The following is a 144,179-nucleotide window of genomic DNA, read 5'->3' as shown; positions in this document are numbered from 1 at the left end:
CTTCCACTAATTCAATTCTGCTCCCATATCCTTCTATTAAATTGTCCGTTTCTGAGAATTTATTGTTAAGCTTTTGGATTTCAAGTCTCTGTTTTTTGTAGTTTCTAGTTGTCTGAGTTCTCATTCTGTTCTTGTACTGTTTTCCTGAATTCTTCTATTGCCTTGTCTGAATTTTCTTTTGGTTTATCTATGTTTTCCCAGATGTCTTTCTAGATCTCTTGGACAACACTGTATTACTCTTTTGAAGTTCCATTACCATTTCTTCCTCTGGAAGGTTATCTGATTATTTTGATCACTTACTGAAGCCATTTTGACCTGCTTCTTTATGGGATTTTATATTGTCTGTTTTCTTCCAGACATCAAGATGTTATTTATATGTATTGATTTAGTATATGCTTGTTTACTGCATCCTGATTTTTTGTTTGGTTTCTTTTGATATATCTAAGTAGGTGGATGTGTGCTCTACTCTGGTCACTAGTCTGGCCACACTGGAGCTTTCACCTCCTGTCTCTGTGTAGGTAGGACTGCAACTGGGTGAAAGAACTTGGTTCTCTGTTTCCTGCTCTTGCAGGGCAGCTGAGGATATAGCTGGCATGTCTGGTGAGGTGATGTGTCTGGCCAGTCAACTGGACGCAGCTGCAGGGAATGTTCTCACTAGTCACTGGGTTGGTTCTTATGTATGCACACTGTCGATTGCTGGATGATCTGGTCAAAGGTGTCCAGGTCATCAGTCACTGGTGAGTGGCACTGAAACTTCACCAATAGTCCCTGGCCAGCCAGGCAGGGCAAGACTGGTCAGAGAGGGCACAAACCTCCAGTTATTGGGGGGAGGGGGCAGTAGGGAGACAAGATAGGGGAGATGATGCCAGCCCATGGGTGCCCAGTTGGAAGGTATGCCCCTGTGTGTTAGAGTGTGCTGTGGGGTAGTGTGTGCTGCTGGTCCTCAGGCCCTCATCACAGGTGGCTGGAGCAAGTAGAGGGTGCAGATAGACTGTGGCTCCGACACTGGTAGCTAGGTATAGGAGCACATAGGTGTCTCCATTTATCAGGTCAGGGAATGGGGGGAGGTGGGTGACAGGTAGGTGAGTATGTGGACTCCTGATTGTTGGTGCTTGCATAGTGAGGGGGGACGTGATAGATGGGCCATCTATGTGCTCAATTGGGCAGGCAGAAAAGGTGGAGCAGGCAGCCAATGTTGCACCGGAGCTGTCTACTGCCACTCTATGGGATCAGCGAGGGAGAAGGGTGAGGCAGGCACCCAGGTCTGCACCAGAGCAGCCTGCTGGCTCTTCATGTTATCAGGCAATGAGAGAGGCAGAATGGGGTCAAACTGAGCTGACACAGCCTTCCTGTACTCAGCAGGGTTAGTGGGCAGGAAGGGTGCGTCAGGTAGCTAGGTTTGCACAAGCAGGAAAAGTGTGGTGGGGCCAAAGCTGCATAGGAGTTACCTGCTGGTGCTCAAGTCACTTGCACAAAAGGAGGGGGGGGAGAAAGGTGGAAAGGGGCTGAAGGGGAGGGAAAGGTAGGGCAGGGCTGAAGCCACATGGAGCTCCCTGTCAGCACTTAGATCACTGGGCAGGTGGCAGGGCGGGGTGAAAGCTGAGCCGGGGATTCCTTATAGTGCTCAGCTTCCTCGAGCAGGCAGGCAGACTGGGAGGGGAGAGTGGCCAAGTGGGAGAGAGAAAGAAAAAAGAAGTTGGGGGGCTCATACTATAGTCCCTGGCACTGGGCAGCAGGGATGGGGTGGGGCTTGTGCTGCTGTTCACTTTGTTTTAGTTTGTGTGTGTCTTCTCAGCTTCTCTGTGTTCTGATGGAAATTCCATGAAGTTGCTTCCTGTGTTCCTCACCTAGGATCATAGCTGTCTTTGTCTCAAGATGGCCCCATTATGCCGGACCAGTTAGCTAGACACCTCCGCTAGTCTTTTCTTGTTTGCTGTTTTTAGTCAGTTTCTTCTTCCATTTGGTATTCACTATTTTTTTATAATTCTTTATCCCTTCCTTTGATGCTCAGGGTTCCAGAATTAATATCTGTGCCTGTTTTACTTGATTTTTTCAGGTCTTTGCTGCAGTGGGACAGCGTGTTGGATCTGACTGGTCCACCGTTCTTGACCTAGCTTCCTGTCCTCATTTTATAGTTGAATTAAGTTGATGGTTATCAAACTTAAAAAATTTGGACAGCTAATAAACTGCATATAACTAGAAAGTGGCACAAAACTAGAAAATGGCACTCAATTAAAAAAACAGCATGGCTGGAATGTGAACTCAGTCTTGCTGATGGTACCAAGCACTATGTTATCCTTTAAGTTCTACAAGGGCAAGGGCCATGCCTGTTTATCCACAAGCATATATCTAGTATCAAGCAACATGTCTGACACAAACTAAGTAATCAATAATAGGTAATCAATAAAAATTATCAGAATTAGGAAATTAAAATCAATTACTCTGACCCTTAGTTTTCTCATAGGTAAAACAAGAGTAATAGAAATCTTACAAAAGTGTTATCAGGACTAGAAATAATACATAAGTAAATTCTGTCCCACATTAAGTATCCAATTAATGATCATTTTCATTATCGAACATATGATAAGGAAATTGACAGCTGATTCGCTCTGTTCTTCTGATCTTTAATGAGCAATTTTGCTTCTAGGGTTAATTATGGCAACGGTATGAAACCTAGAGAGACTCCACTTTATGTGAGTAGAGGTTACATCTAAATGTGAATGATTTTGTTAATCCCACATGTTGCTACATTAAAGAGATGTTTATACTTTGACACAGGAAGTAACCATAGAGTAGATTGGATTTTATTGTTGATGTTGTTTGTTTTATTTTGTATAGTGGCTGGGGAACTTTTAAGTACCACTCAGGTCAGAAATTGTCTTCTCTGCAACAAATGCCAAATTAGTTGGCCTTTACACAGTGGCGAAGCCTGGAGATGAATACATTCCCAAGCAGCTGCAGCACACATAATTAAAATGCATATGTTGGTAGACAGCCTGCATGTTCCTAACCTCCAGTGTTTTTCATGAGTGTATTTTTAAGACACAGATAGAAATTATGAGCTATTGCTAAATAAATACATCTAATGAACACCCTATATCCATTTTCTAAATATTGAGTGATTATATTTGGAGACACTGAGGATTCCATAGCTGAGGTATCAATTCTAGTGTAAAGAGAGGGCCACTCCAAGATAAATGTACATATGTCAACACTGGATATAGAAGAGGATAAGGACTAGATAGTGGTAGCACAGATAAAGGATCTAAATGAAAGCAGGTCAGAAATATTACCTTTGCTCCTTCTGGATAAGTGCTCAAATAGATGCCTAGTGAAAAGGAGTTGAGTTAATAACAAACAAAAATCCTCTAAATTTATTTGAATAGCTAAGATTTTATGTCCACTGTATTGTAGCTCATTCACTAATGTGGGCTCATTACTTATCAGTTGAAAAAATAGTAATAATTTTGTCCTTAAAAAGTTCTATGTAATGATCCTTTCAAGAGGCTCCCTAACAATAAGTACTGATGCTGGTTGACCCAATTGACAATTGTCATTATGATCCTAGCCAGTGAATGGGAATACTAGATGAAAAAGCATCCTTTACAGATGGTTCCTTCTAAATTGAGGGTGCCTTTTTTCTTAGTGGACATATGAGAGATTTCAATAGTTTCAAATAGAAGGAAATAAGAAAAGGTGTATCTAACTCATACACGCAAATAAATATTTTAGGTTATTATTTGGTGCTTCTTTTTAGAATTATTCCCTGCCTGGCTAGGCAAACCATAAACCTACAAGGCATATTTCCATAAATTAACACTTTAGAAATGAGGAAGAGATTTAACAGTTCATTAGTATAACATTGTAGATCCAATTTTTTCTTACATAACAGGTATCATATATTATTGCTGCCCTCATTTCTTGTACTGATTTTATAACTATTTTGGGATATGTTCCTATTTCACACGGATTTAGACTCATTACTAGATTCACTTGATAGAAGAGAAATTATCTGTCATCTTATATTTGATAGGATTTTCTCCTGGGCTGTATATTTTAGGTTCAGATACAGACTTTGCCTCCCTCTCTCTTTCTGAGTCTTCTTTAGGTGGACAGAGTGAGTAGGTAGAGAATATTGTATGTTTGTTGTTATGCCTACAACTATTGCTGACCTAAGATAGCTATTTATGCATTTTCTTTATTTCAACATTTTAAGTGTTCAATTTGCTCACTATTTGCTACACTATACTCAATTGGTGCCTAAATGTTAGATGCATACAATCAATGTTTAGGAAACAGAATTAACACATTTCATACACTATGAAAGCTGGGTGCAAGAGCTAAAACAGCTGTATGTGAGCACACACATTCCATGACTAGTTCTAGTATTTTTGTAGGAGCTACAATTTTTCAACCTTTTCTTTTTAATATTGTGGTAAATAGATATGTAACAAAACATTGGCCATTTCAACAATTTTTACATGTACAATTCAGTGACATTAATTACATTCTTCACGTTTTTCAACCATCACCGCTATTCATTTCCAAAATTTGCCATCACCATTAGCAGAAACTCAGTGTCCCCTCGCATTTGCCCTTGATAATCACTAATAAAATTTGGTCTCTATACTTTTGCCTATTCTAGATATTTCATAAAAGTGGAATCATACAATACACCTTCTCCTCATTTATCAACTATCTCATTATCTGACACTTCTTATTTACGACAATAGCTAAAAATCTACTGTCTGATGATTCTGCACATGAATGGCGTGTGTCTGGCAGTAACAAACGCCAAAGTACAAGGCAAGAGTAATGCTGGCTTTGATGGTTAATGTTATGTGTCAACTTGGGTAGGCCATGATTCTCAGTGGTTGGGCAGTTGTGTAATGATGTAATTTGGAAGTTACATAATAACATAGACATATCTATTTTGTGATCTGTTGTGGTATTCCTCCATTTTTGCATGATGCCAATTTCACGTAATAACTTGTTCTTTGGACTCTATGTCGATAAGTGAGAAGAGGTGTATTTGTCCTTTTGTGACTACCTTGTTTTACTCACCATAATGTTTTCGAGGTTCATCCATTCTGTAGCATATATCGGGACTTCATTTATTTTCAAGCCTGAGTAATATTCCATCATCTATACGACATTTTGTTTATCCAGTCATCTGGTAATGGGCATTTAGACAATTTCCACCTTTCAGCTATTGTGAGCAGTGCTGCAATGAACATTGATGTACCACCGTCTGTATCCCTGCGTTCAGCCCTTTTGGGGGAGCTACTATTTTTTAATGTATATGATCATCTCATAGCTAAATCATAAAGTCATTTCAAGGTGCAAAACCCATTGTAGTTGACTCCAAATCATAGTGATCTTATAGGACAAAGTAGAACTGCCCCATAGGATTTCCAAGGAGCAGCTGGTGGATTCAAACTACCAAGATTTTGGTTAGCAGCTGAACTCTTAACCACTATGCCACCAGGGCTTCTTCAAGGCTCAAGGTAGGCTGGAAAAGTAATCTTTCTCCTGCAGCAAATTATACAAGTGTTCAACATAATCATAGGCCATAAGATCAAATACATTGCCATTCTTTATTCTTAGTACTAGTTTTAATTTTGCAGCATTGTGAAGATTTTGTATCTCTTGCAGTGGTGTTTCTTCGATCATCTTTTTAAATAATATACCCCAGTTATTTTTTAAATATTTTAAAATAAATTATGATAAAGCTTGCATCCTTTATTAATGGAACTTCTGAACTGTTTGATTCTTCCGCCAAGATGTCTTATTATTGGGTTTAGGCATTTCTCATAAGGACAGGGCCTTTTTTTTTTTTTTTTTGTATTTTAGATGAAGATTTACAGGACAAACTAGCTTCTCGTTAAATAATTAGTACACATTTTGTTTTGCTACATTGGTTACCAACCCCATGATAGGTCAACATTCTCCCTTCTTGACCTAGGGTTCCCTATAACCAGCTTTCCTGTCTCTCCCCACCCCCCCACCCCCCACCTTCTAGTCATTGTTCCTGAGCTGGTGTGCCCCTTTAGTCTCATTTTGTTTTATGGGGCTGTCTAATTTCCTACTAAAGGGTGAACCTCAGGGGAAGGGCCTATTTTAATATTTTCTATTCTGGTAGTGCGGTGGCTAAGTGCTCAGCTGTTAACTAAAAGGTCAGTGACTCAAACATACCAACTGCTCCATGGGAGAAAGATGTGGCAGTCTGTTTCCATAAAGATTATTGCCTTGGAAACCCTAAGGTGCAGTTCTACTCTGTCCTATAGGGTCACTATGAGTCGGAATCAGCTCAACGGCAATGGCTTTTTCATGATGTCACAAAAAAAGAAATTGACCCTAGTGTGATAAATCTAAGTCATCTTAAAATCTTATTCAGACCATTCACTATTAGTATAACTACAAATTAATATTTCAAATCTATTATACAACAAGCAAACCAATTATGCCAGATAAGAAAAGACTCTGATTGTTAAAATTCTTGGATATACACCTACAGTGAAACATCAAAATTAAAAATGACAACATCAAACCCAGGTCATTAGTCCCCAAAGGAAAATATTTGCAAGATTATTTTAAGAATATTACAAGGATTCAGTAGTACCCACACCAAGACCAAATATTGCCCATAGTTGTGAGTGTATATAAAAATATGTTGTTGTGGTTAGTTGCATTTGAGTTGATTCTGACTCATAACGACTCCATGTGTGCAAAATTAAAACTGCTGTATAGGATTTCAAGGCTGTGATCTTTCAGAAAGAGATCACCAAACCTGTTTTCTGAGGTGTCCCTGGGTGGATTTGAACTGCCAACATTTCAGCTATGTCTTTGTCATCTAGTGCTCCTATAGTAATAATACTACAAGTGGATGGCTTTAACAAAGAGAAATTCATTCTCTCACAGTCTAGCAGATTACAAGTCCACATTCAGGGTGTCAGCTCCAGGGGATGGCTTTCTCTCTATGTTGGCTCTGGAAGAAGATTCCTTGTCATCAATGTTCCCCTGGTCAAGGAGCTTCTCAGGCACAGGGACCCCAGGTCCAAAGAACGCACTCTGCTCCCTTGTTGCTTTCTTGGTGGTATGAGATCCTCCATTCCCTGCTTGCTTCCCTTTCCTTTTATCTCTTGAGAGATAAAAGGTGGTGCAAGCCACACCCCAGGGACACTCCTTTTACATTGGATCAGGGATGTGACCTGGGTAAGGGTGGTGTTACAATCTCACCCTAATCCTCTTTAACATAAAATTCCAATCACGTAATGGAGGACAATCACAGAATACTGGGAATCCTAACCTAACCAAATTGACACGTATTTTTGGGGGGACACAGTTCAACCCACAACAAGCTAGTAGTCAAGTGCTTAACTGTTTGCACCACCCAGAAACTCCACATATAAAAATATGGACATATCTGTCAAAACTGTATTTGCAATGTCAATGTTGTTTCCTAGTGGGTAACAAGGAAGAAAAATCTGCCAATTGAGCAGACAGTGTTGTGGCGAAGTGAGAAAACGACCTTGGTTCTAAAGCTCTGGAGAGAAAAATATTGTAGATATTTTTAAAACTCAAGAGGTAAGGAGAAATGTAATAGCACTTTGCCAGTCCTTCCTTTTGGTTTTAATTAAGTGGATGTTAATGATCTGAAGATTTACTTTGACTAGAGCAACCAAATAAATACTATCCAAATTCATACACTTTTGAGAGCGATAAGGATACTGTTAACAATCACACCAGAACGGTAGGTGCAAACAGATTGTTCAACTCAAACTGAGCTGTATGGTCACCAAAGGTAGCTGAATGATTTGGGGGAAATAATGAAACCAAACTCATTGCCATAGAGTGGATTCCAACTCATAGTGACCCTATAGGACAGCACAGAACTACCCCATACGGTTTCCAAGGATGTGAACTGCCAACTTTGGCTAGCAGCCAAGCTCTTAACCACTGCACTGCCAGAGCTCCTGGTGAAATAATAGCGAAAAGAAAACAGTAGGAGAGGACAGCCTGGCACTGTGTGAGGCCAACTCTAGTGCATTCTGGAATTTATGGACTTCAACCTGAGTGGTTGGGGCTGGGGGCAGGGGGAAGGTGTGTTTAAGGGATAGTTTAATTCCATTCCATAGGTCAGTTAAAGATTGCACTCCATTATAATTTAGAATATATCTACTATTTTCAGTTAAATAAAAAAATCATTTGTAGATATTTCCCTTCCACTTCCATCTAACCCCTTCCTTCTTTCTTTATTAAGTGCCACAGGAAATGCTAAGAAGGAAAATAGGATTGACAGACATCCATATTGTTGACCTACAGACATGTCATCAAAATGAAAAAAGCAAGAGGATCATAGATGAGGCTACAAAGGTTGTGTAGGAATTTTATGAGTACTGCAAAGTGACAGTGGAGTCATTTATGACTGAAATACTACCAGATTTACTGATAATAACTACACAAAGAAGAAGGAGAAGGAGGAGAAAAAGAGGGGAGAGAATGAGGAAGAAGAGTGGAAGGAAAAGGAGAAAAAGGAGGAGGAGGAGAAGAATAGCTAACACACGAATAGTATTTACTATGTACCAGACTTTCTTCCATTCCAAAAAAATTATATTTTTTTAAAAATATTGATTCAACAGGAATTTTCAATGAAATGTTGAACAAAAGTGGTGATAGCTGAAAATCTGTTATTCCTGATATCAGAAAGATAGTTTTCAATCTTTATTAAACATAGAATAGGGTTTTTATTTTTTGTTGTTGTTTTTGTTTTTGGTAGGTACCCTTAATCAGATAAAAAAAAAAATCCTTTTATTACTGATTTCCTAGGATTTTTTTTTTTTAATGAATGCAAGTTGTATCTTATCAAATTCTTTTCCTGCACCTACTGAGGTGACTATATGATTTTTCTTCTTTGTAATCTCAATGTGGTATTCTCAGATTGATTTTCACATAAGTGTTGTATTCCTGAAACAAAACCAACTCATGATGCATCGCATATTTTTATATATTATTGATTCTGTTTATGTATATATTGCTTAGATTTTGTATCTATGTTCATGAAAAGATTGACTTGTAATTATTCTTTCTCCTAATATTTCTAGTCAAATTTTGGTGTCAAGGTTAAGTTGCTTCAAAAGAATAGTGGGAAAATATTTTCAAGATTGATATCATTTTTTTAAAAGTGTTTTACAAATTTATCAACGAGCTATCTGGGCCTGGGGTTTTCTTGTAAGAAGGTATATAATTATGGATATAATTTCTTTCATATATATATGACTTTAGTCATTTTCTATTTTTCTTGTTCCAGTTTTATTGTTTTTCCAGAAATTGTCAATTTCCCCTGAATAATGAAATGTATTGAAATAGATTTGTTGTTTATAAGGTCATTTTTCTCATTGGTTTAATAGCCATTGAATTTGTGGTGATATCTTTTTTATTCCTCTTATTAGTTATTTGTTTCATTTTTTTTTTTTTTTCTTGATTAGTCTTGCCAGGAGTATATCTATTTATTTTTGTATTTGCCTTTTCAAAAACCATCTTTTGCTTTGGCTAATTTCCTGTACTTTATTTTGCTTTCTATTTTTCTAATCCCTAACCTCAACCTTATTATTATCTTACTTTTACATTTTTTTGGTTTATTTGCTGTGCCATTTCTAACTTCTTGAGACGATTAAACCCACTGCCATCGAGTTGATTCTGACCTGTAGTGCCCCTGTAGGACAGAGTAGAACTGCCCTATAGGATTTCCAAGGCTATAATCTTCACGGAAGCAGACTGCCACATCTTCCTCCTGCAGAGCGGCTGGTGGGTTCAAACTGCCGACTTTTCTATTAGTCTCCAAGTGCTTAACTGCTGTGCCACCAGGTCTGCTTTTAAGATGGTTACTGAGAGGAAGTAAAACTTCCCTAGCACTGCTTTTTTTTTTTTTTTTTTTTTTGGATATCTCAGTTCTTCTGTAAAAAGCTCTAACCTCAGGGAAATGTATGCAATGTAAAGAGAAGAAATGTTTTACTTCATTTCCCCTAGAAGCGTTTTATTCTTCACATACTATGAAATTAGATCCATAGCCATTTTTCTATTTAATTGCTTCGATCTAGCCCAAACTAGATTTTTTTTTTTTTTTTTTAGCCCAAACTAGATCCTTAGGTTAAGACTCAAGGTGCCAGGAAGATAATCCCTTAGATATTTACGTTTTAAAGGTATGAAGTCCAAACCTTGGTAACATCCATCAGTCAAAAAAGCCAGAGGCATCTGCTGTTTACCTTGCCCTGGGAAAGATGTATTTATATTCCAAAAGTTTACGTGCGAATCCAGGATCTTGTTCCATTCCTTCTCAAGGGAGCAAAAGTTTTTTGTTTTTCTTTCTTTCAAGGGAGTACGTATAGTTGTCTCCTTCTTGTATATAAATGGAGAAAATCCATTCTTCTCTATCTTTCACCTGTTGTGTGTCCAGCCGTCCGTGCAGGAGATTTTACTGTCTGGCTTTCAACGCACCCCAAGGTCAAGGTCTGGGGCAAGCAGGACTGATGCTTATTACTTATTTTAAAGTAATTAATAATAAGAAACCTATCTCTGATCCATAACACCTCTTATGCAAATTCAAGATAAATTGAAATATATTAATATAAAAAAATCTGATGACTACTTAGATCACAGATTTTCTATTTTAACTTTCCTTTTCTAATAGGCAAGTAAGTGTTTAAAATTTCCTACTAGGCTCAGCTTTAGCTACTTCCAACTGGGTATTGATATATTTCATTATCAGTCAGCTCAAAATAGTTTTTAATAATTATTTTGCTTCTTTCTTGACCCACATTTATTTAGAAACACATTGCTTAATCTCGAGATATTTGGGGATTTTTCTGGTTATATTATTATTATTACTGTTATTATTATACTCTATATTTCAATGCTTTGGTATTTTGAAGATTTTCTATATGCTTTTACATATCATTAACTCTAGTATGTTACCTAGACACTTGAAGAGAATATGTATTTTGTAATTGTTGAAAACAGTGATCCATGTAATTCAGTCAGGTCAATTTCATAAATGTGTTGTTATAATTTTATGTATTTTTGCTTTTTTTGTGTGTGACTAAGCCTCTCACTATAATTGTGGATTTGTCTAATTGTAGCTTTTTCAATTTTTGTTTTATGTAGTTTAAGGCTATATTACTTGGTAGACCTTCCTAGTGAACAGATTTTTTTTTTATTGTTATTATGAAAGATTTCAATATCTAGTGATGTTTTTGCATTAATTATACTTCATCAGCTATTAGTTTACTACCTCACCTTTCTTATTGTTAGAAAGTTATGAAATTTCTAATCCGAAAAAGACAGCAAGGAGGTTTCTAGACATGGATATAAAGATGAAGATCATTAAGGCCTATGATAATGGAAAGAAAGTTGGTGAAATAGCACATGAGAAAGGACTGTCTCATTCGACTATTTCAATAATCATTAAGAATAGGATTTGGAAGCAGTTAAAGGAGAATTTGGCATGAAATCAATAATTTTAACAAAGAAGAGGCAAGGTCCAATCCAGAAGTCAAAAGGAAACCCTGTTATAAGTTGGAGACTACCTGTATGTATATAAAAATGTATATGCACACTCATATATAATTACACTCCAAAAATAGTTAATATTTATTTGTATTTACCAACATACATCCCCTTTCCATTGAGTTTCACTTTTTCCTGTATTACTGAGTTTCCACCTGGGATCATATTCATTCTGCCTGGAAATAGTTGTAAAAATTTAAAATTTTACCCTTAAAGAATGGGAAAATGAGCTAAATTCCCTGTTTTTGGTTATTTGATAATATTTTTATTTCACTTTCATCTTTGAAGAATTCCATTTTGCAATGTCCCCGACTTTTCATGCACAGGATTTTAAAGATGTAATTCCATTGTCTTCAAGTTCCTGTTGTTTCTGTTGAGACGATGGCTTCCTATCCTATTTTTTTATCTGAATTAATGAAAAATAAAATTTGGCAAAATTTAGTATGTATTTATTTTTTAAATCTCCTATTAAATTAACTATAAAATCTAATTACTTTCATGTGACTAATAATGAATATGAATCCTTACCCAAACCAGCTAACATAATATTTATAGCATAAAACAAGAGCATCCTCATTAAGAATGAGAATAAGCTGAGGACGCCAAGTGCTTATTTTTACTTTTCTGGAAGTTCTTATTTTCATCTTCTTGAGGAGCTAATTATTTTCATTTTTCTGGAAGTCCCAACCTATAAAGTATGCTTTTAAAATAATATAGATAAGAAAAGGGAAAGCATAAAAGAATTATCTAATTGATAACAGAAGCTAATAATTACTATCTAACTAAATCTCTAAGTGCTGCATTGGTGGTTCAGTGGTGGCATTCCTGCCTCCCATGAAGATGACCCGATTCTATTCTCAACCAACGCCCCTCATGCACAGCCGCCGCCCAGCTGCCAGTGGAGGCTTTTGTATTGCTCTGATGGTGAACAGGTTTCAGATGAGATTCCAGACTAAGTCAGACAAGGATGAAAGGCCTGGTGATCTGCTCCCAGAAATCAGCCAAGGAGAACTCTATAAGTTACAACTGTTTGATCCCCAGCAGATCATGGAGATGGCGCAGGACCTGGCAGCATTGTTTTGTTTGTACGTGGCCACCATGAGTTAGGGGCTGACTCGACTGCAGCTAACAACAGCAACAACAAATCCCTAAAAAACCACCTGAAAAACGACAAGGAACATGAGATTCCAGGTGGCCAGTAAGTTATCGATTAAATAAATAACTATAATAATAAATCCTCTAATTACTAGCAATAATCAATTCAAAATGTAATATTCAAAAGTAACAATTACATGAGCAGGAAAAATACAAAATGCACAACACTAACTTTACAGGACATATTTTTGATCTCAACAAAAAAATTAAAAAAAGCACTAAATCAAGAGAAGATAGTTTTGTATTTAAAAGACATTAAATGTTTATGCAAATATGCATATTCACTCAAAAATAATTTATAGTTTTGACATGATCCCAATAGAAACTGTCGAAGATTTGCAGGAACCTAGCAAAGTGATTCCCAAAGCCTGGAAAAAAATACATTTGGGATTTCACCCCTCCCCCCCAAAGAGTTAGACATGTAGATATCCTTGTCAATTTTCTGTTGCTGCTTAAAAAACTACTAGAAACTTGGTAGCTTACAACAACACACATTTATTATCTCACAGCTTCACGAAGTCAGGAGTCTGGGCACAATTTAGATAGGCCTCTACTCAGGGCCTCACAAGGCTTTGCAATCAAGGTGTCAGCCAGGCTGTGTTTTCATCTGGAGGTTTGACTGGAGAAGAAATCTGCTTCCAAACTCATTCGGGTTGTTGACAGAATGTGTTTCCTTCTGGCTGTATGACTGTTGACCACTTATGGGCTGTCAGCTAGAGAACACTTACAGGTACTGCTGTCTCTCAAGAGGAAACAACTATATAAGGTTGTGAGTTATTAGAGTTTTCCTGTGTTTATCATACAGATATGACACATTATCTATACTAATAGCTATTACTAAGTCATAATGAGGCCCTGGTGGTGCAGTGGTTAAGAGCTCCACTACTAACCAACAGATCAGCAGTTCAAATCCACCAGCTGCTCTTTGGAAACCCTATGGGGCAGTTCTAGGGTGACTATGAATCAAAATAGACTCAATTTTTTTTTAAGTCACAATATTAACACAGTGTAGGCAACAGATTAGCAACAGCGGAGCAAAAACTCAAGTTTAGTGATGACCCCTGTTTGTGCCTATGTCTGTGTGTACGTGTGTGTGCAAAGCAATTTAATATATGACAAAGGTAGTATTTCCTATACAGTGCAACTAAAAATATTTGTGGTTGCAGTGATCTTGGATAACTGAGCTACAGAACATGGAGTGGAAGAGATAGGAATTGACGTTTCAATTGTTCCTGTTCCGTTATACAGAGTCTAAAAATACATGGCAAGTATATCTTAGCCCAGCTCCATCTGCCTTGTAAGTGGAGAATCTGCCAATAGGTTGTCTTTCATCGTAGTTTTCAGGATATGTTAGGTGAATAAACGTGTGTGTATGTTTGTGAATGTGTATTTTAGTGCAAACTGCCAATAATTGCATTTGCGTACCAAGCCAATACAGTTTTTGACTCACAGAAGTCTACACTACTTGATCCCATTACAAAGGTGGCATATATAGACATCAAAAGACTTTAAGGACCAAAATTACTGTGGACATTGTCAACATGGGGTTGATGGCGAATGGAACACAGATTATAGCCTAAAACATATTTGTTTTCCTTTTCCGTTAAAAAAAAAAAAAAAAAAACTCCTATGGTAAACGACTTACTGGCTACAGGAAAATTTGAGAAGTTATTAATGAAATGAAGAGTTAAAGATAGTATTCATTAAATTCATACAAGGAATAATTTACACAGCAAACTAAAAACTTTATTTTAGTAATCTTATAACGGTTCTAAAATTTTCTTTTTCCTTAGCAGTTTTACTTGTGAACCACATAAATGGCAATTTTTTTTCTGCCAACGAGTCACATAGACATAGTCACAGTCAGTTTATCTCCTGATTTCCCAATTAACCAACCAGTTGTCATCGCGTCAGCTCTGACTCATGGTGATCCCTTTTATGTAAGACTAGAAATGTGCTCCATGAGGTTTTCTGTGGCTAATTTTTCAGAAGCAAATTGCCAGGCCTTTCTTCCAATGTGCTTCGGGTGGACTTGAACCTCCAGCTTTTCATTTAACAGCCAAGTACATTAAACATTTGCATCACCCAGGAGCTCTGGATCTTCCAACAGTATGATATAAATAACTGGAAAATTACTATTCTCACAACCATTGCTAATTCACAGTAGAAGATCACATCTCTAACAGATAGGACCAGAAGAGTAACACAAAAGATGTTAAGGCAATGAAAATTATCTGACAAAAAGAAATTAATAAGCATATAATAACATAAAAACAAATCTTATAAATTTAAAAAATATAAGTGATTAGAGAAGCAAGTTATAAGAATGGCCAGGATGGAAAGAAAATAATAATTCTTTCGCTTTTCTGGGTTATGAAGAATTATTTTCATAGCAGATTCATTAAATTATATTTTCCTCAGGAAAAATTAGAAAGAATATGTGTAATCTCATTTTTAAGGTTTTATTTCAGTCATAGTTCAAGAGTATTCTAAGTTCTGCAAACAGTTAAAAAGTGTTTTGGGAAAAATAAAAAATTTCTAAAAGTGAAAACTTGAATAACTGTTTAGAGAAGATTTTACTTTAATTTTATAAAGAATGTATGTACAGTCATAAAAAATAAAAACACCACCACCTCCTTTAAATCAAAACCAAACCAAACCCATTGCCATCCAGTCAATTCTGACCACCTCTCTTCTAAAAAAAAAGAATATCATAGCTATTTAGAGGGAAATACTAAAACCTTAAAATTAAAACCTGTCTGGAAATATCAAATTTTCACTCTTTCTGTGATCATGAAAAATATATATTTAGAAGCAAAAATAATCACTCGACACTTTCACAGCAGCCTAATTTATGCACAGAGGTGATAATAGTTTTCGAAGAGTTAACGCTTTCAACTTAAAAAGAAAAAAAAAAAAAGCAAGGCCTCCAAAGCCAAGCTTCCTGGTAACCACAGGCTTTTAGACACTGAGTTCAAGAGCAAGACTTCATTTCAAAGGGATGATTTTCTTCCTTCTCATAACTCCAGATTCCAAGAACATGATAACTTAAAAAGCCAATCTTGAAAGTCGCTTTAAAGAACACCTGGCAGGTGAAATAGAAAGCGTTCAGTGTACCTAGCCAAAAAGAGTATCACATACCTATATAAAACATTCATGCATGGGGACACAGCTAGTCCTAATCCATCTGTTGTTGAAAAAAATATAAATAGAGTAAAAGAAGAGAAGAAATAAACGATTTAAATCCCCCTCTGAGGAGACTTCCTCTGTTCAATGTTCTGTGGCAGCTGTGGAAACTGATTTCGACTGGTTTCCTTTTCATTTTTTTTACATTTTAATTTCATTTTGTTCGGTGCATTTTTCCCCTGTGAAACATGACATGTTTTTCTGATGATTTCTATGTTGTTACAAATACAATGTCAAAAAAACCCATTGCTTGTCAAGTTGATTCAGACTCAGAGCAAAACTACAGGACAGAGTACAACGGCCCCATAGGGTTTCCAAGGAGCGAGTGGCTGGTGGATTCAAACCGCCAACCTTTTGCTTAGCAGCCAAACTCAACCACTGCACCAGCTGTAAATGGGGGAAAGATCCTAGATTTAATATAGAACTGTCACCAATTGCCAATCTGACACAAAGGGTCTTTGTCTTTCCCTGAGCGAAAAACAAACTTTATTTTCAGCAAGCTTTATTTTGCTTGAGTCAAGCAAAAGGAGTCAGCAAGGATCTAAGCCCCTCCAAAAGACTGACTGGAAAAGGGAAGTAAGGCAAGGGCTTATATGGGTTCCGTGGAGACAATAGAGTAACGAATATTTAGTGAGCTTCTTTCAAAGGGATGGTACTTCTCAGAATGGCGGTGCATGTTAATTAGGTTGTGCGCGCATCTGGAATCAAAGATGGAATCCGCTAATATTCAAGTTGGAGTCCTCTCGGCAGCCCTTGGCATCACTTATTATGGGATATAGTGCAAGCTCATTGATCTTGGTACTACATCACCATCTTTGGAGGGCTAAGGAAGGTTAAACAGTGGTCACAGTTTGTTCTTCTATGCACGCGGAAGCCTGTAAAGGGGGAAGGGACTAGAAAAACACTAAAAAGGAGATAGTAATTCAGGGGTTGTTTAAGCATTATCTCATGTTGACAGAGTATGGTTCCTGTTTATCCAACTTCTAGATGGTACTTTTTTAACAGCTCTTTTGTTCCACCGCCACAGTTAACCCTATCTGTCTCAGAACCAGTTGTGTAAAGACCACAAAACGGTTTTCCTATCAACCATGCTACACTTAACAGGGAATTTTAAAATAAGTATGTTAAGCAAATGATCATGGGGCTTCAGAACCTACTGTTATTTCTAAATATTTCTTGCTGTTGCTGTTGAGATAATTTTAATACTAGTTCTTTTTGGGTGGATGTAAAGAAATCTGATCATGCAATAAAAATAAATACACAAACTTGTTTTTCATAAATATTCCTGGAAGAGAAAGAAAAACCTCATAATAGATACAGTATTTGTTTTAATAATACATAATCTATTGGTTTAAAGGAAACACTGGTGATGTGGTGGTTAAGTCCTATGACTGCTAACCAAAAGGTCTGCAGTTCAAATCTACCAGGCACTCCTTGGAAACTCTATGGGCAGCCCTACTCTGCCCTATAGGGTTGCTATGAGTCGGAAACGACTTGACAGCAGCAGGTTTGGTTTGGTTTTTTTTTTTTTTTTTTGGATTGGTTGAAGTGAGGGCATTGACAGCTCAGTGGTAGAATTCTCACCTTCCATGGAAGACACCTGGGTTCAATTTCTGGCCAATGCACCTCATGCACGACCACCATCTGTCTGTGAGTGGCGATGTGAACATTGTTATGATGCTAAATCTGGAGCCCTGGTGATGCAGTTGTTGAGAGCTATGGTTGCTAAGCAAGAGGTTAGCAGTTCAAATCCACCAGCCATTCCTTGGAAACACTATGGGGCAGTTCTACTCTGTTCTGTAGGGTTGCTATGAGTCAGAATTGACTTCACAGTAATGGATTTGGTGTAACGGGTATGATGCTGTCATGAATTGAATTATGTTCCCAAAAAATGTGAGTATCAACTTGGTTAGGCCATGATTCCCAATACTCTGTGGCTGTCCTCCATTTTGTGATTGTAATTTTACGTTAAAGAGGATTAGGGTGGGACGGTAACACCCTTACCAAGTCACATCCCAGACTCAATATAAAGAGAGTTTCCCTGGGGCATGGCCTGCACCACCTTTTATCTCCTGAGAGATAGAAGGAAAGGGAAGCAAGCAGAGAGACGGCAACCTCATACCACCAAGAAGGCAGCACTGGGTGCAGAGTGCATCCTTTGGACCTGAGGTTCCTGCGCTGAGATGCTTCCAGACCAAAGGAAGACTGATGACAAGTACCTTCCTCCAGAGTTGACAGAGAGAGAAAGCCTTCCCCTGGAGCCAGCACCTTGAATTCGGACTTCCAGCCTACTGAACAGTGAAAGAATAAACTTCTCTTTGTTAAAACCACCCACTCGTGCTAATTCTGTTATAGCGGTACTTGATGACTAAGACAGATGCTAAATAGGTTTCAAGGAAGGAAAAAAGGCCTAGTGATGTACTTCTGAAAATCAGCCTTTGAAAACCCTACAGATCAAAACAGTCTGATCCCCAGCCAATCACAAGGATGGCACAGGGCTTGGTAGCATTCCATTCCGTTGTGTATGGGGTGACCAGCACTTGATAACATTTCATTCCATTGCCCATGGGTGACTATGAGTTGGGGGCCAACTCAATAGCAGCTAATAACAACAGCAACGTTGGTTAAAATATTAAAAAATAAAAATTGAGAAGGCAATCTATGGTTTCACCAATAAAAATTCACAGGCAATTACTGGTAATTATCAAGAGAGTTTATAAACTTTGTCCTTTTAAAGAACTCTACATAATCCTTGTCCTATTTTTTTTTTTCATTTTTTTAAATAATTTATGGTCTTATAACCATTGTTGCCTGCAAAACACAAAATCCAAAACAGAGTTGATGATAGATACATAGATCAAGATTCAGGATTACAAATTGACGTAGGCCAGAAGTTTGAATTTATCACTTACCGATAAGGGTTAGGAAACCCTGGTGGCCTAGTGGTTAAGAGCTACAGCTGCTAACTAAAAGGGCAGCATTTCCAATCTATCAAGCGCTCCTTGGAAACTCTATGGGGCAGTTCTACTCTGTCCTATAGGGTCGCTATGAGTCGGTAATCGACTCAACGGCAGTGGGTTTTGTTGTTGTTGTTGTCTTGGCATAAGGGTTAAGCTTTGAGGAACTAATAGGTCAGACTTGTAGCAAGTATTACCCCATTTCAAGGGACAGATCCACTAAAGGGATCCCTGTAAAAATCAAACCTCTTGCCATCAAGTCAATTCTGACTCATAGCAACCTTATAGGGAAGACTACAATTGTCCAGCAGGGATTTCAAAGCTGTAATCTCTATGGAAGCAGACTGCCACACAGTGGCATCACTAGGGTTGGTGCGACCCAGTGCTGTAATTCATGGTGTCACACCCCCATGGGCCTACTCCTGTACCAGACCATGCAGATTCCTTAGTAATGTTTTTTTGTACTAAGGTTACTTGTAAATAGTAATTTCCATATATTACCCCTTCTTTTCCTTTAATTATTATTTCATTCTTTAAAAAGTTACTGATATACATTCACGAATACTAATTACCCCGATCTTGTAACTAAATTTGACTAAATCAACTATTGTAAGAACACCAGCAGCAAGGAAAACAATACCACGTGCTTGTAGCACGTGCAGATGAAGCCACAGGATTTGAAACATCATCTTAGTTGGGTATAATGACAGCTCTGATTGTAGCACATCAGAAGGTTCAAAAAGTAAATTAGCATAGAGTTTTAGCATTGGAGGTCTATTGATACATGTAAACTGGGCTAAGGAAAAATGTTTTTGTTGTTATAACTATGGGAATATTTTTATAAAAAATAATAAATTTCTGCTGAAACAGCACAAGAAATTTATAGACAGTCATTTTGGTGTCACTCCTTTTGACAGTGTCATGTGGTGTAGTCTGCACCCCTCGCCCGGCACCCTCTTAGTGACGCCACTGCTGCCATGTTTCTACTGCGGAGTAGCTTGTGGGTTTGAACCTTTTGATTAGTAGCCTAGTGCTTTAACTCTGCACCACCAGCGGCCCTTTCTAAAGGGATAAAAAAAAAAAAGGGGATAGAAGTCATTTATTAATTGTTTCAACACATTTTTATTCTGTGACTACAAGTATGCTCACACCGGGAAATATTATTAAGATACATTCCTGCCTCTAGGCAAGTTATAATTTAATGGGAGAGGATAAGAAATTTCAGTCCTATATGATTGCATATATAAAAGGCTTAAGGATTTTAGTAATTAGTAGGATCGATAGGAATAATATGTGTGATAAGCCATTAATACAGAACCAAAATTCACTGGGGAGTTAATAGCAGAGTGGTATCTAGAACAAGATAAGAGATAATATGACTTTTCCAGGAATTGATCAGACAGGACCTTAATTATTGTATCTCATTATATCTAAACTCCAAAGGATAGTGACCACAATACAGAATCGACATGGAAGTTATTTTGTAGGAGGCTATGGTGACAATGTACCAAATCTGCTTAATTTTTTCTTTGCTTCTAGGCATTTAGATGGTCTTCGATTTTTCTGATTCAATAAAACATTATTGTACATATGTGTCTGTACTTACCATCCTGTTTCCTTACAATAAAAAGCTAGGGGTGGAATTTATGTCACAGAGAATATACTTTAAAATTTTTGATACTTATAGATTTCTTGAAAATGGTAATGCTTTACTCTTTTACTGATGATGTGTGAAAATTTTTAAGGTAAAACTTTAAAACTCAACTCACTGCCCAGTGTAGTAGGCACTAGCTATATGGATTATTCTAATTAAAATGTTAATTGAATAAAATTGAAATTTAGTTCATCGGTTGCACTAGTCACATACCAAATTCACAATAACCACACGTGGCTAACAGCGATTGTATTTAATATGAAACACATAGGTATTTCATCATCTCAGAAACTTGTATTAGACAGCACTGCTCTATAACAGAATTCTGTCAATGTTTTTAGCCCTTGTTTGCTATAATGAAGCAATACTTTGTTTTACTTTTCATTCATTTTTTACTAATGACCTCAGACACATCTGAGGTTTTTTCTTTTTATTTATTTATTTATTTTACATTTTAAGAAGTCCTGGTATTTGAAAGATGTGAATATGTCTTTCAAATGTTGGTAGCTTATTTTCTTTCTTTTTTAACAAGATTGTTGTTGTTGCTTGGGAGTGGTGCTGATACGGATGGAGTGTGTTTGTCTAATTTTAAGTACAAACAGATAAAAATAACTTCCTGTTTTATTTCTGAGTTTTGTATTCATACTTAACAATTTTCTCCTAAACAAAAGTTATAAAAAATGTTCCTTTTTTAAAATTTATGTCTTTCATAGAACTGGAAATATTTCATGTGGCATATGAGATAGGGATACAACTTTTTAAATTTTTATATGACAAATCTCCTGAAATTTCAACTCTCATTTCTCTACTTTTTTGAAAAATTACCTTTGTAATTTCCTAAAATTTCAAATACGTCCATGTTTTTTTTTTTTTCCTGGATGTTTATTTTCATTTCTATTGGTGAGTCTACTTTTGTACCTTGCTGACTTGTGTTGAATAATATAATTCTAAAATATGTCTCAAAAGTTAGCAAGAAAACTTCTGTTCTATTATTCTTTATCTTAAACTCCCTAGTTATTTTCGTATTTCTTTTTGTAGGTGATCTCAGAAATAATTTTCTGAAGTTTAAAAAAAAATTAATGCTACTCTTCTATGAAAACAGCCCAAATAGACCATTTTATCAGTCATGTGCCTTTGTCTTCAAGCCTGATTCCTCTAGACTAGACTGCACTGTCCCACTGAAGTTGGAGTAAATTCTTGCCACTTATAAGAAACTGTCTTAGGGAAAATGGCAAGAAGCAAGCCTACACTTCACCTTACAAATTCCCTAGCTGTTTCTATGTGGTGGGGTAAAGACTTCAAAGTATGGCGTATCCCATTTTTTCTATGGTCTACCGAGCCATCTTTCACTAATCTTTCCAAACACGTAATATTGATGGGATATGCCAAACTTCATTTCCTTCCTAGAAAATTGTAATACTTTCCCAGAAAGGGAAGATGTGCATCAGTTCCTCGTGTCTTCATCAACTTATTTAGGGCATTTTATATTTGGAAAAATTTTACCAAGGCTTTCATTTTGCAATTTCACTACTGATTAATTCTTTATTTATTTATGTGTTTGTTTGTCTATCACCTTCCTCCACTTTTCTTTAAAGCCTTCTTGTATGTTTTTGGTCAAAGAGAATAGCTATCAAAGATCATCTTATGACAATATCATTCTCAGTCCATTTATACCATAATCACCAGTTGCCATCAAGTCAGTTCCAGTTTATGGCAACCACATGTTTGTCAAGCTAGAACAGTGCTCCATAGGGTTTTCAATGGCGGGTTTTTTTTAAAGTTAATTGCCAGGCCTTTCTTCCCAGGTGCCTCTGGGTGGACTTGAACCTCCATGGTGCTTAAGTATTTACCCATTCCTAAAACTTATTCTCTCCCCCAAGAAATGTTAGTAAGCTGTACATAAATTGTGGCTATCTTCGAGCACCACCTTAGAGTTTCCAAACACAAAGGTCCTTATTTTTTTTTTTAATTTTTATTGTGCTTTAAGTGAAAGTTAACAAATCAAGTCAGTCTTTCATGCAAAAATTTATATACACCTTGCTATATACTCCTAATTGCTCTCCTCCTAATGAGACAACACACTCCTTCCCTCCACTCTCTATTTTCATGTCCATTCAGCAAGTTCCTGACACACTCTGCTCTCTCATCTCCCCTCCAGACAGGAGATGCCAACATGGTCTCATGTGTCTACTTGATCCAAGAAGCTCATTCTTCACCAGTATCATTTTCTATCCCATAGTCCAGACCAATCCCTGTCTGAAAAGTTGGCTTTGGGAATGGCTCCTGTCTTGGGCTAACAGAAGATCTGGGGACCATGACCTCCAGGATTCTTCTAGTCTCAGTTAGACAGTTAAGTCTTGTCTTTTTACGAGAATTTGAGGTCTTCATCCCATTGCTCTCCCGCTCCCTCAGGGGCTGTCTGTTGTGCTCCCTGTCAGGGCAGTCATCGGTTGTGGCTGGGCACCATCTAGTTCTTCTGGTCTCGGGCCGATGCAGTCTCTGGTTTATGTGGTCCCTTTCTGTCTCTTGGGCTCATAATTACATTGTGTCTTTGGTTTTCATTCTTCTTTGCTCCAGGTGTGTTGAGACCCATTGATGCATCTTAGACTGCAGTCCTTTTTAATTTAAGGTTTTACAGTAAAGCACAGCTGTGAAACTGAAGAGAGAAACAAATGGGAAGTTATTAAGGTTTCAGAATACCATAAATATTTTATACAAATGATGATGTTTTTTAACTCTAATTACAGGTAGTCCTAGACTTACAACGTATTTGAGTTACAATGAATTGCACTTATGACCATTAGTGTATCTGGAACTTCACATGTTCCTCAGGGTAAGTTAGGGGAAAATGAGCACAGAGGATATGGAAAAATTTTCTGAGTTATGTGAACACTCACCAAGCATTGGATCAGGATAATACCATGGAATAGATCTGTGGAAAAATCACCCATATGGCAAGAACACTGAATTTAGAACTTGATATAGCAGATGTAGAAACCCTGGAGGCATAGTGGTTCAGTGCTACAGCTGCTAACAAAGAGGCTGGCAGTTCAAATCCGCCAGGCACTCCTTGGAAACTCTATGGGGCAGTTCTACTCTGTCCTGTAGGGTCACTATGAGTTGGAATCGACTCAATGGCAGTAGGTTTGGTTTTTGGGTTTTATAGCAGATGTGGACAGCTCATAGATCACAAAAAGGGAAATTAACAGATCAGGGCTTAAATGATTTTGAAGAGGGAAAAAATGGTGAAAGAAGAAAAAAATAAATAGAAACAGGAGGGAGGGAAGTTGTCAAAAAATTTACAGTGAAAAGATTAGCTGAAGTTTTTTCTAAACGAAATCAGGGGCTTCAGTTGCTTGAAAACATGGATCCAAATGCTGATAACTTTGTTAAAGGCAGATTGAGGAAGCAGTGAGATGTTACCATGAAATACATGAAGGGAAAAAGAAATGGACCATACAGAAAACTGACAAATTCTCTGACTAGAAACGCCATCCCCATTCCCAGGTATAATCCAGATGATCCAGAACCTTCCACAAATGGAGTTATTACTGCAACTGACAAAATGCCAGTGTTGTCCAACTCTTCATCTTCAGAGTAAATGTTTATGATTTGAGTATTTTTTATATATATTAAAATATATCTCTAAGTTTATATGTAATGTTTCCAGCCTCCAAAGACAAAGATCATATTTATGCAGATACTGATAATAAAAGGCAATAATAATCAAAACTAAAAAAAAGAGAGAAAGAGGTATTTGACTTACTTCAGAACCAACTTTCCATGCAGTGGTGGGAATGGAAGGATTGTTGGGATTCTTAAGCACTACCTGTATGTTGCTAACATGGTATCTTGACACTCCATGGAAACTTGACCCTTAAATTTCTCAAAAGCCAAACCAAACCCATAGTCATCAAGTCAATTCTGACTCATAGTGACCCTATGGAACAGAGTAGAACTGCCCCATAGGGTTTCCAGGTTTCCAGTTTGATAGATTCAAACTGCTGGCCTCTTGATTAGCAGCCATCTTTTAACCACTATGCTACCAAATTCCTCAGGCTTTCTTAGTATTTTTTCTTGCCTCACCCTCCAGTGCAATAAAGCTTTTTACCCTTCCCTCTTTCCTGAAAGGCTCTACCGTAGCTGAAATGCCTCCTGACATAGACGGGGCAGAAGAATAGTGATATCTAATTTTAAAAGTATTGCCTCCTGGCAAGAACTGGCCCTTTTAAAATTTCCACCACAACCACCTAAGGTTGCTACATAGAAAAGACTATTTCTCTTTCCCTGTAACTCCTGAAAAGACTACCTGTTCCCAATCTTGCACATGCCAAGAGATACACACATAGACCAGAAGGATCTTCTCACGTTAATGCTTCCCAAATAAAGACTCCAGAATTTCTGCTGTTAGTATCCTCACGGAAGCATAGGCTGATAACGCAATGTCATTGTGTGTTAGAAGCTGTGTAAAAATAAAGTGACACACAATAAGGTGGAAATAGATAACTAAATTAGATTTACCTAGTAGTATTAATGCCAATTATTTTCATTCCAAAAATACAGAGATGTGTTTGTATCCCTTTTCTTTCCAAAACACTGGACAGCTTATTTTTCATGCCTACGTGGAGGCCAAATCCACCAGAATTATGACCAGTACAGGCATTTCAGCTATTTTAGCAATCGGTGCCAATCACTGTAGATGAATTTATCTTTCTATGATGCTTATCAGTTGCTAAACTGCACAGCTAATATAACTGTTCAGGTTACAGTCAAAAGACCTCTGAGTTAGATAAATATGAGTGAGGTGATATTATCAGTAACAGTGTCAATCTTGGTTTTTGCTTATAATTTTCTTCTTGTTGGATTAACAGGGTAATATTTATGGGATCAACAGCTTGATTTTTTTAATTAAAAATATTTTTGGTAAAGTTTTAAGATTATTTGAAACAATATCTCAAAAAATGATCAATTTCCTTTCTACCCCACTTCCTTCAGAAAAGCAGAATGAAGGCATTAGCAACCACATCTACCACAATTATAACGCTGCTTACAGCTATGCCTTAGGCCCTGAGGAGGATGTGGGAAAAATAAAGCAGTTTATTTGTAAAGGTGGTGAAAAGTATTTTGTTGTTTGCTTTGCTTTCTAAATTTCCAGTGTTGTGATTACTTTTGCTTTTTCAATACTTGAATATAACCAGTATTTTTATTTTGTAATGAGTGACTCTTTATTCTCCTTCATAGCTGTAATATTTCACAATATTAATAATACACTACCTTATTTTTACACAAATAATTCATAACTTCTACATTTGCTGCCAACCATATCCTCCTCCCTGAGGTATTTTCATAATCACCACTATGCCAATAGTTTTTACATGTTGCTGCAAAAAATATGATCATAGTGTGCTTACAAAAATACTTGTGGTGGGAGGGCAAGGTTGGCAAACATAGAAAGTGCACATCATCTGCACAAAAAATACCATATATTGTTAACTACTCTAAGTTTATCTACATACATGTATTGTTACTTGTTCTTAATTTATCACATTTTATGTAATATAAATGATATTTTTACATCTTTCCAAATGTCTGCAGATTTTAAGGAACTATGAAGAATTGTTAAATACCCAGCAGCAAAGGTTTTGTGTTCTTCTAGTCTTCTCTCGGTGTCATCCTTTCTGCTGATCAGCAACCCCTAAATTTCTCTTTGAGTGGAAACCTGACAAGCATCAAAACTGAACGGCAGAATGAGAGCAAGGACACACATTTCTATCAACATTGACTCTCCGTGCAAACCTCTATTGTTCTAGAAGATAGTTGAAATTTGTGTACTGGAGGTATCTGTTCTATAGTGTCCACTGGTCAGTCTAAAAGCAAGACATTCACACACACACACACACAAACACAGATGCACATGACATATTTATACCCACACTTAACAATAAACCAATGCTAATACAAATTCAGAGTCCAAAAAGAAAATCTTGAAATTTAAAATTTCTGAGGTTACAGGAAAGATCATATACCTTCTTTTTTACCTAATAAATTCACAAATCTAGTTAACGGTTGGAATGGAATAAGAACTCAGGCCTGGAAATACACTTCCTATGTGTCCTTTCCACTACACTGTAATCTTAAATGTGCAAGCATGATCCATGAGAGAAACAACCTCTTCCAAAAGAAAGTACATTTTCCTCATAGCATACTCCACATTCTGGAAAAGAAGTGTTTAAAATATTGGTAAACACAGTGTGTAGATTTATGTGTTTGTGAAGATGAAAAGTTACTGATTTGGTTTTCCCTGACAAACTGCAAAAGACCAATGAGGCCGCGCCACATACAAAGTCAAGAAAAAGAATGCTTTGGTTTGTCTGTATCTACTTTTGCACGAATCCATCACCGAAGTGTGATGCTGTCTCTTTGTCCGCTCCTGAGCCTACTATGTTGCCTAAAGATGTGCTTCAGGTTATGTCCCTGCTTCTTTAGTACTTATTGTTAGAAATCAATAATGTCAAATATATTTATTCATTAACTAATACAATGAAAGGTCTTGTTTGTTATGGATCAAACTATGTCTCCCAAAAATATGTGTTGTAACTCCTAATCTCTATGCCTGTGGTTATAATCACATTTGTGAATGGGTTATCTTTGTTATGTTAATTAGACAGGATTAGTGTAGAGTGTGTCTTGAGCCAACCTCTTTTGAGGTGTAAAAAGAGATTAAACAAGAAAGCAGATATCTGAAAGAGTGATGCCAAGTCACATGAAGAACAGCAAGAGCAGAAGCTCAGGAGAGACAAGGACCTTCCTTCAGAGTTGACAGAGAAAGAAAGACTTCCCCTAAAGCCAGCATGTTAAATTTGAACTTCTATCCTTCTAAACTGTGAGAAAATAAATTTCTGTTTGCTAAACTGGTCCACTTGTGATATTTCTCTTTTAGCAGCACCAGATAACTAAGAAAGTCCAAAACCTTGCACAACAAATTACATTAACTCTAAAGGCCAAAGTTGAAGGGGCAGGGCTTCCAGGCCCAAGGGACAGAAGACAAGGGCCTGTCGGGGCCAAGGTTGTGGGGTTGCCACTCAGATGGACTAGGAGAACGGGACCGCCTAAAGCATTAGAAGCATAGTTGCCATCCCAGAGGGTGTGGAAGGTGGAGCTGAAGCCCAGAGCCTGAGAGGACTCCATCCAGAGTCCAGAAGCATGGCCAACCGCCCAGAGTTTAGAGGGTTGGACCACTGCATAGATGGTCCCAGAGACGAGAGGATTACTTTCAAGTACTTAGGGTTACTGTAATTTATTCTGCAAGGTTTTGGACTTGTTTGATGCCCTTTATCCCCTCTTTTCCTCCAATTTATCCCATTTATAATGGAAATGTCTATCTTGTGACTGTTCTGCCATTATGTTAGAAACCAAAACCCGTTGCCATCGAGTGGATTCCTACTCATAGTGACCCAATAGGACAGAGTAGAACTGCTCCATAAGGTTTCCAAGGAGCCCCTGCTGGATTAGAACTGCTGACCTTTTGGTTAGCAGCCATATTAGAAACAGATAACTTGTATTGTAGGTTTAATGGTGTCATGGATTGAATTACATCCCCCCCAAAAATGTGCATATCAACTTGGTTAGGCCATGATTCCCAGGATTGTGTGGTTGTCCTCCATTTTGTGATTGTAATTTTATGTTGAGAGGATTAGTGTGGGATTGTAACACCACCCTTTCTCAGGTCACCTCCCTGATCCAAGGTAAAGGGAGCTTCCTGGGGTGTGGCCTGCACCAGGTTTTATCTCTCAAGAGATAAAAGGAAAGGGAAACAAGCAGAGAGTGGGGGACCTCCTACCACCAAGAAAGCAGCCCCAGGAGCAGAACGCATCCTTTGGACCTGAGGTGCTTGTGCTGAGATGCTCCCAGACCAAGGGAAGATGGATGACAAGGACCTTCCTCCAGAGCCGACAGAGAAAAGAACAGCCTCCCCTGGAGCTGGCGCCCTGAATTTGGACTTTTAGCCTACTTTACTGTGAAGAAATGAACTTCTCTTTGTTAAAGCCATCCATGTGCAGTATTTCTGTTGTAGCAGCACTAGATAACCAAGGTACATGGGTTCACAAATGAAAAGGAATTTTCCCCCAGGATTGAACATGCCTAAAATCTCACCCATATTTGATTTTGATGCTTCAGAAGATGAAAATGTGGACTTCGGTTTCAACTAAGACTTTGGGGATGATGTGATGGAGTGAATGTGTTTTACATGTTTTGCAAGGACATATATTTTGGGGGGCCAGAGGACAGAAATTTTATAGATTGAATTATTCCCCCCCAAAAAAATATGTGTATTGTAAATCCTAACCCTTATGCCTATGATTGGAGCCCTGGTGGAGCAGTGGTTAAAACATTTACTGATGAAGACCAAAGGCTACAGCCTTCAGTATGGATTATACCTCAAAATAAGGAAAACAAAAATCCTCACAACTGGGTCAGTAAACAATATCTTGATAAATGGAGAAAAGATGAAGTTATTAAGTATTTCATTTTACTTGGATCTACAATCAATGCCCATGGAAGCAGCAGTCAAGAAATCAAATGTTGTATGCATTAGGTAAATCTGCTGCAAAAGACCTCTTTAAAATGTTAAAAAGCAAAGATGCCAATTTAAGGACTAAGGTGTGCCTGACCCAAGCCATGTTTTCAATTCCCAGAGATGCATGTGAAAGCTGGACAATGAATAAGGAAGACTGAAGAAGAATTGATGCTTTTGGATTATGGTGTTGGGAGAAAATATCAAATATACTATGGACTGCCAGAAGAATGAACAAATCTCTTTTGGAAGAAGTAGAACCAAAATGCTCCTTAGAAGCAACTCTGGCTAGACTTCATCTCACATACTTTGGACATTTTATCACAGGGGATCAGTCTCTGGAGAAGGACAGCATGCTTGGTAAAGTAGGTGGTCAGCAAAAAGAGGAAGATCCTTAACGAGCTGGATTGACACAGTGGCTGCAACAATGGGCTTAAGGATAACAATGACTATGAGGATGGCCCAGGATCAGGCAGTGTTTTGTTCTTTTGTAGATAGGGTCGCTAGAAGTTGGAACCAACTCGACAGCACCTAACAACGGCAAGGTATTATATAATTCCTTTTATATAAAGGTCAGAAGCAAGTAAATCTAGTATACTGGATTCAAAGACACAATGGTAGTTAACTTTGCAGAAGGGAAGGGGTTTGAATGTAATTTTGGGGTGCAGACAGTCTTCCATTTTTTGATCTGTGTTATAGTCACATAACTGTGTTCACTTTGTGAAGGTCCATCAAGCTTAACCCTAATATTATGTGTACATTATGCTTCAATCTAAAATTTTACTTTAAAATTAACTAGATATATGATATCATTTTTATATTGGCTATTGGCTTACAGAAGAATGTCTTAAGAGAGTGATGAAATAATCTTAAATAAAAACATTAATAAATTTAATTCTGCTAAATTTAGAATTTCCATATTACAAAGGACACCATAAACGATTAAAAGGTAACTGCAACATCGATAAGTGATAAAGGACTAGCATTAAGATTTTATAAACTCTAACACTGACAACCCACTTGAAAAAAAAAAAAAGATTTTCCCACCAGAGGTTATGAACAACGAATTTGCAGTAAAGAAAGTCCAAATGGCCAGTAACCATGTAACAAGATATTTAATCTCACTATTAATGATGGAGATTCAAAGCAAAAACAATGCCAAAAATGACAATATACCATTTCATACCCATATCAGAAAAGTAGAAAATATTTTAATACACCTTCTCCTTACTTATCAACTATCTTATTATCCAACCTTTCACATTTAAGACAATAGTAAAAAATCTACTGTCTGACTATCTTGTGCATTAATGAGGTATGTTTTGGGTTTGACAGTAATGGACGCCGAGTTGGGAGATGAGAGTAGGGTTGGCTTTGATGGTTAAGGTTGTGTGTCAACTTGGCTGGGCCATTATTCTCAGTGGTTTGGCAGTTATGTAATGGTGTGACTTGACAATTACATAATGATGTAATTTGGCAGTTATGTAATGATGGAATTTGTCAGTCACATAATGATGTAGTCATCCTCCATTTTGTGATATGATGTGGTCTTTCTCCATTTTCACATGACACCAATTTCACATAACGGCCTTGTGATGGTTAAGATTGTGCATAAATTTGGCTGGGCCACGATTCTCTGTGTTTTGGCAGTTGTATAACGCTATGATCATTTCTTTGTTGAGATCTGATACGTGATCACCCCCATGTTGGGATCTGCAGTGAGTAGTGCCAGTTGGGGTGCGGTCTATGGCAGCTCACAACCCCTCAGCCTTCATATCTCTGCCATCCGCCTCCTAGTCCTTCCTGCTCTGTTTGTTGGGGCTTTTGCTTGTTCCAGATCCTGCAGCTGGCCCCTGTTCATCTGACCTCCAGTTCTTGCACCTTGATCTAGCAGCTTACCTGTGGTCTTGCCGCTGATTTTGAGATTTGTCGATCTTCACAGCCTGCAACACACCTGCTCTCCAGCCTGCCAACTTGGGTTCACCAGCTACTGTAGCTGTGTGAATCTGGAGAAGCCTCTTTCCTATCTCACTGACTGGGGGACATTAGCACCTCTAAAAACTGTGTGAGCCTTTTCCTTGATATAAATCTCTCTCTCTCTCTATAACCCTAAAATATATATATATATTTATATGCTTTACTGGTTTTGCTTCTCTAGAGAACTCAGCCTAAGACAGACCTGGTCTTTGGAGCCTAACCATGTCAATAAGTGAGGAGAGAGTGCATGTTGATAAAACATTGGTAAAAACCATACTAGTTCTATAGCTGAAGCTTATATAATTTGAGGATTCTTTTTGTGAAAAGAAATACAAAAGAAAACTTACTTTGAAAAGTTTACAAAATCCTATGATGTGTGTTCCCAGGAGTGGAGGCCATTTTACATGAGGAGTCCAGAGGAGCTCTCACCTTTCATAAGCTTCACGGTAAATCTGCCACTATACCCAGAGCAAGGATGTTGCGAATGTGGAACTATTACAAACCATGGGTGGGAATATAAGTAGGTACAACCATGTTGGATTTTCAAGAGTAACAAATAACATCCTGTTTTTCCACCTAAGTGTTGAATCAAATAAGATACATGGAGGAGGCAGGCAATGAAGATCAAAATCACACCCTTATCATTAATAAATTCTACCTTGGAGGTCATGACTTAGATGTGTACACAGCACTGGGTGTCCTGAGTGAATCCCAGAATTAGGAAGACTTACCAAGTCAGTCATAGACATTCCGGAAAACTGTAGGCCTTCTCTTCAGGGACCTTGACTTAGCCTCTCCACATGGCCAAGAGCCATCAGGAAAGAACACATTCAGGAAAGCCCTAAGAGAATCAAAAGCGGAAAGACCAGAGTTATACATGCTCGGTTCCTCATCACAAAGTCATCAGATGATCCATTCCATTTTCCCAGTGGAGGAGCAAGTGAGAAGGTAGAAAGAAGTAAACTACTAAACTCATAGTTGTCACCTCACATGGGAGGAAACATCAACCTTGGCAAATATGTTTCCTGCACTATCAATGTACTTAGAAGAGAATGTACAATATTTAATAAAATTGAAAACTTCATGCCCTATAACATATATGTTCTATTTCAACATCCATATCCTAGAGCAGTGGTTCTGCACAATAGACACATCTGAAAAGATCTGAGACAAATACCTGTATGAACAAGTCAACCTACGCACATTCAAACAATGGAAAAATACATAGCGGTTAAATCATATGAACTAGGTCTACATGTACATGGAATGACTTTGAAAAATGTGTAGAATAAGCAAACTGCAAAAATAAACCATTATATGGATTTTCAAACAAGAAAAAATACATTATTTATGGATATATGTACATGTAATAAAACCATTAAAATGTGGACTGAAAGAATACATATTTAATTCAGCATGAGTGTGGAGATGGAGATTGGAGAATAAGATGAAATTTCAATTGAAACTATCATGTTTTAGTATTTAATAACTAACAGAATTACTGAAACAATTATAATAAAATAAAAACACTTGTTAAATCCAAGTGGTGTGCACATGTATTTTTCAATGTGTTAGAGTTATTTCATGAATAAATTAATTAAATGATCTATTACTTAAAGGGGGAAAGTACCAGGAATACAAAGAAAGATCAGTAAGTTCACATCCTTCTTATGCAGGCCCTGCCTACCTTTTCAGCCTCAAATATACACCACTCATCAAATATATACCACATCCCAGCCGTAGCAAAGTGTTTGAGTTTCTAGGATTTTTCTCTCTTTTTTTTTGTCACATTTTCTGCCTAGAATTGCCTATGCACTAATTGGTGGACAATTAACTCATTTACAATTTGTTGTAATTACAAACAATGCTGTGATGAGCATCTCTTATGCGTCTCCTTGTGTATTCATGTGTATTTGTAGCTTTTCTAAGGGTAATGTCTATCACTGTAACTACATATTAGAATCCCTTAGGATGATTTAAAACGTACCTCTGCTCAAGCTCCACCCCCACTGATTCTGATTAGATCGGTCTGAGGAGAGGCTCTGTATTTTTCCACGCACTCTCAAGGTCTTTCTCAATGCAGAACCACTACTCTAGTTAAGTTATATTGCCATTTGTATACATTTTTTGTGATCCCTCCACTTTTCTCTGAGGTCCCTTAGCATCTTGTTCAGTAAACCACCGTATATACGTAACTTAGCAAAAAAAAAAAAAAAACCCTTGCCATCGAGTGATTCTGACTTATAGTAACCCTGTTGGACAGAGTAGAACTGTCCCACAGGGTTTCCAAGGAGCAGCTGGTGGATTTGAACTGCCGAGCTTTTTGTTAGTAGCCAAAATCTTAAACACTGCACCACATGTAACTTTCATACTTTATCAAAAAAATTTTTCCTCTGTAAATACAATCTTTTTGAATACAAGGACTAGCAAAAAAAAAAAAATTTTTTTTTTAACAAGAAGGCTGAGAAAGGGGGATACCACAATGGAATTGAGATAATGTTCTAAATTAGAGAGTTTCAAACTTCTGGAAAAGGAGCACCTTACTAAGTGTTACATTTCAAATCACAGGGCCAAACCTAATATTTGGTACAAAATTGAAACTAGTATATATTAGCTAAGCAGTTGAATGTATGACCAACATCAATGGATTATAATTTTTAGATAGTGAAATTGTACTGGATAATTAAAAAATGCAAGTGCCTAGATGTTTTTTAATATTTATCAAAAGAATACTGATGTGAAGATATTTTGGTTTTGTAATAGTTAAAGCTTCAAACATAACAATTTCTCAAGAATATAGTTATGGTAGAGATTACAAACAGAGATTGTAACATGTTTTCATATACTAAAAATATACAACTAATTTTTTTAAGAACTTAGCTTTATTGAATTTATATAAACCTACAGGCTAACCCTACCTGAACTCATTTGCCATGGCAGAATTCATGGGTTTTGGTATTATAATTTGTCGATACAGAAACTGAATCAAAGACTCAAGTTATTGCCTGAGAACACTTACTAGTAAATGGAAGACCCAGAGTGTGCACAATTCCATTTGCTTACAAAGCTTATATTGCATCCATTAAGAGCTGAAGTTTTAAATATATACATATGTAATTTAATTAGTTGTTGAATGTTAATTCAGATAGTTGTTGAACTTCGAATGGCAATTGAAAAGTTCCTCTATTATCTAGCGGTTAGAAAACAAAAAGTGGAAAATCTAAATTTATTTTGGCAATAAATCTAATGACGCTATTTTGGCTATCATAGGAATAACTTTTAAAGAATAGAATATTCTCAATTTTAAGTTGTTTTTTTTTTTTCCTTAAGCATTGGCGAATTTTGCCACTTTTCTGATAGCAAGTTCTAGCAGATGGCAAAAGAGAATGAGCAAGAAGCAAGTAAATATTCATAGAAAAAAAATTGGAACTGTTCACCATGTTCAGATGAAAGCTAATTTTTTTCCTAAACATATTCTCTTGGTTGTGATTTTATTTAACTACATTTAACATAGGCATACTTCCTAATACTGAATCATTCCATTTGCACATGCTGGAAGAAAATACATGCATTTTGATGGTGGGCCCCAAAGCCTGCTAGGACTATCAAAACAAATTTGGAAAGTACTCTTTTCTTTGGCCCTTCCTATCCTTATATGGGAAACCCTGGGGGCATAGTGGTTCAGTGCTACAGCTGCTAACCAAAGCGTTGGCAGTTCAAATCTGCCAGGTGCTCCTTGGAAACTGTGGGGCAGTTCTACTCTGTTCTAATGGGTCGCTATGAGTCGGAATCTACTGGATGGCACTGGGTTTGGTTTTGGTTTGGTTTATCCTTATATCAGGAAGCCTTTGTGGTATAGTGGTTAAGAGCTACAGCTGCTAACCAAAAATGTCGACAGTTCAAATCCACCAGGCACTCCTTGGAAACCCTGCTAGGCAGTTCTACTCTGTCCTTTAGGGTCACTATGAGTTGGAATAGACCCAATGGTAATGTTTTGTTCTATCCTTATATCAAGGAGCCCCAGTGGTGCAGTGGCTAAGAGGTTGGCTGCTAATCAAAAGGTTGGCAGTTTGAACCCACCATCCTCTCCAAGAGGAAAAGATTTGGCAGCCTTCGAAATCCCATGGGGCAGTTCCACTCTGTCCTGTAAGGTCATTATGAGTCAAAATCAATTCGATGGCAATAGGTTTTTATGGGTATCCTTGTATCAGAAATAAAAAAATTGCCTTTATTCTGGCAATTTTCAACCCACATTGTTAATTTTGTTTCTCAACTTAAATTCTTCTTTGTCTTCCTGACATCATCTCATCTTTAAAGAAGCTACACTTTCTCTTAGCACTCTTCATTACCTCTCATTTTCATTCATTTTATCACCTCTTTCTACAAGTGCAGCAGCTAACTTCTCTTACCCCACATTGTTTTCACTTTTTTTTTTTTTGAAAGGATCATGTCTTGAATCTAAACTCCTGTAAGTACGATTACCGCTCAAACAGCAGATTTTCTCTTCTTGGCCAGCTTAATCTCTTCTCTCCATACTTAACCTGTATAGAAAGATTAAAAAAAAAAAAGTTTAAATAGTTTAGGTATACAGAGCCATTAAGATGTAAATTATAGAGACTCCATTTAGAGAGCACCAAGTCATGTGTTTAGGAGTAATATTTTCTGAACCCAATAAGAATGGAGAAGCCACTAAAAATTTCAAGAGTAGTAGGAAATTAAATGATCTCTTCAGATGTTCAGCCTTCATTATTAAGAATCAAGTACTTAATAGAAGACAAATTTTATAAAATAGGCCTTCTCTTGGGTATTTTCTCCAAACTAAGAATCTCCTCTCCCCTCCTTTTAAAAGAACTGTTAGAAACCTTGGTGGAGTAGCGGTTAAGTGCTATGGCTGCTAACCAAAGGGTCGGCCATTCAAACCTGCCAGGCACTCCTTGGAAACTCTATGAGCAGTTCTACTCTGTCCTAAAGGGTCACCGTGAGTCGAAATTGACTCGATGACACTGGGTTTATTGGAATTTTAGACATCAAAAAAATCTGAATTTTATCTTTGTAATTTTTTTTAAATTAATTTAGAAGAGATTTTAAAGAAGTCATAAGAAATAATATAAATCTTAAACTAAAATGCTGTTCTTGTTAGTTGCCATCAAGTCAATTTAGATTCGTAGCAGCCCACAATAATAATATTTTGACTCATGATATTAAACCACATTGGTTAAAAGAAAGAAATCTAAAATGAGATTTGACTTAATCTGTAAAATCATCAGTATGCATTAATGTCTCTTACTGGTCATAACCAATAGGCTAATAAGTGATCAAATTTAAGAAAGATATTGAAATTAATTCATTCTTGGTTAAGTAAATGGATTTATGGTACAAATGGGGTAAAGTAAGGATCTTACCCTGATTATAGAATTGTATTTGATTTCCTAAAATTTGTGTTTCTAGATTCCATTAAAATTTCTATTTTCTCCTGAAATATCAGTTTGATGCATTTTCAACCAAGCAACTGGGTTCAATCTGATTATGAAAGACTGCTCCATCTGATGGAGTTTCTTGTTTAAAACATAAATTTGAGATTCTCTAAGCATTACTTTAGGAATAGGGAGCTACTTGAAGTTTGCAGTTTAAGGCTGTGATTAAATTTTACTTTTATTAGTTAGTTTAAAACATATTCTTTTTTTTTTTTTTTTTGAAGTGTTTATATAAAATGAAAAGAAGGAAGAAAAAAAAAAACAATAGGTTTGGCTCCAAAGAAGTTGAATTGTTTGGTGCCTGGGCTGACAGATGGCAAATAAACATAAAATGAAATAATCAGTTTGAGATCAAGGAAATGGGAGAATTATCCATCACACTAATCAGGAAAAGGATTTGGATGTTACTCTAAAGAAGTTATTAAAACAATCAGCTTAGTAGTCAAAAATAGTAATGGCAATTTGTTTCTTGAAAAATGAAGAAGGAAGGCAAGTTATTGATGCCGTTATATATAGTTCTTTTAGATCCTCTCTGTAATAACATCTATTGTTTTTTGACCAGTGAAATGCAGTGGAAATGATGCTGTATGATTTCAGGATTTGTCTGTTAATAGACCTTGTAGCTTCCATTTTGAAGCTCATGGACTCCAGCTACCATGTAAAGAGGCTTAAGCTAGGCTACTTAATGATGAAAGATCATGTGAAGACAAAGAGAAAGAGAGAGGAGAGAAATTGTTGCAATAGAGCCTCAACAATTAAATTTCCACTGGTGAATGACAATGAAGATATTTCTATTTTAGAAAGTATAAGCCATAAATAAAAGGGAACAGAAGTTGTTTGGTTTTTTTCCTCCTATCTCTTGAAAGGAGTAAGGCAGATAAGTTTAACTTTTTCAATTACCTTTTGTTGCATGAAAAAACAAACTTCAAAATTTAGGGGATTAAAATAATAGCTATTTTCTGCGTGATTTTTAGATTAGCAGTATTCGGTCCATTTGCTCTTCTGCTTCACAGTTTCAGTTTCGAGGAATCCTCATGCCACAGTGGTTAAGAGCTCAGCTGCTAACCAAAAGGTCGGCAGTTGGAATCTACCAGCTGCTCCTTGGAAACCCTATGGGGCAGCTCTACTTGTCCTCTAGGGTCACTATGATTTGGCATAGACTCAACAGCAGCGGGTTTGGTTCAGCAACTTCTTTCAGCTGGAGGCGGTACCAAGGTTCTCCTGCATGTAATCTCTCTCTCTCTTCTTTTGCTCTCTTATCTCTCTTTCTTTCTGTTTCACTCCACATAGTCTGTCATCAGTAGTAGCCTACCTTAAGTTTCTTTGCATGATAGCTGGCTTCCATGATCAAAAAAATGAAAGCTGCAAGGTCTATTAAAAGTTATAAACCCAGAAATCATACGGTGTCACGTTCACTGCATTCCACTGGTCAAAAACTCCAGAGGAGGGGAAGTAGACTCCACTCCTTGAAGAGAGGAGTGGCAAATTCACATAGCAAACTGCAGGTGAGATGGGAGGGCTTGATGTGGACATCTTTGGAAGCAATTTACCACTGTCTACCGTCTGGCTGCACTAATCACTTGCCTTCTTCAAAATATACTCTTTCCCTCTTCCAGATGTCTTATAACGTAAGATATTGGCTCCAAACCCAGAGTGTCATTATCTAAATTATGCCCCTATGGGAATGAGGTTTCCTGGTTGTAGTTTCTTAGGTTTAGTTGCTCTTGATCCCCAGGCATGTAAAATAAGAAGACAGGTTGCCTGCCTTGCATATATTCAACATACATTGATGAAACACTGATAGTTCAACAAACTCTTGCACTTAAGAAGAGGAAAAACAGGAAGCAGTTAGCTGTCACTGGATCATGGCAATTCTGAATTCAGCTGGATACATGTTGCCAAACCTGCCCCTCCCCCCGCTCTGCACCTTTACCAATTAAAAAAAACAAACCTGTTGCCATCGAGTCAATTCTGACTCATAGTGACCCTGTAGGACAGAGTAGAACTGCTCCATAGAGTTTCCAAGGTGCGCCTGGTGGATTCAAACTGCCAACCTTTTGGTTAGCAGCCGTAGCATTTAATCACTATGCCACCAGGCATGGAATATTGCTTGAGTAGGGGCTAGTGATGGTTCCTGAAAACGTCTCCTAATCCATTGTTTTTCAAAGCTCTTGGCTCTGCCCTCTGAATCAGCCTTCCATTTGTAGAAATAGCCTGTATTTGCAGTTCACTTGCTCTTTTTGCCTACTTCCTACACAAAGTTCAGAGCTGCATTTGGAACTGTTCGTTCTCACTGATACGGTTTTTTGCTAATACAAGATTCTTAAAAACTTTAAGTTTTTTCTATCAATCTCGTTGGAGTTCACTTTATGTCCCAAAAGCCACATCTATCAGTTTTTCCAAAACAGAGTTATCTCTACTTTGGGTGTGTGAGAATACTGTGGGACAATGCTACTAAGATACTTAGAAGTCCTTAAGTCTAGCTGAAATCGTCTTCAAAGTGCCATATTTAATTGTTATGAGGTCTTAACAAAGGGTTTTACAGTAACAAAATGGATCTGACTCTTGCTTTGAGGTCACTTTTCACTTGGAGAGTGTTTTGTCAGCTAGAGAAACTGTTTTGGGCCAGAGGAAATAGATTACACCTCTTGATGTGAGGAAATTAAGATTATATTACTAAAGGGCACGTGAGATGGGAGGTCTTATAGGCCTACACATGGAAAGAACTTACCACAACATCATCTTCAGTCTAAATTATTTTTAATGTTGTACTCCATTCTATCACTATTTCTTTAATTAGTGAATAGAAACCTGGGCCTGATATGACACTGTAGTAATAGAAATGTCTTCAACTTAATGTCTAAATATTTTATGCTAATTGTATTAATAATTTCCTTGCACAGAAACACCCTTTCACCTGAACTGTATAATAGTGGAACAAGCCAGGATTCTTCATTTACATTTTTGCTTTTAATTGCCTAAATATATTTATATTGACTTTTTTTGTTTCATTGCTTCATATTTATTAGCAATAGTCTTAACATAATCATATACAGAATTCTTCCAATGTATCCTTTGTCATATTACAGAGGATGAGATAGTTAACACCAAGGAGAATGCCTCAATATTACATTTAAATGACACATGGTCTCTGACTGATTGCTTGTTCTTAAATGACAAGTAAGTAGAAAGATGATCTCATAATATCTCATGACTTTGACATTTCTTTTGCAATTTCATTCTGTGCTTTGACGATTATTCAAGTTATACAAATATATACTAGTGGTTCAAGCTAACATCTTTACTAAACAAAAGATGCTAGCTATGAATTTCAGGGATATAGCCTGACTTCAGTGGAACGAAGTGAGACTTCCTTTCCTAGCTTTTCCAGTACTGAGCTTATGTTCGTATTCTTCTACCCCAAAAATGCTTACTCTTGGGGTTATGATTAGAGTTAGAATGCTCAACTTAGTGGTTTTCTTATAAGTGTGGAAATAACAGGGATAATGTTTTACTTTAGGAAATTCTTTGTTTAATTTTAATTACTTTAGTCATCTGTTCATGGAAAATCATTTTTGAGGTCTTACATTGTGACAGGCATTATACTGGGTACTAGGGGTCAGAAAGTGAGTCTTCAGGCCTCCTAGGTTTTGTGGAAAAGAGGAATAAACCATAATTAAGTGAGACAATTTGGTCTTCAAGTAAAATCTGAAAATCTTCTGAATGATTTGTACAACAATCAGAATGAAGTTTCTAGAGAAAAAGAGTAGAGAGATTATAATTCTTTCTGCGCAATCAAAATTATTTAGAGCTTAAAAAAATGTGACATAAATAATTCAATACATATTCAGAATACTTTACATGCTTCTTGCCACTAAGGTCAATGAAAAACTAATTGAAAAGAAAATTAAGGCATAGAATGTAAAAATATCTTGCAAAAATGATTGAATCAGAAATATTACATTTTTTTTCAGAAAACTTGACAATAATTGGTTTTTGGCAAATGAGGTTTAACATGTATATAAAATGAAAGAATTCAAAAAACCGAAACTACTGACAGAATCATACAGTTACCATAAGAAAACATTCAATGTTGTATATAAACCAAAAAAACCAAACCTGTTGCCATCAAGTCTATTCCTCATAGCGACCCTCTAGGACAGAGCAGAACTGCCCCACAGGGTTTCCAAGGAATGCCTCGTGGATTCAAGCTGCTGACCTTCTTGGTTAGCAGCTGTAGCTCTTAACCACTATGCCACCAAGGTAGATGCTTAAAGAGTCTGTGATGATTGTCTGATTAAAGGTTCAATGTTTTATAAATATTTGATTAATGGGATGCTAATTTTGAAAAACAGTGGTTAAAGTATTTTACTACTCATATTAATTGGGGTTTTCTGGTGAAATTAAAAAATATTCATGCATCCTAAACCTTAAAATTTTGTGAGTTTTTTCAATTATTTAAAGTCATAATTGTCATACTGTCATCTTTTCAGTACCCAATAATGACGATTAGGATATTTAATTTACTCTTCTAGAAAGTGTTTCTTCTTGTAGAAAAAAATGGTGAATTATTTTCTGTGCCTGGTGTTGTTTTGCCACAGAAGTTGTAAGTAATGGAAAATTAAATTGTGTTAATTTATTATTGTTATGACAATCATCTTGACTGCTTAAATTTTGAAAAGAACTGCCTTTCTTTATAACCTGTAGCAATGTCATTTTATAAACAATTTAAAAATTTGATAGGTAGTTGCACTGATGGTTCAGAAAATAGCTCTGCCTCTTGGGAGCCTAGATTAAATCAATTTACAAATTAAAGGGGAGGGAGCAATCAGATAACAATCCAGAGAATGTTTTAGAAATTATTGTATCCTAGGTGTCTTGGGGACACTCTGGTGGCATAGTGGTTAAGTGCTATGGCTGCTGTTACCAAAGGGTTGGCAGTTCAAATCCACCAGGTGCTCCTTGGAAACTCTATGGGGTAATTCTACTCTGTCCTAAAGGATCTCTATGAGTCGGAATGGACTCAACGGCAACGGGTTTGTTTGTTTGTTTAGGTGTCTTGGAGCCCTGGTGGCAAAGTAGTTAAGAGCTCGTCTGCTAACCAAAAGGTGGGCAGTATGAATCCACCAGCCACTCCTTGGAAACTCTGTGGAGCAGTTCTACTCTGTGCCATAGATTCGATACAAGTCCAAATCAACTTGACCCCAAACAGTTTGGTTTTTTATGTGTCTTAGGAAATAAAAAGTAGGACAAAATGGAAAATGTGTTCTGCCTTTCAAGAAGAGGCTGCCTTCCTTTTCCACTTTAGTTCCTGTTGTTTGTGGCAGCTTTTCCTGTACTGCTCTTGATTATTCTGACTTTAGGTCAGATGCCTCACTGCAATATATTTTAGATACAGAACCCGTATTTCTTACACTTTGATACCACGACATTCTTGTTTTATTAGAAAGTAATTAAATGTTCATAACTGAGGCTGGAGAGTTGCCAAGTTACCTACCCCTTTCTGTGGTTGTTCAAAGAGCAATGGTTTGATAATACTTGTAACTAGAGAAACATTTCGGAGAAAAACACACAAAAGATGCACTTACATTTTCTATGAAAATAAAGCCTAAGAAAGGTACACTAAATAGAAGGCTAATTAAAGTGAAAACTTAATGCAAGAAACTAGATATACTTACTTAGCACTAATCTTCTTGAACTTGAGATTTTTGGTTGATTTGACAAAAAAGCTAATATAATTTTCTGAAGTCAACTGTTAACAATTTATTTGATGGTCAAAATAACATGAGAATGTATCTATAAAGTGAAAAGCAGAAGAAGAAATTCAAATGTATCTCATACAAGCAAATGCATATAAATTATTGAAACAATATCAAATAAGATGTTAATCACATCCTGTGTTCTTTGAGAATTCACAGCTTATAGTTGTGTTTCCCTTTACACATTCTTTATAAAAGTATATGTGTGAGTATTATTCTTAAGCTTTTTTTTTTGTTAGAATCATAAATTATTTTTTTTTAGCATCTCCAGTTGCTTGTGTTTACTTCTCAGTCCTTTATGTTAAACTCAAGCCTCCCAATTTTTGACCAAGATGTATAAAACTTAAAACATTAAAAAGACATCAAACGTATATCTTTAACTTATTACACTTGTACCATCTTCAACGTAGATTATAGAATATTCTCAAAGATTCTAAGACTACAAGCCAGTGTTTTAAATACCGGTTAACGTGTTCTTTAGCACTGCCAAAACTCACTCTTCAGTGATTTTTTATTAACTTTGAGGATTCATGGGTGATAAGAGACATGCTAAAAATTGGAATGAGACTAACATCTTTACCAAAAAGTATAGACCTGTTGACTTGATGTGAATATTGGCATGAATTATACCACACTGCTAATTTCTTTTTGTTATTTTAATAGCTGATAATTGATTCCTTCCACGGATATGATGAGGCTAAATGTTCAGTGCTCAGAAATAGCAAGACAAGTGTAAGAGAAATTCTGTACTCACCCCTACACCAACTTGACTGCTCATTCTCCACCAATCACATTTATTATCCTGGGTGTGTGGAGGGGAGTGCGCACACACTCGTACAGTAGTCTCTGAGGTTTGGTATTACCATATAGATTTCTAAATCCCCCAAGTCCCAAGTCTAACTGAAATCATCTTATTCCCTGATTTGCTATAACCTGTACCGAGGGAAAAAAAAAAAAAAAGCTGCGTTATTGTTAACTGTAGAATGCTTTTTCCAAGACAATTCCTTTGTATGTAATGGAGTACTGTATAAACTATTGGAAGTAAGTACCATATTTTTCTATTGCCAATATCTATTACAGGGGAGCGCAAATATTAGATAGTCAAGAACTATTTAATGGACTAATGAATGAATGAACTGCCATGTTAGACCAAAACATGTTCTTTTTTCAAGGGAGTTACTAGATGGAGATGTGGAATAAATGATGTTTAACTTATATCTGGAATTTAATGTATCATTTGATAAGTTTTCTCAAGATATATGTATCAAAAACTGATGAAGGAGTATGGACAAGATTTATAATGGTACTTATGTTGGATAGTAAGTGGTTAAACAACCTAGTAACAAGAAGATTGATTAATACATTTTGTCAGACAAGAAATCTCTGATGGGATAGGCTCAGTACCCAGCTCTTGATCATGACCTGTTGAATATTTTTATGAAAACTAGAAAGATGCATAATTGTAAATTTAGTAAATAAAGTGGTTTTATTTTTTATTATTCTAGGTAGTTTTATTCACACACATTCCAGTTTCTCTCCATCTCTCTTAGAATGTGATCCCAAAACTTGATGAAAACTCTAGGTGTGGTCCCTTTAGGGTTAGTAATACACATGTTAAAAATACTGTCTTCAAAGTTGTTTTAAGCAAACCCCCCTTGATAAATCCAAATATTTCACCCACTTATTAAATGTCATTTGGCATTCAAAATTCTTTAACAAAATAATTAAAAATGAATAAAAACAATTGAAAAAGCTTAATGTTTATATCATCTCCAGATCTAAAAATGCCTCTCCTTGCAAGGGTCATGTCACTTCCCCTTCAAGAATCAATATCTAAAGACACCTTGGCAGATGGAAGTTCCTAGGAGTTCCTAGGAGCCCTGGTGGCACCGTGGTTAAATCTCTCAGCTGCTAACAGAAAGGTCAGCAGTTCGAACCTACCAGCTATCGTGGAGGAGAAAATGTGACAGTCTGATTCCTTGGAAACACTATGGGGCAGCCTACCATGTCCTATAGGGTCACTATGAGTGGGAATCGACTTGACAGCAAAAAGTTAGTTAAATATACCAAGGTGAATATGAAGGTACTGCTTATAAGTGAAACAAGCATAGAAAGTTATTAAATAACCAAAGAACGTACGACTTAATACATCCAGTTTTAGTTATGTAGAATTATGTTAGCTATGTAGAATATCGACTCTTGCCAGACCAGATCAGGCAAATCATTAGGAACCCTCTACAAACTTAAGTGGAGTATCCAAAGAATGTGCTTCCATTTGTCTATTGTCAAAGAGAGAATACCATCTGGTGAGCAGGAGAGTATACACCTAATATGGCATCCTTAATATTTTTTGTGTGATGTTAAACGCACTGATGTATCTTGGTAGCCTGATTTTCTTTCTTTAATCAGGGGTAGGTAGGAAAGCTAACATTTGTGTCAAGCAATCCACCAGCCAATTATACTTCACAGCAATGAGATGAAGTTGAAGATATTAACACACAGCATAGATGAGAAAGCTGAGTTCAAAACAAAAGTTGACCAAATACTGAGTAACCTCTGAATCAGGCACTGTCCAAAATTCTGGGCATCGTGAGAAAGATGTGTTCACCATGCTCAAGAAGCTGATGGCTGATTTAGGGAGAAAGGAAGCCAGATGATTCCCGAACACTGGGGATACTAATATAATAAAATATACACAGAATAGTATAACAAAATGAAGAAGACACTGACTTAGCCCAGCCCACAGAGATTCAGGGAAGGATGCCAGGAGAAGATACTTCCCGAGCTGCATCTTGAACACTGCGTAGGGCTGAACGAAACAGAGAGACAAAAATATCTTCCCATCAAAAGGAAAGGAATCATTGGAAGCATAATTATTGGAAGCAATATCTTTGACACTTGATCCTATATATGTATTTATATAGTTCAATATTTCTCTTACAGAAAATGTCATGGATGGAAATGGAGGAGGTGAGATGAGATAGGTTTTAGGGGTCAAAGTGGAGGTTTCTAAGTATGATGCTAACAAATTAAACTTTATAAATGAATTGAAAGGCAGACATATGGTCACATTTTTATTTTAGTCATATTATTATGTAGTAAAAACTTCAGGGGGCCTGAAACTGGAGCCAAGAAAACCAGTTAGCCAGTTATCACAATAGCCTAGGCAAGACTGCACAAATGTCAGAAAAGTGAGAAGCACTAAGATGAAAAAACCAAAACCAAACCTATTCCCAATGCTTCGATTCTGACTCATAGCTGTCCCACAGGTTTCCAAGGAGCAGCTGGATTCAAACTGCAAGCCTTTAGGTTAGCAGCCGAGCTCTTAACCACTGCTCCTCCAGGGCTCCAAAGATGAAAGAAAAGATACTATTCAGGAAATATTTAATTGGTTAAATTTGTACTGGGGGATTGATCAGATAAGGGTTTTGAGGAAAAACAGACACGTCATGGCCCACAGGTTTCTGGATCAGAAAACTGGGTGGGTAAAACCAGTTGCCCTTGAGTCGACTCCAATTCATGGAGAGTCCATGTGTGTCACTGAACTCCATAGGCTTTTCAATGGCTGATTTTCTGAAGTAGATCACCAGGCCTTTCTTCCAAGGTGCCTCCCATAATTATATTAAAAAGCACAAGGTCTTGTGCAGTTTTTAAATGCTTTGTGGGACATTCAATTTTTGATATTAAGACTTGGATTTATGGTTTAGGGCCTCAAGACAGTTTAGAGCTAGAAATATAAATTTGTGGGTTATAAACATAAAGAATGTTGTTAAAATCATAACTAACCATCAAGGGAGAGTTCAAGAATGTGAAGAGAAATTAACAACAGTGGGAATTCTGGTGTATCACTTTTTTATTCCTATATAAAACAACACCCCAAAATGTAATGCGTTTAAACAAAAATGATGTGTGCAATTTCTCAAAATTCTGTGAGTTCACTGAATAATTCTTTTGCTGATCTTGCCTAAGCCAGCTCTCATGGCTGCATTTAACTTACAGATATACTAGGAGCTGACTCACGTGAGACACCTGGGCTGACTGGGCTCTGTTTCTAAGCAGTCTTTTATCACTGGTGTATAATAGGTATTCCAGCATAGGAATCACCAATCAATATTCCTAGAAAAGGAAGGCAGAACCTGCCAGGCCTCCTGTTGCCTAGGCACAAGGCCAAGCCAGACACTGTTGCTGTTGTTTTTAGGTGCCATCAAGTCAGTTCCAACTCATAGTGACCTCATGTACAACAGAATAAAACACTGCCTGGTCCTGCACCATCCTCACAATTGTTGTTATGCTTGAGCCCATTGTTGCTGCTACTGTGTCAATCCATTGCATTGAGGGTCTTCCTCTGGTTGATGACCCTCTACTTTACCAGGTATGATGTCCTTCTCCAGGGACTGATCCCTCCTGATATCATGTTCAAAGTACGTAAGACATAGTCTTGCCATCCTTGCTTCTAAGGAACATTCTGGTTGTACTTCTTCCAAACCATATACTAAAACTAAAAAAAAACTAAACCCATTGCCATCGAGTCAATTCTGACTCATAGTGATCCTATTTTTTTTTTTTTAATATTATTATAGGGGTATGAAAATAAATCTCACCCCTTTTATGGAGGAATTATTGTCTTGGATTCAATTGTGTTTCCCCCAAAATATAGGTCAATTTAGTTAGGCCATGACTCCCAGTCTTGTGTGGTTGTCCTCCATTTTGTGATTGTAATTTTATGTTGAGAGGATTAGGGTGGGATTGTAATACCACACTTACTCAGGTCACCTCCCTGATCCAAGGTAAAGGGAGTTTCCCTGGGGTGCGGCCTGTACCACACACAGACATACATGCACACAGAAAGTCAGAAATATATAAAAAGAGGCCAAGAGAGATGAGCCAGAGAGACACAAACACAGACACAGAAATTGACACAGAGAATAAAGGTAAATGGGTTCAAGAACAAAGATGGAGGAATTGGGTATGGACAGGACCATGGATCTCATCCACTAAGATTAGAAAGAGGTTAGAATGAGTGTTGATGTATGTAAGTTTACAAGCTGTTGGTGAAAAGATGTAGAGGAAATGCAAGTGTGATAGCTTCAAAATCCTAGAAAACATAGAAGATGAATTCTTTCTGCTGAAATCCAGAGACATGGGGCGGTGGGGGGTGGGGGTGGTGGCAGGGAACGTTGTAAAGTTAGACCAGTGGTTTTCAATCATACCTGAATGTTAGAATCAATTGGGAAAATTTGTTAAAATACCATCGCTTGTCCCCAGCCCCCTCAGAGATTCTGATTTAACTGGCTCGGTGTATGGGCCTGAGCATCAAAAAACAAATCTTCCTAGGTGACCCTAAAGAAACATTAGTCAGAGCCTCGGGGGTAGCAATAGAGTTTTGTAGTGTTCCCCGGGAACAGACCACAAAAGAGTGAAAGGATTCATGGATGTGTGTGTTAATGGTCCTACAGAAAAGACACCTCTCCACGGATAATGGCACCATTCCACCTGGTCATATATGTTTCAGCAGCAGTATTCAGCTGCCCAAGCAGAGGATTTTCCAGGAATGGCCTCCAGGAATGGAGAATAAAATTCTACTCTAAATTCAGTGAGTTAGCTGGAGCCATTAATTTAAGAAACCTTGTCTGTATCATTAAAACACTCTTGCACACAAACCTCTCAAATTAATGGAGGTTGGTAAAGGCCCAACTCTTCCCCAGGGAGACATTTCTCTCTCATTTCACTAATTACCATTGTCATAACCACAATGACCTCAGGGGGGCACTGCTTTTTGCATTCTTACTAGGTTGAAGATAGGATGGCTAGAATATTTAAACATCTTCAGTAAAGTCTGGGGAATAACATTTAAGTTACATCAAAGAGTAGTATGCATAATCAGTGATCCACATGTCTGGTGTGCATCAGGGCCTTGGGGTGATTTGAATTCTACTACTTGAGGAGGACATATAAGACCTGGTATTCCCGATAAGCTTCTCAGTAGTGCCATTTCTTATACAGTCATCTTGGCTGTGATCTGAACATCGACTCAGGAAAAGACTGCATTAACTTCGTGTTTTGCCAACTTGCTGATCGTAAGAACCACCTCGGGTATTTATTAAAAATAAAAAATCTGGGCCTTTGCTAAATACTATTATTTAGTACATCTGGAATTGAGCATTGGAATCCACAGTTATAACAAGGGCCCATAGGCAACTTTTACAATAAAAATGTTTGAAAATCTCTGCATTAACTAATGTGAGTCATAGGTAATCACTGTCTTTATCTAGCAAGGATTACAGGTGTCTTGGAGCCTTAATAACCAAAGCGTGGTCCAAGAACCCACAGCATCAGCATCATCTGGGAGATCTTTAGAAATTTAGAATCCTAGATATAATGCCAGACTCCTGAATCAGAATCTGCTTTTTATCAAAATCACCAAGTGATTAACAGGTACATTAAAGTTGAGGCTAGAGGCTAGACGATGCCTCCTGTCTAAATAAAGAAACTTCTCTATGCTCTCTTCCAGCCGATCCCAATCTGCAAGAGGCTCTTTCCTCTTCTACTGGGGAGTAGTTCATAATCCCTGTTAGCCTTTGTCTTAGCCATCTAGTGCTGCTATAACAGAAATACCACAAGTGGATGGTTTAAACAAAGAGAAATTTATTCTCTTCCAGTCTACTAGGCTACAAGTCCAAATTCATGGTTTCAGTTCCAGGGGAAGGCTTTCTCTGTCTGTTGGCTCTGAAGGAAAGCCCTTGTCATCAGTCTTCTCTTGGTCTGGGAGCATCTCTGAGCAGGAGCCTCAGGAGCCTCTGCTCCTGGCACTATTCTCTTTGTGGTATGAGGTTTCCCTGTATACAATACTGGGAATCATGACCTAGGCAAGTTGGTAGATATATTTTGGAGGAACACAATTCAAGCTATGACAGCCTCTTTTCTACAAACTAGACCACACAGCTTGTCATAGCATATACTTCATGTTGGATAGTCTTCTGACTAACTGCTGTCCCCCCAACCTATAAAAGCTGAGGGTCACAGTCACAATGGATAATATCTGTCTTTGATATCCTCACCAACACTTCTGAATAGAAAAAAAAGCATTGAGAGAGAGAGTCCAGCTCAACATAAGGAAAAAACCAATCAAGAATTGGAGCTATCCATTGATGGGAAAATGAGCCCTGGTGGCGCAGTGATTAAGATCTCAGCTACTAACCGAAAAGTAAGTAGTTCAAACTCACCAGCCGCTCCATAGGAGGAAGATGTGGCAGTCTGCTTCCTTCAAGATTACAGCATTGGAAACACTATGGGGCAGTTCTACTCTGTCCTATAGGGTCGCTATGAGTTAGAACAAGTTGATCATTGCACAGCTGCATTAACTGCAGACATTGGAATCAATTGTGAAGATGACCAAAATAATCATGTTGGCTTTATTATGGTCTGGTCATTTCACATTTACAGTTTAGCCTTTGCAAAGTCATTTTATATGGATTTGAAATAGCATTTCTTCAATCAGTCTTCATGACAACTAGTTGCATACTCCATACTGATGCAATAAAAATGTTGTCATTTTACCTTTGCACCTCAAGAATGGAATAACACATGCTATATAAACATTCTGGTATTGAGATGATTTATCACCCAGAAAAATGAGATTCCAATATTACTTTGAAGGAGATGGGGAACTGCCAATGTAAACAGAGAGAATTCTCATTGCGCTGAATCAGATGCATTTGAGCCCTTTTGGTGCTTTTCAAACCACAATTTACAGTGTAAAAAAAGACTGTCATGTAAAATTGAAATATATAATTTCAAATGACTATCGTATTATTTTTTCAATCAATCTCAGTTGGAAAATAATCTATTAGAAAGAAATTTAAGAAATTTCTTTTTAAAATATTTAGGCTAAAATAATTTCAGTAGTGAAAGGGTAACTTAGAAGTTTATTTTGATGATAACATTGAAATCCTTAACTCCAGTCCTCATTTTCCTGGCAAACTGAATTATAGTTCAAATAACAAGTATATAAGGCTATAGTTACATCTGAGAATATATACTGTTTATGAGAGCAAGGTTCAGCATACTGAACCAGGGTATCTGTATATAAGCTATACATGTTAAAATAATTTTATGTTTTATCATTCATGTCTATGTCATGTATTCAATAGTTTCATTACCCAGAGAAAAAATTGAACCATACATCAGTTGGCTAAAAATGTTCTAAATGGGCTCTTTTCCATATCTTTTTCTCTCCCACACCTAGTCACCAAAGCTGCACTAATGTCCATATTAAATTTGGATTATTACTCTTCCCTGCTTCTTGTTTCCTCATAGATGCTGTTTCTAGGCAGAGATGCTGATTATTACCATAGGTTGGTGAGAAGACAGAGAGCTTTGAGTTAAATAGGCCCAAGGTAAAATCTCAACTCTGTTACATACTCTTCTGCCATCAAGTTACTTCATTCTGTGAAACCTCAGTTTCTTTATATGTAGAATAAGGGGTACTAAATTCTGAGCTAACTAAATTGTTGTGAAGATCACTCTGTATGATATAGTGAATCACCTGACGTATACAAAGTACTCAGATATGAGAGTTATTGCTCTTAGAGTGATTTTATTATTTTGGTTTACTTGATAACTTTTGACCTACCATTTTATTTATAAATTTGTACGTCTCAATTGTTGAGGAGTAAATCCTGGGAGCAAAATGGTTAAGTGCATGGCTGCTAGCAGTTTGAACCACGCAGCAGCTCTTCAGAAGAAAAGACCTGCCGATCTGCTCCCGTAAGACTACAGGCTAGGAAAACAGTTCGGCTGTTCCTCAAAAGTTAAACATAGTAATAAAATATGTCCCAGCAACCCTACCTCTAAGCATGTGCCAAAAAGCATGGAAAACGAGACTAAAAGGCCACTTACAGACCAATAGTCATAGCAGCATTTTTCAAAACAGCCAAATGATGGAAACGACCCGAGGACCATCAACAGATAAATGCATAAACAAAATGTGGTATACACATACAATGAAATATTATTCAGCCAAACAAAAAGGAATGAAGTTCTGATACATGCTACTACATGATGAACCTTGAAAATATGCTGAGTGAAGCTAGACACAAAGTGACAAATATTTAATGATTCTGTTTATATGAAATATCTAAAATAGGCAAATTCATAGAGATAGAAAGTAGTTATATATTACCAGGAGTTAGGGAGAAAGAGGTATCAGGAGTTATTGTTTATTAGGTGTAGAGTTTCTGTTTGGGGTGATGAAAAAGTTTTGGAAATAAAGAGTAGTGAAGGTTGCACAACCTTGTGAATGTAATTAATGCCATTGAACTGTACACTTAAAAATGGTTAAAATGGTAGTTTTATATCATATTTACTTTGTTATTGTTGCTGTTGTTAGGCGCTGTCCAGTCTGTTCCGACTAATAGTGACCCCGTGTATAATGGAACCATCCTCACAGTCATTACTGTGTTTGAGTCCATTGTTGCCATCACTGTGTCAATACATCTCCTTGAGGGTCTTCCTCTTTTTCACTGACCCTCTCCTTTACCAGGCATGGTGTCCTTACCCAGGGACTGGTCCCTCCTGATAACATGCCCAAAGTACACGAGACAAAGTTTTGCCACCCTTGCTTCTAAGGATCACTCTGGTTGTACTTCCTCCATGACAGACTTGTTCATTTTTCTGGCAGTCCATGATGTATTCAGCATTCTTGGTTAACACCATAATTCAAAGACATCAATTCTTCTTCGGTCTTCTTTATTTATTGAATCACCTCACGTGTGTGAAAGCTAATTTCACATGCATATGAGGTGATTAAAACACCACGGCTTGGGTCAGGCACACAGTTCTTAAGATGATATCTTTCCTTTTTAACACTTTAAAGAGGACTTTTGCAGCATAGTTGCCCAATACATCATTTGATTTTTTGACTGCTGCTTCAATGGGCATTGGTTGTGGACCCAAGTAAAATGAAATCCTAGATAACTTCAATCTTCTCTCTGTTCATCATGATATTGCTTATTAGTCCATTTGTGAGGATTTTTTTTTTTCTTTATGTTGAGGTGTAATCCATACTGAAGGCTGTAGTCTTTGGTCTTCATCAATAAGTGCTTCAAGTCCTCTTCACTTACAGAAAGTGAGGTTGTGTCATTTGTATATTGCAGGCTCTTAATGAGTCTTCTTCCAATCCTGATGTCATAGTCTTCTTTTTATAGTCCAGCTTTTCAGTTTATTTGCTCAGCATATAGATTGAATAAGTATGGTGAAAGGATGCAAGTATTTTTACTTCCATGTGATATTGATGGTATTGTTTGATAATTTCTGCATTCCTTTTTTTTTAGATCACCTTTCTTTGGAATTGGTATGACTATAGATCTTTTCCACTCAGATGGCCAGGTAGCTGTCTTCCAAATTTTTTGGCATAGACAAGTGAGTTTTTCCAATGCTACATTCGTTTGTTCAGAAATTTCAGTTGGCATTCTATAATTTCCTGAAGACTTGTTTTTCACCAATGCCTTCGGTGCACCTTGGACTCCTTCCTTCAGTACCGTCAGTTCTTGGTCATATGCTACCTCCTGAACTGTATGAATGTCAACCATTTCTTTTGGTACAGTGACTGTGTATTCCTTCCATCTTCTTTTGATGTTTCCTGCATCATTCAATGTTTTGGCCATAGAATCTTACAAAATTGAAACTCGTGGTTTGAATTTTTTTCTTCAGTTCTTTCATCTTGAGAAATGCGGAGCACGTTCTTCCTTTTTGGTTTTCTAACTCCAGTTTTTGCATGTTTCATTTTACTTTGGCTTCTCGAGCTGCGCTTTGGAATCTTCTGTTCAGCTCTTTTACTTCATCAGTTCTTCCTTTAGCATTAGTTGCTCTATGTTCAAGAACAAGTTTCAGAGCATCTTCTGACTTCAATTTTGGTCTTTTCTTTCTTTTTAATGACTTTTTGCTCTCTACATTTATGAAGTCCTTGATGTCATTCCAAACTAGTCCGGTCTTCAGTCATTAGTGTTCAATGTGACAAATCTATTCTTCAGATGGTCTCTAAATTCAGGTGGGATATACTTAAGGTCATACTTTGGCTCTCATAGGCTTGTTTTAATTTTCTTCAGCTTCAACTAGAACTTGCACATGAACAATTGATGGTCTGTTTTGCAGTTGGCCCCTGGCCTTGTTCCGACTGATGATAATGAGTTTCTCCATTGTCTCTTTCCATAGATGTAGTCCATTTGATTCCTGTGCATTCAACCTGGCGAGATTCATGTGTTTAGTCATCATTTATGTTGTTGAAAAAGGTATTTGCAATGAAGAAGTCATTGAACTTGCAAAATTCTATCATGTGATCTCTGGCATCATTTCTATCACCAAGGCCATAATTTCCAACTACTGATTCTTCTTTTTTGTTTCCAGCTTTAACAAGTAATTATCAATGCATCTTGATTGCATGTTTGGTCAATTTCAGACTGCAGAAGTTGGTAAAAAGTCTTTAATTTCTTTGTCTTTGGCCTTAGTGCTTGAAGTGTAAATTTGAATAATAGTCATATTAACTGTGTTCCTTGTAGGCATATGGATATTATCCTATCGCTGACTGACAGCATTGTACTTCAGGATAGATCTTGAAATGTTCTTTTTGATAATGAGCGTGACACCATTCCTTTTCAATTTGTCATTCCCGGCATAGTAGACCATATGATTGTCTGATTTAAAATGGCCAATACCAGTCCACTTCAGCTCACTAATGCCTACGATATTGATGTTTATGCATTCCATTTAATTTCTGAGACTTCCAATTTTCCTAGATTCATATTTCCGATTACTAATGGATATTTGCAGCTGTTTCTTCTCATTTTAAGTCTTTCCATATCAGCAAATTAAGGTCCTGAAAGTTTTATTCCATCTATATCATTAAAGTGGACTCTACTTTGAGGAGTTAGCCGGGCCCCAGTCATATTTTGAGTGTCTTCCAACCTGAGGGACTCATCTTTCAGCTCTATATCAGATAATGTTCCACTGCTATTCATAAGGTTTTCACTGGCCAATTTTTCTCAGAAGTAGATTGCTAGGTCCTTCACTGTCCATCTTAGTCTGAAAGCTCTGCTGAAACCTCTCCACCATAGGTGACTCTGTTGGTATTTGAAATAATAGTGGCATAGCTTTCAGCATCACAGCAACACACAAGCCATCACAGAATGACAAACTCGAGGTGAAAGTTATATAATTCATCATTACATATTTATTTTATGATAATAAAATTAATAGAAAAATGTAGTTTTCCTATATCAATAAAATAGAGATAAATAATGTCTAATTTATCATTTTAAATGATAGAGGAAAAAGCTTAAAAATTATTAAAAGTTAAGCTAAAGAACAAGAGCACACACATGAAAAAATATTGAATTGGCAAACGTTGTGTTTTATAAATATATATTTATATTTGCACAACCGTAAAGCAAAGAAAAGTTGCATAAATGGAGAGAATTGTGCTCCTGCTTGAGAAGGCTACATTTGTCAGACCAATCCAAAGTTATATAAAAATATCAACCAAAATGTAAGTTTAAATTTAAGCTGTTAAATCTATTTAATTTATCAAGTATTAAAATTTAGGTTATTGCATATGTTAATATAACTTTTTTCTTTTATGTTAATTAGGTTATGTATAAAATTTTTGGTTGACAACATTTTTTTAACTCTACATTTAATTTTCTCATTGCTTCAGGAATTTAGTGTATCATGAGAGAAACAGGATCAGCCTAATGTCTATTTCTTCATAGTTAATATTTTTACTGTTTGGATGCTGTTAGGAGCTACAATTTATGTTATTTTTCTAAATTTTGTTAAGACAATTGTTCATTGCAATTGCTTTGGATCCGCAGCCTTCATCTCCTTATCAGTCACTATCCCTCTCACTATTTTCATTTTTATATCATTTTTCTCTAAATCTGAAATTTTTTCTCAAGTCCGTTCTCTCATTAATGATTTATTTTCCACAAGATCAATTACACTCAATAAATCCTCTAATGTTCAATTTTTTATTCTAATAATTTTGTTTTCTTTCTATTCATTTCTCTTCATTTGATTCCCTTCCATTTCTATTTTAGCCACTACTTTTGAAACTCACCTTGTTCAATATTCTTCTTAGCTTATACTTTTCATTTATTTTCTGTTTCCTTCAATTTCACAGAAGCTATGTGCTTCTAACCCAATATATAAAAACACTAAATATCTTTTTTTTTTTTTTTTAATATCTTGGTTCCTAAAGTGTAACCCATTTTATGAGCTTTGCTCTTCCTTAAATCTTCAGGATGTTTTTTAATTTCATTTTGTATCTTCTCATCAGAGACCTCATTAAATTCGTCCAGATAGGGTGTTTACTATAGACAGTAATATGACTTTCTATTTATCCCACTCTAGATCTCCTTAGATGTGGGTAAAATCCCCTTGTGAAGTCTGTACATAAGGTAGGTTAGTTTAAACTACTCGCAATCGTAGTTACAGTGCTTTTTAACAGCTCTGCTAAATTAAAGTGGAACCCCACCTACTCCATGACTGAATCTCTCATACAGTTAATTGATAGACCACACAAAAGACACTGATACTGATTATCCGCGGTTACCAGGACTCTTCCTGTAGCCCCCAACACACACCTACCCCCTCCAAAATTCCCACATGTACCATTTTACTATTTGAACTAGGATGCAATGATTCGCTGTGACTTTTTCAGTTATCCAATTGAAAGGATGTGTTAATGGAATTTGGGTCAGAAAAAAATATAATAATAATTTAGTTTCTTCTTCAAGTGTTGCTTACCCAATAGATGTTTAACTTCTTAGACTTATTTTACCGGAGGAAATCTTTGAAACAGAGCAGATATTGTATAGGACAGACATTATTTCCAGGGCAGTAGGTTTGGGTTTGCTGCATTTCAGATGGCAAAACATGCAAGCACCATCAATTTCAAATGTCAGTTCAGCACCAGAAGTTTTGTACTTAGTGAAAATCATCTCAGATTTTGCCAATCTGTTGGCTCTCAAAAAACCTTAGTGGTCAGTACTGTGAAAACTTTTTATCTTCTTCGGTCCTCATAGATATGTTAGTTGACAGTTCGTTCAACTAAGCGAGAAAATACAAAAGAGCTACCATTTACTACAAATCTCCCTTAAACTGTTTCTGACACAATAAAAATATATTTGCACATGGTAACCAAAAAAAAAAAAACCTGTTGCTGTCGAGTCGATTCTGACTCATACCAACCGTATACTAAAGGAGGTGAATAATTATCGTTGTAAGCCTGAAATTAAAAAAATAAAAACCAGTGCCATTGCGTCGATTCCGACTCACAGCGACCCTATAGGACAGAGTAGAACTGCCCCATAGAGTTTCTACAGAGCGCCTGGCAGATTCGAGATTCGAACTGCCAACCCTTTGGTTAGCAGCCATAGCACTTAACCACTAAGCCACCAGGGTTTCTAATCCTGAAATAAACATAATTAAGCCTTAAAGTAACAGGAAAAGAGATGAGGAAGTCACCATTCTTTTCAGGCTATCATTGAATCAACCAACCTTAATGGTAACAAAGTTATATGGAATTCTACATTTACAATCTTTTAGCCTCTTGTATTGCTGCAGAATACTCAAAGGAAGAGAAGAGGCAGAATGAGGTTGAACTAATTACAGGACATACAAATTACTATGTGATGTTTCAGCACAGCCAGTGAACTAATCAATAGTTAAATACAAGTGAATGCCTATGATTTTATGGCTTAAGAATCTCAGTAAATTTTAAAAGACACATTTAGATTGTCTACAACCTGTTAATTTGCAACAAAGCATCTCTAATACATTAATTTAAAAGTAATCATTATTAAAAAGGAGGCATACAAAGATCTAGAACTTTGTTCATACAGGAAGGTTTTGCATGCTGACCTTGACTCTTTAGCCTGGCTGACCCTCAGCATTGACACAGCATCTTTTGGCTTTGTCTGTGTCTTCCTGAGGAGCACCTGGGATTGGCCCCAAACTCTTTTTTTTTATTGCTTGGTAACTGTCATATGCTCATATGTCTCTTTAGATAGGCATAAACCAATTAACCTCAAGTGTTCACGCTTTCCATAGGCCAAGAACTCTGAGTACTTTCAATTGGCCTGAGGGTTGACATCAGAACTAGTACAGACCAATATGTGTCTTCTCTAACTTTGAATTGTAATTTGGTGTTCTAGAAGCACCTTGGTCAAGTTCTCCTCTATGGGACTAAAAAGACAGAGCACCTTTCCACTCAAACCTCACCATATGATTACTTTCCCTTTCTTTGTATAAATAGTATAAAAAATATATATATATATAGTATATGTAATATAGCATTCCCTTTCTTCATATAAGTAGAAATAGTATAATATAGTACATGAGAATACAGACTCTGATCCAGATAGGTTCAGTCTGAATCCTAGTCCCCTAATTTTTTGGAAGAGTGATGTCACACAACATACTTAAAAGTGCAGTAATCATAGAATACACTTCATAGGACAGCTGTGAGGATTATGTGAGTTAATATACACAAAGAGACTAGAATAACTAGTTAATTGTTACCATCATGTAAGAGTAAGTTCTTGTTATTTGTCAAGTTATAATAAAATCCATGGTCCCCTCGAGAAGTATTAATTTCATATATTATACAAAATGAAATTTATTTTGCATATTGCAAAAACAAGTTTTACATGCAAAAATTTTCCTGAGAAATTGCTTCTTTTAAAACTTATGCCCAGACTTCTCATATGAGAGTGTGAAGAGCTCTGCTAACTTGATCCCCAGTGAAACTGGTGAAAATTATTTAAAAATTAAAAAAAAACCTTTAAATGTCGTAGAAATGGTCCTAAGGGCAAACAGCAAATAAAGAAACATCTATTCAAGAAAATCTAGTAAATTTTTTTGGTCTCAACCCACCTGGAGCAAAGAATGAAGAACACCAAGGACACAAAGTAATTATGAGCCCAAGAGACAGAAAGGGCCACATAAACCAGAGACTACATCAGCCTGAGACCAGAAGAGCTAGATGATGCCCAGCTACAACCGATGACTGCCCTGACAAGGAACACAACAGAGAACCCCTGAGGGAACAGGAGAGCAGTGGGATGCAGACCCCAAATTCTTGTAAAAAGACCAGACTTAATGGTCTGACTGAGACTAGGAGGACTCCAGTGGTCACCGCCCCAAGACCTTCTGTTAGCCCAGGACAGGAACCATTCCTGAAGCCAATTCTTCAGACAGGGATTGGACTGGACAATGGGATAGAAAAAGATGCGGGGGAAGAATGAGCTTCTTGGATCAAGTAGACACTTGAGACTATGTTGGCATCTCCTGTCTGGAGGGTAGATGGGAGGGGGGAAGGGGTTAGAAGCTGGCAGAATGGACACGAAAAGAGAGAGTGGAGGGAAGGAATGTGCTGTCTCATTAGGGGGAGAGCAATTAGGAGTATATAAAACAAAACAAAACCCAGGGCCGTCGAGTCGATTCCAACTCATAGCTACCCTATAGGACAGAGTTCAGCTGCCCCATAGAGTTTCCGAGGATAGCCTTGAAGATTCGAACTGCTGACCCTTTGGTTAGCAGCCATAGCACTTAACCACTATGCCACCAGGGTTTCAGGAGTATATAAACCCACTGCCATCGATTATAGCAAGGTGTATATAAATTTTTATGTGATAGACTGATTTGTAAACTTTCATTTACAGCACAAAAAAAATTTTAAAAAGAAAGAAAATCTAGTAAATTTTGGTAAGGCGAGGGTCTTTATTTGAACTAAGACTCCTTTCTCTACCACCACCACCCCCCTTCTAGCTCAGCACTGAAGAGACTCCATTCCAGACTGTTATAACCAAGAACACATGGCTCCCTCTCCCCACAGCTCCCAAGTGAAGGGTTTTCTTCCAGGGAAGAGCAAGATTTAAGTATTTCTCATCCTACCCCAGCTGCTTGTTACTAAGTTCAAGTGCTAGATGAATTCGGTCAAGAAATGGGTGCTCTTTTCTTCGCTCCAACTCCTACTCATAAAATGGAGTCTCTACCTTGGCATGGTGTGTTGAGAATAGTAAGGCCCTGAAATCCCTTCTCTTCGCTAGTGAGGCAGTGGTTCCATGCCAGGAGAGGCAAGCCCCAGGTAGCTGCTTCCCCTTCAACTGAGTGCTCAGCTAATAGAGTGGGGTGTCCATCAGATAGAAGCTTACCATTGTTCCCAGGACCAGCTCTGGAGTCCTGGCTCAGATATTTTTCCTGGGGTGAAAAGCAGAGCCTAAAACAGATAACTTTTAATCTCCTCCCAATGGAGTTTAATTCATTTGCAAGAGAGTATCCACCCAAAAAGAGAGTATAAAGAAGTTTAAACTAAAGATGCTCTCAAGAATAGTAGAGATTAGGTTAAAGGTGAGAAACTATTTTAATTCTCCTGAAATTCAGATGGGGTGACCCATCCAGGCCACTTGCCCTTAGGTGTCTCTTTGAACCTTGAGTCTTTAAGGAACTGGTTTTCCTGGAGTCACTTTCAGGTCAAAAAATAGCTTAGTAAGCAGTTTAGCAGAGACGGTTTTTTGTCTTAGGCATGGGACTCTTTTGGAGAATTATCTATGTGCAGTCAGTTTTGAGAAGCAGGAACTCCAGGGTCTGACTAGAAGCTGCATTTTAAGATATATGGCACGTCCTTAAAGACTCTGTTTTTACAACCAGCTGACCCTGAAGCCCTGCATCTGCTCTGAGAAACTAACATGGAAGGAATTCACACTGACCCTCAGGAAGACTACACTGCCCAGATCCCCCAAACTTATTTTTAGGCAAATAACTTGCACCTTCCCTGTTTATTTGTCAAATACTCCCTTCCCCATGAGGTATTTTCATAAGTACCACTGTGCTAATTTTATTACCCGTTGCTGTAAAAAAATTAGCATAGCGCACTTAAGAAAATACCTCACAGGGGAAGGGAGCAGTTGGCAAACAAACCTAGAAGGTGCAAGTTATTTGCATAAAAATTCAATATATAATCTGCTTTCACTAACCCCTCTTTGGAGAGCCTTCCCAATCCTTTAGGTTTTGGTTTCGAACTATATGTACTCAAAATAAATATGTTCTCTTACACTAATTTTTGGTGTTTCTCTAAGCATTTAGGTTTTTAACAAAGGAAACTGGAAGGAGATTCCTGGATATAATGAAAATATAGCCTAGGCTACAGGCCTATTGAGGAGTCCTGGTTGCACAGTGGTTAAGAGCTCAGCTGGTAACCAAAAAGATCAGCAGCTGCTCACAGGAGAAAGATGTGGCAGTCTGCTTCCGTAAATATTACAGCCTTGGAATCTCAATGGGGCAGTTCTACTCTGTTTAATGGCATCGCTAAGGCAGTGAGTTTGTTTTTGGTAGGCCAACCAGTTTGCCTGAGGTAACTAGGGAATAAGATGGCTCGAGAGAGCCATTTTGGGGTCAAAACAAATATCAAATGCTGACCATAGAAACCCTTCCTTCAAAGGGCCCAGTTGTGATGGTGTTAGTTGGTAGAGGAATTTGTGCCCCAGGGCATTGTCAAAACCAATGGAGCAATTTGCTGGCAATTAGCTGGGTGTGGTCAGGGAAAGAGTGGAAGGGAGTCTTACCAGTACCAAAGTCAACCCGAAGTGACTATAGGCTTATCTAAAGCTGTGCCTTCCTGAAGAGCAATATATGAGGCTTAATCAAACAATTCCATTGCTCTTGTCCCTATAGGATAGAGCAGAATTGCCACATAGGGTTTTCAAGGCTTAATCTTTACAGAAGCAGACAGCCGTATCTTTCTCCCACCTGCCTTTCAATTAGCAGCTGAGTGCTTTAGCCACTGCACCACCAGGGTTCCTAACTGCTTATCATTAGGGTGAAAATAAAGCCAGTGGCTAACCAGTCAATTGCAATTCATATTGTCCCCCACTATGTGCCATGAGTTTTCAATAACTGATGTTTTGGAAGTAGATTCCCCCAGATTACCAGGTCTTTTTTCTGAGACAGCTCTGGGTGGACTCGAACTTTCAATATGCCCTAGTATGCAGTGCATAAATAGTCCTAAGAGACAAAGGCACTGAATAATCCCAATAATAATGGCTAGACAGAATCAAACCATGGAATGTCATTCCAAGCTCCATAGTGAACTGAGATGAAAGGAATCAGGTACAGTGAGAAATTCTTTGCCATCTCAAAGACACATCTTGTTGTCACCACCAAAGACAAAATGACCCCAAGGATAAGAATAATTATTACATAGAGGACAGTTAGCAGCTGTTTTTTGCTTTAACAAAACAGCAGAAGAGGAAATATGTCTAGTGTGTAAAATTGGAAAAGGGCTTTGAGGGAGAAATGAAACCTCACACACTGGAAATCTTGAAGAAGCTGGGTAGTTATAGCAAAACTGTTCTGTGGGTGGAAGAACGGATTACAAGCCCCCATCCATCCATTTCTCACTCTGTGCTTCTGTTATTCCACAGTTGTACCTTAGAAGCACCACTTAGGAGTAACATGGAAGGACATTAAAGTTTCTCCTGGAAAGAGATGATTTTGTGCATTCCAAACAAAATGAATAAATAAATAAAACCATTGCTATTGAGTTGATTCTGACTCACAGCGACCCTATAGGACAGAGTAGAACTGCCCCATAGGATTTCCAAGGAGCAGCTTGTGGATTCGAACTGTCGACCTTTTGGTTAGTAGCCAAACGTTTAGCCACTGTGCCACCAGAGCCTGCCTTCTATAGCCATAAAAATATATCTACTATACATCCGAATTTAAAAAATATATAACCAATTTATATTTTGCTTTCTAAAATTATAAGTTGACATTTCTAGTTATTACTGAGTAGAACTTTACCAAGAAATAAATTTGCTCACCTAACTTATTTGGAAATAAGATTAAAAAAAAAAAAAAAAAAAGAACCTGGGATGCGTACACTACAATAGTAGCTATGTTGTTGTTGTTGGGTGTCATCAAGCTGATTCCGACTCATAGTGACCCTATGCACAACAGAACAAAACACTGCCCAGTCCAGCACCATCCTCACCATCACTGCTATGTTTGAGCCTATTGTCGAAGCCACTGTATCAATTCCTCTCACCGAGGGTCTTCCTCTTTTTCATTGACCTTTTATCTTACCAATCATGATGTCCTTCTCCAGGGACTGGTCCCTCTTTATAACTTGTCCAAAGTACGTGAGACAAAGCCTTACCATTCTCACTTCTAAAGCTCATTCTGGGTATGTTTCTTCCATGACAGACTTGTTTGCTCTTCTGGCAGTCCACGGTATAGTCAATATTCTTCGCCAATACCATAATTCAAAGGCATCAATTATTCTTCAGTCTTCCTTACTCATTGTCCAGTTTTTGCACGCATATGAGGCAATTGAAAACATGGCTTGGATCAGGCACACCTTAGTCCTCAAAGAGACATCTTTGCTTTTGAACACTTTAAAGAGATCTTTTGCAGTAGATTTGTCCAATGCGATACATTGATTTCTTGACTACTGCTTTCATGGGTGTTGATGGTGGATCCAAGTAAAATGAAATCCTGACAATTTCAGTCTTTTCTTCCTTTATCATGATGTTGCTTATTTGTCCAGTTGTGAGGATTTTTGTTTTATGTTGAGGTGTAATCCATACTAAAGTCTGTAGTGTTTGAATTTATTATTTTTTATAATAATAAATTATAACACAGTATATTATTGTATAGATGGACTTCTCATAAAGAGCAATGTACATTTTTTTTCTATTTTAAAAAAGTATCAATAGCTTCTCTTTTCTTAGAAAATATCCCTTGTGAGTAGAAATGAACCAGAGTCACACTAAGTTAGTAAGAATGTAATTGTCTGCTCTGAGGAGAACTTGACCTGTTTCTTCTCCTCATTCCTCATGATGTTTTCCTTTTTGAACGTTTCACTACTCATCCAGAACTACCCCACTGGGTCAGCAGAGAAATAAAAAAGAGATAAAATACCAATAAGTTCATTGGTTCCTTTTTAATAGCATAGGAATATTTTGATGAAGTTTGAATATACTTGTTAAAATGAGGCTTGAGAATTATCTGTGATTGACATAAAAAAAATATATAGCACTTTCTAAATTCAAATACATTATTACAGATGAGCAAGGTTTGATTGTATTAAATTAAAATTAGGTTTTTGCTTTATCTGAGGATTTTACTTATCACAGATCATTCCTATCAGGAATTAAAAAAAAAATTGATACTCTCCAAATATTTACCTATGACCTTTATCTTGTAGAAATTCAAAAGTTGTCCCCAAATAACTCTTATTTCAATTTATTAATAATCAAACCAAAGAAGATATAAATTCCCTCAGGGCTGATAATCATCTTCTGCCTTCATTGGAAACAGCCAACAGCATATTCTATAGCTTGTATTTTTTTTTTTTCCTCTCTCATTTGAAATAACTCAAAACTTTCCCCAAGGAATACTGTCCTTTTCTTCAAACTAATACACAACATTAAAAAAAATAAAAACCTACTAATGTTGAGCTTAAATTGGTTTTCTCAGAAATCCGCTTCCACTCCACTTCACAGTGCTTATAAACCACCACAAAGAACCGTCTCTTCTAACAATATGCCCTTCAGATATTTGTCGTCAGCTGCCAGAGTCTCCTGAGTTGTTTCAGCAAACTATGCATATTCATTTATTTTAATTTTTCTTCTTAAGTCAATCCCTCCAGCCACTTCATTTGTATTGCTCTCTTCTGAATTCTAATCTAGTTTTTATTTTATCTTTCTTCAGGGCTAAGAAGTCAATGAAATATTTCAGACTATCTCCCCGGAGCTGTGGAAGAGTGTTGAGTGGACTTCCAGTTCCATTTTTAAGTTGTGGTTCTTATCAGGGGCTTTAATAATGTACCAAGAAGTCAACAAAAACTGGCTATAAATGACAAAACAAAGATTGAGTGAGAAAAACGCAATTCATTGCACAACAGCCATTGAGAACTTTTTTTTTATTATTATTTCTCCAGTAGAATGTAAATACGAGAAATGATCTGATCATGTGGGAAATATCACTAAAAAAAGGATCTCTGAAATTAGAGAAATGTTTCCAACCCTTTTGTCTAAAATTACTAAAAATCATTGAATTTGGTCTTAGAAAGAAAAATGGCCTCCATTCTTTTTTTCATTCCTACCTAAGAACTTAGCATGTAATAAACCTTAGTGCTTCAGATAATGACTAAAGATACATTTATGTAATGTAATCATGGCTTCAATTGGCTAATTTATGTAACAGATATTGCTATCAATGAAGTCAGAGTCATAGGTGCAATTCCCTACTCCTACCCTCCCCCCCCAAAAAGACACACCCTTAGATACCAACCTCTAATGCAAACTACCTCAAGTAAGTTCCTTGATAATTGCAACTTACTCCTCACTCTAACCCTTAACCTAAAATAAGCATATGAATACATGTTTGTTGAAAAGCTAATTAACAAATGTCAGCTGCCTTAGAGTTGATTCAGACTCATGTTGCCCTTGCGTGTAGGGTAGAACTGAGCTCCATAGAGTTTTCAAGGCTGTTACCTTTCTGAAGCAGATTGCCACTGTCAAACTTTTAGCTAGTAGTCAAGAACTTAACTGTTTGCGTCACCCACGGGCTCCAATTAATTACTGAGTAAAATTAAGATAGATTAGATCAATGTGAATGATAAGACTAAAAACCAAAACCCGTGTTAGGAAAGTAAATCAGAAACATAAAAAAGCCAGCACAAATATTCAAAGGCCAAGTTTAGAAATAACATTTCCCATTGTGTTTATTCTTTTCTCCTGGAACAATGAAAATCAAAATATCGCATATATTTATATTCTTCTGTCTTTTAAGTTCATCTCTTCTATTTAAGCTCTGAAATATGGACATCCTACCCATTCAAAACAACATAAAAACAAGTTACTTACTGTATTAGAGTTCTCCAGAGAAACAACATCAATAGGATATGTATATATTACATATATATTACATACTACCTTCTTAGGTCCCCCACGTGTCTGTCAGTTTGTTGTAACATGGGGGCTTGTGTGTTGCTGTGATGCTGGAAGCTATGCCACCGGTATTCAGATACCAGCAGGGTTTCAGCTGAGCTTCCAGACTAAGACAGACTAAGAAGAAGGATCCAGCAGTCTACTTCTGAAAAGCATTAGCCAGTGAAAACCTTATGAATAGCAGCAGAACAATGTCTGATATAGTGCTGGAAGATGAGCCCCCCAGGTTGGAAGGCACTCAAAGGATGACCGGGGAAGAGCTGTCTCCTCAAAGTAGAGTCGACCTCAATGACATGGATGGAATAAAGCTTTCACTACCTTCTTTTGCTGATGTGGCATGACTCAAAATGAGAAGAAATAGCTGCAAACATCCATTAATAATTGGAACCTGCAATGTACGAAGTATGAATCTAGGAAAATTGGAAATCATCAAAAATGAAATGGAATGCATAAACATCGATATCCTAGGGATTACTGAGCTGAAATGGACTGGTATTGGCCATTTTGAATAGGACAATCATATAGTCTACTATGCTGGGAACGAAAACTCAAAGAGGAATGGTATTGTATTCATCGTCAAAAAGAACATTTCTAGATCTATCCTGAAGTACAACGCTGTCAGTGATAGGATAATACTGATATACCTACAAGGAAGACCAGTTAATATGACTATTATTCAAATTTATGCACCAACCACTAGGGCCAAAGATGAAGAAATAGAAGATTTTTACTGCAGTCTGAAATAGATCAAACATGCAAACAAGATGCATTGATAATTACTGGCAATTGGAACGCAAAAGTTGGAAACAAAGAAGAAGGATCAGTAGTTGGAAAATATGGCCTTGGTGATAGAAACAATGTTGGAGATAGAATGATAGAATTTTGCAAGACCAACGACTTCTTCATTGCAAATACCTTCTTTCACCGACAGAAACGGTGAGTATACACATGGACCTTGCCAGATGGAACACACAGAGATCAAATTGACTACATCTGTGGAAAGAGACTATGGAAAAGCTCAATATCATCAGTCAGAACAAGGCCAGGGGCCGACTGTGGAACAGACCATCAATTGCTCATAAGCAAGTTCAAGCTGAAACTGAAGAAAATCAGAGCAAGTTCATGAGAGCCAAAATATGACCTTGAGTATATCCCACCTGAATTTAGAGACCATCTCAAGAATAGATTTGACACATTGAACACTAGTGACCGAAGACCAGGAGAGTTATGGAATGACATCAAGGACATCATCCATGAAGAAAGCAAGAGGTCATTGAAAAGACAGAAAAGAAAGAAAAGACCAAGATGGATGTCAGAGGAGACTCTGAAACTTGCTCTCAAAAATCGAGCAGCTAAAGCAAAAGGAAGAATTGATGAAGTAAAAGAATCGAACAGAAGATTTCAAAGGGTGGCTAGAGAAGACAAAGTAAAGTATTATAATAACATGTGCAAAGAGCTGGAAATGGGAAACCAAAAGGGAAGAACACGCTCGGTTTTTCTCAAGCTGAAAGAACTGAAGGAAAAATTTAAGTCTTGAGTTGCAATAGTGAAGGATTCCATGGGGAAAATATAAAACGACACAGGAACCATCAAAAGAAGATGGAAGGAATACACAGAGCCATTATACCAAAAAGAATTAGTCAACGTCCAACCATTTCAAGAGGTGGCATATGATCAGGAACCGATGGTACTGAAGGAAGAAATTCAAGCTGCTCTGAAGGCATTGGCGAAAAACAAGCCTCCAGGAATTGATGGAATATCAATTGAGATGTTTCAACAAACAGATGCAGCACTGGAGGTACTCGCTCGTCTATGCCAAGAAATATGGAAGACAGCTTCCTGGCCAAATGATTGGAAGAGATCCATATTTATGTCTATTCCCGAGAAAGGTGATCCAACCAAATGTGGAAATTATAGAACAATATCATTAATATCCCATGAAAGCAAAATTTTGCTGAAGATCATTCAAAAACGGCTGCAGCAGTTTATCGACAGGGAACTGCCAGAAATTCAGGCCGGTTTCAGAAGAGGATGTGGAACCAGGGATATCATTGTCAATGTCAGGTAGATCCTGGCTGAAAGCAGAGAATACCAGAAGGATGTTTACTTGTCTTTTATTGACTATGCAAAGTCGTTCGACTGTGTGGATCATAACACATTATGGATGACGTTGCGAAGAATGGGAATTCCAGAACACTTAATTGTGCTCATGAGAAAACTTTACATAGATCAAGAGGCAGTTATTTGGACAGAACAAGGGGATACTGTGTGGTTTAAAGTCAGGAAAGGTGTGTATCATGGTTGTATCCTTTCACCATACCTGTTCAATCTGTATGCTGAACAAATAATCCGAGAAGCTGGACTATATGAAGAAGAATGGGGCATCAGGATTGGAGGAAGACTCATTAACAACCTGTGTTATGCAGATGACACAAACTTGCTTGCTGAAAGTGAAGATGATTTGAACCACTTGCTAATGAAAATCAAAGACCACAGCCTTCATTATGGACTGCACCTCAACATAAAGAAAACAAAAATCCTCACAACTGGACCAATGAGCAACATCATGATAAACGGAGAGAGGATTGAAGTTGTCAAGGATTTCATTTTACTTGGATCCACAATCAACAGCCATGGAAGCAGCAGTCAAGAAATCAAAAGACACATTGCATTGGGTAAATCTGCTGCAAAGGACCTCTTTAAAGTGTTGAAGACTAAGGTGCGCTTGACCCAAACCATGGTATTTTCAATTGCATCATATGCATGTGAAAGCTGGAAATGAATAAGGAAGACCGAAGAATTGATGAGTTTGAATTGTGGTGTTGGCGAAGAATATTACATATACCATGGGCTGCCAAAAGAACGAACAAATCTATCTTAGAAGAAGTACACCAGAACACTTCTTAGAAGCAAGGATGGCAAGACTGCATCTTACATACTTTGGACATGTTGTCAGGAGGGATCAGTCCCTGGAGAAGGACGTCATGCTTGGCAGAGTACAGTGTCAGCGGAAAAGAGGAAGACCCTCAATGAGGTGGATTGACACAGTGGCTGCAACAATAAGCTCAGGCATAACAATGATTGTAAGGGCAGCTCAGGACTGGGCAGTATTTCATTCTGTTGTGCTATGAGTCAGAACCCACTCGATAGCACCTAACAACAACAACAACACCTTCTCAGGTAGGAATGAACATCTATAAGACAAACAGCTCGGGTAAGATTTATATGTTACAGTTTTTAGGCAGAAGGTAACCTTGGTGGCATAGTGGTTAAGAGCTACTGCTGCTAACCAACAGATTGGCAGTTCAAATCCATCAGGCGCTCCTTGGAAACTCTATGGGGCAGTTCTACACTGTTCTATAGGGCCACTATGAGTTGAAACCAACTCGAAGGCAAGGGGTTTTTTTAGGAAAAATTCTTCTCTAGGAAATCTCAGTTTTTTGCTCTTAAGAATTTCAGCTAATTGGGTAAGGTCCACCCACATTATCTAGGGAATCTGCTTTACTTAAAGTCGACTGATTGTAAATGTTAATCACAACTGCAAAATACCTTCACAGCAACAGCTAGACTAGTGTTTAACCAAATGAAACAACTGGATACCATAGCATTTTTTTTTTTTTTACCATACCTTAGCCAGTTTCACAGGTATAATTGACCTTCACAGTCACTAAACGTTTATTCTAGCAAGTATCACTGCTCTTTTATCTATGTAGCACTTGAAAATTGAGATTTACTACAAATACCCTGATAAACCTCATGCTTGTGGGAAAAATCTAGCAACCCAGAATAAAACAGTGCATACTATCTGTCTTATTCATCTAGTGCTGCTATAACAGACATACCACAAGTGGGTGGCTTTGACAAAGAGAAGTTTATTTTCTCACCGTAAAGTAGGCTAAAAGTCCAAATTCAAGGTGTCAGTTCCAGGGGAAGTCTTTCTGTCTCTGTCGGCTCTGAAGGAAGCTCCTTGTCCTCAATCTTCCCATGGTTGAGGAGCTTCTCAGTGGCAGGAACCCTGTGTCCAAAGGATGTGTCTCTGCTCCTGGTGTTGCTTCCTTGGTGGTATGAGGTCCTCTTGTCTCTCTGCTTGCTTCTGTCTTTATACCTCAAGAGATTGCTTCAAGACACAATCCAATCCTGTAGGTTGAGTCTCGCCTCACTAACACAACTGCCGCCCATTCTCCCTCACTAACATAGAGGCAGGATTTATAACATATAGGAAAATCACACAATACCAGGAATCATGGCCCAACCCAATTGACACACATATTTTTGGGGGGATGTAATTCAACCCATGACACTATCAAAACTTGTTAAAGGTTGTTTTGTTTTATTTTAATTATTAAATATATGCCATATTGGGGATCACTGAACAATCCATTGGAAGAGTGATATCTCTAAAACTATAATAGATTTTTCCAAATAAAATGAATTTCTCTTGCAAAGTCCTTCTTAGTGCAGGAATTCACATTTTTCAGTGTTTTAATTTAAAAAAAAAAGTATTCTTTTGACCTCTCTGATTATTCTCCCTGATAAAATATCGAGAATGCCCAAAATTAACTGTATTATCAAAGCCCATGTGACTATATATCTTGTTCTCATTTAGAGATGTATTTCTTTTCAAAATTTTGAACATCGATTTCCAAACTATACCAATTAAAAATACATATATTTTCTAACCAGCCCCTATGAATCCTAACCATTTTCCCTTGTAATTAGACACAGCTGTATTCCTTAATTTGAATATCCTTCTTTGGTACATTTTTACACTTACCTTTCATCTCCCATCTTCTGTCAGTGTTTTATATCTCTGTGATACTTAAAAGCTTCTTGGGTCCTTAGAATCTTTCCGCTTTTTTTTCAGGCATCATTTATAGCATGCATTTCACACACTCTAGAATTCTTGATCATTTAAAAGATCAAACAACATAGTTTTAATGTTATACCTTAATTTTAATCCCCCTCTCCCACTGAAAAGCCCCTCCACTTATACTAAAGAGCGTTTAATACTTCCTTTTCCAAATCTAGGTTTCTGACTTGGTGAAAGACAACTGAAATAGCAGCAGAGGTCTCTTGGCTTCTTTTGCTCTTGATTCTTAAACGAAAGTGGACTGACCCTAAGCTAAAATGGGCTTGATGTGGCCATATTGGCCAGGTTTGAGAATCTGTGGCTCAGCCTGCTTTTAGGGACTCCTGATAATCTCCCTGAATTTCATATTGAAACCAAGATAAAGATGGCTAATAAAACGATAACTACAAAATGATGTGGACTATTCCTTTTAATATGTGCTTTATTTCCATATATTAAAAACTTGTAAGGATTTCCAATTCTCATGGAATCCTGATTTCCTGGAGCTATGGAGGCTGGATGAACCCCTGAAATCATTGCCCTGAAATAATTTTTAAATCTTAAACCAAAAATATCCCCTGAAGACTTAAAACCGAACAGTAATTTAGCTTTGCTTGTAAAGAATGTATACCTTCAGCATTGTGCCCTTTTAAGATCTATCTATCTGAGATAAATTGACAACAGCAACTCAAAAAATTAGATAGGAAACTTAGAGGGGGAACAACTCAGAAAAGGAGGGTGAGAATGGTTGCCCAACTGGAAGGATGTATCAGTGTCTCTGAATCGTACATGTAGAAATTGTTGAATTGGTGTTTATTCCGCTGTGCATATTCTCAACAACAGAAATAAAATAAATTATTAAAAAAAAAACTTATAAGGAGTAGAAACTTACAATCATCAGGTTTGGTTTTTTTTTTTTTTTTGAATGTTTAAATTTAAGTAAATAGCATTTTTTAAACCATTTTGTCTCAAGGCCATTGTTTCACTTTTATCCTACCAGCTCTACTCCATGCATCATTAAGTAATTTTTTTTTTACATTTTTAAAAAAAAAAACTAATTGATACACAGATTTTCCTTGATGACACTTCTTTTCCCATCTCTTGAGATTAGGGTCGCTATGAGTCGGAATCAACTCGATGGCACTGGGTTTGTTTTTTTTTTGGTTTGTGATTCTTTTTTTAATTTTATTAATTTGATGTTTAAAGGCATGCTAGCAATAAATCATAGCATTATCTTCTAAGTTCATGTGTTTCACACTCTTATTCAATTGTTTAAAATGAAGAATAACTTAAATCATGTGCTGACATTGAAGTGTTTGTATGTATATGTGTTTATATCATGGCTGTTAAAGAATATCCATGATAAATGCATTATGTAGATATGTTTAACCAACTTCCATGCTTTTATTTGGGCAGTAAAAATTTAAATTGTTTTATACATAAATAAAATCAGATTATACTTTCTTAGTTTAGAACCATTTAATAATTCACGGCGTAGTCATTCCAGTCCAATCCAGGCGCCATGAAGTCAATTCTGACTCATTGGACCCATGTGTATCAGAGTAGATCTGTGCTTCACACAGTTTTCAATAGTTGATTTTTCAGAAGAAGATCATCAGGCCTTTCTTTTGAGGTTCCTCTGGTGGCCTCTAACTGCCAACCTTTTGTTTAGCAGCCAAGTGCTCTGAATTGTTTGTAGCCCCAGGACTCCATAATTCACAGTAAATACTAGTAAATGTAGACAGCATAAGAGGCATAATACAAAATTGGAATTTCGGATTATTCTAAGTAAAACAACATATAACACATCACAAGAGAAATAAGAAATGTCACATGAAAACACACAAAAGGTTTAAGGCTAGTCTGAGATGAAAGATATTTCATTCAGAGAGATGTTAGTTAACAGTGGAAGTACATACAAACTCAGCACCAGAGAGGCATATTTTGGCAGGAAGCATTGAAGCCTGTCCAAAGGAGATGGGTTCCTTGCCAGTGGCTCAATCACACTAGGTCCTCTGGCAAATAGTCCTCTCATGCTCTGATGCCAGTAAATATCCGAATCGTAAGAACTTTCTGCCCTGCTTCAGCAAACTTCTCTGTATAATTTGGCTTCCAGCGTTGACTCACTTAAAGGAAAAGATTTTGCAGGCCATTTCCCTGTAAATATGTATATGCACATGATAGTTCTATTTCTTTTTGGAAATTAGAAAATTGGCACTCTGATGTTGTATTTCATTTTCTGATATATAATTTGAGTCCATATGCTGATGCATGGTAAGTGTTAAAAGTTATTCATTGTGTAAATGGATGAATAAATAAGAGTTAGATCACATGCATTGTGGTAAGAAGACAATTATTGTGAACCCATAAATGTGAGGGCTAGACCAAGTGAATTTCCCATGGTATAAGATGATGCGTGAGATTTCTTGGCAATCTGACTACCATCTTTTCTTGGCAATACACCTACCTTGTGCAGTGTTTTTCATTCGAACTTTAACAGATTGTATCTTTATCTCTGACAGCAACAAAGTATTTTTGTATTTTCCCAGAAATAAAAAGAGAACACCCACCCTAAAAACAGTTAAAGATGGTGGATCAAAAACACACATTTAACTATGTTCTCCTCCAAAACCCAGAATTAAAGCTATTTTTTAAAGATATTAACCCAGCCGGTCAAATAGAACACTAAAGGAAACAACAGAGCAGCACTGTAGAGTCAGAAAAAAAAAAGGCAGAAGAAAAACTAGGAACAAATTTAGCAGACAAAGAAAACCGTATATAAAGCTGGTAATAGAGGGAAAGCGGAGGATACATTTATTCTGCAGAACTTCTAATAGGCCTTGAAAGAGATGGCAACAGTGCTTCTGGAAGTAGGAGTGAAGGCTGGAATAAAGGCGAGAGGACTGGTTTAAAGTCAGTTTAAGTAGTTAGGCCATCTTACACATCCCCTCACCCACACCGAGCAGGTAGGTGATAGCACCTACCTACTCTGGCAGAAACTTGAAGTTTTATTCTCTGAAGAAGGTATACCAGAGGATCAGTGAACTGGGAGACACCAGGCACAATTGAGGGCCGAGATAGTTTTCTGAAAACAGTAACATTCAGTACAAGCTTATAAACAGAATGCTGAGATGCCAACTCCCTTTCCACATTTAATCCTTAGAACTCTGTAGCCAGGCTTATAGTTTACAAGATGCCAGATGGAGGCATGGGAATTCCTCGGAAAATCTGACTAGTCTAAGAGAAAATTCCTAAGCATAGTGTTGTCAGGGGTTCCTTTAATAAAATGGCCCAACCAGATCAGCTTGCAATCACTCATTCAATAATCACTAAGTCCCACACACATACAACAGTTCCTATAAGCTTTTTTATTTTAAATAAAATTTGTTGAGCTGATTAAAAGTCTGCTGTCATTTTTCTTTGTTCCTCTGTACATAATCTGTTTTTTGTCCTCTGGCTTCTACTAAGACCTTTTTTTAATCATTAATTTTCACCAATTTGACTGTGCTGTGACTTTATGTGGTTTTCTTAGTATTTTCTCTATTTGGGGTTCTCTAAGCTTTTTTTTTTTTTTTTTTTTCCTTTTTTGTCATTCTGTGGTTTGCTGTCTTTGTAAATTTGGAAAAGTGTCAGCCATTATCACTTCAAAAATTTTTTTTCTACCATGTTCTTTCTCTTTCCATTCTGGGACTGCAATTATACGTTAAACCATTGCATATTATCCAACTCCCCTGGGATATGCTATATGTTTTGTTTTGTTTATTAGTCCCTTTTTGTTTCAGCTTTGATAATTTGCATTTGCCTGTCTTCCAGTTCACTGATTCTTTCTTCAGCTCATCAAGTCTCCTGATAATTCCATCAAAAGTTCCTTCGTTTCTGATATTGTGTTTTTTTTTTTTAATTTTTAGCATTTCCTTTTGACTCATTACTAAAGTTTTCGAAGTCCCTATCTGTTCATGCATGTTTTTCACCTTGTCCCCTACATCATTTAACATATTAATCATAGTTACATTAAAGTCCCTATTTGATATTTCGAACATTCAGCTTGTCTTTGGGTCCCCTTGTTGTTGTTTTGTTTTCTCTCTTTTCAATATGTTCTATCTGTGTTTTGCATTCTTGTATGTCTCATAATTTTTTGACTGGATGCTAGATATTGTAAGTAAAAGAATAGTTGGTGTTGAGGTAAATATTATGTATACCCAGAAATATGTACCATATTTTTTTTCTGCCATTAATGTCTATGTGGAGACAGTGTCAAGTCAATCAGTCTAAAGCTGAGCTGAATTTGGGTTTTGTTGTTGCTATAATTATCTTCAACACCCCAGAGACAACAAATTTCTTTGGTTGTGGGCTGCTTTACTTTGTGATGAATGTGAGGCCTAGAATCTTGAGAGATGTTTTTCACTATTTCTATTCCATGCTCAACAAGCTCTACAGGCTTTTGCAAAAGGAGGGATCTCTTTCTCTGTTTTTAACTCTTCCCCAGTCATAGACTTTTCTTCTTACTTGAAGCAAGGAGAGTAGTGGGGTGGGGAGTTTCTCAGTCCTCTTGCTCTCTTAGATTGTGTGCTCCTGAACCACAAAGGTAGAGTTTCCTCGGCATTTTCACTCTTCTCATAGTCATAGCAGAATTCTCCTTCACACCAGTGCAGAATCCTGGATCTGAGCAGATTTTTTCCTCTACCTCCATGCTCCCTTGCAGTAGAACTCACACTTATATTGATTGGAGTGTTGTGTGAAAGCAATTGTCCTGCCCCTCCCATAGTAGGTCCTTGGAATTACATTTGAACAGATATAAATTAAATCATAACTTTGTAAATTTTACTTATAATACCTTAAGTGAAAAAATGCTTTGTGGATGATACATTTAGTATAATTTGACATAAATTCCTAGTGTCTGGGCTCCTACATCATTTAAATTATCCTCAATTTTTAAAATGATGCACTCATTAAAGTACTTGTTTCCTCAAAAAGCTTATGGAGTGTAATTTTTATAAACAATTAGTGCAATGAAGAGGAACAAAATCAACCAACAATGCAATGTTTTCAAACACCAATCTAATGAAAAATCTCAAATAATTTCATTGACAAAAATCTGGAGGTATTCGAGTTTGCCTCATAAACTGAAGTTAAATTTATAGAGTCAACGAATAAATGAAATTCCCAGTTGATAAGCAATTGTCATAAAGGGGAAAATGCAACTGTAATAGGTGCCAGTTGGCAAGGGATATTCTTTTTGGCATTCTCTGTCAATGTCACAGTCTGAATCAACATCCTCAGTGGAGCAACATCTCACCCACAGAGATGTTCTCTGTAGAACGTGGCTGACACATTTTTTTGAGTACTGCAAAACTCTTTTGCTATGCCTATTCTGTAATTGTAAAAAAAAAAAAAAAAAAAAGATTTCACTTCATTAAAATATATTCTGTGACCTAAAAACACTATGTATCTATTTTCCAAATTTTATTGATATTTTTAAAATGTGTGTGTTATTAAAAACAAGTTTGACTCTTTTTAAAACTATATACTTACCCAGAAAACTTCCCCTAAACTCATACCAAAAGTTCAGGAGCAAATGCTTATTTTATTGAAGTTAAATAAATTTGAGGTGCCTAGAGAAGGATCCAGGTGGTACAGTGGTTAAAGAGCTTCGCTGCTAACCAAAAGGTTGGGGGTTCAAACCCATAAGCTGCCCCACAGGAGAAAGATGTGGTGGTCTGCTTCCTTGAGGATTTACAACCTTGGAAACCTTATGGGGCAGTTCTACTGAATTGACTCAGAATTGACTTGATAGCAGAGGGTTTGACTTTGGTTTGGTTTTAGGGAGAGAACAGGCTAACAGAACACAGTAACAGAAATCTCCCAGCGGAGGAGAGTATAAGAAACAAGTTAAATCTGATCCAAATGGGTAGACTAACCATAGGTCAGCGAGGATAGCTTTGTAATACTGAGGGGGAAGTGGCAAGAAAAATATGGAATGCCACAGGAGGAAGGCGGGAAAGACTTATTCTTCTAGCAGGCAAACTGAACTCCAAAGTGACTTGCTGGGCTAAAAAGGGACACATTTACTGTGGTGAGTTGACAGAGTTTATATAAAGCCAGTAACAGAAGAACGCTTTGACTTTACCAACACGACAATCCCAGATTTTCCTTTTTCAAAAAGCAATAACACAGCTCATGTCATGTCATACCCCTAGGCTAGAACTTCATATGTGGCTAATCCTCCTTTGAGTCCTTCGTGTCCGGAGAAACCTGGATTCCTTAACCTTGAGCAAGGTATTCCTAGAAGGAATGCAAAATTAGTCTTTTAATTTGTGATTGTTTCCTGCATCTGTGGGTCCAAAATTATTATTAACATCAAGTATAACTTTTACTTAGGGCAATCTTTTTTCTTTAATGTTACTTTAACTTTCATACAAATGTCGTATATGTTGTTGTTGTTGTTAGTTGCCATCAAGTGAATTCTGACTCATGGAGACCCCACGTGTGCAGAGCAGAACTGCTTCACAGGGGTTTTCCAGTCTGTTAGCTTTTGGAAGCAGATTGTCAGGCCTCCAGTCTTCTGACATGCCTCTGGTTATATTCAAACTCTCAACGTTTTGGCTAGTAGTTAAACACTTAAAAAAAAGTGTTTAGTTAAAAAAAAAATGTTGCAGTTGAGTCATTCTGAATCATAGCAACCCATAGCCACCCAGAGACTCCTGTAGATAGACAGATAGCTAGACAGAGAGATAGAAATAGAGACACCACAAACCAAAACCAAGCCCATTGCCATCAAGTTGATTCCTATTTACAACGACCCTATAAGACAGAGTAGAAACGCCTCATAGGGTTTCCAAGGAGTGGCTGGTGGATTCCAACTGCTGACCTTTGAGTTAGCAGCCATTGCTTTTAACCATTGTGCCACCAGGGCTCCAGAATCTAGACAGAGAAAAAAAAAAAGATATAGAGAATAAAATTAAAATATATATGTATACAAGAAAAAATTAGATATTAATGTACAAAAAATAATGAAAAATAATTTCCCTTATAGTAATGGCTTTTGTTCTTCCAAACTTTTCCATGCATATATAATCGTCTCTTTTTCAGTCATTCATTTTTAATAACAAAATTGGGTTGTTCTTAGCATGTTTTATAAAGTTTTTCACTCAATTATTTATTAAAAACATCTTTTTTTTGGGTAAAATATCTTAGTTCTACCTAAACTTGGATAATTTTTTCTTTCTATCTTTTTCAAGTTTTTTCTTTTTCTTTTGATTATTTGCATTAAATCTATTTCACTACAAATAATTCTTTTTAAAATGTGAGTTATTACGGACATAGATCATATAAGTTTCTTCATTTATACTTAATACAGTACATGAGACAGAGTACCGATCAATAGTGGCAACTATTCATTTCGCTATCAGTGACGACATCTGGGAAACTACTTTGATCATTAAAAAAAAAAAAAAACTCATTGCCGTCGAGTTGACTCAGACTCAAAAAGACACTGTAGGAAGAGTAGAACTGCCCCCATAGGGTTTCCTAGGAGAGCCTGGTGGATTTGAACTGCCGACCTTTTGGTTTGCAGCTATAGCTCTTAACCACTACTCCACAAAGGTATAATGAATTATTGTTACAAAAGAAAAAACACCTGGCTCTCCCATTCTGATTTGATATTCGAAGAATTTAAAAGCTAAAGAAAAGTTGAGTTTTGCTCAAGATGATACAAAAAAAAAAAAAAAAGCTAGGTAAGAAATAAGCTAGTTTGAAGTGAACAAGGGAATATCGAGTGGTTTAAATTCAGAAAAAAAGGTGCGTCAGGATTGTTTCTTTTAGCCATACTTATTCAATCTGTATATAAAAAAAAATTCAATCTGTATACAGAGCAAATAATCACAGAAGCCGGACTATATGAAGAAGAACGCGCATCAGGATTGGAGGAAGACTTATTAACAACCTGTGATATGCGGATGACACAACCTTGCTTGCTGAAAGTGAAGAGGAGTTAAAGCACTTACTGATGAAGATCAAAGACTACAGCCTTCAGTGTGGATTATACCTCAACATAAAGAAAACAAAATTTTTGAAGACTGAACTTTTTTAATAAGCAACATCATGATAAACGGAGGAAAGATTGTTGTCAACAATTTCATTTTACTTGGATCCACAATCAACACCTGTGGAGGTAGCAGTCAAGAAATCAAAAGATGCATTGCTTTGGGCAAATATGCTGCAAAAGATCTCTTCTAAAGTGTTAAAAAAACAGAGATGTCACTTTGCGGACGAAGATGGGCCTGACTAGAGCCATATTTTCAGTGGCCACGTATGACTTCTAAAGCTGGGCCACAACTAAGGAAGACCGAAGAAGACTTGATGCCTTTGAATTATGCTGTTTGTGAAGAGTATTAAATATATCATGGACTGCCAGCAGAACGAACAAATCTATCTTGGAAGTGCAGCCAGGATGCTGCCTAGAAGCGAGGATGGCGATACTTTGTGTCACGTACTTTGGACTTGTTATCACGAGGGACCAGTCCTCGAAGACATCATTCTTGGTAAGGTAGAGGGTCAACGAAAAAGCGGAAGTCCCTCAATAAAACAGATTGTCACAACGGCTGCAACAATGAGGTCAAATGTAGCAAAGATTTCTGAGAACGGCGCAGGACCAGGCAGTGCTTTGTTCTGGTGTACATAAGATCGCTGTGAGTCGGCACCGACTCAACAGCATCTAACAACAGGTGAGATATGACCATAGCTAATTAACAGCTTGAGAAAGAAGTTGTTTTGAACATGCAGATATCCCAAATATACAAAAATCTTTATAATTTTACTGATTTCAGACAACTTCTAAAGTGTACTATCACATTTCCTTTTTTCTTAATAGTGTGCCTTGTCGTAGATAAAAGTGCAGGTTGAATTGAAATGGTGGATAAAGTTTATCTTAAACGAACTCAATTTCGTTAAGTTTTTTGAACAGCTATCATAAGCAGAATGTTAGGTGTTTTGGGACATTGCAAGGAGGTATACCTTGTATCTGTCAAAGTCATTGCTATGTACTAAAATGGTAATAGAAGCCACAAAGCATGATACAAGGAAACCCTGAACAAAGAGGTAAGAACGAATGTCATTATTTGTCACAATAAAAAGTGATGAGTTTAGTTTGGGAGATTAGTATAAACTTTCGGGAGTAAGTATCATTTGCGATTACCTTAAACAAAGGCTAAGAATCAGAACAGGTATGAGTGGAGACAGCTTTGCCAGATAAAACACAGGTCATGCAGCTAAATCTGAATTTTAGATAAACAACTTTTTTTTTTTTTTTTTTTTTTAGCATAGTGTATCTCTTGCAATATTTGGGACATACTTTTATTGTTTTTAAATCATTTTTTTATTTGAAATTCATATTTACCTGAATATCTTCTGTTTTTGTTAAATGTGGCAACTGTAGAAGTGTAGGATTCCAGAGAAAACAAGCTGTATTATAAAATGCAGGAGGTTGCTGGAGAGCAGGAATTGTTCTAGGAAAAGCATGTAATTTAATTTAATGACAAAATGAAATGATGACAGTAAATGGGTAGCCTCAGAGAGCTTGACGTGACTGATTCTTGCACCTGACTGCGTGTATGATGTTGGACAAGTTGAGAAACATCAAAAAGTCTCAGTTTTGTTCTCCATTAAAGGAGAATATTGGTCATTACCCTCCTGATCACACAAAGTTGTGAGCATCTTGAGATATTGTATGACTGTACTTGTTGAGTTGATAAAGCTGTGTACATGTTAGTTAGCATTAAGGCCATTTATATGGAGGTAGGGGTAATAGTGCCATGTTGTAGAACAGAAGGGAAAATTTATATGATTTCTAAATATAAAACAAGAGACTTCAAATAAAATTTACATTTGGCATAGACAGACGTGATACTCAGAATATTCAGCAATTGGTGTGACACAGGCAGAGCCCTGGTGGCACAGTGGTTAAGAGTTCACTTGGTTAGCCTTTTGCTAACCAAAAGGCCAGTAGTTTGAATCTAGCAGCCACTCCATGGAAACCCTACTCTGTCCTATAGGGTCGCTGTGAGTCAGAATTGACTCAAAGGCAATGTGTTTGGTTTTTTGGATGACACCAGCACTAATTCAGAATGCATACAAGTAAAAAAAACAGAATCCTTTCTTCTTTTTCACACTGGTCTGTCTTGTGATACAACTGGGATTCTATGTAGCATCAAAGAACCAGAGATTCAGTGCAGGAAGAGGTAAGAAGTGAAAAGGGCCTTTACAACATACCATCATGATTAACAGCACTCCAATTTTATCACCCCTGAAAACCTCTTCGCTGGTAATTTTTAATTAGTATTTATGTTTTTATTTTCCTGATAACAGAAATACTATATACTTTTAATAGAAAATTGGGAAAAGTCTAAAGAAGATATATGAGTGGATCAATAGATACCAAAAAAAAAAAAAAAGGATAAAATTAGCAGCCATTCAAAAAAAGTGGGGAGAATTCACGTCATAAGGAGAAATATTATACAAATATATAATTTTTAGTATATATGCCAGTTAGATAAATTATGTTAAAATCTCCTACAGCTGAAAAATGTGTGAAGGATATGAATAGGAAATTTGAGGTAGACATAAAAATTGACATAAAGATGTTGAACCTCACTCACTCTGTACAAATAAACGCACATTTTTTTAAAAATTATGTTCAGTTCATTAAACATAGAAAGAACTAATAATATCATGTGTTGCTAAATATACAGTAAAATGGTCAGTCTTCTACTTTGTTGATAAGGCAACTTAATACATCATTTTTGAAAGATCATTGGAAGCATCTACAGGTTTTTTAAAGTGCAAAACCACTTTAAATCTAATGTAAGATTCCACCTCACAGGGAAAAAAAACTCATATAAATATATTTATGAGAATATGCTATGTAACATTATTTGCAATAGTGGAAAAATTGAATGCAGCCTGAGTGCCCATTAATAGAAAAGTCACAAAATCAATTATGACACGTTCATCTAGTATTATGACTTGCAGGTAATAAAGAATGATATAGATCTGTATGTAATACACTGAAAAGATAATTATGAACTCTTAAATAAAAACAAATGTATATCTATTGATATATATATATACACACACATATATTGCATTGTTACTTTTAAAAAAACACGTTGGGTGTGTGGGTGGGTGTTTCTGTGAAATGTGTGTGACTGTTTATGTACTTAAAGTAAAATGTCTTCTGGGGCTAGAAGATAAGGAAATGAGGCCCTAATGTATGGTAAAGTCATGAGGATAAAGAGATAGAGGCAGATTCTGCAGAAAATGAAAACAGAATCATAAAAATGTGACATGGTTTTGAATGAATGAGCGGGTGGCAACAGAACGGGAAAGAAGACATCAAAGAAGACTCATGTTTCAAGTTTGAGACTTTTATAGAAATAAGGATCTCTGAGTTTGTAAAGGGAAGCTATTGAGTTTTAAAAAATCAATAGGTTAATATTAGTGTATGTATGAATCTAGGAAAAAATTGGACAGTAGAGTTTTGAGTTGAGAATCATTTTCATAGGAACTATATATAGGCCTAGGTATCCATACCTAGCAATAGAGGCAAAAAAAAGGACTGAGTAAGTACCAAACACCTGACTTCATGATAATGTCAATTGGAACCCATTAACCAGTACAAAAACAACACCCTCCATCATTGATTAGGTGTGTTTTTTTCCTGGTTCCCTTTCATGTACCCTTGCACATAAGCACTAGGTGTTATAAACACCCACCCCTCACTATTTCGTGCAGACCTGTACCTGGGTGACACTAGGTGCTTTACTGTCCATCGCGAGAATCTTGGCATTGACCTCTGTACGTAAGTTCCCTAATAAAGCCTTGTCTGACCTATATGGCTTTTACTCAGTCTTTCTTTGGAATCGAGGCGTGCTCCTCAGAGCCACTCTTGCTGCTGGTTCGGTGGGATGCCGTAATAGTCAGTTGGAGAGGCCTATTGGAATGCCAAATAGAGTCATCCACCAAACTGTTGAATCCAGAGCAGAAAAAGTTGGAGTGGGTAGAGGAGCTGGAAGTGGAATTACATATTTTAGAGCCATCGATTTCTGCCACCAAGGGAGTCGATGGGATCAGAGTCAGAGCAGGTAGAAGGAGAATAAAACCAAACATAATATACAAGGTGTAAGCAGTAGAAGAGATGGAGCTCGAGATGGGATATTCGGTTTAAACAACTAAATATCACATGTAATGTCAGATATTACTTATTTTGTTCTTGGCTTTCTCTTTGAGATTAAGTGTTTTCTTCCTTGATTTCACTCTATCGTAGTCAGTAGTGTTCTGAGTCTAGTCCTGTTTGCGCTTCGACCTGTTGCTTAACAACTGCCGTTTTATAGTTAGTGGCAGTGATTCGCTATGACTTCCAACAGAGATAATTTCATGCATATGTGCATTGTATCATTTTAAAAGGAAACATTAGCATTCAATTTCTGTGATGTCAACTCTTCTTATTGTGTAGACATTAAAAATAAAGATCAAAGTTTGGGATTTTATAATTTAAATATAAAAGATACCTGCTGCCTGTATCTTTATGTGATAATAATAAATGCACACAGCCAAGTAAGCTGCTCTACCGCGCTGATTCAAAAAACCATGCTGTTTCAGCAAAGGTATTATCTATAGAAACTGGGTTTTTTTTGTTTGTTTGTTTGCAAACAAAAGGAGATAATAGCTGTGGCAATGCCTATCATAGTATCGCTGAATACAGGGGATTAGATTATATCTACATCTCGCATATTGCTGTAATTTCACAAGATTCCAAATTCCATGAGATTTATAAATACCCCCACAGACATACAGAGAAAAAAATCTTTTTTTTTTTTTCTTCCACAGTGCTTCTAGCCCAGGAATGACAACACATGCCAGGATTGTTGTTACTATTCTGTAATAGAGGTTCCTTCTTGAACAGTAGATTTATGGACTCGAGATGATTTAACATTTTCTACGTTCACCAAGACATCTGAATTTCAATTAACTTGAGTATAAAAAAACTTCATGTATCTTGAGCATTATTTTGAAAATGATCAAAATTAACTTAGCCAAATTTTCAGGCCCCAAAGGACTTCCTCCATAGAGAATTTAGCTTTAAACACAATTCTTTTCATGGGAACGATGTAGCAGATTCTAACATAGTGACTATTCATTTGAGAAATTTTGACCAAAGCTACTAATTCTACACCAGTATTTAATTAGGACTGGCTGGTAATTTTTTTTTTTTTTGGTAATTGGCCCAAATAATCCAAATTATTAATTTATCAAATGAATCAAAAATATCCAGCCCATTGCATACATACTTGAGGAAAATATCCTTGACTAGCCATTGCACAGCTTAATTGGGTTAATAAGTTAGAATGCTGAATTTCTTGCAGTGTGGTATGAATTTTCTTTTTTAATTCTAAGGAATTTAATTATAACAGCAATTATACAGTAGGCTACTTGGCACTGAGCTGAGATCTTTGTATGCTTTCTCTGTAAGTGTTACAATACCCTGAGAAGTAGATTGTATTGAGTTCATATTAAAGACAAAGAACTGAGATTCAATATAAACAGTAAATAAAAAAGAATAGATAAGACACCAGGATACCCAGGGTTTTCTCTTCTCAAACCCAATTTCAAGGTCAAAATAGTACATAGATGGGTTTTTCTGTTTGTTTTCTGTGTGCGCTTCTTATTAGGTGTGGTTATTGAATCAGTGGGCCAAGTGGCTAATTTAGCCAGAAATTCAATCAGAAGAATTAGAAAATTAGGAAGACTGCCTACATAAAGCTACACTCGATGACAAATTATTGCTTTATAAATCTCTTAGAGAAAAAGTACAGTCTGAATTATTGTAGATTCTGAACTCTAGAATCTAAATTTTTACCTTTCTAACCAAACACCAAGACTCTCTGGGGTACTGCCTCCTTTATGCAAATATTTCTATTAGCCAGACTCCCACTATGCTTTGAAGCTGGGGCAGATTAACCAGTAAGCAAGGTATGCACTGGCTTACAGTAAGCAAAATACACACGGTTTTAGGATGTTGTGAAACCCAGGTGAAATTGTGCACGATAGATTAGTAAGTAAGCACAATTAAGCCTGTGCACACCTTGTTTCTTGGGCAATCCATCCCTGCTTTGAAGCAAATTCAAGTAAAAGGATGGGAAATTCAAAGATGACAAAATGAATTTTTTTTTTTTCCTACAGCTGCTTGTGGCTAACTAGGAAGATTACAATTAGGAAGCATTGCATTCTAGCTGACCCCACAAGAATACAAGATGATAAAAATAAATAAAAAAACTACAATGAATCAAACATCGGCATAATCCTAGCTATCATACAGCAATAGGGCTGTAGTGTTTTTGTGTGTGAATACAAAAAAGATACAGGGTCTTGCCTAAAATGAGATGAAGTGGTGGGTTTATCAAAAGTGGAAGCCCTCCTTGGGGGATTTGCACATTGTGCTCATTTAATAGCACTGCAAAAAGTTTAACATCTATTTCAACTGAGTTTGCCTCTACCTTTTAATAAAACATGAGTGCTATATGCCCTTTTCATTAATTCTTCTAAAAATGTGGGATAATACAAAAGGATGAAAAGTGAAGTGTAAAACTACCCAAAGGTTTAATTAAAATGCTTCAAAAGGAGAACTTGATTAATATTTTACATCCCTCTTCTAGTAAAGATTCCTAGCACATTGAAAATTTTTCAGCCAAGAATTAAGGAGCTCATCATTCCAAAATCCATGATTATTATACATCTTGAAACAAAGTATTTTTCGGTACTAGTAGATGATAGCGTGGCTAATAGAATTTAGACTAAAATAAAATTGGTAAGTATATTTGCAAAATAATTAGCTGGTTTTCCTCCAAACGCTGGAGATAAAGTAGGCCATTGTAAACCTGAAGAGGGATGCGGAAGTAGGCATAAGAAAGAACGTGTTTCTACTATCTTAAACAATTGTATTAATGGTCACAATTCCCTGCCCTTCACTGTATTAATGAAAACCCTGGTGGCATAGTGGTTAAGAGTTCAGCTGCTAACCCAAAGGTCAGCAGTTCGAATCCACCAGGGTCTCCTTGGAAACCCTACACAGCAGTTCTACTCTGTGCTCTAGGGTTGCTATGAGTAGGAATTGACTCAATGGCAACAGGTCACTGTATTAATGCTATGTCCCATGTGACTTGCAGGTACTCTCACCACTACCTCCACCACCATGAATCTGCACTAGCCTTATGACTTGCTTAGGTTGTTGCAAGGTTAGCAGATGTGGTGCAAGAAGAGGCTTGCTATAGTGAGTATGCATTTCCATTTGCCTTTTGCTCATCTGCTATTGCCAGGAAAACATGGGCTAGCCTGCTGGGGGATGAAAGGCATGCGGAACAGAGCCAAATCAGTTGAGGTTTGTTCAGTTGAAGACATGCCCTGGTTTTATGAACGAGACCAACTAAGGTCAGCAAAGATGTCTACCTGACCCACTACTGCCCATAGAAGCATCAGTGAGAACAGCCAAGGTGAGTCAAGTTTAGTCCAAATCAGCTCAATCTCATAGACTCATGAGTCAAATAAATGTTTATTGTTTTATGCCACTCTGATATTTTGGTTCTCTGTTACTGAACATTATTTTGGCAATAGATAAATGATACACCTACCTAATGCATTCAGGAGCAAAACATAACCCATCTGCCGTTATCTTCGACTATGTCCCATTATAAGCGGGGTGATGAGAAGAACATTTACAACAGATAAGAATGGGATGGACTAGCAGCAGCTGTCGTGTTAGTTGCTGAGACAGATAGGGTTAACTGTGCTGGCGGAATAGAAAAGCTGTTAAAAGATTACCACCTGAAAGTTGGGTAAACAGGAACCACACCCTGTCACCTTGAGATAAGGTTAAAACAACCTGTGAATTACTACTTCCTTCTTAGTGTTTTTCTAATGGCTCCACATGCTCAGAAGAACAGTGTGACCACTGTTTGACCTTCCTTGGCCCATGGAAGGGGGCAATGTAGCGCAGAAGATCAGTGGACCTGCACTATATCCCATCATAATTGTTGCAGATGAGTGCTGAGAGGACTCCATCTTGAATATCAGCGGGTTCCATCTTGGATTCCAGATGTGGGTGCAGCCTAATTGGTATGCACCACCATTCCAAGAGAGACCCACCCCTTCAAAGAAACCCACTGAATATTCATTGCTCTACTGTCCCTATAAGCCCTCGCCTTGCTGCCCTTTTTGAGTCAGTCTTTTAGAGCGGCATAAGCCGCCACTGACTCTTTTACTTGTCACAAGTAAAATAAACCTGTTAGAGCTGAACCCAAATTGTCTCCTCTGTGTATTCTTACAAGAGAAAGACAAGGACCCATTGAGTTCTGAGAGCCTCCGTGCACTCGGCGGTAACACTGCTATCAAGTCAATTTTGACTCATGGCGACCACATGCATGCAGGGTAGAACTGTTCCACAGGGTTTTCAAGGTTGTGACCTTTTGGAAGCAGATTGCCAGGCCTTACTTCTAGGTGCCTCTGGGTGGATTTGAACTGCCAGCCTTTTGGTTCGTAGTCCAGTATTTAGCCATTTGCACCATCCAGAGGCTCCTTAGCAGCAGCTAGTTTTATGGGATGGAACTGTCTTGGTTTCTTCCCGTCAAGTCCACTTTTCTTTGAAACCTTGGATTTTTATTTTAGTTTAGTTTTTCAGTCTGTGGGGAAAGAAAAGAAACAAGGAATAGCTTCATCGGCACCTCTACCCCTTCCCTTGAATGATTTATTACTGCCATTTCTCCCTCTAGTATATAAGTGTGTGTGTGTGTGTGTCTGTGTGTGTATTGTCTACCACCAGAAACACACTTTAGTGCAAGAAAAACGGATTCAGGGAAATCACATGGAAATAATGTTTGTAAGGGGAAAAGGCAAATCATATCCAGCCACATCTTCTTTCTCCTTCAGTTTGCTATGCTTGGTCTCTTTTCTCTGCAAATTGACTGCATTCTACTTTCCATAGACCAGCTCTCTCTGGCCATTCAATGTTTCTAAACTGTACCAACAACATTGGCTAGCCCATGATTTTTGTGTATGAAAGGATTCATCCTGGTCCTGACTCTACGTGCACTTTCAAGTCCAGAATCTACCTCTTATTTCAAATTCTCAAGGAACATACTCTTTTTGACCCAGACCACTGATGCATTCCTAGAGGTTATAAGTGCCTAACTTTAGTCCAATTAGCTTGGTCCAATTGCTGTCGCCAGGGGGTGTATCTACAGTCAGGCAAGCTTACCGATTCTGGTTTTATCAATCCCAGTTCCTTTAAACGTACACACTGATTTATCCAGAAATGTTCTGAGCACCTTCGTGACTGTTTATGTTACAACAAATAATAAGTATCTTATAAAACATAAATAAGGAAAAGAGAATTCTGATATAACCTGAAATAAAACAAGTTAATACTGGAAGTACTTCTGAACAACCTAGAATTTAGTTAGAAGGCAATTGTACTTCAGATCGAACTATATAATAAAAAGAGTACTTAAATTTTTCCTATAGTATTCAGTCATATACTTTCCAGAACAGAAAGCCCATTAGCTATAAAATTCAATTAAAAGTTACTTTATGTATGTCTACGCATAGAGCATGTGCCTTAGGCTAAATTTTTCTTAAGCAAAAATCCTGTGTATTTGCTGTGAATAGTTCTAAATTTGTCCTACTTTGGCTTGATGTAATGATTAAACTGAGCTTAAAGAAGAACAAAATTTGTTGATATTTGGGACAGAATGTATTCCTCGTTGTTTAACTATATAAAGCTGTTTTGCCAATTTTAGGCATGTATGCTTGCTTGCCACGGGAAACCCTGGTGGTGTAGTGGTTAAGTGCTACACCTCCTAACCAAAAGATCAGCAGTTCGAATCTGCCAGGCGCTCCTTGGAAACTCTATGGGGCAGTTCTACTCTGTCCTCTAGGGTCGCTATGGGTCGGAATTAACTCGATGGCAGCGGATTTTTTTTTTTTTATGCTTGCCATAGTCAAAACTATTGCTGATCTAAAAATACTTGGTAAGTCAGGACACACATTAAATGAAGCATATTTATTCCTATTCTAAAATACAAGGAAAATGTTTCTCTATTCCCCAATGGATTACTTTGGATAATATTTTTCATAAATGTCATATATTGTTTTGGGGGAGGTAGTAAAATTACTCTGACACTTGTGAAAAATTATCCATCAAATCAAGTTTTTGATAGCAAAAAATTAAAAAAAAAAAAAACCTGCTTCTACTCCAAGACCTAAGATACGCAGTTTGAATATGTGAAAAAATTCAAAGCCAGAAAGAAGGAATAGTGATTCAAAAATGTATAAGCGTTGTTTCATTCTGTTTTACATAGGGTCACTATGAGTCAGAATTGACTCAATGGCACCTAACAACCAGCAACAACAACTAGTACAGTTGCCGCCAAGTCGAATCCAACTCAAAGAGACACCATGTGTTTCAGACTAGAACTGTGATCCATAGGTTTTCATGGCCCGACCTTTTGGAAGTAGACGGCCAGGCCTTTCTGCCAAGGTGCCTCTGAGTGGGTTTGAATTGCCAACCTTTCAGTTAGTAGCCCAGGCTTAACCATATACACCACCCAGAGATTCCTATATGAGCCTAAACCCAAGAGGTATCAGTAAGAAAACTAACTTACATGCGTAAGTTACATATACTTATTTTCAAAGTATATGGACTGATCATAGACATCTACTAAGCCAAGTGGACCCATGGGTTTGGGAAAATATTAATGTTAAACCAGAACCAGTTGCTGTTGAGTTAAATTCAACTCATGGCAACCCACGTGTGTCAGAATAGAACTGTGCTTCATAGAGTTGTCGATGGCTGAATTTTTAGAAGTAGATCACCAGGCCTTTTTTCAGAAGTGCTGCTGGGTGGACTTGAATCTCCAACCTTTCAGTTAGCAACCAAGTGCTTTTACCATTTGCACCACGAGGGTGAAGTACGTACTTTTTAAGGGACTTCCTTCTGAGCTATAAGTCTGCTTTCGAAAATATAATTGAGAAAGCATTTCCAATGGGTCAGGTGCCTAACGATTATCCTTTAGCTGTGTCAAGGCAGATGGAATCAGAAGATACTTAGGCTGACTTTCGAGGGTCTGGTTTTTGTACATAACAACCCAAGCATATCCATATGCCCACAATTCATGACACCTCACACATTCAAATGCAAGGGTCAAGTGCTGAAAGTTAGGATTTTATCAGAGATTGTTTCAACTCTGCTTCAAGAATATTTCCAAGTCATTTTTAAAGTATATGGACTGATCATAGACATCTACTGAGCCATGTGGATCCGTGGGTTATGATAATGGTTTGAGAAAATGTTACTGTTAATTCATATTTTAATTTTATGTGTAAAAACACAAAGCTATTTACTTAAAAACAATATAAAACATAAAGGAGTAAGATTACATTTTTGCAGATATCTGTATATTGTGGACCAATGAAAAAAACTTTAAGAACTGGGTAGTATCACTTTATGTGTACTTGTTCTTCATCTTAATCATGACAAAGCTAGAACCCGCTGTATGTATTATTATACACAAGGGGCTGGCAAAATACAGCTCATGAGCTAATTACAGCCTGTCATATATTTTAGTACAGCCAGCAAGTTACCAATGTTTTTAAATTTTTAAATGGCTAAAAAATATAAAGAATGTGAATTGTAGGCATTTAAAACAATTAAAGATGATATGGGAAAATTATAAAAATTTAAATTTCAGTGTCCTTAAAGAAAGTTTTATTGGAACATAGCCACATCCATTCATCTGGATATTGTCTACGACTGCTTTTGCACTAAAACAATGAAGATTAGTTGTGATGGGTACCATATGCATACGGCCTTCAAATCTGAAAATATTTACTATCTGGCCCATTATAGAAAAAGATTGCCAATTCCTGTTACATACTATAATGCATGCTGTGACTCTGATAATAAAAACTAGCTTTTATTTTACTTCAGGTGATTATATGTAAACATTCATCCACTCCCATCTTGAGCCTTTTAGAGCTGCCAAAAATAATGAGAGGTGTGGCTAGCAGGGTGATAAAAAGTAGGAGTAAGTCACTGAGTCAAATCCTTTCTCCTTTTTCACAAGTATGAGTTTTCTAGAATTTTTTTTTTTTAAGAAAGGAAGAGACACAAACAAAGAGGAAGGGAAATGACAAATGTGAGAATAGAATATTCAACTTTTAATATTTTAAGTAATACAATTAAGGTGATTATGTCACCTAAAGGCAGAGCATTCTAATGAATGCATCATTCTGAAAGAAAGCTGTACCAGACTCCCCCAAATTTTAAATTTATTTCACAATATGGATAATGGGTCAATTAACTTGGCAGAAGATGAAATTTCATGCATTCAGCTCTGTAGTCACTTCAAAGATAGTGTTGTCCTCTGTGAAAATCCTAGTGGCAGCATACCTATTTAGTAAGGACAAACCACTAGGCCTGGAAAAGGAAAATAAGGTGAATAATCCATTTGTAAAGAACATGTAAATAAATAAAAGTGTTATTTTATTTATCTCAGAGACCCAGAGCTTATTAATGAAATATTTCTCTGAGCTAAAAAATGAAAATGTTGTGCTATAGCTGAAAGTTTTTCTAGCTTCAATGTAAAACCTCAACTTTCACAGGTGTTAATGAAACATACGCAAGTATATGGAAAAGGGAATAGGCACTGAATTATTTATAAAGGTGAACAATAAAGAAGTGTAAGGAAACTGGATGCTTTGGAAGATAGTGATAAAATATGGATCATTTTCTTATGGCTCCTGGTCAGCTGTTTGGTTAATGGACCTCTGTAATCATCATACTAAAACAGTTCCCCTTCCAAAATGCATATATGAATTCCTGGTCAGAATGACTCATTTGTCTTACTCCATATGAATAGCTTTTCTTAGGGTATATTTAAAATTTACTTTGGAAACATGCATACCTGGCAAATTAAAACAGATATACAATGTGTATTTATCACTAAGGCAGAAAGAAGAATATGCATTGCTAAAATTGTCAACCTCTATATTACCTGCCGTCTTATGAATGCTTAAACAAACATTCTCAACTCATCCTTATTAACAAGGTTATGTGACAGAAGAGAAGCCACAGGTGAGGGATCCTCCGGCAGCTGCAGATCAGTGCATATGGTACATCATTACCAGGCTGATTTTCATGAGGTTTTGGAGCTTTAAATTCACATCACATTTGGTGCCAATATGCATTTTCCTGTTATTGCCTTCCGTTTCCCAAATAAAGATAGTTGATGATGTTAGTGGATTTTGAGATTTGAAAACAATGCCTATGTTTAACTTTGATTTCTATTTTTGCATTCTCTTCATTTATTCCCAAATCCAATATGTGTAGGTAATTGTTAAGCATTTACATCGAACGCATGGGTATTCATTCTCAAAATTATTTTAATGATTTAGTCTCAAATTGCACTGTCTAACCTGGCACCTTTTTTGAAATTAACCATTTAATGATTCTTAAATTTTATTCTTGATTTGTATCATGTTAACTATATTATAACATTCTAAAATTTTATTGTAATCTTTATTTCAGATTATACCAAATAATTTTAGAAATAAATATATTAAAGCTACAAATTTTAGTCCCCAAGGCCTTCAATTTATGCAAATCATAGTAATTTCTAGCTTTTCTGAACTCTTATGAGATGTATATTTAGTATCATTAAATTCATCACAAGATCATATACAATTATAAATGCTTTCTAGATTGTTTCTATGTATATCCAGGATGCTGGGTATACACAGAACACTCTACCTAAGAACCAGGTGTATAATAATAATGATACCATCTTTATATCTCTCATAACAAATGGCACAATACCAGGCTATTTCCCAAAGAATTTCTACTAGAAATAATACAGATGGTAAAGGATTAAAGGTAGGCATCCTTTCCACTAGACTATAAATAGAGCAGATTCCACTTGGACCCCAATAATAACTTCTCACTGAGGGAAATTAAGAGACAAGAAAGAGCTGGACATTCTTTGGGTAAGGATTAGGAAAAAAAAAAAAATCCCCTCAAATAATTTTTTTTTTTGACTTTGTAATAGATATGTTGGCCATTAGTTCCCATGGAATTGGCTCTTACTCATGGCAACCCCGTGTAAAACTGAACAAAATGTTACCAAGTCCTGTACCATCCTCACCATCATTGTGACCACTGCTGTATTTTGAGTGCCTTCCAACCTAGGGGGTCATCTTCCAGCTCTGTATCAGCCAATACTCTATTATGATCCACAGGGTTGTCATTGGCTGATTTTCTAAAGTAAGTCTCCAGGCCTTTCTTCCTATTGAGACAGGTATAAAGTCAGTCAGTTAATGTAGTGTAGTGGATTTGGAACTGTGTTTTGTGTCTTAATGGGGAGAGGCAGTGACAAAAATGAATCACAGTGACTTCACATAAAATGTGGGCCATTGCTACAAACAACAACCTGTGTCTTTAGTATTGTCTATTTCATGTGACTTCATTTTTCATTAAATGGTTTTAACAAAAATTCATACTTTAGGAATTAAGAACCAACTTATAAGAAATAATCTCTCTAAAGATACGTATTTACTTGTAGAAAATCGAACATAATTAAGTTATAAAGTCAATGTATAATCAATATATTAAATATTCTACAAAACGAATAACGGAAAACTTTGAACCTAATTTAAACTTGTATATGATTTAAAACATTTCAGTATCAACGACATTATTGCTGCCAATATTTCATGAATGTTTCAGAACATATTCACCGGGAAGGCCATTTTAAAGTGATATAAAATACAGTATTTTCTATAGAAGATAGCATAGCCATTGTCTAGTCTGCAGCCATTTCCTCCTTCTTCATACTCAGAAGACTACCTTGTAAAGGCATCACCTACCATTTCCTCTCACCCTAACTCCCCTTTTCTGCCACCAACCCCAGTTTTCCCACCACCAACCCCAGTTTTCCACCACCAACCCCATGCAGCACTGAGCCTCAAACTCAGGCCAATACAACCTGAGAGGTAATCACGATGGAGAAAGAGGAAGACACAGAAAGCAGTGGCGCCTTTTCTTCCTTTTGATTGATATATGGATGTGACCCTTGCAACTTCAGCAAACTTTTAACTACAGTTCCAAGAATGAGCTGTATTCTCGGGGTGAATACAGAGCAGAGGGATTACAACAACTCCTGTTCTCATTGAATCACTACATCAATCAATCTTTAAACTACCTCCCACCCGCCCACATACCTCTGGATTTCCTACTATGCATGAAAATACTTTTTTTATGAATTAAGGTACTCTGAGTGAAGTTTTCCAGTTAGTGGTAGTTGAAAACATCCTAACTAATGCCCCCAGGAACTTTACTAGCCCTTGAGAATGTCTTAGAGATACACATAAAATAATAATCAGGCAGTTTGACTTCAGGGCTCAAATTATACTGGTTCCCTACAAGATTATATAGTCTAAGCATAGACTCAAAAGCTCATGGAGTTCCAGTCTACATATTACTTCAGATATGGAATATAAGAGTCAGACCACAGGACTTCACTGAGGAAGGAGAATGTAATTTGAAGCCACAAAGAATATGGGAGGTGGAAACAGCAAGGTTTTAGCAAGAAGGGTATTGCAGGCCTCGGGGAGGGTGCAAACAAAAACAGAGGGGAAAAGAGCATGTCATTTTTTTCTTTTTTGAGTGGGGGCTGATAGCTCAGGGATTCATGACAGGATTAGAGGTAAAGAAGGCTGAGAGGACAGGTAGTAATGTGGTAAGCAGAATAATACCTCTCCCCCAGAAAGATGTCCAGGCTCTATCCCCAAAACCCGTGACTATGTTATCCTACATTTGAAAGGGGCTTTTTGCAGCTGTGGTTAAGTTTATCTACATGCCCTAAGATGAGGAGAGTATCATGAATTATACAAATGTGCCCTGTCTAATAATTTGAGCCTTAGGAACTGGCTGGAAGAGAACACAGATGAAGCAAAACAAAAGGAAGGGATTTGAAGTACAAGAAATTCCACTTGCTGCTGCTGGTTTTGAGGATGAAGGAAGGGGCCATGAGACAAAGAAAGCCTCAATAAAATAAAAAGAGCTTCTCTTTGACAGCCAGCAAGAAAATAGGAAATCGAATACATGGAAATGAATTCTGTCAACAACCTGAATGAACTTGGAGATGAATTCATCCCCAGACAGTCCAGAAGCAAACACGGCCCTACCCACAACTTGAATTTGGCCTTGTGAAACCCAGCAGAGATAACCAGCTGAGCCACACTGTGCCAGGACTTCTGACCTACACAACCAAGAGTTAATATATGGTATTATTTTAAACCACTAAATTTGTGGCAATTTTTATAGGCAACAATAGAAAAATATTTGTTGTCTTTGTGTCCTGCCAAGTCGATTCTGACTCACAGTGACCCCATATGACTAGGTAGAACTGCCTCATAAGGCTTTAGGCTGTACTCTTGGGTTTCTAGGGGGTAATCTTGATAGTAATAGATCACCTGTTGGGTTCCAACAGCTGAGTGCGTAACCATTGCACCATCAGGGCTCCTTAGAAAACTGTTAGAGGTACTACCAAACACGTATAGGAGATTGAAACAGAGCAAATATTATTAAAAAAAAAAAAACATAAGCTAATGTCCCCGTATGTTTTTCATAAAACAAATCCTTGGTTTCATGAAAAATAAATAAATAAGTTAAAACACTGGATTAAACAAAGTTAAAATATTACTTAACTGCTTAAATTCTCTCTGCATTTAATGTGATAATGAAATATTAATATGAACATCCTAGACAAGGACACATGTGATGGTTTCCAAGCTAATTTAGGTACACATTATCTAGGACCTACTGTAAATGGTTGATATCATCCATCCCAGTTATAAATACATTCAATTAAATATTCATTTCAAAATCATCTCAAACTATATTTTACCTATTAATTTATTTATGAGTTTTAAATCATTTTTTTTAAGATTACTTGATTGTTTTCCCCAATCTGAATTTTTCTTTTTTGTCATCTTTTTCCCTTTCTTTTACTCATTATTTTCTAAAATACATTAGTTATTGGCATTTTTAAAAGAAAGGAAAAGTTTCTTGCCATTTAAAACAGGTAAAGCACTGCAATTATCATTGGAAAATATTCTGCAATTTCTTGGTAAATATGAATTGAATAGTTCACCCTTACGTCGCTGTATGACAATAACATAGCACTAGGGTGCAAAATTTAATATGATTGCTCAAGAGTTTCTGGTAAAAAAATAATTAGAGATTTCAGTCACACTGAAATAAGAGAGAGTATGTCCTTCTGGCTGAACTTTCGGCATGTTTATATACATTTATACTAGGGGAGGAGCCCTGGTGATACGGTGGTTAAGACCTCAGGCTGCTAATCAAAAGATTGGCAGTTTGAATCCACTAGCCATTCCTTGGAAACCATATGGGACAGTTTCACTCTGTCCCATAGGGTTGCTAAAAGTCAGAATCAACTTGACAGCAATGGTGTATACGAGCTAACAATTTTAGATAAATTTTTGGTTAAGACTAAAGAATACACTCAATGGAGAACCATCCAAGTAATAAATAAAATGATGTCATTCATGGATGGACATAGGAAGCAATAAAAATTTATTAGGGCTAAGCATACAGAGATCAATAGCAATAATTTTTATCTGTCAATGTAAGAAATAATATCATGTACTAAAAGACTTGATAAGACAGCAGGTTAGTATTACTCATCATAGATTTCTATACACATAGGCTGAATTATCTTGAATTATGTATTTTAGAAGTTTTTATTGAAACAATGGATATAACAGACAGACAATTTCCATGAAGGACATATGAAAAAAGGCAATTTTTTGAAGTCAAGTACCTTGCTTATATTTTGCTATATATTTTTCCACACTGATATTATCAGTTAATTCTTTTAAGTTGGCAATCAAGAACCATGTTTCTTTGCTTACTTTTTCTTCTTTCTTTTCTTTTTGGTTTGCTGTTTAATTTTCCATGAGCTCATGTATACCTCATAGAAAATTTCTGCAACTGATATAAATTAGAAAAATTAGGCAATAAAATACACCATTGATGTTTAATATACCCCAGATCATAAAACGCATGTATTAAGTCTTCATTTTGTTCTTACATCTAAGCACTTTAATCAATATTTCTATAGTGTGTGAACCTATAAAGACTTTACCCAGTGCCGTCGAGTCAATTCCGACTCATAAGGACCCTATATAGAACTGTCCCAGAGAGTTTCCAAGGAGCGCCAGGCGGATTCGAACTGCCAACCTTTTGGTTAGTAGCCATAGCACTTAGCCACTAGGCCACCAGGGTTTCCTGATAAAGACTTTACAGACTATAAAATTACGTCTATTTTTAAATTATTTTTAAAATTTTAAATTAAACTTTTAAAATTTTAATATTTTTAATCTATCAAATTATATCATATAAATTATATCAAAATTTGTATTTGTTGTGAGTCAATAATATAAAATATATAATAAAATAAAAATAAATTTAATAATAAAGATAATAAAAATATATTATGTTTGATAAAGACTTTACAAACATAATACCTCTTAAACACAAAATATAAAGTTGTATAATTGACAAAATAGGTCAAATTGTTTTCTTTTACATCCCACATATAAAATTCATCTCAGAGTAAAATATATAATTTTATATTATTGACTCACAACAAATACAAATTTTGATATAATTTATATTATATAATTTGATAGATTAAAAATATCTATTATTAAAATTAAGATTTTTAAATTTAATTTAAAATTTTAAAAATAATTTAAAAACGGACATAATTTTATAGTCTTATTTTGTTACCTCATATTGAAAATTTTTCTAGTAAGTAAATTTGCTTCTCTTCCTTACTCTAGCCCTCATTTTCTTTTTTTTAATAAAAGGTAGCATTATTTACATTTATTTATGCTCTTCGTTCTTTTATTTCCCGTCATTTCTTTTCATCCTGCTCCCCATGTACATAAGGCAGCCAGCTCCTCACTAAGAGATAGGGAACAGGTAGAAATTTATAGCAAGGTCTCATTTTGAAGTGTCATTAGTGTTTCCTACCAGCACCTCCTCCACCAAATCTCCCGCTATGAGGAGAATGAAGTCCCAACTTGACAGAACTCGGGGTAGGTTGTGGGAAAGATGACGTGAAGAGAGGGTATGCCATATACTGAAGCTCTGCAACCTACTCATATACTATGTAGTAGTATCACAGAGAGTCCCTGGGCGGTACAATTAAGTACTTGACTACTTACCAGAGGGTTGGCAGTTCAAATCCTCCCAAAAGTGCCTTAGAGGAAAGGCCTAGTGATCTGCTTCCAAAAGGTCACAGCCTTGAAAACCCTACGGAGCACAGTTTTACCTTGCAATACATGGGGTCGCCCTGAGTTGGAATTGATTTGACAGCAACTGGTTTGGGTCTTTTGTTTGTTTGTTTAGGTATCATGGGATATTTACAATACCTTATAAATGTGGTGTCTAGAGGCTTGATGAGGAACGACTTAACACCAAACTGAAAGGAGATGATACCACTATTTCTTTCAAGGTTATTCTGGAGCATGAAGTGAAAGGCAGAAGCGTTCCTGTGATGATGGGTACAGAATCACTGAAAATAACTGGGCCAGAAGCAGATGTCACCATCCAGAAAGGTAGGTAACTGTCCTCTGACAATTACTATACGCACTCTGGGATGATTCAACAAGACCAAACACAGCCTTGAAACATCAAAATAATGCAAAGAGTAACTAATTATATAAAATTAAAAGTAGAAGACTGAGGAGAAGAGTAATCTCAAACTGTATGCTTTAAATTTTTAATTAGCATCATATTTTACCAATTCTATGGATCTTTTTTTTTTATGGATCATATTTTTAACATTCATACATTTAAAAGGGTGTTTCAGTTGAGGAAAAGAAAAACTGTCTCCACTGAACTGGACAATTGATTTTCTCTGTAGTCTCTAAAATGATCTATAATTATGATGTTTTATAGTTTTGCACTAACAGTTTGTGAGCTGTAGAGACACACTTGAACTGCAGTCAAGAATCCTGGATGGAATGGATTGTTGGGCTGCTTTTCTCCATTTGCTTCCTAAATATATTTTCGCCATTATCTGCCCTGAACTCTGCCCTAGATACTTACTTGCTTGGACTTCATTACCTGAATTTCTTGCCCTCTGCTTCTGGTAAGCTTTGGCCAAATAGAAGGCATAAGGAGATTAGAGGACAGGAAGAGAAAGGAGACTAGGTATTTCTTCTCCACTTCTTTTCTGTAATCATTGACAGTAGCTGAATCCTCTTATGATGACAGCTCCAGCTAGGAAGTCCCTCCTAAATTCAAATCAAGACAAAACAAAAATAGTGACTGCCAGGTTGATTCTAACTCATCGTGACATGCGTGTCAGAGTAGAACTATGCTCCATAGGGATTTCAATGGTTGGTTTTTTGAAAGTAGATTGCCAGGCTTTTCTTCAGAGGGTCCTATGACTGGACTCCAGCCTCCAACCTTTCATTTAGCAGTCAAGTGCATTAACAGTTTGCACAACCCAGGGACTCCTATCACTGCTGGTAGCTCTTATAAACAGAGAGTGAGATCTAGAAGCTTGAGAGATTCAAGTTCACTTTTGTAGATAAGAACACACCAGGATATTGTTGTTAACTTTCTATTATATCATATCATGTACCACTTCTCATTTTCCACTTAAAAAAAATTTTTTTTTATATTGTACTTTAGATGAAAGTTTACAGAACTAGCTTCTCATTAAACAGTTAGTACACATACTGTTTTGTGGCATTGGTTCACAACCCCACAAGTTGTTAACACTCTCCCTTCTTGACCATGGGTTCCCTATTACCTGCTTTCCTGCCCCCTCCTGCCTTCTAGTCCTTGCCCCTGGGCTAGTATGCCCTTTTAGTCTTATTTTGTTTTTTTAGGCCTACTAAAGTATGAACCTAAGGAATGACTCCATTACCGAGCTAAAGGGTATCTGGAGGCCATACTTTCTAGTCTCTGTCAGGCCAGTAAGTCTGGTCTTTTTTTTGTGAGTTAGAATTTTGTTCTACTTTTCTCTCCAGCTCTGTCTGGGACCCCCTATTGTGATCCCTGTCACAGCAGTCAGTGGTGATAGCTGGGCACCATCTAGTTGGACTGGACTCAGTCTGGTGAGGCCATACTAGTTGTGATCCATTTGTCCCTTGGACTAATCTTTTGCTTGCATCTTTAGTTTTCTTCATTCACCCTTGCTCCCAAAGGGGTGAGACTAGTTGAATATCTTAGATGGCCGCTCACAAGTTTTTAAGACCACAGACACTACTCACCAAAGTAGGATGTAGAACATTTTCTTTATAAACTATGTTATGCCAATTGAGCTAGATGTTCCCAGAGACCATGGTCCCTACAATTCTCAGCCCAGTAATTCAGTCCTTCAGGGAGTTTGGATGTGTCTATGGAACTTCCATGACCTTGCCTTGTACAGGTTGTGCTGGATTCCCCAGTATTTTGTGCTGTCTTACCCTTCACCCAAGTTACCACTTACCCATCGTCGATTTAGTGTTTTTCCATCCCTACCCCTCCCCTCCCTTGTAACCATCAAAGATTGATTCTTTTTGTGTATAAACCTTTTCATGACTTTTTATAGTACTGGTCTCATACAATACTTGTCCTTTTGTGATTGAATTATTTCAATCAGCATAACACCCTTCAGATTCATCCATGTTGTGAGATGCTTTGCACATTCATCGTTGTTATTTATAGTTGCGTAGTACTCCACTGTGTGTATGTACCATAGTTTATTTATCCATTCATCTGTTGATGGGCATCTAGGTTGTTTACATCTTTTTGCTACTGTGAACAATGCTGCCATGAACATGGGTGTGCATATGTCTATTCATGTGATGGCTCTATTTCTCTAGAATATATTCCTAGGAGTGGTATTGCTGGATCATATGGTTTTTCTATTTCTAGCTTTCTAAGGAAGCGCCATATCATTTTCCAAAATGGTGGTTCCATTTTGCATTCCCACCAGCAGTGCATAAGAGTTCCAATCTCCACACAACCTCTCCAACATTTGTTATTTTCTATTTTTTTGATTCATGCCAATAATGTTGGGGTATGATGGTATCTCGTTGTGGTTTTGATTTGCATTTCTCTAATGACTAGTGATCTTGAGCATTTTCTCACAGGTCTGTTAGCTACTTGAATGTCTTCTTTAGTGAAGTGTCTGTTCCTTTCCTTTGCCCATATTTTAATTGCATTATTTGTCTTTTTGTTGTAGAGGTGTTGGATTTTTCTGTAGATTTTACAGATTAGACTTTTGTCCAATTTGTAACAGCCAAAATTTTTTTCCCAATCTGTAGATTTTTTTTTTACTCTTTTGATGAATTTTTTGATAAGCATGAGTGTTAATTTTTAGAAGATCCCAGATATCTAGCTTATCTTCTTGAGTATGAGTGTTGTTAGTTATGGTTTGTATCTTGTTAATGCTGTGTATTAGGGCCTCTAGCATTGATCCTATTTTTTCTTCTAAGATTTTTATAGTTTTTGGTTTTATATCTAGGTCTTTAATGCATTTTGAATTAGTTTTTGTGTATGGTGTGAGATTGGGCCCTGCTCCATTTTTTTGCAGATGGACATCCAGTTTTGCCATCACCGTGTATTAAAAAGACTGTCTTTTCCCCATTTGATGTACTTTGGGCCCTGGTGAAATATGAGGTGACCAGAGGTAGATGAATTTACATCTGGGTTCTCAATTCTATTCCATTGTCAATGTATCTGTTTTACCAGTACCAGGCTGTTTTGACTACCATAGCTGTATAGTAGTAGGTTCTGAGGTCAGGTAGTGCAAGTCCTCCTACTTTATTCTTCTTCTTTAATAGTGCTTTACTTATCTGGAATCTCTTCCCTTTCTATATAAAGTTAATGATTAGTTTTTCCATCTCTTTAAAGAATGTTGTTGGTATTTGGGTTGGGATTACATTGTACTTGTAGATTTCTTTGGGTAGAATTGTCGTTTTCACTGTGTTGAGTCTACCCATCCATGAGCATGGTTTGTTTTTCCGTTTATGTAGATCTCTTTTGGTTTCTTGCAGTAGTGTTTTGTAGTTTTCTTTGTATAGGTCTTTTACATCCCCGGTTAGAATTATTCCTAATTTTTTAAATTTTTTTTTTTAGGGGCTATAACAAATGTCATCCTCTTTATTGGTTTATGGGAATCCAACTGATTTTTGTATGTTTATCTTGCATCCTATTAGTCTGCTGAATCTTTCTATTAGTTCCAATAGTTTTCTCATGGAGTCTTTTGGGTTTTCTATCTATAATATCATATCATCTGTAAACAGGGACAGTTTTACTTCTTAATTACCAATTTGGTTGCCCTTTATTTCTTTTTCTTGCCTTATTGCTGTACCTAGGGCTTCCAGCACAATGTTAAATAGGATAAAGGGCTTCTTTGACTTGTTCTGGTTCTCAAGAGGAATGTTTTCAGTCTCTCTGCATTACGAATGATATTTCTGTTGCTTTTGTATAGATGCCCTTTATTATGTTGAGGAATTTCCCTTCTATACCTATTTTATCGAGAGTTTTTTTTCTGGAATGGGTGTTGTATTCTGCATTAATTGAGATGATCATGTGATTCTTTTATTTATGTGGTGGATTACATCGATTGATTTTCTAATGTTGAACCATCCTTGCTTACCTTGTATGAATCCTACTTGGTTGTGGTGTATTACTTTTTTGATATGATGCTGAATTCTATTGGCTAGAATTTTGTTGAGAATTTTTGCATCTATATTCATGAGATACTGGTCTATAGTTTTCTTTTTTTGTAGTGTTTTTGCCTGGTTTTGGTATCAGGGTTATGCTGGCTTCATAGAATGAATGCAGAAGTGTCCCTTCCTTTTCTGTGTTCTGAAATAGTTTGAGTAGTACTGGTGTATGCTCTTCTCTGAATGTTTGGTAGAATTCTCCAGTGAAGCCACCTGGGCCAGGGCTTTTATTGTTGGTAGTGTTGTTTTTTTTTTTTTTACTTATTCAATCTCTACTCTTGTTATGAGTCTTTTCGGATTTTCAACACCATTTTGTGTTAGTTTGGGTAGGTGCTGAGTTTCTAGAAAATTTTCCATTTCCTCTAGATTTTCAAATTTGTTGGAGTATAGTTTTTCATAATACTCTGTTATGATTCTTTTTTTATTGCAATTGGGTTTATTGTAATGTCCCCCATTTCATTTCTTATTTGGGCTATTTTCATCTTCTACTGTTTTTCTTTTGTCAATTTGGCCAGTGGTTTGTTGATTTTGTTCACCCTTTCAAGAACCAACTTTTGGTTTGTTGATTCTTTCTATTGTTTTTCTATTCTCTATTTCATTTATTTCTGCTCTGATCTTTATTATTTCCTTTCTTCTGGTGGCTATGGACTTCTTTGCTGTTCTCTTTCTATTTGTTCAAGTCGTGTAGCTAATACTTTGATTTTGTCCCTGTCTTCTTTTTTTGGTGTGTGCATCTATTGCTATAAATTGACCTCTGAGCACCGCCTTTGCTGTGTCCCAAAAGTTTTGGTATGATGTGTTTTCATTCTTGTTTGATTCCAGGAATTTTTTAATTCCATCTCTGATTTCTTCTATTACCCAGTGGTTTTAAAGCAGGGTGTTATTCAGTTTCCATGTAATTGATTTTTTTCCTTGCTCTTCCTATTGGTAATTTCTACTTTGATGGCGTTGTGATCAGAGGAGATACTTTGCACTATCTCAGTGTTTTGGATTTTGTTGAGGGTTGCTTTGTGGCCTAAGATGTGGTATATTCTGGAGAATATTCCATGTGCATTGGAAAAGAACATGTACTTTGCAGCTGTTGGGTGGAGTATTCTATATATGTCTATGAGGTCAATTTGGCTGACTGTGGCCTTTAGATCTTCTGTACCTTTGCTGAATTTTTTTCTAGATGTTCTGTCCTTTACTGCGAGTTGTGTGTTGAAGCCTCCTACTATTATTCTGGAACTGCCAATTTCTCTTTTCAGTGCTGTAGAGTTTGTTTTATGTATTTTGGGACCCTATCATTGGGTAGGTGGATATTTATTATGGTTATGTCTTCATGATGGAGCATCCCATTAATCATTATCTAATGCCTTTCTCTGTCTTTTATGGTGGATTTTGTTTTAAAGTCTATTTTATCTGAGATTAGTATTACCACTTCTGCTTTTTTTTTTTGGTAGCTGTTTCCTTGATATATTTTTTCCATCCTTTGAGTTTTAATAAATTTACATCTTTGTTCCTAAGACATCTCTTATAGATAGCATATGAGTGGAAACTTTTTTTTTTAATCCATTCTGTCGCTCTCTGTCTAAATTCATTTAATTCTGCTCGAATTTTTGTTGTTTGTTTTCTTCTGGTGCCTGATGGATTCTTTTGCTGCTCGCTTTCTATTTGTTCAGGTTGTGGGGACAGTTCTCTGATTTTGGCTCTTTCTTCTTTATGTATGTGTGCATTTATGGATATAAATTGGCCTCTGAGCCCTGCTTTTGCTGTGTCCCAGAGGTTTTGATAGGAAGTGTTTTCATTCTTGTTGCATTCTATGAATTTCTTTATTCCCTCCTTAATGTCTTCTATAACCCAGTCTTTTTTGAGCAGGGTATATTGTTCAGTTTCCAAGTATTTGATTTCTTTTCCCTGATTTTTCTGTTATTGATTTCTACTTTTACGGCCTTGTGGTCTGAGAAGATGCTTTGTAATATTTTGATGTTTTGGATTCTGCAAAGGTTTGTTTTATGACCTAATATGTGATCTATTCTAGAGAATGTTCCATGTGCACCAGAAAAAAAGTATACTTTGCAGCTGTTGGGTGGAGTGTTCTGAATAAGTCTATGAGGTCAAGTTGGTTGATTGTAGCAATTAGGTCTTCTGTGTCTCTATTGAGCTTCTTACTGGAAGTCCTATCCTTCTCCAAAAGTGGTACATTGAAGTCTCCTACTATAATTGTGGAGGTGTCTATCTCACTTTTCAATTCTGTTAGTTTGTTTTATGTATCTTGCAGCCCTGTCATTGGGTGCATATATATTTAGTATGGTTATATCTTCCTGGTAAATTGTCCCTGTAATCATTAAGTACTGTCCTTCTTTATTCTTTGTTGTGGTTTTAACTTTAAAGTCGATTTTTTCAGAAATTACTATTGCCACTCCTGCTCTTTTTTGATTGCTGTTTGCTTGATATATTTTTTCCATCCTTTGAGTTTTAGTTTGTTTGTGTCTCTAAGTCTAAGGTGTGTCTCTTTTAGGCAGCATATAGATGGATCATGTTTTTTTTCCAGTCTGAGACTCTCTGTCTCTTTATTGGTGCATTTAGTCCATTTACATTCAGCGTAAGTATAGATAAGTATGAGTTTAGTGCTGTCATTTTGATGCCTTTTTCTGTGTGTTGTTGACAATTTCATTTTTCCACTTACTTTTTTGTGCTGAGAAGTTTTTCTTTGTAATTTGTGTGTTCCTCATTTTCATAGTAGTTGAATTTATTTTTCTTGAGTCATTATGTTTTTCTTGGTTTTTATTTTGAGTTATGGAATTGTTAGACCTCTTGGTAGTTACCTTAATATTTACCCCTATTTTTTCTAAGTAAAAAGCTAACTTGTATCATCCTATGTCTCCTTGTTTTCCTCTCCATATGGGAGATCTATGCCTCCTGTATTTAGTCCCTCTTTTTGATTATTGTAAGCTTTTACATAATGACTTCAATGGTTCCCTGTTTTGAGCATTTTTTTTTTCTTTTTAAAATTAATCTTAATTTGTTTTTGTGATTTCCCTGTTTGAGTTGATACCAGGATGTTCTGTTTTGTGACACTGTGTTGTGCTGGTATCTGATATTATTGATTTTCTGACCAATTTCCTTTGGTTTGGTTTTTGCAAATTCTCTAAGCTTGTGTTAATTTCACCTTCATATTTGAGAGAGAGTTTTGCTGGATATATGATCCTTGGCTGGCAGTTTTTCTCCTTCAGTGCTCTATATATGTCATCCCATTGCCTTCTTGACTGCATGGTTTCTGCTGAGTAGCCTGAACTTATTCTTATCGATTCTCCTTTGTAGGTGACTTTTATTTTATCCCTGGCTGCTTTTAAAATTTTCTCTTTATCTTTGATTTTGGCAAGTTTGATGACAATATGCCTTCCTGATTTTCTTTTTGTATCAATCTTGTATGGGGTTCAAATGAGCATCTTGGACAGATATCCTTTCGTTTTTCACAATGCCAGGGAAGTTTTCTGCCAACAGATCTTCAAATATTCTCTCTGTATTTTCTGTTATCCCTCCCTGTTCTGGAGCTCCAATCACACGAAAGTTATTCTTCTTGATAGAGTCCCACATGGTTCTTAGGGTTTCTTCATTTTTTTTTTTTATCTGATTTTTCTTCAACTGTATTGGTGTCAATTGCCTTATCCTCCAACTCCCCCGCTCTACATTCCAATTCCTCGATTCTGCTCCTCTGACTTCCTATTGAGTTGTCTAATTTTGTAATTTTACTGTTAATCTTTTGGATTTCTGAATGCTGTCTGCCTATGGATTCTTGCAGCTTATTAATTTTTCCACTATGTTCTTGAGTAATCTTTTTGATTTCTTCAACTGGTTTATCAGTGTGTTCCTCAGCTTTTTCTGTAGATTGCCTTATTTCATTTCTGAAGTCATCCCAGATGTCTTGAAGCATTCTGTATATTAGTTTTTTATATTCTGCATCTAGCAATTCCAGGATTGTATCTTCATTTGGGAAAGATTTTTGGGGATTTGTAGAAGCAATCATGGTCTGCTTCTTTACGTGATTTGAATATCGACTGCTGTCTCCGAGCCATCTATAAGATATTGTAATGTTTTCTTTTATATTTGCTCACTGAGTCTTATCTTCTTGTTTTGTTTCAGTATACCTAGATGGGCTACTAGATTGCGCTGTGTTGATTGTTGTAGCCTTTGAATCACTTATGTCCCATTACCAGCTGGTTTCATCTGTTACCAGGTATATAAGCCTAAGAGCCCATTCACTATTCTTGAATAGAGTCAGCTTAGATGATCTGATTTTGGGTCACCAAGTGTGTGGTGTAGACTGTCACCTATTAACTTAGAGGAGTAGTGGTGATAGTTGTGTGTACCAGATTCTAGTAGCAGCAAGAGATCACACTCCAAGGAGGGCAGGATGCTGACAGCCTTCCCCCACATGCCAGTGATGTAGGTTTGTCTCTATTCCTAGGGCACTTTTGTGGGTGGGATCCTCAGCTATACCTTAGGCACCCAATGCTTATACCTCTAGAGATTGGTAGGCATCACTATCCTCAGACTCCTTTAGCAGGTGGCTAGGTGGTTTGGGTGGAGCTTCAGCCCTCAGCTCCCCACTGTGATTCAGTGAGGGCTCTGTTTAATAGGTAGAGAGGTATCAGACCTTGAAAACGTGTCTTTCCACTGCTCAGATCTCTATCAGAATTGCCTTTGCATTATAATAGCCACCGTGTTCCCTGTAGGTATGAAAGCCAAAGACTGTGGATCTCATATGCTTGGCGGGAGCTGGTTCTGTATTTTTATTCCAGTTTAGGGAAGTCAGGGAAGGATTTTTCCCCCCAGGTTGTTAACTGCTACTTCTCTCAGGCCAGGAGAATGGGTTAGGAAAAAAAAAAGCCAGAAGGGCATTTCACTCCCTGGCCCAGGAAATTCCAATATTAATGAAACCACCGGGGGCAGGGAGGGGAGAGATCAGATAAATAGGAGAGAGTAGTTGGGCAATATAGACAAAGTTACTTATCTTGCTTGGTGATGGCTGTTTTATCTGAGATTCCAGAGGGGCATGTATCCTGTGTGCACTGGGTCGAGATTGCCCCTGAGGGTCAGGCCTGTGTCCCATGCTTGTGCCATTTCAGGAAGCCATGATCAGCTCCTCTGCTCCTAGTCCAAAGCCCAGTGCCAAGGTTTTCTGGCTGGGACTCTGCACTCCACACTCCAAAAACAGTTGCTTCTTTCCATTGATTTCTCCCCTTGTCAGCCACGTCTTTGTGCAGCCTGCATGCGCTGGCTGGGTTTCCTCCAAGGGTACTTCAGGGGGCTAAGGTTGCGTCCCGTGCTTGCACCGTCTCAGAAATCCGTGCTGAGCTCCTCTGTGCTTAGTCCAAAGCCTGGCACCAAGGTTTTCTGACTGGGACGCTGGCTCTGGGCTCTGAAAACAGTCGCTACTTCCCCGTGGTTGCTCATTCTCTTGTCAGCTGCATCAGCGTACGGCCTGCTTGTGCTGGCTGAGTCTCTAACAAGGTTAGTCCAGGAGGTTAGGGGTTAGGGCTGTGTCCCGTGCTTGCCCCGTCTCAGTAAGCCACAACCAGCCCCACCACTCTGGCCCCAGGGAACCGCGAGGGCTCAAGGCTGTGGTGAGGGGTGCCAGTTCCTGAAACTGTTGCTGCTTCAGGGTGCGGCTTTTCACTCCCTTGTCACTCAGGTCAACTCTTTAGTTCTGTTTGATGGTCAGGGTTAGTAGGCTGTCATGTATGTGATCGATTCACTTGTTTTTCTGAGTCTTTGTTGCAAGAGGGATCCGCGGTAACTTCTACCTAGTCAGCCATCTTGGCGCAGCCTCAATCTAGTTTTAAAAATAATATATTACTCAAATAAAATACTAGACTGCTAACCCGTTGCCATCAATTCCAACTCATAGCAACCCTATGGGTCAGAGTAGAACTGACTGGTGGATTTGAACTACCCACTTTTGTTTAGCAACCGAACTCTTAACCACTACGGTACCAGGGTTTCCACTAGACAGATAAACATTAAAACTTTAATAGTTTTCTCAAAGCTATGAGATTGTGATTTTTTTCTTTATGTATATATATTTTTTGCTTTCTTCTCTTTTCCCATAATGGTATGTATTGCTTTTATAATGAGGAAAAAAATTAAAATGATGTCCAAAAATTACATTTTTAAAGGAATAAAATGAAGTATTTCTTTTTAAATACAATTAAATTAGTTGAATGAGTCACTGGTACATTATCTTTAAAATGAACAAAAAGGATTACTTCTTTCATTAAATGAACGAACTGGTTTAGCCATCAGTAGCTACATGGAAAATACAAAAGGATAGCAAATGTTTGGCCTTAAAACATCTTGAAGTTAAAGGAAACTACAGAAAGTTACTTCACAATTAGCAAATTTTGAAAGGCAAAAGAGAAGGTGACTCAGTGAAGTCTGCAACCTGCTCTTTAAAGGAGTGATTTTGAAACCCTAGTTGTTATGGACCTCTTTCTTCAAAGGACTCATACCTGAATACTTAAAATATAAAACAGACAAAAGAGGAGCTTTCATTGTTGAAGCAGATGGGGCAAACTATTGCCTGCAGCCTCTTCTGTGATACTCCTGAGGCATGGGCTAAAAATCACTTTCTAAAGCACAAAAAAGAGCAATAAAATTAGAAATGCAAATATTAATAACCAACAGGCCCCAGTGCATCTAAGTATTACTGACTTCCGTGGGTACTAACATATCCCAACTTCCTGTGATGAGTCAGTGAACAATGACAGAAAAGAAAAAATCAAAAGAAAGTATCCAAAGCCCAGAAGCCTACTCTGGCTAAAGGGCAGAGGTTTATGTTGGCAGCAGTTAATGAAAAGACTAACAATGCTCTGTTGCAAGGAAGCAAAAAAGAACACATTTTCATAATCGCTACCTTACAATGAAAAACTTGAGATTTTGAATAAACAATTGTATGACTGTGGTGTGTATAAAAAGAAAGAGCAATACAAGGTTCGTAAGTCTTTAAAGATCAGTTTATTCATTGGAAAAGGTGTTACTGACATAATACGCAATATAGCCATATATACAGGCAATTGTGCCGCAAGATCAAAATTAAATCTGACATTTCTATAGAAGAGTGCTGGATTGAAGGGTAAGAAAACCAATTCCAAATAATACAGTGAAGTTGAATATGCTGCACACAGTTGTAATTAGTGAAATGAATGAGCAAGATTGACAGGAGGATTTAGAAAACTTAATTTGTCTCTCTTTGACCATTCAAACTCGTTTTATGGGTTATATTCTTCCGCTGCCCCTGGATGCAAGCTAGTATAAGCCCAATAGCTGTTCCACTCATTTCTCAGGTGATAAAAGAGCCTCCAGTTTCAATAATCAGTATATTCAGTCCTGTGTAACTAAAATAAAAAGTGCAACTTTGATTTAAAGGTAAATCTCCAATTTACGTTCAAAAATCTGTACCTCCAGTCCTTTGTGTTAAAAAAGGAAGGACAAAGGTAATTAAAAAGAAGGAAAGAAAGGACAAATCCCCAAACTTCATTTAAAGGTAAACTTAGGGTCGCTATGAGCTGGAATTGACTCCATTCCAACGGGTTTATTCCTTTGTTTTTTCCGAAGGTTGAAAGCGGAGCATCCTTTGCTACAACTCCGGTTCCGGTGGCCAGCACCCCAGTGCTGCTCCTCAGGCTGTCTCTGCCCTCCCAGAGGCTGAACAGAAGGAAGGAAGGAAAGGAGGAGAGGTAAAGGAAAGATAAAGTCTTCTTACTTGACACGTTCCTATCTAATCTGACCTCAGTTTCCTGTGGCCTGGGCAGATGTTTCAAGTAGACTCTTTTTTTTTCTCTTAGTAACTTTCCTTCCCAAGTTGTACTGATGGCAACTCCCGTGGGAAGGTGGGACCTCCTCTTTGACTTGTTGCTTAGACTCCCCCTTCAGTATCTGCATCTGTTATCTCTCCTGACCCAAACATGACTCTACATTTGGTCCTCAGGTATCACAACACACCTTGCACCCATGATCAGAGGGAGTAAGGTAACTCCTAACAGGGTCTCTTCTTGGCTGTTCAGGCTTCTGTACTACACTCCCACCTAGAGTTCAGCTTTTGCTTATAGGCATGAGGCGGACATTTGCAGACTGTCTTCCAAACTCCAGAGATACAAGTCAAGTGCTCCCAGCAATGTCCTTGAGGCTCCTTTTCTGAGGCTTGGGGTGATTAGTAAACAAACTCCTCTCTTCCCCACAGGGAAGTGGATCATGTCACAGCACTCTAACAATTTATCTAAAGAAATCCCTTTCCTCATTCCCAGGCCACTTCAACTTCAATCCTTTAATGCCTCAAGTAGGTAAGTGTCTGTAAAGCCTATCTTCACATGCTTCCTTTGCAAACCCCATCACCTTCTTTGGGATGTAGGAGTACTTATCACCTGTAGTTTCATATTTGGCCTTTGAATTTCAACCAAACTGAAAGAAAAATAGTACCATTTTAACATCCTATATTAGTTAACCCTATGGGGCACTTTTATTCTGTTCTGTAGGGTCACTATGAGTCATAATGTGGCAAAGATCATTTTGTTCCTGCAACATGAAATACAACTATCTCAACAGTTCCCGAAAAACAAAGATGTGAAATGAAAATGTGACTTTAAGGATAGCAAAACCTCTAAGTGTGCCTAGTCTCTTCACAATATCCAAGAATAACAATATTTATATATATGATCCTGGGAAAATTAAAAAAAAAAATTATATCAATACATTTAACAAGCTAAAGCAGTGAAGACCGAAAAGCCAAAATTAAGTTAATAAAGTAATTGTCTCCCTCAAGTCAAATTATAATATTCTCCAGGTCCCCAAAACACACCTTCCCCACACACACACTGGGCTAATAAAATTGATGGTTGTTTCTTGTAATTTGAAAATAGGTCATAGCATATAAAGATTCCAGGTTTTTCTAGAGGTTTGCATAATGACTCTGGTACTTAGGATACCACAGTAAAACAAAACCAGATGCAATATATGTACAGAAACAAAAGTGAAGTGATAATTGAAACAATTACCTTGAGCATTCATGCCTAATTTGCTTAAATGATCCCCGAAATATCCAGATAATAACAATCAGGGCTGTGAGTGTAAACATCTGGAAAGAGAAGGCACCCCACTTCTCGAAACAGCACTCAACTGTTGGCAATGAAATGCATTTGTTTTTTTGGGAGGAAACAAGGCTTTTTTATTTTGTTTCACATATGGTTACAGAAGACAAGTCTCTTCCTCCAGGAAGAAACACTAATGAGCATATGCTAAAAACGCTGAAATCTGGTGGGAGAATCTGAAAAGACAGGGCAATCTTACAATTGATTTACTACTCGATAATGGACAAAAGGAAACCCTGGTGGCGTAGTGGTTAAGAACTACAGCTGCTAACCAAAGAGTCTGCAGTTCGAATCCACGAGGTGCTCCTTGGGAACTCTATGGGGCATTCTACCCTGTCCTACAGGGTCACTATGAGTCAGAATCAATTGGACAGCAATGGGTTTGGTTTTTGGTGGAAAAAAATATTTATGATTTTTTGAAAATTTTTCTTCTTGTCTTGATTTCTCTATTGTTAATTTCTTCCTTTCTTTCCTTCCTCCCTTCCTTTTCTTGTAAATTGATAAAAGTATACAGGTGTCTTAGTTTCTTAGTGCTGTTAGACCAGAAATACTACAAACAAGTGGCTTCAGGGAACAGAAGTTTATTGTCTCACAATTTAGGAGGCTAGTTCAAATTCAGGGCACTAGCTCTAAGGAATGGCTCTCTCCCTGCCGGTTCTGGGGAAAGGTCATTGTCTCTTTCAGCTTCTGTTCTCGGTTTCTTGGTGATCTTCCTGTGGCATCTGTCTTCCCCTGTTTGTCCTTGTGTCTAATCTGCTCTTTTTATATCTCACAAATCATTAGGTTTAGGGCACATCCCCACACTGATAAGGCCTCATTAATATAACAAAGGAATTCCTATTTCCAGATAGGATTATAACCACTGGCATAGGGGTTAGGATTCCAACACATATTTTTGCAGTACGCAGTTCAATCCATAACAAGGAACACATTTTTTTTATAAACTTTTTTTAGAATAGTTTTAGATTTTCAGAAAAGTTGAAAAAATAGTTTTCATTTATTTCTTCACCCAGTTTCCCATATTGTAACATCTTACATTACCAAAGTACACTTTAAACAACTAAGAATCTAAAACTGGTCTATTGCTATTAACTAAACTGAATTTCACTGGATTTTATGCAAAAAAAAAAAAATTTTGTTTTTTTATTCCAGGTTTAATCCAATATGATACATTATATTTAGTCATCATGTCTCTTTAGTCCTCTCTGGTCTGTGACAATTTCCTAGATTTTCCTCTTTTTCACGACTTTGATAGTTTTGAGTACTATTCAGGCATTTCATACAATATCCCTCAATTTGAGTTGTCTGTTTTTTATGATTAGGCTAGGGTTACAGGTTTTTAGGAAGATTATCATAGAAGTAAAATGCCTTTCTCACGTCATAACAGAAGGTAAAAACCCTTTACCTCTTTGCAGACAATACTATGGTGGAATACAAACAGTAAGAAAATGATCAAGATATGTATTATGTAAGAAATTGATAACTATCATGTAGTGAAATAAAGTGAGAAAATGGTATAAAGAATGCAGGAATGGGGGTTGTAATTTTAAACTGGGCGGTCAGGCAAGGCCTCACTGTGCAAGTGATAGATGAACAAGTATTTGAAGGATATGAGGGAGTAAGTCATGGGGGTTTCCAGTGGCAGCACATTCTAGGCAGGAAACAGCATTTGCAGAAATATTGCAATGGGAATATTCCTGGGAAAAAGGTGACACGCTAGATGACCAGAAATGTTGGAGGCAGATGGGAAGGATGGTGTATATTTTAGGTTTTATTCTAATGGAGAAGGGAAGCTATTGGAGGGACTGAACATTGGCTGATGTAATCTGATTTCTGTTTTAAGAGGACCATTTTAGTTGCTCTGCTAAGACTAGGTTGTGAGGGTCAAAGGGCAAAAGGAGGGAGTTAGGAGGTTATTGCAATAGTTCAGGTCAGAGATGGCAGTGGTCTGGATGAATGTGACAGCGATAAAGGAGGTGGAAATTTGTCTTTTCCTGAATATAATAGGAGTCTCTGGGTAGTATAAATGGCTAAGCATTCTACTATTAGCCCAAAGGCTGGCAGTTCAAACCCACTCAGAGATGTCTCCAAAGACAGGCCTGGCCATCTGCTTCTGAAAAGACACAGTCTTGAAAACCCTATGGGGCAGTTCTACTCTGATTACATGGGGTCCCATGAGTCGGAATCAACTCGATGGCCACTAACAACACCAACAACAAAGAAATAATATGCCGTCTGTAAAAGAGTCCAATAATCAGTTTGGCCACGATGAAGAACCACAGGTAGGTCAGTGTTATGTCAGTATAGTAAAGAGTAGAAGAAAAACTGGGCAACTGAGAAGAGAAGATGATTGTATTGCTTGTGCAAGATCTCACTTACTGTGGAGAGAGTGTTGTGCTACCCTAATTGAGAGTTTTTTTTTTTTTTTTTATTCTAAAAATAATGCACACTTATTATGGTGCAATGGAAAAATACAAAACGGTATGGGGAAATTTTTTTAAATGATTAATCCCCAAAAATGTCCTTAATCCAAGAGTGATTTCACACAATAAAACCCTCCACATACTGTAATTAAGGCTATTAGCCTTAACATTAGCCTTGGAGTAGTGTTTTTGTTATTAATTTTGTCATTGAATTCTTTGGGTAAATGCTATCTTATTGGGAAGAGAAATATATAAAAAGCTAACGGCAAAGCTTTCTTACTTGAAGCTGGGATAGGATAACAGGAACCCAAATTATTTAGTCTCCGTACCTCTGTACCAACCCACAGTGGATTACCTGGGACACTGAGAACTGAGAAGAGCAAAATGACTTCTTTAACCTAGCATATCCTCACTAAACCCAGATAAATAAGTACTTTAATTCAAAAGATACATGTCCAGTTATATGTTATTTCACAATAGCTCATACATTAAGAACATAAAGTAAAAAAAAAAAAAAAAAGAACATTGCCATCAAGTCGATTCCAACTCATAGTGACCCTATAGTAAAAAGGAGTAACAAAATAAAGTTGGGAACACTCTTGAACTAGTACTGTTTCTATTTAGCATTCTGAATAAATTAATTTGTTCTAAAAGTTTTTGGAGAGGTCGTCCAGTGAAAGTAAATATACGCCAGGAATAGAGACACCAATCCAGAAAGTCAGTCCAAAACCTACTTCAAATTTACCTTTCTGCTCCTCTACTATTTCATCTATTAAATTTAATGGCTGTATTGCAATAGATTACTTGCAAAGTGTTCCCAGCACTTCAATAAGGAGTTGAATTTTTGGGTTAGATTTTTAAAAAATAAAAAGGTCAGCAAGAAAAGAAATAACATGATTTACCTAGTACCAGTAGTCCCCCCTTATCCATGGGGGATATGTTCCAAGTCCTCCTGCGGATGCCTGAAACTGCGAAGAGTACTGACCCCTATATATACTGTGATTTTTCCTATGCAAACAGAGCTATGATAAAGTTTAATTTATAAATTAGGCACAGTAAGAGATTAACAACAATGACTGTCATGGATTGACTTATGTCCCCCCAAAAATGTATGTATCAATTGGGCTGGGCCTTGATTCCCGGTATTGTGTGATTTTCCTGTATGTTGTAAACCTTCCTTATATGATATTAATGAGGGTGGATGGGCAGCAGTTGTGTTAGTGAGGCAGAACTCAATCTACAAGATTGGATTGTGCCTTGAGGCAATTTCTTGAGATATAAAAGATAGCAGCAAGCAGAGAGACCTCATACCACCAAGGAAGCAGTGCCAGGAGCAGAGAGCGTCCTTTGGACCTGGGGTTCCTGCTGCAAAGAAGCTCCTAGTCCAGGGTAAGATTGATGAGAAGGCTGACAGAGAAAGAAAGCCTTCCCTTGGAGCTGACACCCTGAGTTTGGACTTTTAGCCTACTTTACTGTGAAAGGATAAATTTCTCTTTGTTAAAGCCATCCCCTTGTGATATTTCTGTTATAGCAGCACTAGATGACTAAGACAATGACTAATAATAAAATAGAACCGTAACAATATACTGTAATAAAATTATGCAAATGACAGAGCAGGACGGCATGAGATTTCATCATACTACTCATTTAACCTTTTCGAACCCAGTTGACCTCACGTAACTGAAACCAGTGGAATGTGAAACCGTGGATGGGGGGGCTACTATTAGGCCTCTATTCTTTTATCCATCACCAAGTGCACAAAGGACTCCATGTAAGAGTAATGAATATATTTAATTCATAAGTGGAAAAGTTTCTAAGAAAGAGCGAGAACTGAAACTTTTAGAATGTCCATTAAACATCACCATAAATCTTATCAGACCGTAATCAAGCAACACCACTTTCTTTGGCTATGTTTTGTAGATAAAAATAACTAAAAGTTCTAAAGGCTCCGTAGGCTATATAGTTCTTTTAATTACACAAACAACCACAAAGATAGGCAATTGAAATCTGCCATAAATCAACAGACATTTACACCGTATATAAGCAGTGAATTGGTTTAAATAAAACTAGGTCACCTCTTGGCCAGGTTCAGCACTGCTAAGTACACCTTTAAAGAACCTTGATAAAACTCTCACCTTTGCTGCAGGCCTCTTCAGTCTTTACATATCAATAAAGCTTCATTCTGCTTAATTTTCTTCTCATATTCTCCTCAAGCCACAAAATGGCCAATAGCCCTGTTGTTCTCTTATCTTAACTTTAAGGAGTGACCCCCCCCCACACACACATGCACACACTCAGAGCCTATCCGCGCACTGTCTTAAGGAGCCTGTTCTCATTCCTCCAGTATTTCTCATTCCATGCGCATCCCTGTACATCCCTGGGGCAGGGGAGTGGGGGACATACAGAAAAAGAAAAAGACCCTTCAAGAGACTCACCATTAATAGAGGGTGGGGTTAATTATTAATACTTGAGATTTAAAATATGTACCTGTCACCTATATTTAAAAAGCATAAAACATTTCTCATATTTTATAACCCACTTTTGCAGCTGTAATTATGTTATTTTCTCCATGCCATTAAATGGTTTTCAACAACATCATTTAATGGCTGCCTGCTGTTTGACATTTATGTGTCTCCAATTTTCTTTGAGATTCTGACATCATTATGGATTCATCCTTTTAGTCAAATATTTGATAACATTCATGATTTCTTGGAGTAAGTTCCTAGTAAATAAATTCGTGGGCCAAAGCCCATAAATATTTTTAAGGCTGTTACTATGTTATCAGCATTCTCTCTGTAAAGCTTATTGATTCGCATTTTATTGCTACTAAAATATTTTCACCTTTTTTATCTCTCTGATCTTATTCACCCAAATCATTGGTTTTATTCTGGACCAGCACAGTTTATAGCAGACTTTATATAGTCAGTATTCAGCCTAGTACTATAGATAATAATTGCCTTTTGTCACTTTATTTTATTGATCCTTCAGATAAAAGTGTCTGAATCAGTTACATTCGGAAGCTTAAATTTCTGGAATAGCTTCCAACTATTTTATTTCATAGTGCACAGTAGGCCCTGTGATTTAGAGATTTAGTATTTATGCTTTCAACAATTGGGACAGTAACCATTAAGGTTTAAGTCAGAGACTTTATTAATAATTTTGCCAAATCACAGATCTGAAGAGTGGCAATGTGAATTTGGGCTGGGAATGAGTCGCTGAGTTGATGCAGCTGTATCCTTCTGCTCCTTTTGTTTACTGACAGACTCTTCTCTAGTATCTCTAGAGAAACACACATTCTTCTCACTGTGAGAAAGACAGACCAGAAAAAGTTCAACTAATAGAGTTGGAATAGAAACAAGAGAAACAACAATAGAGTTTTAAAAACTTAGAGATATTGTTCAGAAAATAGAAATCATTATTAATGAAAACCACAAAAATTCTAATTGCGCTATGAATCTAGTCTAATTTATTTTTACATTCACCCCATGCTGATTAGAAAAACCAAGGCAATTCTTGCCTCTTTTCAGCAAGGGCTTTGACAACATTGTAATATGGATTACAGAAGCAATAAAGAGGTAAAACCTCAGAGAGTTTAAAAACTGACTAATGTGGTTTGAGGATATTCACAGCCAACACCTACCTCTTGTAGCAAATGCAATTCAGGTGAAAATCCAGGAACCTCTACAAACATTGCCATGAAGCTATTGAATGAAATATTACTACAAATAAAAGTTGATGTGAGAATTTAAAGGAGAATTTAACAGGAGACGCAGCTTTAGCCTAATACATGCCCACTGAGGCTTAGCCTCTCAAGCAGAAGAACTTCGTAGAAGAGAAGGTCCATAGGCCAGAAACTATAGTCAATGAAGACAAGCCTCTTTGTATTGGAAGAAAGTGCCTCCCTGACCAGGCAAGCATTATTTAATTCAAGCACTGCTCAGTTGCAATCATCATTCATCACCATTGATTCACTTTGCTGACTCAGAGAAGTTCTTAGGTTAGTAGAGTAATAATGTAATGTACTGTGGAGTTTATTTTAATGGCAGAATTAATTTTAACAGCTTTATGAATTGCTTTGGTTTTGTATTTATACAACCATTAAGGTTATGAAGGGGTCAGTCATATTTTCAGTTACATTTTACTGCATTTATGAAGGAAATTATATGTTATGTTGATAGGAGTGAATTAACAGATTCCAAAAGCTCTATGGATGTAACTCTCAAGAATCTATTCTAAAATATAAGTTATGACTCCCTCTATCCCTAGCTGCATCTACTGCCTTCTTTCTAAAATTAACTAATTCTCACAAGCACCTGCTTTTTCCTGGGAATCAACAAATTCTGAAAAATGTAAACATCCTAAAAAAAGCAAAATGCTGATTAACCGAAGGTGAAGCCAGGCTGCGTTGTAAGTGCCTTCATTATTTTTCTTTTTCATCCATCATGTCCGATTGCTTTAAGCACAGGATGTGACCAGCCACAGAAGATATGGATTACGGAAGCAAAAATAGAAAAACATCCTAACAGATCTCTTCTCCAATGTTTGAAATGTGTTATACTTCAAAGCATGCAAGGCAAACTTAGTAAAAAAAAGAGGGTATAAGAAAAGAGACAGGCTTTCTGAAAATTACATGGTTAAAATACTTAAGATTTTATATGTTGACACCTTAAACTCGAGTTTGAAATTAATTGAGATATTATCTTAAGAATAATTACCTCTATACTATGGATTCTGGAAAAACCACAAAGATGCTAGCAAACTTATTTCAGTAAGCAGCAAATGAACCTCTCTTGCAACCATAAATCATTAATCTTTAATCACCAGCCAATTTCTCTATAAGCTCATTGGCATGGAAACTCTAAGATACTCAAAGGATAGTTCTAGCCGATTTGGCATGCATGGTTGGCTTATGTGTTTAATTAGTGTTTATGCATGGGCAGGATCCAGGCGTTTGTATGTAATAAATAGAATGCTATCATAGTGTCCAGATGGTTTTAGATGCAAGGCCCAGGGAACATGTTTGGAGATTATAGGACTGATTTTACTCACTGTTTGCACCAGTTCAATTGCAAAAATCATGCTAATAGACTGCATATCAAGAATTCTGCATTTTGGAAATAAATGTACTGCTATTTTAATTATTTTGAAAGACATCTAAATTTGACTTCAGCTTATCATCAGAAAATTTAAAAAGATACTGGTGCTAAATTAACGCCTTTATTCAATATGATGTTCTTTCATTTTTGAAAGAGGTAGAGGGAGAATAGCTACCTAGGGTCCAATCGCTATTTCATACAATGTGGCTTTTAAAAAAAGAATATGTGAACAGATGTTTTCTAATAACACCTCAAAACATTCTTTTCACAGAACTTAAAAAACTCATTAGTCATGGCAGAGTTCTCACTGATAAGTTATAGGAGTAATGAAAGTATACCCACTGGATCACATTTTTCCCCACTCATGCTGACTTTTCATTTCACATTATAATATGTTTTTCTTGACAGAGCTGTAAAGTAAAAAGTGAATCAGACAACAAAATATTTAACTTTTGGGATTTATTTTCCTCATATTAATTTTTTCATTTTGGATAATTCAGATCCAAATTGTAAAATTCAACTGCTGCTCAAATAGAAATTTTTCAACTTGTGGATAATTCAAAATCTTTCAATGATATTCTAACAGGTTCGAATGTTGAATTTTGCATCCACTCGTCGCTATGAGTCGGAATCAACTCGATGGCACTGGGTTTGGTTTTTGGTTTTGGTTTATCATGAAAAGGAAGAGAAAAATAATTTTAATGTGTTTAAAATCCTCTCTTATATGACTAGGTTGAAGGTTAAAGTTAGAATAAACTGAAAAAAGAGGACAGTCTGATTTTAACTTCAAGATCAAACCTAGGAGAACATTTCTCTTCAAGGGTCTAGAACAACGATGGTTATTTATAGGTGTTTGTTGGAAAATACCTATAAGAAAGGAAATTGTTCCAAATATGGGTCTGGAGTAGAATCTCTGAGTTGGTATAATATATTATCCCTTTTGGAAAGTAATTATCATTCCTGATAAAATGCTTGAGCAATTTTCTAAGAGACGTCAATGCATTTCACAGTCATTTTGGGAAAACTCACCCACATGTATGTTATACTTGGGAAGAGCCCAATCAGTCTTACTATGGGGTAAGGAATTTAACTTTACCTAAAATGACTTGGTCTTTGTCCTTGGCCCCTGAGAAAGAACTCTAAACCCAGAGTAACTGAGGTGCCTTTGTTATCTATAGGCCTAGAGAACACACCTGAGAGTTTATGCTAATGAGGTAAGAGGGGGCAAGGCCAGAAGGACTACCTCATGATATAGGCTGACCTCAGGGGAGGTGGGCTGATTGAATCATGACTATGCAATGAGGCCCAATAAAGCCTATGAACACAGAGGTTCCATGGGATTCCTTGTTAGTGAAAGACATTGATGCACATGCGGAGGTACCACCTCTCTTTTTGGGACATGGAAGCCTTGCACTGGGAACCCTCCCAGACCTATGCATCTTTTCATTTGTATCCTTTTTGCCATAATAAATCGTAAATATATTGCTTTTCTTGAGTTCTGTGAGTCCTAGAGAATTATTGAACCCCAGGGAGTAGTGGGAGCCACCAGGTTAGAAGTGAGGGGGGATGGGAAACCCTAAGTTTATGGTTGGCATCCTGAAGGGAAAGTGGAAATATTTGAAGCCAGCAGGTCAGAAGTGAGAGTGTCATAGGGGCTCTCCAACTGGCAGTTGGCGTCTGAAATCTTGAGCAGATTTGACAGCCTGGATGCCTGTTCTTTTAACTTGTGAGATCAGACCCCTCCCTCCACTCTCAGAAATAATCTTAAAATTGAGGAAAAGAGTAAGGATGAAAAACTCAAATATCATCTTCCATGATATTAAGAGATAGCTATCATCCTGAACAACAATAGCAATCAAGGTCAAAAAGTATCACAAGACATTTAATACCACAGACATCAGGTAATGGAAGTAGACAGTCTCACTCTGAGGATAGGGACACACTTTCACACACAGTCACACACTCACATACATATGCACTCACGCAAACTCTGCCACAAAGGAAATTCTTGCTAGCCAAAAACTAGGCTCTAATCCCTCTTCAATATAAAAATCTTGGTCCAGGAACAACACATCTCATATTTTTTTAAAAAGTAATAACCTCAGAGAAACCAGGGAGACCATAACATGTTTCATAACAAAAGGAGCAAGGAATAGGAAAAAAGAGATGGCAGGTAAAAAAAAAAAAAAAAAAGAAGCTTAAAAATCTTTTCACGGAGCTAATGAAGACCATGTTCATACAGAGTCTTCATTTGTATCCTTCAGAAATACACAAAATAATGGAAAAAAGAGAGAGAGAGAGAATGTCACATTTATAAAGACCAAAGCAGAGATAGGAGAATCCAGGGAAGATGTTGCAAAACAACAACAAAAATAAACCATGAAATTGTGGAGCTCTGCAGAAATGGAAGAAAAAAAAAATAAAACTAGTAACATATGACAAAGCTATAAATTACCTGACATTGGCTAGGATGATAGGCAACTCTCCACAGAAGAGGAGAAGTTAGAGGTAGACCTAAAAGGATGAATGCATGTGAGGAAAATGGGGGAAGGGGGACTTCAGTTAAATGTAACTTGTGCAAAGGCATAAATGTATTTTCAGGGAACTAAAGATGTGTTTATATCTGAAGTACAGGAGATGAGGGAGAGAGAAATGATGGATGAGACTGGGATTATAGACTGGATTTGGGAGGATATTTTATGTCATAATAATGAGTGCAACTTCATGTTACAAATAAAGGGGATTTACTGGTGGTTTAGATCAGAGGATTAACATGACTATTTGTATTTTTAAAATATCTCTCTGCCAACAAGGACGGAGGTGAATAGATCAGGATGAGAACGGCAGGCAGATAAAGCAGTCAGACTATGGAAACTTCTTTCAGTTACCCAGATAAAATATAATGTCCGTAATTGCAGACAGTGACTGTAGGGATAGAAAAGTGTGAAAATAGTAAGAAATATTTAATGGATATTCACAAAACTGCTTGACTAATTGAATATAACAGGTAAGGAAAAGGTCTTAAGAATGACTGAAGTTTCTGAATTGCTACACTGGTTGGATGACATTGTAGCAATCAGAACAGAAACACTGCATGAGAAGCAGATTTGGAGGGGGGAAGCAGAAGGAAATGATGGTTACTCACAAGTGATTAACCAAAAACCCAAACCCACTGCCATCTAGTCAATTCTGGCTCATAAGTGATTATAGTAAATCAAAATAACCCAAATAATAATTTAAAAAAAAAGTTGATTCCAACTAGAGCGGAGTAGAACTGCCCCATGAAGTCTCCAAGGAGCAGCTGGTGTGAAGCTCTCCGTTAAATTACACTGCAACTTACTGACCTTTACTGTTTCTTACTACTACATAAAAAAAAAAAAACACTGCCGTCGAGTTCATTCTAACTCACAGCAACCCTATAGGACAGAGTAGAACTGCACCACAGGGTTTCTAAGGAGTGCCTCGTGGATTCGAACTGCCGACCTTTTGGTTAGCAGTCATAGCACTTAACCACTAGGGTTTCTATTAACCACCAGGGTTTCCATAAATCAAATACTTTACCTTTTTTCTTAGTTTTTGCCTTTCTTTAAATATTCTTCTTGGCTGTGGTTTTATGTTTTAACCTTTACATTCACAGTTTTGATCTAGGTGGCTATTTTTAATTTTGATGAGATTTTTTCCTGTAGAGTTTTGAACCACCCATGACTTCTGAGCAGACAAATGTTAACATATTGCTGGCATGTACAAGTCACAGCATAAAAAGAATGATTGAGGGTAAAACAAAACAAAACAAAACAAAAAACCATTGCCTTCGAATTGATTCCAACTCATAGTGACCCTATAGGACAGAGCAGAACTGCCCGGTAGAGTTTCCAAGGAGTGCCTGGTGGATTTGAACTGCTGACCTTTGGTTAGCAGCCATAGCTCTTAACCACGACACCACCAGGGTTTCCTAATTGAGGGTAAAGGGGAATATATGACAGCTTTAATATAAATCATTGAAATTGGTAGGTATCTACAAGAAAACAATGTCCTTCAGCATAAAGAGACCTCTGCTGGTGGAATTTTTGCCCTTATGAAGTTTATAATATACTTACTGTCAAAGGCAGGTTCACAGCCAACTATGGCAGGCTACAATTTATATCCCAAAGGAGAACTAGGGGTGTCTGGGAAGACATTAATTCTAACTTGGGATCCATGGAACAGAATCAGGGAGAGAAAGACTATGACTTTGCCATGATTTTTAAAGATGAGCCATTTTTTTCTACGAGCACAGTGGTAAAGAAAAATGCTTGAATTGGGTTAGATTAAACAAAAGCATGGAGTTGTGAAAGTAAGAGGTGTGCACAGGGAGTAATGGATCACTGATGGTGACTACAGTGTAGGGTTTGTGTATGATGCAGAGAAGAGAGTGGAATAAAAAGAATGGAGGAATATATGAGATGAACTGGGAGATTTAAGTTTTGGACTTTTGAAGAGATAAATATATAACAATCCTCTTTCCTCTGACAATTTAGAATAAATTTTAAAATAAGATAAAAAGATAAGGCTAATGAAGAACAAAGAGGCGTGTTTATTATTGAAAAAGCTGGTAACAGGTTATATGACTCCTACCTTTTAGGTAAGCGAGTTACTGAACACTGACTCAGTCATTAGCAGCGCTGGATCATGGAAGGCTTCCCCATGCAGGGGACCGTGACTGTATGAAACATAAGATATGGAGAAGTAGACCAGAATTTACATTTCCTACAGATAGTTGGCTCTTAGAACAGAAAACAGAAAAGAGCTAGGAAGGCACATAGGTTTCTCTTTCAAATGCATAATCTAAACAAGTCACTCATCTTGACCAGGAGAAAATAAAGTGAAGAAGCAAACTGAGGCCAGGAATATAAGATAGTGAAGCTGCCTTGTATGACTCTGGGTCAGAGGCCTTTGAGATAGTCCTTCTTTCTGGCACATTCAAAATTTGCAGCAAATGTAACCCAATGGCCAAGTCTTATCTGAAGCACTTCTCTTATAAATACAAACCTATTAATTTCCACGTGCCCTTGGAGCCCTGTGTTTATGGAACCCTAGTGCTGCAAAGGTATTGACAAGTAGTGACAAGTGACTATTGTTTGTGAGCATTTTTATTCTTGTGCCACAGTAGTTTAAACCTCTTCCTATGGAATGTTTAGCCTGGTGCAATCCTAAAAAACAAAAAATCCTCTCCTCTATTCCCAATTATTTTCATTGCAGAATCACCCTCAGCAGAAACCTGAACTAAAACTTCTTTGTTATATCAGAATCCAATGCACCTAGGAGCCTAGAGGACAGCCACTTTGCCAAATACTCCTTAAAATCTTGCTTTTCCTCAGTTTGTGTATATTCCAGGCTCTCAGTACTATTTCTGTCTGCCACAGCTTTTACTAAAGTGTTGGGCATAGAGTCTGTTGTTTTATCACCTTCCTGTTTCTCTACTTCTTTCATAAGTTCCAGAATAACACAACTTTGCTGAGGCTGCACACCCTTGCTTAAGGTCAATTCGGTCAGCATTAAAACAGTCCCTTGCCTGTGGTCAAAACTGTCATAAGCTAAAGTGACACATTCAAGTCAAAAATCACATGTGACCTAAGGCTAAAAATTGTTTGTACAGTCCTTCTCAGTTAAGAACTAATGTACTACTCTAAAAAACAGACACATTGCACAGTACCCCAAAACCGACCTGCTACTTTCCAGTCGATTCCGACTCACAGTTATAGCAACCCTATAGGGCAGAGTATAACCACCCTATAGGGTTTCCAGGAAGTGGCTGGTGGATTTGAACTGCGGGTCTTTTGGTTAGTAGCTGAGCTCTTAACCACTGTGCCACCAAGGCTCCTTGCACAGTATATAACCAAACCACAACTATTGTCATCCATTCAATTCCGATTCACAGTGACCCTATAGCAATGCTATCTAGGCTGTTACAAAATGCCAAGGTCTAACCCAAGTGTACCAAATCCACCAAAACCTTGACATTCAAGTACTGTTTTGTTCCTCAAATTTCACTCCTTGTTTATTTCTCAAGAATTCAGGCCAATTCAGTAGATGATAGGGCTTTCAGGGGGTCAGTACATTTTATTGGGTGCCATCAAGTCAGTTCTGATGCATAGCAACCCTATAAACAACAGAACGAAACACTGCCCGGTGCTGCACCATCCTCACAATTGTTGCTGTGTTTGAGACCATTGTTGCAGCCACTGTGTCAATCCATCTCATTGAGGATTGTGATGGTTAAGATTGTGTGTCAACTTGCCTGGGCCATGATTCTCAGTGTTTATATGTGACCACTCCCATGATGGAATCTGCTGTGAGTAGCCAATCAGTTGAAAGGGAGTTTCCTTGGGAGGTGTGGCCTTCATTCGAATATAAGCAGACATTCTAGCTTTTTTGCTTGCTCTGAATCCAGCAGCTGCCTCCTCTTCATCTTACCTTCGGCTCTTGAGACTTGGGCTATCAGCTTATCTGCCAATCTTGGGATCTGTTGATCTTCACAGCCTGTGAACAGGATTCCTGCTCTCCAACCTACTGACTTTGGGTTCTCCAGACCCTTCACCTACATGAATCAGGAGAAGCCTTTCAGTCTTGCTTGCAAACCTTGGGATTCGTGGATCTTCACAGCCTGTGAGTAAGGATCTGTCCTTTCTGACCTGCCAATCTTGGGTTTGCCAGCCCCTGAGGCTACATGAATTGGGAGAAGTCTCTGTCCTGATCCACAGACTTGTGACGTTCCAGCCTCTACAATCACATGAGCCATTTCCTTGATATAAATCTATGTATATATTTGTACAGTTCACTAGTTTTGCTTCTCTAAAGAACCTAGACTAAGACAAGGATCTTCCTCTTTTTCACTGACCCTTCTACCTTACCAAACATGAGGTCCTTCTCCAGGGACTGGACCCTCCTGATAAATTGTCCAAAGTATGTGAGATGTAATCTTACCATTCTCACTTCTAAGGAGCATTCTGGCTGTCCTTTCAAAATAGATTTGTTCGCTCTTCTAGTAGTTAATGGTATATTCACTGTTCTTCGCCAACACCATAATTTAAAGGCATCAATTATTCTTTTGTGTTCCTTATTCATTGTTCAGTTTTCACGTACACATGAGGTGATTGAAAATACCATGGCTTGGATCAGGTGCACCTTAGTCCTCAAGGTGACATCTTTGTTTAGAGAGGTCAATTCCAGCAGACTTGCATAGTACAATACATCATTTGATTTCTTGACTGTTGCTTCCATGGGTTTTGACTGTGGATCTAAGTAAAATGAAATCCTTGACAACTTTAATCTTTTCTCCATTTATCATGTTGCTTATTGGCCCATTTGTGAGGATTTTTGTTTTCTTTGTGTTGAGGTGCAATTCCATACAGAAAGCTGTAGCTGTAATCTTTGATCTTCATAAGTAAGTGCTTCAAGTCCTCTTCACCTTCAGCAAGCCAGGTTATGTCATCTGCCTATCACAAATTGTTAATGAGTCTTTCTCCGGTCTTGATGCTGCGTACTTCTTCATATAGCCTAGCTTCTCAGATTATTCGTTCAGCATACAGATTGAATAAGTATGGTGAAAGAAAACAACCTGACAGACGCTTTTCCTGATTTTAAACTATATAGTATCCTCTTGTTCTCTTTCAATGACTGCCTCTTGGTCTATGTACAGGTTCTGCATGAACACAATTAAATGTCCTGAAATTCTCATTCTTTGCAATGTTATCCATAATTCTTTATGATCCACACAGTCGAATGCCTTTGCATAGTCAATAGAACACAGGTAAACATCTTTCTGGTAGTCTCTGCTTTCAGCCAAGATCCACCTGACATCAGCAATGATATCCCTGGTCCCATGTACTCTTTTGAATCTGGCTTGAACTTCTGGTAGTTCCCTGTTGATGTACTGTTGCAACCATTTTTGAATTATCTTTAGCAAAATTTTACTTGCATATGATATTAATGATATTGTTTGAAAATTTCATCCTTTTGTTGGATTACCTTTCTTTGGAATTGACACAAATATGAATCTCTTCTAGTCTGTTGGCCAGGTAGCTGTCTTCCAAATTTCTTGGCATAGATAAGTGAGTGCTTCCAACGTTGCTTTTTTTTGTTGAAACATCTCAACTGGTACTCTGTCAATTCCTGAAGCCTCGTTTTTTGCCAATGCCTGCAGTGCAGCTTTGACTTCTTCCTTCAGTATCATCAGTTCTTGATTATATGCTACCTCCTGAGACACTCGAACGTTGACCATTTTTTTTTTTTTTGTAGAGTGGCTCTGTGTTCCTTCCATCTTCTTTTGATGGTTCCTGTGTCATCCAATATTTTGAATATCGAATATATATAGTCAATATATATCATTCAATTTTTCCTCCCTTGAGGTATGAACCAAATAAGAAATGGAAGTAGGACATATTGAGGTTATTCCTGTAATATATATGCAGGTAAGTGAGCTTCCTAATACTGATCCTCAGATTAGAAAAATTTACCCAGCTGTTCATAGTATAATTCAGCCACCACAGAGTGCCACCCACCCATCTCCTTCTTTTGAGAACATCTCCTTGTGAAACTTAAAAGTATGGAAGAGAGAGAATGAGATACAAAGAAACACAGTGATATCTGTATATAAACAATGAAAGCAGACTAGAAGAAATGTGCATAAAACACATGAAAATTAACTCAATACATCAAGATTGCTAAAAATGCAGTGAAAATCATTCAAAATATTAAAGAACGCTGTAACTTAGAAATGACGTGATAAAAATGAGGAATGAATTAGAAAGAAGCAATTGTTTCTGAACTAAAGATTAAAGAGCAAATACAGAGGCGATGCCTTATGGGAAACAGACAGTGAAAAGAAGAAAATTTTTTTAAATGAAAAAGAAATGAATTATTTTCAGCAAAATTTCACTTGCATGTGATATTAATGACATTGTTTGATAATTTCCTTATTCTGTTGGATATGCTTTTACTACCATCTCTTTATATTAAAAATTGTAGACAATCTTTGCAAATGCATCTTTAATGTCAGAGACTTTGTAAAAATAAGGACAATTTTTTGAGCCATCTAACATATTAAATATAAAATAAGAAACTATAACAGTAATAAGAATTTCCCTAGAATCTACTAAAAAATGAGCCACAGAGTACCAAAATGACTAGAGAGACTTTGACATACCAACTAGTGATAAACATTAGAGATGTAATGATTTATCTATAAAACTAAGACTAAATTAAGCACATAAGGGAGAGAATATAATATGTAAGGGGTGTATGCTCCGACAAGGGGTACAATACAGCTGTGAATAAATGTATTGAAAAGGGTAGAGGATTTGCAAAAAAATCTTAAAAATTATTTTCATGGCAATGTTTGTATCGTTATTCTAAGGATGTTTTGTTTTTATGGGGTAAAGCAAACCAATAATTCTAATTTTATCATTCCTATTATCTTTGGGAATCAGGACTTTTAATGTGGGGAGAGATATTACAAATGTAAAAAAAAACAAAAAAAAAAACAAAACCAGTGCCGTCGAGTTGATTCCGACTCATAGCGACCCTATAAGACAGAGTGGAACTGCCCCATAGAGTTTCCAAGGAGCGCCTGGTAGATTCAAACTGCCGACTTTTTGGTTAGCAGCCGTAGCACTTTACCACTACACCACCAGGGTTTCCCAAATGTAAAATAGAAGAGGTTAAGTCTTTACTGAATATGAATAGTTATTTCACATGAAGTCCAAAGATATTTTATCTTAAAAATATCTGTAGCTATATCTATTTCTTAATCTATGTCCATATCTATATTTACATAGAGAAAGAGAGAGATAATACACATTTATATTTTCTAGCTCTGTTCACGAAAGGTCTAGAAATAATGACCAACCCATGAGAAATGTCATCCCTTTGCCCAAACTCTGCTCTCTAAATACCATCTCCCAATAAAAGAAACTAGGGCTACTTGGATAATTAGCTGATTACAGATACTAGCTGAGACAATAAATGTATAATATGCTATTTTTTAATAAGATTGCCAGAAAACATTTCTGATAACAAAACATTTGAGCAGAGATTAAAAAGGAAATGAGGGCGAGAATAAGTTGGATATCGGAGAAAGAACATTCTAGACAGAAGGAACAACAAGTACAAAGGCCATGAGTTGAGATTATTTATTATATTGAGGAAAACTAAGGTCATTGAGTAAGTGAGGGCAAGTGTGGTAGGACTGGGTGGCAGATGATTTGGAAGTGGGCCAGATCATGAAGGGCTTTGTTGGCTATTGGAAGCACTTTGGTTTTCCTCTGAGATAAAGAGGTCAGAGAGTATTTTGAACATAAGAATAACAATGTTATCTAAGTTCTATTTTTAAAAGATTATTCTGGCCATTGTGCTGCATTATATTATAGGGACTGGGAGAAGGGGGACATAAAAGCAAGGGGACCTGATAGAAAGTGTCTTAGTTATCTAGTGCTGTTATAACAAAAATACCACAAGTGGATGGTTTTAACAAAGAGAAATTTATTCTCTCACAGTTTAGGAGGTAGAAGTCTGAATTCAGGGTGCCAGCTCCAGGGGTAGGCTTTCTGTCTCTGTTGGCTCCGGAGGAAGGTCTTTGTCAACAATTTTCCCTGGTAGAGGAGCTTCTCAGCGCAGCAACCCCTGGTCCAAAGAATGCCCTGTTCTCTTGGCTCTTGTTTCTTGGTGGTAACAGGTTTCCCTGTCTCTCTGCTCTCCTCTCTCTTTTATATCTCAAAAGAGATTGACTTAAAAAACAACCTAACCTTGTAGATTGAGTCATGCCTCGTTAACATAACTGCCTCCATTCCTGCTTCATTATGAAGGCAGGATTTAAAACGTATAGGAAAATCACATTAGATGACAAAATTGTGGACAATCACACAATATTGGGAATCATGGCCTGGCCAAGTTGACACATGTTTTTGAGGAGGACGAAATTCAGTCCACAACACAAGGTTACTTCAGTAATCTAGGCAAGATATGGTGGACGGTTGGACTAGCATGAGCTAGTAGTGAGGGGAAGTGGTAGGTTTTTCCTATTTCTTCTGAAGATAAAGAATTAGTAGGGTTTACAGATGTTTGGCTATAAAGTGTGAAAGAAAACAAGACAATCCCAAAGTGGTGGAACTGAGCAATTATAAGAATGGAGTTGGCAGTTCCTGAGATGATGATGACTCTAAGAGCTGCTGGTTTTGAGGGGAGAAATCAAATATTAAATTTTGCACTGATTATTTATATTGCTATCATTATTATTAATTTTGCATAAAATATATTCAGTTTAAGACACTACTTGTTTTTACTACTGTCTTTTTTATTAAAAATTGTAGTCAGTCTTCACAAATACATCTTTAACGTCAGACTTTGTAATCATAAGGACAAATTTTTTTTGAGCCATCTAACACATTTTTAAGACTGCATCATCTTCACTTTCATCTGAGTTGTGAGAAATAGCACCTTTTTGATTTAGGTGCAATAATCTCCCTGAAAATTTGATCCCATATATATAATATTAAGATAGTCTTCTGAAAAGTTTGTCTTATAAGTGTGAACGTATGCTCTCAAAATATAAACCACTTGTTATACTATAATAAATTCTAACAGTTCTATAACATGTTCTTTAAAGGACTAATTAAAACACCATTCACCTTTTGCAATGCCAAGATTGGCATTATAGGAAAAAAAAATTCAAATTTGTTAAATTCCTTTAACATTTTTTTCTAATTACATCAGGTAATCTCATTCAAAATGAATGTTGGTGTTGATTGGGGTCATTTTAGAATATGTCTTACCCAAGCAGTAGCCTCATTTAAGTTAATTTTAAGGTTGTCTTTAATATGAAAGGCATTGTAAGAATAAGCATAAGAAGCAATTATTTATTTTCAGAGTGATAATCTTTGAGAGGGATGAAAACTAAAACAAACAAGTAAAATATATTCAAAAATAAAGTTATCCCATGACTCAGTTTCTTAAACCTTGAACTCTTTATATTGTCTGAAATTCCAGGGAGATAATTATATTTAAGTTGTATCTTGAAAGCCAGCAATACAAGAAACTTAAAATTACTAAGTCTATTCTAGTTAAAAATTTCATGACAAGAGAGCATCATCAAAAAACATTCAATACTGTAATATTTAATACAAGTTTAAATATTGTGTTTCTTAAGGCTATAAAGATAGTTTTCAATTTCTGCTCATTTACATTTTGAGGGAGTTGTTTCATAAAATTTGTTCTAAAATATCATGTGTCTTCAGTATACAGGAGATAAAGTCAGGCCTTCTTCAAGAACTTAGAAGTCATTGTGCCATTATTTAAAAAAAGAAAAACTAATATCACTGTTGGAGAGCTAAATTTTTTTTTTTTTATAGTGGCTAGGAGAAGAATTATGTAAAGACTCCCTGTGAAACCAAACCAAAAAAACCAAACCCACTGACATCGAGTCAATTCTCACTCATAGCGACCCTGACTCATAGCGACCCTATAGGACAGAGTAGAACTGCCCCATAGAGTTTCCAAGGAGTGCCTGGGGGATCTGAACTGCCAACCTTTTCATTAGCAGCCGTAGTTCTTAACCAGTCACTGTCTCCTGGTGACTTCTCCTCCTGTCAGCCGCGTCGCTGCACTGCCTGCGTGCACTGGCTGGACTTCCCCTGAGGTCAGTTCACGGGGTTAGGGCTGCGCCCCGTGATTGTGCCTTCTCAGGATGCCGTGCTCAGCTCCCCTGCGCCCAGTCCAAAGCCTGGCGCCTAGGTTTCCTGACTGGGACCCTGGCTCCAGGCTCCGAAAGCAGTCGTTGCTTCCCCGTGGCTGTTCGTTCTCAGTCTCTGTCACTCAGGTCAACTGTTTAAATCTGTGTTTGTTGGTCAGGCTTTGTAGATTGTCATGTATGTGATCAATTCACTTGTTTTTCCAAGTCTTTGTTGCAAGAGGGATCCGAGGTAGCGTCTACCTAGTCAGCCATCTTGGCCCTGCCTCCAGCTTTTTGCTTTTAATGAAAAAAAAAAATTTTACTACATGATGTATATATGAAGGAACCCTGACAACACAATAGTTAAACACTCTGCTGCTAACTCTAAGGTCAGTGGCTCAAACCTACCCAGCAGTTCCTCAGGAGAAAGACCTGGCAATCAACTCCAATAAAGATTACAGTCTAGAAAACTGAAGGGGCAGTTCTACTCAGTCACATGGTGTCAATATGAGCTGAAATCAACTTCATAGCACTTAACAACAACAATGCATGTATAAAGCATATATGTACTTTAAGAAAATGATAATATGAGCACTCATATTTCCAAACCTAGCTTGATAAACAGAGAGCTATCTACAGCTTTGAATCCCAATATGCCCCTCCCAATTCACATTCCTCACCCTAACACTCACAGCTAATTACTATCCTCAATATTAATCTTTCACGTGTGCATAAACTTAAATAACAGTGTTTAATTTTGCATATATGTGAGCTATATGTCTATTTGTATGTATTCTTCTAGAAGTATCTTTTTTGCAATAACTTGTGTTTCACAGAGATACCTATTTTTATTTCCTTATTTACCATTCCCATATACTAATGTATTTAATAAAAATACCATAATTTATTATCTATTCTTTTTTCTTAATTTTTTTTTTTAAATAACTTTTATTAAGCTTCAAGTGAACGTTTACAAATCCAATCAGTCTGTCACATATAAGTTTACATACATCTCACTCCCTACTCCGACTTACTCTCCCCCTCTTGAGTCAGCCCTTTCAGTCTCTCCTTTCTTGACAATTTTGCCGGCTTCCCTCTCTCTCTATCCTCCCATCCCCCCTCCAGACAAGAGTTGCCAACACAATCTCAAGTGTCCACCTGATATAATTAGCTCACTCTTCATCAGCGTCTCTCTCCCACCCGCTGACCAGTCCCTTTCATTTCTGATGAGTTGTCTTCGGGGATGGTTCCTGTCCTGTGTCAACTGAAGGTCTGGGGAGCATGGCCGCCGGGATTCCTCAAGTCTCAGTCAGACCATTAAGATTGGTCTTTTTATGAGAATTTGGGGTTTGCATCCCACTGATCTCCTGCTCCCTCAGGGGTCCTCTGCTGTGCTCCCTGTCAGGGCAGTCATCAATTGTGGCCGGGCACCAACTAGTTCTTCTGGTCTCAGGATGATGTAGGTTTCTGGTTCATGTGGCCCTTTCTGTCTCTTGGGCTCTTAGTTGTCGTGTGGGCTTGGTGTTCTTCATTTTCCTTTGCTCCAGGTGGGTTGAGACCAATTGCTGCATCTTAGATGGCCGCTTGTTAGCATTTAAGACCCCAGACGCCACATTTCAAAGTGGGATGCAGAATGATTTCATAATAGAATTATTTTGCCAATTGACTTAGAAGTCCCCGCAAACCATGTTCCCCAGACACCCGCGCTTGCTCCGCTGACCTTTGAAGCATTCATTTTATCCCGGAAACTTCTTTGATTTTGGTCCAGTCCAATTGAGCTGACCTTCCATGTATTGAGTGTTGTCTTTCCCTTCACCTAAAGCAGTTCTTATCTACTGATTAATCAATAAAAAACCCTCTCCCACCCTCCCTCCCTCCCCCCCTCGTAACCACAAAAGTATGTGTTCTTCTCAGGTTTACTATTTCTCAAGATCTTATAATAGTGGTCTTATACAATATTTGTCCTTTTGCCTCTGACTAATTTCGCTCAGCATAATGCCTTCCAGGTTCCTCCATGTTATGAAATGTTTCAGAGATTCGTCACTGTTCTTTATCGATGCGTAGTATTCCATTGTGTGAATATACCACAATTTATTTACCCATTCATCCGCTGATGGACACCTTGGTTGCTTCCAACTTTTTGCTATTGTAAACAGAGCTGCAATAAACATGGGTGTGCATATATCTGTTTGTATGAAGGCTCTTGTATCTCTAGGGTATATTCCTAGGAGTGGGATTTCTGGGTTGTATGGTAGTTCTATTTCTAACTGTTCAAGATAACGCCAGATAGATTTCCAAAGTGGTTGTACCATTTTACAATCCCACCAGCAGTGTATGAGAGTTCCAATCTCTCCGCAGCCTCTCCAACATTTATTATTTTGTGTTTTTTGGATTAATGCCAGCCTTGCTGGTGTGAGATGGAATCTCATCGTAGTTTTAATTTGCATTTCTCTAATGGCTAATGATCGAGAGCATTTTCTCATGTATCTGTTGGCTGCCTGAATATCTTCTTTAGTGAAATGTGTGTTCATATCCTTTGCCCACTTCTTGATTGGGTTGTTTGTCTTTTTGTGGTTGAGTTTTGACAGAATCATGTAGATTTTAGAGATCAGGCGCTGGTCGGAGATGTCATAGCTGAAAATTCTTTCCCAATCTGTAGGTGGTCTTTTTACTCTTTTGGTGAAGTCTTTAGATGAACATAGGTGTTTGATTTTTAGGAGCTCCCAGTTATCGGGTTTCTCTTCATCATTTTTGGTAATGTTTTGTATTCTGTTTATACCTTGTATTAGGGCTCCTAGGGTTGTCCCAATTTTTTCTTCCATGATCTTTATCGTTTTAGTCTTTATGTTTAGGTCTTTGATCCACTTGGAGTTAGTTTTTGTGCATGGTGTGAGGTATGGGTCCTGTTTCATTTTTTTGCAAATGGATATCCAGTTATGCCAGCACCATTTGTTAAAAAGGCTATCTTTTCCCCAGTTAATTGACACTGGTCCTTTGTCAAATATCAGCTGCTCATATGTGGATGGATCTATGTCTGGGTTCTCAATTCTGTTCCATTGGTCTATGTGTCTGTTGTTGTACCAATACCAGGCTGTTTTGACTACTGTGGCTGTATAATAGGTTCTGAAGTCAGGTAAGGTGAGGCCTCCCACTTTCTTCTTCTTTTTCAGTAGTGCTTTGCTTATCCGGGGCTTCTTTCCCTTCCATATGAAATTGGTGATTTGTTTCTCTATCCCCTTAAAATATGACATTGGAATTTGGATCGGAAATGCGTTAAATGTATAGATGGCTTTGGGTAGAATAGACATTTTTACTATGTTAAGTCTTCCTATCCATGAGCAGGGTATGTTTTTCCACTTAAGTATGTCCGTTTGAATTTCTTGTAGTAGAGCTTTGTAGTTTTCTTTGTATAGGTCTTTTACATCCTTGGTAAGATTTATTCCTAAGTATTTTATCTTCTTGGGGGCTACTGTGAATGGTATTGATTTGGTTATTTCCTCTTTGGTGTTCTTTTTGTTGATGTAGAGGAATCCAAGTGATTTTTGTATGTTTATTTTATAACCTGAGACTCTGCCAAACTCTTCTTTTAGTTTCAGTAGTTTTCTGGAGGATTCCTTAGGGTTTTCTGTGTATATAATCATGTCATCTGCAAATAGTGATAACTTTACTTCTTCCTTGCCAATCCGGATACCTTTTATTTCTTTGTCTAGCCTAATTGCCCTGGCTAAGACTTCCAACACGATGTTGAATAAGAGTGGTGATAAAGGGCATCCTTGTCTGGTTCCCGTTCTCAAGGGAAATGCTTTCAGGTTCTCTCCATTTAGAGTGATATTGGCTGTTGGCTTTGCATAGATGCCCTTTATTATGTTGAGGAATTTTCCTTCAATTCCTATTTTGGTAAGAGTTTTTATCATGAATGGGTGTTGGACTTTGTCAAATGCCTTTTCTGCATCAATTGATAAGATCATGTGGTTTTTGTCTTGTTTTATTTATGTGATGGATTACATTAATGGTTTTTCTGATATTAAACCAGCCTTGCATACCTGGTATAAATCCCACTTGATCAGGGTGAATTATTTTTTTGATGTGTTGTTGGATTCTATTGGCTAGAATTTTGTTGAGGATTTTTGCATCAATGTTCATGAGGGATATAGGTCTATAATTTTCTTTTTTGTAATGTCTTTACCTGGTTTTGGTATCAGGGAGATGGTGGCTTCATAGAATGAGTTGGGTAGTATTCCGTCATTTTCTATGCTTTGGAATACCTTTAGTAGTAGTGGTGTTAACTCATCTCTGAAAGTTTGGTAGAACTCTGCAGTGAAGCCGTCCGGGCCAGGGCTTTTTTTTGTTGGGAGTTTTTTGATTACCGTTTCAATCTCTTTTTTTGTTATGGGTCTATTTAGTTGTTCTATTTCTGAATGTGTTAGTTTAGGTAGGTAGTGTTTTTCCAGGAATTCATCCATTTCATCTAGGTTTGCAAATTTGTTAGAGTACAATTTTTCATAGTAATCTGAAATGATTCTTTTAATTTCATTTGGTTCTGTTGTGATGTGGTCCTTCTCATTTCTTATTCGGGTTATTTGTTTCCTTTCCTGTATTTCTTTAGTCAGTCTAGCCAATGGTTTATCAATTTTGTTAATTTTTTCAAAGAACCAGCTTTTGGCTTTGTTAATTCTTTCGATTGTTTTTCTGTTCTCTAATTCATTTAGTTCAGCTCTAATTTTTATTATTTGTTTTCTTCTGGTGCCTGATGGGTTCTTTTGTTGCTCACTTTCTATTTGTTCAAGTTGTAGTGACAGTTCTCTGATTTTGGCTCTTTCTTCTTTTTGTATGTGTGCATTTATTGATATAAATTGGCCTCTGAGCACTGCTTTTGCTGTGTCCCAGAGGTTTTGATAGGAAGTATTTTCATTCTCGTTGCTTTCTATGAATTTCCTTATTCCCTCCTTGATGTCTTCTATAACCCAGTCTTTTTCCAGGAGGGTATTGTTCATTTTCCAAGTATTTGATTTCTTTTGCCTAGTTTTCCTGTTATTGATCTCTAGCTTTACTGCCTTGTGGTCTGAGAAGATGCTTTGTAATATTTCGATGTTTTGGACTCTGCAAAGGTTTGTTTTATGACCTAATATGTGGTCTATTCTAGAGAATGTTCCATGTGCGCTAGAAAAAAAAGTATATTTTGCAGCAGTTGGGTGGAGAGTTCTGTATAAGTCAATGAGGTCAAGTTGGTTGATTGTTGTAATTAGATCTTCCGTGTCTCTGTTGAGCTTCTTACTGGATGTCCTGTCCTTCTCCGAAAGTGGTGTGTTGAAGTCTCCTACTATAATTGTGGAGGTGTCTATCTCGCTTTTGAGTTCTGTTAAAATTTGATTTATGTATCTTGCAGCCCTGTCATTGGGTGCATAAATATTTAATATGGTTATGTCTTCCTGATCAATTGTCCCTTTTATCATTATATAGTGTCCTTCTTTATCCTTTGTGGTGGATTTAAGTCTAAAGTCTATTTTGTCAGAAATTAATATTGCTACTCCTCTTCTTTTTTGCTTATTGTTTGCTTGATATACTTTTTTCCATCCTTTGAGTTTTAGTTTGTTTGTGTCTCTAAGTCTAAGGTGTGTCTCTTGTAGGCAGCATATATACAGATCGTGTTTCTTTATCCAGTCTGTGACTCTCTGTCTCTTTATTGGTGCATTTAGTCCATTTACATTCAGGGTAATTATAGATAAATAAGTTTTTAGTGCTGTCATTTTGATGCCTTTTTATGTGTGTTGTTGACAATTTCATTTTTCCACATACTTTTTTGTGCTGAGGCGTTTTTCTTAGTAAATTGTGAGATCCTCATTTTCATAGTGCTTGACTTTATGTTAGTTGAGTCGTTACGTTTTTCTTGGTTTTTATCTTGAGTTATAGAGTTCTTATACCTTTTTGTGGTTACCTTATTATTTACCCCTATTTTTCTAAGTAAAAACCTAACTTGTATTGTTCTATATCGCCTTGTATCACTCTCCATATGGCAGTTCAATGCCTCCTGTATTTAGTCCCTCTTTTTGATTATTGTGATCTTTTACCTATTGACTTCCATGATTCCCTGTTATGTGTATTTTTATTATTTTTTTTTAATTAATCTTAATTTGTTTGTTTTTGTGATTTCCCTATTTGAGTTGATATCAGGATGTTCTGTTTTGAGACCTTGTGTTGTGCTGATATCTGATATTATTGGTTCTCTGACCAAACAATATCCTTTAGTATTTCTTGTAGCTTTGGTTTGGTTTTTGCAAATTCTCTAAACTTGTGTTTGTCTGTAAATATCTTAATTTTGCCTTCATATTTCAGAGAGAGTTTTGCTGGATATACGATCCTTGGCTGGCAGTTTTTCTCCTTCAGTGTTCTGTATATGTCGTCCCATTCCCTTCTTGCCTGCATGGTTTCTGCTGAGTAGTCAGAACATATTCTTATTGATTCTCCCTTGAAGGAAACCTTTCTTTTCTCCCTGGCTGCTTTTAAAATTTTCTGTTTATCTTTGGTTTTGGTGAGTTTGATGATAATATGTCTTGGTGTTTTTCTTTTTGTATCAATCTTAAATGGGGTTCAATGAGCATCTTGGATAGCTATCCTTTCGTCTTTCATGATGTCAGGGAAGTTTTCTGTCAGGAGTTCTTCAACTATTTTCTCTGTGTTTTCTGTCCCCCCTCCCTGTTCTGGGACTCCAATCACCCGCAGGTTATCCTTCTTGATAGAGTCCCACATAATTCGTAGGGTTTCTTCATTTTTTTTAATTCTTTTATCTGATTTTTTTTCAGCTATGTTGGTGTTGATTCCCTGGTCCTCCATATGTCCCAGTCTGCATTCTAATTGCTCGAGTCTGCTCCTCTGACTTCCTAGTGCGTTGTCTAATTCTGTTATTTTATTGTTAATCTTTTGGATTTCTACATGTTGTCTCTCTATGGATTCTTGCAACTTATTAATTTTTCCAGTATGTTCTTGAATAATCTTTTTGAGTTCTTCAACAGTTTTATCAGTGTGTTCCTTGGCTTTTTCTGCAGTTATCCTAATTTCATTTGTGATATCATTAAGCATTCTGTAAATTAGTTTTTTATATTCTGTATCTGATAATTCCAGGATTGTATCTTCATTTGGGAAAGATTTTGATTCTTTTGTTTGGGGGGTTGGAGAAGCTGTCACGGTCTGCTTCTTTAAGTGGTTTGATATGGATTGTTGTCTCTGAGCCATCACTGGGAAACTAGTTTTTCCAGAAAATCCACTAAAAAAAAAATGCAGTCAGATCCCTATCAGAGTTCTCCCTCTGGCTCAGGCTATTCAGATGTTAATGAAGCCGCCTGGGGAGGGTGGGGGAGGGAACAGATAGGAGAGTAGTACCTCAGAATATAGCCAGAGTTGCTTGTCTTGCTTGGAATGACTATTATATCTGAGATTCCCGCGGGCGCGTCGCCTACGTGTGCTGGCTGTGTGGAGATTGTCCCCGGGGGGTCTGGCCCGCTGGAGTCACGGTCAGATCCTCTGTTTCCAGCCCCACGCCCAGCGTCAAGGCTCCCCTACTGGGACGGTGCACTCTCGACTCCAAAATCAGTCGCTGCCTCCTGGGGACTTCTCGTCCCTCCAGCCGCGTGGCCGTGCCGCCCCCGAGAACCAGTTGGGCCTCCTCCCGGGGTTAGTTCAGATGGGTGGAGCAGCTCCCCGTGCTTGTGCCGTGACCGAGTGTCCCGGCTGGGACACTGTTCTCCCCGCTCCAATACCAGTCGCTGCCTCCTGGGGACTTCTCCTACCGGCTGCATCCCACGCCGCCCACGCGACCCGGCTGGTCCCCTTCCCAGGGTTAGTTCAGGGGGGTGGAGCAACTCTCCGTGTTTATGGCGTACCTGCATCCAGTCCAAATCCCTGCAGGACGGTTCCCCAGCTCGGATGCTGCTCTTTCTGCTCCAAGACCAGTCACTGCCTCCCGGGGACTTCTCCTACCGGCTGCGTCCCACGCCGCCCATGGAACCGGCTCTTCCCCCTCCCAGGGTTAGTTCAGGGGGGTGGAGCAGGTCTCTGTGCTTGTGCCGTACCTGACTGGTACGCTGGCTCCAGGCTCTGGAAACAATCGCTGCTTCCCCGTATTAGTTCGTTCTCCGTCTCTAAATCTGTGTTTGTTGTTCAGGGTTCGTAGATTGTTATGTATGTGATCGATTCACTTGTTTTTCCGTGTCTTTGTTGTAAGAGGGATCCGAGGTAGCGTCTGCCTAGTCCGCCATCTTGGCTCTGCCTCCTTTTCTTAATTTTTATTGTGCTTTAAGTGAAGTTTACAAATCAAGTCAGTCTCTCACACAAAAACTTATATACACCTTGCTACACACTCCCAATTACTCTCCCCCAATGAGACAGCCTGATCCCTCCCTCCACTTTCTCTTTCTGTGTCCCTTCCACCAGCTTCTAACCCCCTTCACCCTCACATCTCCCCTCCAGACAGGAGATGCCAACATAGTCTCAAGTATCCACCTGATCCAAGAAGTTCACTCCTCACCAGCATCCCTCTCCATCCCATTGACAAGTGCAATCCCTGTCTGAAGAGTTGAATTTGGAAATGGTTCCAATCCTGGCCCAACAGAAGGTCTTGGGGCCATGACTACCGGGGTCCTTCTAGTCTCAGTCAGTCAGACCATTAAGCCTGGCCTTTTTACGAGAATTTGAGGTCTGTGTCCCACTGCTCTACTGCTCCCTCAGGGGTTCTCTGTTGTGGTCCCTGTCAGGGAAATCATTGGTTGTAGCTGGGCACCATCTAGTTCTTCTGGTCTCAGGCTGATATAGCCTCTGGTTTATGTGGCCCTTTCTGTCCCTTGGGCTCATAATTACCTTGTGTTCTTGGTGTTCTTCATTCTCCTTTGATGCAGATGGGCTGAGACCAATTGATGCATCTTAGATGGCTGCTTGCTAGCGTTTAATACCCCAGGCGCCACTCTCCAAAGTGGGATGCAGAATGTTTTCTTAACAGATTTTATTATGCCAGTTGACTCTTAGATGTCCCCTGAAACCGTGGTCCCCAAACCCCGCCCCTGGTACACTGGCCTTCGAAGCATTCAGTTTATTCAGAAAACTTCTTTGCTTTTGGTTTAGTCCAACTGTGCTGACCTCCCCTGTATTGTGCTGTCTTTCCCTTCACCTAAAGTGTTCTTATCTACTAACTAATTAGTGAGTGTCCCCTCCCACCCTCCCTCCTTCCCCCCTCGAGTAACCAGAAAAGAATGTTTTCTTCTCAGTTTAAACTATTTCTCAAGTTCTTATGATAGTGGTCTTATAAAATTTTTGTCCTTTTGCAACTGACTAATCTCACTCAGCATAATGCCTTCCAGGTTCCTCCATGTTATGAAATGTTTCAGAGATTCCTCACTGTTCTTTATTGATGAGTAGTATTCCATTGTGTGAATATACTGTAATTTATTTATCCATTCATCCGTTGATGGGCACCTTGGTTGCTTCCATGTTTTTGCCGTTGTAAACAGTGCTGCAATAAACATGGTTGTGCATATATCTGTTCATGTAAAGGCTCTTATTTCTCTAGGATATATTCCAAGGAGTGGGGCTGCTGGATCATATGGTAGTTCTATTTCTAGCTTTTTAAGGAAGCGCCAAATCGATTTCCAAAGTGGTTGTACCATTTTACATTCCCACCAGCAGTGTGTAAGTGTTCCAATCTCTCTACAGCCTCTCCAACATTTATTATTTTGTGTTTTTTGGATTAATGCCAGCCTTGTTGGAGTGAGATGAAATCTCATTGTAGTTTTGATCTGCATTTCTCTAATGGCTAATGATAGTGAACATTTCCTCATATATCTTTTAGCTACCTGAATGTCTTCTTTAGTGAAGTGTCTATTCATATCTTTTGCCAATTTTTAAGTTGGGTTATTTGTCTTTTTGCAGTTGAGTTTTTGCAGTATTATGTAGATTTTAGAGATCAGGCGCTGATCAGAAATGTCATAGCTAAAAACTTTTTCCCAGTCTGTAGGTAGTCTTTTTACTCTTTTGGTGAAGTCTTTGGATGAGCATAAAGTGTTTGATTTTTAGGAACTCCCAGTTATCTAGTTTTTCTTCTATGTTCTTTATAATGTGTTCTATACTGTTTATGCCATGTATTAGGGCTCCTAGTGTTGTCCCTATTTTTTCTTCCATGATCTTTATCATTTTATATTTTATATTTAGGTCTTTGATTCATTTTGAGTTAGTTTTTGTGCATGAAGTGAGGTATGGGTCTTGTTTCATTTTTTTGCAGATGGATTTGCAGTTATGCCAGCACCATTTGTTAAAAAGACTGCCTTTTCCCCATTTAACTGTTCTGAGGCCCTTGTCAAATATCAGCTGCTCATATGTGGATGGATTTATGTCTGGATTCTCAATTCTGTTCCATTGGTCCATGTATCTGTTGTTGTACTGGTACCAGGCTGCTTTGACTACTGTGGTGATTTAATAGGTTCTAAAACCAGGTAAAGTAAGGCCTCCTACTTTGTTCTTCTTTTTCACTAATGCCTTATTTATCCAGGGCTTCCTTCCCTTCCATATGAAATTGGTGGTTTGTTTCTCCATCTCATTGAAGAATGTCGTTGGGATCTGGATCAGAATTGCATTAAATGTATAGATTGCTTTTGGTAGAATAGACATTTTTATAATGTTAAGTCTTCCTATGCAAGAGGAAGGTATGTTCTTCCACTTATGTAAGTCTCTTTAGGTTTCTTGCAGAAGTGTACTGTAGTTTTCTTTGTATAAGTCTTTTACATCTCTGGTAAGATTTATTCCTAAGTATTTTATTTTCTTGGCGGCTACTGTAAATGGCATTGATTTGATGATTTCCTCTTCGATGTTCTTCTTGTTGGTGTAGAGGAATCCAACTGATTTTTGTATGTTTACCTTGTATCCCGATACTCTGCTGAACTCTTCTATTACTTTTAGTAGTTTTCTGGAGGATTCCTTAGGGTTTTCTGTGTGTAAGATCATGTCACCTGCAAATAGAGATACTTTGACTTCTTCCTTGCCAATCTGGATGCCCTTTATTTCTTTATCTAGCCTAATTGCTCTGGCTAGGACTTCCAGCACTATGTTGAATAAGAGTGGTGATAAAGGGAATCCTTGTCTGGTTCCCAATCTCAGTGGGAATGTTTTTAGGCTCTCTCCATTTAGGGTGATGTTGGCTGTTGGCTTTGTATAAATGCCCTTTATTATGCTGAGGAATTTTCCTTGTATTCCTATTTTGCTGAGAGTTTTTATCATGAATGAGTGTTGAACTTTGTCAAATGCCTTTTCTGCATCAATTGATAAAATCATGTGATTCTTGTCTTTTGTTTTATTTATGTGGTGGATTACATTAATTGTTTTTCTAATGTTGAACCATCCCTGCATAGCTGGTATGAATCCCACTTGGTCATGGTGAATTATTTTTTTGATATGTTGTTGAATTCTATTGGCTGGAATTTTGTTGAGGATTTTTGCAACTACATTCATGAGCGATATAGGTGTATAATTTTCTTTTCTTGTGGTGTCTTTACCTGGTTTTGGTATCAGGGATATGGTGGCTTCATAGAATGAATTTGGTAGTATTCCATCCTTTTCTATGTTCTGAAATACCTTTAGTAGTAGTGGTGTTAACTCTTCTCTGAAAGTTTGGTGGAACTCTGCAGTAAAGCCCTCGGACTAGGGCCTTTTTATTTGTTGGGAGGTTTTTGATTACCTTTTGAAGCTCTTCTTTTGCTATGGGTCTATTTAGTTGTTCTACCTCTGTTTGTGTTAGTTTAGGTAGGTAGTGTGTTTCTAGGAATTCATCCATTTCTTCTAGGTTTTCAAATTTGTTCGAGTATAATTTTTCATAGTACTCTGATATGATTCTTTTAATTTCAGTTGGGTCTGTTGTGATGTGGCCCATCTTGTTTCTTATTTGGATTATTCGTTTCCTTTCCTGTATTTTTTTAGTCAGTCTGGCGAATGGTTTATCAATTTTGTTAATTTTTTCAAAGAACCAGCTTTTGGCTTTGTTAATTCTTTCAATTGTTTTTCTGTTCTCTAATTCATTTAGTTCAGCTCTAATTTTTGTTATTTTTTTTCTTCTGGTGCCTGAGGGTTTCTTTTGTTGCTCTCTTTCTATTTGTTCAAGTTGTAGGGATAGTTCTCTGATTTTGGCCCTTTCTTCTTTTTGGATGTGTGCATTTTATTAATATAAATTGGCTTCTGAGCATCGCTTTTGCTCTGTCCCAAAGGTTCTGATAGAAAGTGTTTTCATTCTCATTGGATTCTCTGAGTTTCTTTATTCCATCTGTAATGTCTTCTATAATAGTCCTTTTTGAGCAGGGTATTGTTCAGTTTCCAAGTGTTTGATTTCTTTTCCCTGCTTTTCCTGTTATTGATTTCCACTTTTATGGCCTTATTTTTTTATGGTCAGAGAAGATGATTTGTAATATTTCAATGTTTTGGATTCTGCTAAGGCTTGCTTTATGACCTAATATGTGGTCTATTCTAGAGAATGTTCCATGTGCACTAGAAAAGAAAGTATACTTGGTTGCTGTTGGGTGGAGTGTTCTGTATATGTCTACGAGGTCAAGTTGGTGGATTGTGGCATTTAGATCTTCCGTGTCTTTATTGTGCTTCTTTCTGGATGTCCTGTCCTTCACCGAAAGTGGTGTGTTGAAGTCTCCTACTATTATTTTGGAGGTGTCTATTTCAGTTTTCAGTGCTGATAGAGTTTGTTTTATGTATCTTGCAGCACTGTCATTGGGCATAAATATTTAATATGGTTATATCTTCTTGGTGTATTGTCCCTTTAATCATTA

The sequence above is a fragment of the Elephas maximus genome, chromosome 15 (assembly GCF_024166365.1).
Source record: "Elephas maximus indicus isolate mEleMax1 chromosome 15, mEleMax1 primary haplotype, whole genome shotgun sequence".
Lineage (NCBI taxonomy): Eukaryota > Metazoa > Chordata > Mammalia > Proboscidea > Elephantidae > Elephas > Elephas maximus.
The sequence above is the reverse complement of the archived record's forward strand: the minus strand, read 5'-3'. Positions refer to the sequence as shown.